Genomic DNA, 137,636 nt, shown 5'->3' on the forward strand with positions numbered 1-137,636 from the left:
TTTTTGTAATATGTACATTGAGATATAACTTATATATCATACAATTCACCTGGATGCCAGACACAGGCACTCTGGCTTGATGACAGTAGAAACGAAAATAAGTCAGGCAAGAGGACATGCGGGCACGACATTTCTTAGGGCTTCTCTTTGAGAAGAAGGACACTGAACACTGACAGGAGAGTGTCTGGCTGGGTCCCTAAACAAAAGGAGAGAGTTTTATTCATGTGGAAGGACTGTTTGCAAGAGGAGCCCGAGGTTTAGGAATCTTAATTGGCTGCAGGTACATTTCAAAGGTGTGTTTTTCTTTTCCTGGGAGGGCACTTTAACTCAGAGCGATCTTGGAGCCACATGCTCATTTTTCATATCAATGTAGTAGCCTCTGGAATAAATGTCTCTGTCTTGTGGTGAAGGTGAGGTGATGTACCTGTTAAGGGGACACACAGGTGGGAAATGCAAGAGAACACAAATCATAGCAAGTGATGTGTTAGGAGACCTGGGAATTTGTCATTTTGATGACTCTTCAACAGTTTATGTTGTTTTCCAGGGGTAGTCATGACAAGGGCATCCTGCCCTCATGATGCACCTGGTCTCCGAAGCCATGAGGTTGTGTGAGGGGAAAGGGGAAGGGGCCTACCAAGATTTTAATAACTAGCAAGCTCTGAATTAAAGTGAGGGAGCACAGAAAAAAAATGCTCTCTTTCAGTGACTGTCAGACCATGAGTTAAGGTACCAGAGTTCATTTGCCCTCTGTCCCTTTTTCGTTTCCACCCATTTAAAATGTACGACTGGTTTAAGCAAACTCACAGATATAGTCCACCACCACCTCAGTCAGTTCTGGAACATTCTTACCACCTCACAAAGAAACTAATGCTGTCACCAAGCACAAGCCCGAGGAAGTTTCCAGAAGTGCACCAAATTTTACCCAGACCTTACAGGTTCTTGACTCTGTCACAGAAAAGAATTCAAGGATGTGTCAGGGATGCGGAGCAGAGAGAGAGATGTACTCTAAAGGGGAAGTGTGAAGTGGAGAATGGGTGATCGGAGGTCCTCTGTGACTGGCTTCTTTCACTTCGCCTGGTGCTCTCAAGGTTGTAGTGTTTCCAATCGAGGTCTGTGCTGCTTGCCGCTCAGAGGCCGATATTTGGGAGAGGAGAATTGGTAGGAAGGAATCAGGTTTGTTCAAGGACCATGTCTGGAGAAGATGCAGGGACCACCACTCTGAGGAGTTCAGCAGGGCTCTCCGGCTCCTCTTCCCCGCCCCCCTTTCTCTCCAGCAAATGTGCCCGCGGACAATTTAGTCTTTATCCCCAGAGTCCACCAATCTCCCCCACCAATTGCCTTTCACCACAACCTTCACTGCTTTTTTATACCTTAATTTTATTTATTTATTTTTCAATGTGGTGCTGAGGATTGAACCCAGTGCCTCACACCAGCTGGGCAAGCGCTCTACCACTGAGCCACAACCCCAGTTCACCTCTACTGTTTTTAAGAGAACCCTTAGACTTGAACTTCTCTACAACCTGTTGTAAATGAGGTCAGATCTTTGGGGAGAGATTTGGTACTCTCTCTTTTACCAGCCATTTTCTGTGCTCAGGGGAAATCCCTGAGCCAGAGCTGTGGTGCTGGCAGGAATGATGGATGGTGTCAGAGGGACATTCTCTCTGATGCCTCTACCCAAAGAGTTGAGCATTGATAGAGAAAGGGTGCAGCAGCCTCAGGTGTCCTCAGTTCCCTCTCTACCCCTCAGTGGAATCCCCCACTCCACAAGCTGGGGCAATGGGCAACAGGCAACTGTTCCCCAAGATTCTCAGGAGTGCTATGCCCAAGGTTAAGCACTCATTTCATCAGCTATATTCACCAAGAACTTAATCTCAAAACAGGTAGCTGGGGCAGGGTGAGAAGTGTTGATGTCATGCTTCTCCTGGAAAGACAGGCCTCACCTGGAGCTGAGGGGACAGGAAGCCAGTTGTTCTTAGCTGCCCCAGCCTGGGGCAGTTTTCATGTCCTCCATCTTGCTAAGCTGAGGGTGTGGATCTTGATTTAAATACCACTGTATGCTCTTAGGACCATGTCCAGAGGTGAGAGCTCAATGTTGTTTTAAGATCGTCCATATTCTTGTCCTCAGCTATAGTTCACCCATTTTCACTTGTTCATTATATTAATAAACATTGTGTTTGTTCTTGTCATTTAAAGACTAATAAGGGTATTGGTGTACAACCAGAGATGTGAAAAAATTGTGCCCTATACGTGTAATATGAATTGTAATGCATTCTATTGTCATATATAGCAAATTAAAATTCAAAAAAATGAAAAAGAATCAGAACCAATTAAATAAGAAAGATTTTTCTAAAAAAAAAAAAAGAAAGAAAGAAAAAGACTGATAAGGGCATTGGAGCATTGGATGACTTACAACCTACAGAGAAACCACCTTTAAGTTAGGTGCTCTCTTATAGTCCAGATGTGAAAGAAGTGGGAAAGGGTCTATCTGGTCCCACACTTCATCAGGTGATCAGGTTTGTCATGGCTTAAATACAAGGTGACCCCCAGAAGCTCATGGGTAAAACAATGCAAGAATGTTCAGAGGTGAAATGATTAGAGTATGAGAGCTTTAACCTAATCAGTGGATTAATCCATTAATATGAATTAACTGGGAGACAACTGTAGGCAATTAGGGTGTGGCTGGAGGAAATAGGTCACTAGGGGCACTTTGGGGATTATGTTTTGTCCCTGGTGAGCAGAGTGCTCTTCCCTCCTCTCTCTGCTTCCTGGTTGCCACATCCTGAGCTGCTTCCCTCCGCACTGATGCCACGTGATGTTCTTCTCACCTCAGGCCCAGAGCAATGGAGTTGGCTGACCAGTGGACTGAATCTCTGAAACTCTTAGCCAAAATAAACTTTTCCTCCTCTAGGTTGTTTGTGTCAGGTATTTTGGTCACAGCTATGCAAAGCTGACTAAAAGAGGCAGGTTGTTTTGGTGGCATGTGATGGCTGAAAATTCTTTCACATTCCTCTCATCCAGGGGTAAGGTCTGAGTCCTCCTCTTGAATCTAGGCAGGCATATGATTATTTTGAGCTATAGAGCAGAAGAGACATTCCATGGGTTATTTGTTTTGGAGATCCCAGCTGCCATGTTGCAGGAGCACTCATGCAGCCCTCTGGGGAGGTCCACGTGGACAAGGGTCAAGGCCTCCTGACAACAGCAGAAGGTGAGTGGATAAGCCTCCTTGGAATTGGATCCTCTGGCCTCTTTCCTACAACCTCATGAGAGATTGAGCCAAACCACCTAGCTAAAGTGCTCTCCAGTTCTTGATCCTTAGAAACTGTGAGATTATAAATGCTTATTTTTTTAACCTGTGTGGTTTAAGGGTAGTTTGTTACTCAGCAAAACTAATATAGATTTGGTGCTAGGAGTGAGGTCAATAACAAATGACCTAAAATGTGGAGCAGCTTTGGAACTGGGTAGTAAGCAGAGCCTAGGAGGGTTTTGGATATGGTGTTGTTGTGGTGTGAACTGATCAATATAATCAATAAGTCACAGACATAGGTTATAGATTATAGGAATAAGGTAAGATTAGCAACAGTAAGATATAATAAGATAAGCAATAGTAAGACATAAATTCATCAGGAGTAAACCTAAGTAATAGTAATAAAATTATGTAACTGTAAGACATAGGATTTAAGCCACAGGGAAAAGATATGCACAGTGAACGGTGATAAGTCAGCATGCCAGTGTAGTTACAGGTAAATATAGGCTGATAGGTTAATATAGATATAGACAAGGTTAAATCAATATAGTTGTGAACAATTTTATTAGCTTGATCATGTAGACATAAGGCTTAGAGTTATCAGTAGTAAAATAATGAGTAAATAAGATAACTACAAGCATCAAATAAGTTACCAGTACTGGGATAGCGGGAATGGAGTCACTGTGGCTATCTGAACAAAGAGTGTGGCCGTAGGGACTCCACTTTGGCTGTTCTCGACTCCATCTTAGTTTTTCTGTTATTGTTCCTGTGAAGAAGGAACTGCAGGACCATTTCTGAGAAACAGAAATGAAAGCTGTCTTCTTTTAAAAATAATATTTTTTCTGTATTTTGTACCCCACGAAATGTACCCAACTCAGAATATGATGGTGGTCATGGTGAGCTACATCCTGGGTTTGAGTACATTTATGGGTCTACATCAGGATATGGTTGTCTAACACTTGCTCAGACCTGAGATGCCATTAACTAAGTTGTAAGCTAACTGCTTTTTTTAGCTTCTGTAACTTGCTTGCTTGCATGATGCTGAGAAAAGCCCCTGAGTTTGTGGTTTTCATCCTTAAATCCCCAAGACACAGGCCAGAAAATTGCTGTTCTCCCACAGAGCATCAGTCTCTATAGGTGGGTGACAGTCCCTGGCCAGGTAAATAAAGTTCTCTTTTGTTTGAATTCAGACTTAGAGTGTTTTCTGAGGCGGCTCCCCATGAGAGTGTTAGCACAAGTCTGTAAAACCTGTACCACAAATAGCAGCTTAAAACAAAGGTAATTCCTTTTTTTTTTTTTTTTTTTTGTACCAGGTATTGAACCCAGGGGTACTTAATCACTGAGCCACATCTCTAGCCCTTTTTTATATTTTATTTAGAGACAGGGTCTTGCTGAGTTGCTTAGGGCCTTGCTAAGTTGCTAAGGCCGGCTTTGAATTTGTGATCCTCCTACGTCAGTCTCCTGAGCCGCTGGGATTCCAGGTGTATGCCACCGTACCTGGCTACAAAGGTAATTCTTATTATCTCAGTTTCTATGAGAGCAGGAGTCCAGGTACAGCTGAGCAGGGTCCTCAGCTTAGGGTCTCATATGACTTCAATTAAGGTGTTGGCTGAGGCTGTGGTCTTATCTGAGACTCCAATAGGGAAGGATCCACATTTGTTGGTAGATTCAATTCCTTGCAGCTCTAGTACTGAGAGCTTCCTGCTCCCCCAATGGCTACTGGCTGGAAGTCATTCTCAGCAGATAGAGATCAACCCCAGTTCTTTGATACATCTTCCTCCCGCTACAGGCAGCCCATAAAATGGCAGTTTTGCTTATTCAGAGCTGGCAAAGGAGGGAGAGAGACTCCAGCAAGACAGATGCTATCCACTTAGGAACATATTCGCATTACTATGTTCATGTAATCAGAAACGCCCATCACCTTTGCCATATACCATCAGTCAGAAGCAAGTCAAGGCCCTACCCACACTGCTTAAACAAGGGTGGGAAAACCAGGAGGTGAGGATCATGGACGCTGCCTTAAGAGTCTCTGCCAGTCTTAAAGATACTGTCAGTAGTCACCTGATGACCTTCAATAAGTCTGACAGTGAAGGCTAAAAGGAAAGTGAGAAAAATGTCCTTGGATCACAAACAAGGAGATCCTCGTTACATATTGGCAGGAAGTTTAGCAACACTGTCACCTGTGGTAAAGTGGAAAGTAGAAAATGTACCTAATGAACTGCATGATCTAGTAAAGGAGATTGTCAGGCAAAATGTTGGAGGCACCACCTCATTTCTTCTTTTTCCTTAGAACAAAATGTAAGAGGTGAGATACAAACACAGATAGAGGCACTGTCCTACCAAAGTACTAGGATTTGATGAGTTTGAAAATTCCCAGTCTAAAAAAAGGAAAAAAAGACTCTCTAGCCAGCAACAATGTTAAAATTAAGAAACAGCTTTTGGGAAATGATCAAACACAGGACAGTGTCAGGAAAATATGCTATAAAGTTGAAGTCAAGGGTATGGCTATAAAATTTCCTACCAAGACCTTAGATGAAGGATTTCAGGCCCCTTAATGGTGTTTTCTATCAGCATAAGCCCAAGATAAAGAGGCACATAACTCAAAGAGATTTGAGGGTTTAGTCTAATGAAGTGAACCCAATAAGATTCATAAAAATTACAAAGATTTTAAGAGAATTGTATTGGCAGAAACATTACAAGCTTAAACCGTAAAAGGCAGAGGCAGCATAAATGGAAAAGAGGTATTTGGATCTATGAGAGCAGGAGTATTTGGACTTCAATGGGTAAAAGGCAGACTGAGAAAACTACTTAGCCACAAACACAGGCTATCTTTTTGGAAAAGGAAAGACAACTTGGGGACAGAGCCAAGAGCCATGAATAATATTCTTAGGTCTTAATTGGAGTCTTAACAGAAGAACTGTTGCTTGTGTCCTGCAAGATTTCACAATTGCTATGCAATAGTGAGTCCTGCAAGTTTCTCATACTTCCCCTGTTGAACATAAAGCATCACTGCTATGATAACAGAGCAGTTATCCTATGCCTGTCCCACATTGTTTGTTGGGAGTGTAGGGGATGTTAGTGGTGGAGCAGGCTGAACAAATGTTAGCTGCAGGGTGGGCTGAACACTCACCCTCACCCTCCTGGTTCCTTATTGTTTGTTTGCCTCAAGTCTGAACACTCAACCCCCACCCATCTGGTGCAACAGAAACCCACATCTGGCCCCTGCCCGATTTGCCTGAAGGCAGAAGATGACACCCTTACTGTACCCAACAAGGCAGCTTGCAGACCCAGAGACCTCATTAGATTTTGGCTCTCCTGAGTTTATGGTTTTCATCCTTAAATTCCCAAGACACAGGCCAGGAAATTGCTGTTCTCCCACAGCATCAGTCTCTATAGGTGGGTGACAGTCCCTGGCCAGGTAAATAAAGTCTTTTGTTTGAATTCAGACTTAGAGTGTTTCTGAGGCTGCTCCCCATGGGAGCATTAGCACAAGTCTGCAACTCTCTCTCTCTCTCATTCTTCTCTTGTTTTCTCTCTCTTGCGCTTTGCTCTCCCCATTCCCACCCCCACCCCGCTTTCCTCTCTCCCTCTCCCTCTCTTTATTCTCTTTCCTCTCTCTCAGCTTCCCTCTCCCTCACTCTCTCACTCTCTCCCTCTCTCTCTCACTTTGCTCTCTCCCCCCCTCTTTTTTCTCTCTTTCCCCATTCTCTCTCACACTTTCTCTCTCTCTCTTTCTCTCTCTCTCTCTCTCTCTCTCTCTCTCTCTCTCTCTCTCTTTTCTCCCTTCCCTGTTAATCAGATACTGCCACAATAAAGATCTCTTGGTTGCTCCAAGTGTCTTGGTCACTTTCCTTTTAGGGGAAGATGATCTTTTCATCTACAGGTTTTCAGAAGAAAAGGGAATGCTCTTGGGGAGCTGTATCTAAGGAACTGCACTGAGATGCCTCATGCATACCTGGACCAGCTATCATGATGTGAGGACATTCAAGTATCCTAAAGAGAATCTTTGTGCCCCGGAATGGCTGACCTCCTGCCAACCTGCACCCTCCCTTGAAAGGGAATTCTACAGCCTTAGTCAACAGCTCTGACTGACCTCTGAATGCAGCCTCCCGAGTAACCCAAAGCCAGCTCCCAACTTTCAGCGATTCCCCAAAACTGAGTAAGATAATAAATATTTATTATTTAAGCCACTAAGTTTTAGAGTAACTGGCCATGCACTAATAGATCACAAAGATGAAGTATTCTCAGGGCTATTTGGTCTAATCCTTCCAATGAGCCCAGGAGGGACATCAGGAATGTTGTATAGTCAAGCCATCAATCCTTTCATTATAAAAGGATGTGACTTTTATTACCTTCTAGAAATCAGCAAACTTTTTTGGAAGTACCAGAGAGTAACTATTTTAGACTTTGAAAGACATTCTGTCCCTTTCATAACAACTGAACTCTATGGGTGGCCTGAAAGCAGCCTCAAAGAACACAGAAACGAGAGAGTATGGCTGTGCACTTATAACAAAAACAAAACAGGCCAGATTTGGTTTTGCCAGAGAGCTATAGTTTGCTCACACCTGCTCAATAACCAAACATCATCTCTTTCAGTCATCACTGCACCTGTTGGGAAATGCTGTCATCTAGTAAGTTTCAGCTTTTCGTGGTCATTTCAGATTTAAACTCAGTCATCTTGAGTCTTCTGTCCTCCTCACTTCTCTTCTATCTGGAATGGTCTCTCTGATCTCAGGACACTTCCCTAGCGTCATAGCACTGAGAGCAGCCAGAGGACCGAGGACCAGTATCCCAGAAGCTAGCTGTCTTCTCTGCTAGCTTCTATTGAAATGACATTTTCATCCCTCTTACCCTATCCCTCCCCTCTCCTTCTTCCTTCCTTCCTTCTCAGTACCAGGGGTCAAACTCAGGGCCTCAATGCATGCTAGGCAAATGCTCTACCACTGAGTTACATCCCCACCCCTTTCTATCTTATTTTGAGATAGGGTCTTGCTAAGTTGCTGAGGCTGGCCTCAAATTTGCTATTCTCCTATCTTAGCCTCCCTAGTAGCTAGGGTTACAGGCATGCATTGCTATGCCTAGCAAGATAGCTCCATCTTGCTGACCTCTGTCAGTCAGTCCAGGTACCTTGAATCTCCCTCCTGTGAGCTGGGAGACCCCTTAGGACCTGCCAGCATCTCTCAGTTCTGCCCTTTTGGGACACAAAAATTCCAACACTCTTCCATGCCTGGTGGTCATAGCATAAAATAGACACACCGTGGGGTTGGGGTTATAACTCAGTGGTAGAGCGCTTGCCTCGCACTTGTGAGGTACTGGGTTTGATCCTCAGCACCACATAAAAAATAAATAAGTAAAATAAATAAAGTAAAAAAAAAATAGACACACTGTGATTGTCACCCTAAGCCTAGGGCTTCCTGCAGAAGCTATACTGAGAAGTGAGGCCAAGTGTCTTCTACTCTGGATCCCCAAATCAATCTAAGGGTTCTCTCTCTCTCTCTCTCTCTCTCTCTCTCTCTCTCTCTCTCTCTCTCCCAACTCCACATGTCTACCTCCAGCAAAGGCTCAAGGACAGCCCACCATCTTAGCTCTCCCCTCCTCACTCAAATCTCCCAGCCCAGAGTTTGCTGTTTCTCTTTGTTGTGTTTTTTCAATATCCTTTCTCAATTAGCTTCTGAGATTCTTCCAGTCTTCAGGTACTTGAACCCAAGAAACAGAAGAAATACAGTTTGTATCTTGTTCCTTTCTTTGTCCCTTCCTTTGAAGCTATAGGGAGAAGACCTAGATTGAAGACAGATAAAAAGGAGAGGCTACATGCAGAGAATTCAGAACAGTACCACAAAATCATGCTCAAAATCTACTTGTTCAACAAGTAGATATTACTAGTAGTATTATTAAACTAGATAGATAGATAGATAGTTGTAGATGGACACAATGGTTATTTACTTCTTTTTATGAGGACGGAGCCTAGTGCCTCACATGCTAGGCAGTTGCTCTACCACTGAACCACAACCCTAGCCCCTAATATTATTATTATTCTCATTTTATGTATAAGGAAACTGAGACCTGGAAAGATTAAGAAGCTGGAGTTCTTGGCACAAAGTGCTAGATTTAGAACCAGAAGCCAAGACTGGAACTTGGGCATCCCTGGCTGTTGGTGGTGTCCCAACTCTCCTTCCTCTTCCTAACCTCAACACTGCTCAGTGGTCAGGTGGACTCAGACTCCTTGAGCTCCTGCCATACAACTCTAATCCCACCCAGTATTGTGCCCTGGAAGAATCGAATGCCTCCTCCTTCATGAGTCTTGGCAATCTCTCCCAGACCTCCCTCACTGCAACTGGGATTCTGGTCCTTAGCTCCACCCTTGTTTGGCTGCATGATCTGGGCCCTCCCTGGGTCTCAATTTTCTCATCTGTAAACTGCGGATTATAACAGTAATTCAGTACATGGTCACTGAGGGCCTACTCTGGTAGGCAATGAGCTGGAGGATGAGGTTATACAAGAGACTAATACTTTAGGCATTCAGTGATGAAAGCTGCCCAGTGGTGCAAGATTTTTCCTGCTAGTAGGGGCTTCTCAGGGAGTTTCTCTCTGATCAGTGAGTGCTTTTGTCCCTAAAGGATGTGCTGATAGGTACTTTCTTGTTTCATCAGGCTGCTGGGGCCCCAGAACAGTTGGCAAAGCAGTTGGTCTCTTTGCCTCCTATTTTTAGGTGGGGAAATTGGTAGGGTAAATGTGGTGGGGCCCAGGCTGTCTGGAAGATTGGGAGTCTTGCATGCAGCAAGTTGTCAGGGGTGGGGGACATTGGCAGATGTTCCCTCTCAGGAACAGATGAGAAAATTCCTACTCATGCCTGATAATGGAAGTCAAAGGCTACCTCCTCAGTGTGTCTTCCTTGATTTCCACATAAAACACACACCTCAACGATAACTTAATGGTCCCCCCTTTGGGCTTCTCCCAGCCCTTGCTTATTCTTCCATACCAAGAGATACCGAAAAATATGAGCCTCATCTGATGCAGATAAAGTTTCTCCTATAAACCCCCATCCTAACATGAAATGTTAGAAATTAGCAGTCCAGGGGCTGGGGATGTAGGAAACTTGCCTAGAATGCGGGAGGGCCTGGAGTCCATCTACCCGCGCCCCCCCCCCAAAAAAAAAAAAAAAACTTAAAAATCTGAACTTCAGAGTCACTCATATAGCTGAAATCTCCCTCTTGGCCCCTTTCTAGCAAAATAGCCCTGAGCAAGTTATTTCTGTAAATTTGTTTCCTCCTCTGTAAAAATGAATGATTACCATGCCTGCCTCCCAAGAATTAAAGGTTTTTTTTGTTTGTTTGTGTTGTCTTTTTTGTTTTTTTTTCTCAAAACCAGCACACAGCTCCTTTTAGAGGGGTGAAAGAGGTCTCTTGCAAGTCCCAGACCTAGAGGGGCTGGCTGCATGCCCCCAAAGCTCTGCTTATCCTTTTGCTATCACAGGCAGGGTGTACCGTGGTGGCAGAAGAGGAGGCACGGTGTATGCCTCTGGATACCCAGAGACCCAGAGCCAGCCCGAGGTCAAATCGCTGAGAGAGAAAGTGGCCAAGCTGGGCTGGAAGACAGGTCTGTAACTCAGCGCAACCGCTTTCCACTGCTTTTGCTGCCGACGCACACCCCGCCCTCCTTCTTCAGTATTTTCCTTCTCTCTGCTCCTCGCCCCCGCTGATTCTCCTCCTCTAATTCTGTGGCTTCCCCATATGGGAGGCGGGATCTCCAGGCAGGAGATGGGATGTCAGATCCCCCAGCCTAAAGCTAGGGAAAGGGGGCTTCAGACCAGGGATCTATCTGGCTCTACCTCACAGTGGGTGAAGACGTCAGGGTCTCTAGGAGAACCCCCGGAGTCCCCGGAAATGGGGGCGGAGTCTGGGGACCCCTAAATGGGGGAGGGGTCTCATAGACTTTCAAGGAGTCCCTGAGCCAGCTGAGAGCGCGAGGGAGTCCCTCAGACAGCGGTGGGCGGGGCTTTCCTGTACCCTGGGCGGTGCCCGGGGGCGTGGTCTCCCGGTAAGGGGCGTTGCTCTGCCGACCAAGGCAAAGCTAGGCCGCAAGGGGCGGAGCCTTAGACAAGGTGGGGCTTATGTGGGCGGAGCCAATGGGGCGGGGCCTCAATCCAGGGGGCGGAGCGTGGCGATTCGTGCTCGTCCCCCTCCCCGCGGCCCCGGGTGTCCCCGTGACGAGGCAGCGCGGAGCCGCCGCGGGCCGGGTCCATCCCGCCGCAGCGGCCCCGGGGCCGAGCAGGGACGAGGACGAGGGGAGGGAGCAGCGCAGAGCGGGGCCCGGAGAGCGGCCAGGTGAGGCCGCCAGGGCTGAGGGGGCGGGGGCTGCGCCGGGCGGGCGCGGGGGGCGTGTTTGCGTGTCTGGGTGACGGGGGAGTGGGTCAGAGGCCGCAGCCTGTGGCTGTTTGCGCGTCTTCTCGTCCCTGCAGTCGGGGTCCGGACTGGGCTCTGCGCCCGTCCGGGCTCTGCCCGTGGGCCCCGGGTGTGCAGGACTGTGCACGCAAGCGTGTTTATGTGGAGGGGCCGCTGGCTGTGTATCTGCGTATGCGCTGGGCCGTCATTGTGCCCGCCCGGGGCGCCAGGCACCGGCCTGCCCCAGCGCAGTCTCTACAGCATAGGGATGTTTTCCAAACTGGCTGCCTGCGGGAGACAGCTCTGCTGCAGCCTGAGCCAGAGGGGGGAGCGCCGCCCCCACAGGCCTCCAGAGACCCAGAGGCCTGGGGACCGCTGACACCTGAGGGAGGGTGGGGACGAGCACCCAGGAGAGTCGAGAGGCCTGCCCTCAGGGTGAGGTCAAGATGGGGAGACTGAGGCAGATGGATGGTGAGGTGGAAGTAGGCAACAGGAGGAGAGGGGGAGGAGGGCGGGAAGAGAAATGGGAGGGAAGGACAGTGCTGGGAGGACAGAGAGTCATTGAGAAACAGACAGACGGACAGAGGCCTAGACATGCAAAGAGGCAGAAAGATTATGATGGATAGATGGGTGCAAAGAACCTGACAGAGGGTAACTCAGAGGTCCTGGGGCTAAAAGCTCAAGCCAGGAATTGAGTCTTAGACCAAGTTAAAGACCCACAAGTCCTGGGTTGCCCTTCTTCCAAGAACATCCCAGATTGGGATCTTGGCCACCAATCAAGTTGTTCCATTTCTCTGGCCCCACCAAATATGTGGGACCTCTGACTCTGCCACCTCCCCCTCTTGTTTCCATTCTGCTCATCTCCCTCCCTGGTGTTCCAGCAACCCTTGGCAGTTTAGGGGAGGCATAGGAGAATGGTTGCCATAACATTAGATGTGTGAAAGGTCACTCTGCCTTAGCCTAGGTGGCTTGTAGCAGACTGGAGCTGGGATTGAGGGGGACTGGGGTGGGAAGCTTCAAAGCTCTCTTCTTCTCTCTCACTCTGCCCAGAATGGTGCTGGAAGGAAACCCTGAAGTGGGGACCCCCCGAACTTCAGACCTCCAGCACCCCGGGAACAAGGGCTCTTGCATCCTTTCTTCCAGTGAAGATGCACAGCCGGGCGAGGAGTCCATCAAGTATGGCGAACTCATTGTCCTGGGGTGAGCCTCACTGATCCGGGAGGGATGGGCACTAGCAGCCAGAGGGAGGGCCCCAGCTCCCAATAAGTAGGGCCTTCTGCTGTTTTCCCTTGTTTCCTTCCCAGCTGAAAGACAAAATTGACTAAACTTACCTCAATTCATAAATATTATTTTATCTTCCTGTTTTCACAAATTCCTGAGACAACTCTAACAGTCCACCCAAGTTTCTGATCATATGAGAAAAAGTAACAACTGCTGCCTTCTGATGTGTTGTGTGGGGCAAAGAACTCTGGTTCTGCAACAAAACTGCTTGATTCCAATTCTGCCTCTGCAAGTTGCTGAACTCCCTGTGCCTCCATTTCCCATTCCCATTTTACAAACAGGGATGATAATATTCCCTGCCTTAGAGGGTTGTCAGAAGCAAGCAAGGAAAGAAGGAAGGAAGGAAGGAAAGAGATGATTTTTGTTAAGTATGTAGAACAGCGCCTGGCACGTATCAAGTGATCTGGGAGGCAGGCCTGTGCCAAGCCCTTTCATGGACATTATTTCATTTCAATCTTCACAAAGATGCTGTGAGGAAGGAGGTGAGGAAACCGAGGCTCAGAGAGGGGAAGTGACTGGCCCAAGGGCACACAGCTGGTAAGTGGCAGGGCTGGGATTTGGACCCAGGTCTTTCTTACTCTAGGTCTAGTGGACTGTCACTAAGCTACAGCTCACCCTCAAGCTACAAATGGGAAAACTGAAGCCAGGAGAGAGAAAGCAACTGGAATTGGTGGCTGGACAGACCTCATCTTTTTTTTTCCCCCCCCTGGTTTTGGCCTGACCTGAATTCCTGCACCTCCTTCACAGCTCTTGCCCTAGGCACAGATCCCTCTTTTTCCGCCCCAATCCATGTCTCCTTTTGGCCTCTCTCTGTCATCAGTCCAGAAGAAACTACTTGATAAGCTTTAATCTCATGATGATGATTATTAAGGAATAATAATGACTATTGCTTGTTGACACATATGTATAATGGGCTTTTTTCCCCTTAAGAACAATAACAGCTAACAGTTATCAAGAGCTTGTTTTCTATGCCAAATGCTGTGCCAAGAATTTTCAAATGTTTTACCTCATTTAGTTTTTAAAATTAAACTACAAGGTAGGTTCTGAAAAATGGGCCATTAACCAGGCCCACCTGAATCCTGAACCTGAGTCCTAAACCACCATTGTCTAGACCACCCCTGACCCCATGGGAAGAACTCCAAAGGGCAAAAGCAAAGCCCCTCTTAGGGTGCTTGCATGAGCATAACAGCTGCTTCACGTCCCCAGGAAAGGCCTGGTTTTCCATCTGAGGGCAAGGCCACTGATGGGGGAGAATGTAGACCAATGAGATAGGCCCGTACCAGCCATCTATTCTCTGCAAAGCAGGGAAGCCCCACACTGGCTGTGCATCAGAGCCACTGGAAAGTGCATTGAAAACACACATTGACAGGCCCACCTTGTCAGAATCAGAATCAGAATCTCCATAGGTAGGGCCAGAGAATCTGGACTTTAAGAAACTCACCAGGAGATTCTGATTCAAGTGGTCTTTGTCTGTATGTGGCAGCTAATCACCCATCATTTCCTGCTGTATATGGCAGCTAAATGCCCATGACTGCCTACAGAAATATAATTCTTAGCCTAGTGTTCAGGTCCCTTCTACCAACTTCATCGTCCCCTGATAACACTTTACAACCCAAATGACCAATCCCTGATCTCACAAACCCTGCCAGCCTTGGGGCCTTGGCTTAGGTTGAGCCCTTCATTTAGAAGGACATCTGCGAGTCTGGAGTCAGGCAGACCTGAGCTCAAATCTGGACTTTTTAACTTACTAGGCTGAGGCAAGTCACTCTACCTCCCTGAGCCTCCAGTTCTCTTATTAATGGAAAGAAATACACTTGCCTGGCAGGACAACGCACAGATTCCATTAGGTAATTAAGAACGTGAAGGGCCAGGAACACAGAGGTAGCAGTACATGGCAGCCATCAAGGGTCTGACTCACTCCATCTTTGCTTCTCACCATCATTTCCCCTGGACAAGAGCTGCAAAGGAAGGTGGCAACTTGACATGGATGGAGATATGGAGGTAGTAGCGTTGTGGATCCATTCATCTCTTTCATTTGTTTTCTAGTAGTGGTGTAATAAGTTATAGTTGGCTACAGGTGAATCCTTTCCAGTTCTTCATGGCCTTATGTAGGTGTTCTTTCTCTCCAAAAACCTGATCCTGGGGCCAGAATTTCCTTCTGCCTTTGGACCTGGGGTACACTTGGCTTGGGCCCAGAGGCATGTTGTCATGGCAGTTGATGCCTGGGTCCTTGAGAAGCTGGGGACCCCTCCACTGACAGCACAAAACTGATCATTGGATATATCATTTCTACAACCCCAGCATCCAGCACTTGTCCAGGCATGGCTCAGGCATCCAGGAACACTTGGTTAATTGAATGCAAGACACCCCCCACAACACACCTAACATGCCAATCTGCTGTTGTAGGGTCTTCTAGCTTTTGTTGCTTCCAGATCTTGTTTATGATGGTAGGACCTGCCTGGAGCTGGCAGTTTTCTTCAAGTCTTGCCAGGGGCTCACTTTCTCTTTCTTTCTCTCCTCCTACAACCCTTTCTTCTTAATCCCCACAACCACAGCTACAATGGGTGTCTGGCAAGTGGGGACAAGGGTCGTCGGCGAAGCCGCCTTGCACTGAGTCGCCGGCCACATGCCAATGGAGTGAAGCCAGATGTCATGCACCACATCTCTACACCCCTCGTCTCCAAGGCAAGCAGTTTATCCCAGCACCCTGTCCCAGGCCCAGGTCTTGGCCTGCCCACAGCCCCTGTGGAACAAGGCAGTGCACTGTGCTGTCACTCACAGTCTAGTGGCTACCAGAGAAATGATGATGGTGGGAAATCCTTTGTAGTGTGCACAGGACTTTACAGTTTGTAAAATGTTTCCTTGACCACCAGACCTCATTCACTGGGTGGAAAGGATCATTTTAGAGGAAGCCAAGGCTCCTAGAGTGGGATGTGATGGTTACACAACAGTAGCAAAGGGAAAGACTTGGCCTTGGAGGATGGAGTAGAAGTCAGCTCTGCTAGTTCCAGCTGTGCAGAACCAGGTCACTTCTCCCTGAGCTGCAGCTCCCTCAACTGTAAAATGGGAACCATAGTCCATCCTTGGGGTGGCTGCAGGAGCACCTGCTGAGCGGTCCCCTTGGCACAGGATGCAGTTCCCTTTCTCAGGGATCACTGCCAGGCCCTGAGCTCATTTCTGGCTCAGAAGGTTATCTCTCTCATGGCCACATGCCCTGGGAGGTGACTTCTTTCTCCCTACCAGGCTCTGAGTAACCGAGGCCAGCACAGCATCTCATACACACTGTCCCGGAGCCACTCAGTTATAGTGGAGTACACGCATGACAGCGACACAGACATGTTCCAGGTATGCTCAACCCCTCCACCAGCCTCCTGGCCTCTGAGCTCTGCAGGCATTCCAAGGTGAGGCCACAGGGCTAAAGGCCATGGGAAGGTGCCTTGAGGGTGGGGGGGTACAAGGCAGTGCTCTGTACTATGAAGAAGCAGGATGTCCTGGCAGGGGTTACCGGCTCTGCACTGGCATAGCAAGGCAGCTGCCATGTCAAGACACAGACACATGATGCCCAGAGTGGGGGCCATTTGGCTTCCGAGTCCAGAGGGCAGGTGGGCAGGTGTGAGAGTCCTCATGCCTGGGTTCAAACGTCACTCGCCATGGGATGACTTTGGGCGAGAGTCCTTTAACCTCCTGGGCCTTGCTCTCCCCAACTGTAAGTGGTACTGATAATAACACTGAGGTATTCCACATAGAATACTTAGCTTAGAGTCAATTCTTACTAAAAAGTCACTATTTGTTGTGAATATTGAAGACCTTCCATACCAGAGGTGTCACTTTTCCACTGTTTGATAAGAGACCAACTAGCTTTTATTGAGTGTGGAAGAGGGGAGGCAGAGAAGGAGAAGCTTCAAGCCATATCCAGTTGGACGTGGAGACCCTATCTGGGAGCCCAGAGTCCCCTCCTCTGGATCTGGCAGCCTCGTTGTGTGGTGGCCTTGCACACAGAGCAGCTGCTGGGACGCGGGGAGGGAAGCTGTGAGTCCAGCTGTGCGTGTGTAACCCCTGTGCTTGCCTTCCCCTCCCTTGCAGATTGGACGCTCCACAGAGAACATGATAGACTTTGTGGTAACAGACACATCCCCTGGAGGAGGGGCTGCAGAGGGCCCTTCTGCCCAGAGCACCATCTCCCGCTATGCCTGCCGCATCCTCTGTGACCGCAGGCCACCCTATACTGCCCGCATCTATGCCGCTGGCTTTGATGCCTCCAGCAACATCTTCCTTGGAGTGAGTGACCCCCAGGCAGGGACCAGCTCTTCATTAGAGAGTGAACTAAGGGGAGGCTGGGGAGGTGCCGTGCCCTGGAGTGATGGACCCCCCCACAGTCATCCTAACCATAACCCAGGGAGGGCTTACAGCCCCACTTCATAGACAGCAGCCTGAGGCTTGGGGAGATCAGGTGGTGCCCAAGTCATGCCGGCCTGTCTGGGTTACCTCTGAACTTGGGGTACAGACATAGCCCCTCTGGTACACAGCCAGCTGGGGATACCCAGGGATGTGATCAGATCCCTCATGTGGTCCCAGGAGCGGGCAGCCAAATGGCGGACCCCCGATGGCCTGATGGATGGCCTGACCACCAATGGGGTCCTGGTGATGCACCCTGCGGGAGGCTTCTCAGAAGACTCGGCCCCAGGTGTCTGGCGGGAGATCTCCGTCTGCGGGAATGTGTACACACTGCGGGACAGTCGCTCAGCCCAGCAGCGGGGGAAGCTGGTAGGTGGCCCACTCCATCTCCCCCACAGCCCTTCCCAGGCCTGCATAATCTGCCCATCCCCCTGCCCAAGGTGAAAGATGACTTGCTGTCCTCATGCCTGAGGGAGTCCCAGTGGGCTCCATCTAGAACCCCAGGAGTTCTTGGCACATGCCACTTGTCCCACGGGCAGGAGCAGACCAGCATCCCCAGGTGTAGCCTGCGCAGTGCTGAAGATCCGGGGGGTGATGAGAAGTGGAGCTGCACAGAGACACTGAGCAGTACCAAGAGCAGCGAGGCTGCCAGCAGCTTAAAAAAATCACACCCTCTTAGGAGGGTGACACTTGGCCCATGTGTGAGTAGTTTATAGCCTAGAGTGTTGGCAGTTTGTAGTGTGTCTGTCACGTACAAATAGGTTTCGCTTTATTATCCTCTCCCAGCGGGAAAGGGCCATTGGAGTAGTTCTGACAGTGCTGGCCACGTGGAAGCACCACGCGGCACAGAGCAGAGAAAGAAGGTTCCGAGCTGGGAGTGAGTCCTAGAGAGAGGTAGCATGTGGCCACTCAGGGCTCTTCCTGGGTTTCAGCATGCTGGCCAAGGAGATGAAGACCTTAGGGGAAAGCAGGGCTGATCTAGAGATGCTACTGGGAGAGTTGAGAAGCATCTTGTGTGTGTGTGTGTGTGTGTGTGTGTGGTGCTGGGGATTGAACCCATGGCCTTGTGCTTGTGGGGCAAACTATATCCCCAGCCCGATAAGCGTCATTTTTAAAATCTATGCACACAAACTATCCAGACACTTGTCGAGCTGTGTGCCAAGCTCTGGTCCAAGTACTTATGTTGATCAATTCATTTAATCTTCATGAGACCCATTTGAGATGGGGACCTGGAACCCACCTTGAGGATAAGGAGACTGAGACACAGAGAGGTTAAGCTACTCTCCTTAGAATACAGAGTTATTAAACCATGAGGTCACTCCAGAGTCCTTGCTGTTAACCATGACCCTGGGACAGCCAATTTGGCCTCAGTAGTAGCATTCTGCACAAGAGGTGTTTTCTGCCTCTTCCATTATGGGACGGCTTTGGAAAAACCCTGTTTGGGTCCCGATCTCCTGGTTTGACCAGTGAGGACACCAAAGCCTATGCTGAGAGTGAGGAACAGCAAGTGCCTAGGGAGCCTCTGTCTGCCTTCCCACTCCCCCATGGCCTCCCAGCCTGCCCTGCTGACCCAGTGTGCCCTATCCAGAGAGTGTCAGTGGGATAGACAGAGGGCTTGTCTGGGGTGAGGCTGCCTGATGGTGGGCTGGAGCCTCTTGGGCTAAGGCCCTTCTGCTGCCTCTGGCAGGTGGAAAATGAATCCAACGTGCTGCAAGACGGTTCGCTCATCGACCTGTGTGGGGCCACACTGCTGTGGCGCACTCCGGCAGGGCTGCTGCGGGCACCCACGCTGAAGCAGCTGGAGGCCCAGCGGCAGGAGGCCAATGCAGCACGGCCCCAGTGCCCAGTGGGCCTCAGCACCCTGGCCTTCCCCAGTCCAGCCCGCGGTCGCACAGCGCCTGACAAGCAGCAGCCCTGGGTCTACGTCCGCTGCGGTCATGTCCACGGCTACCACGGCTGGGGCTGCCGGCGGGAACGGGGCCCCCAAGAGCGCGAGTGTCCTCTCTGCCGCCTTGTGGGGCCCTATGTGCCCCTGTGGCTTGGCCAGGAGGCTGGCCTCTGCCTGGACCCTGGGCCGCCCAGCCACGCCTTTGCACCCTGCGGCCACGTCTGCTCTGAGAAGACTGCCCGCTACTGGGCCCAGACGCCGCTACCGCACGGCACCCATGCTTTCCATGCCGCCTGCCCTTTTTGTGGGGCCTGGCTTACAGGTGAACATGGCTGCGTCCGCCTCATTTTCCAGGGGCCACTGGACTAAGCTCCTGGGGTCTCTGCTGCCGTGCCCGCCTGCCCACCCAGGTCTCCCACCCCCTGAAGCCCAGATGGAGCTCTGCATGTGGGACTCTACCTGTTGGCACATTGCTCACTGGCTGGACACACTGGATGGGCTGTGACCCTCCCCTGAGCTCTGGTCCCCAAGGAGGTCCCCAAGATCTCTACCCTAGTCATACTGATGAGGGCTTTAGCATCAGTGCTGTTCTAGGCTGATGGAGGGAGTCAGCCCCATGCCCCTGCCCTTCCAGGGGCATCCCACATCATGCCGCCTACACTGTGCCCTTGGGGGAGTGAAGGAGCTGTGGTTCCTGACCCCCAGCTTAGGCTGGCTGTGCCCTGAGCCTGCCAAGTCAGTAACAGGTATCTGTCCTTCCTGATGCTGCCCCGCCGGGTTCCCCTATAAACCTCGCTGCTCAGCTGCCCTGACAAATCCACGTGTCCCACGTGCACGCAATGCCTCCAGCCCTGAGCAAGTACTAGGTGGGCAGCAGGCTGGCGCTGGCATGTGCTGATGCCCACCATAGGCTACAGTCTGTGCCAGCTGGGCTCTGGGGATGCAGAGATAATCATGTTCCTCACCTGGTGGATTTCACTATCTAGTGGAGGGTGGACCAAATTACCAAATATCAGAATTCTCAGGGCTGGGGAAGAGTCACTGCTGGCCACAGGAAAATGAATGAGGCAAGGGAACTCAGCCTCCATAGTGGCTTGGACTCCTCCAGGCCAATAGGATGGGGAGGGTGCTCTGCACATTCTGTGCAGCCTAGGGGTAGGGAAACAGGGCTGAGTGAAAGATTCTAGGGGCTGGAGCATGGACTGCAGGGGGCAGATGGGGGTAGAACAGAGATGGGGCCAGGCTGATGGGAAGACGCTGGATGGAGGATTTGGATCCATATTTGTGGACAGCCAGGAGTCAACAAAGCAGGGAGAGGATTCTCGGCTCCAGAGCATTGGCTCTGACACAAGGGCTACTATCACTGAGTGCCCACGTGTGCCCCACACTGTGCTAACCATAATAACAACTGCGTTCATTGAGCACTCACCAGGCACCAGGCTCTGCTTCTCGGAGGTTTTGTTGTTTAATCTTCACACTAACCCAGGGAGGGAGGTTATTACCCTTTGCGTTCACAGGGAGATGAAGGCACAAATTCCAAGTCACATAGCTAGAAAGTGGCCAAGCTAGGACTTGAACCCAGAGCTGTCCATTGGGGCAAAGGCTGCTCCTCTCCCTGACACTATGGCTTTCCTTCAGTGAGTGGGGCTAAACTGAATGTGGTTTTCAAGTCTGTCCCATCAAATGGCTGGAGAAGGGGTCAGTGGACATCCACTGTCCATGGCCTAGCCCCATGCAGGTTCCCAGCAATGAGCAAGGCCCTTCCTTCCCAGCTCCCTGCCTGAGGAGAGACCTGCCCAAGCTGGTGTCAGAAGCTGGCAACCACAACCTGCTGGCCACCTGCACCCCAGGCCGATACAGTGGGCCATCAGCCAGGCTGGGGTGTTCTGAGCAAGAACTGAAGGCTTCTGAGAAGGTACAGGGAGTCTCTCCAGAGGAAGGGCAGAGTTGGGAGGGCAGCTCAGGTGAGGGGAGCTGCATATCAGGACAGGGAAAATGCTTGGTGACCAATGAGCGTGGTGTTCAGGGGGGCAGGAAAGAGGGTTGGGGCTTTGGGTATCTGGACTAGGGTCTGGTGAGCCCTGGTGGCCGTGTCTGAGCTGACCCCTTATGCATCCTTATCATGGGTCACCTATTCTTGTGAACCAAGGGTCGAGCTGGGGGTGTTGCTAGGGTTGCCCTCTGACCAACCAGGAAGTCAGGTAGAAGGACATTCTGGAAATATGAAAAAAGAAGGTTTTGAGTGCAGGCAGGACCTGGGTATCATCCCCAGTGCAGTAGAGAGTCCAGAGCCTTAGGAGTGCAGATTCTTGGTGTTGCACACCTGTAATCCCAACAACTCAGGAGACTAAGGCAGGAAGATCTCAAGTTTGAGGCTATCCTGGGCAACTCAGCAAGACCCTGTCTCAAAAAATAAGAGCTGCTAAGGATGTAGCTCAGTGGTGGAGAGGCCCTGGGTTCAATCCCCAGAACTGCAAAAAGGAGGAGTACAATTTCCCCTGGAGGGAACTTCTCAGGGCCACACAGCTGGTTAGGACCACAGAGATCAGACCTGGGCTATTGAGAGGACAGAGGGCATGCTTGCATGGTGAGAGGAGGGAGATGTGACTGCATCCTTGTTTCCTTGCTAAGTAATGCTTAGTTACCATGGGATGGAGGGCAGATAAGGATGCTGGAGTGGGTGTGGGAGCGTTTCAAACCACCCTACAGCAATAGAAACACAATTCTCCCCAGTTGTTCCCTCTTCTGACCCTGTTGGGAACCAGGAAAGGGAAAAATTTGATTCTATTTTTGGTGGGGAGTCTCAAACTCTGGGAGGGAGAAAAGCTAGGGTCACTACCCTCGGTGCTGGGGAGAACTTGTAGGTATTGGCGGGAGGGGTCAGATGGCCTGGGACTTGCCCCAGCTATGCCCTTTGTCAGATCTTGGAGCCTCATTTAAATAGGATGACAGTCCCTTCCTCATCAAGTGGCTGTGAATGTCTGGAAGGCACTGGTGCCACAGTACATACTTAACACTGCTTCCTCACCTATCTCTTTGACATTCTCCAGGGGAAGGGCCAAGGCAGGGGATGAGCATGATTCAGTGAGTAGACAGTTCTGTGCATGTGTTTTGGGCACAGGTGGAAGGGACAGTGTGGTGGAACGTCTGAATAAGACTAGGCCCTAGTTCAGGGATTCCTGAAAATATCTGTATGGCCTTAGGGAAGTCAATGAACCCCTTAGCTTCAGTCTTTCCATCTGTGCAGTGGGTAAAGTGGTATCTTATCTCAGGGGTTTTGTAAGAATTAAATGAGATTCTCCATGGCAAGCAACTGACAAAAGACCTCAGTTAAGCGCTCCCATTAACCACAATCATAAAAATGGGAATTTTAAAGCTTGGTCCTGTGTACTGGGCTCTTTAGCTTGCCTGAGGCCCCTGGTGGCCATGGACCACTTTACCTCCTATGTACATTCGACTTCACCTGAATCAATCCGTTTTATAATCATTTTAAAAACAATGAGAATTGAGACCTGTGACTTTCCTATAGAAAAGATTACTTTATGGACATATACCCTTTTATTGAGCTCCTCCTTATAATGGCAATTGTCATCAGAGCCAATAGCTAGCAGCACTGTCTTGCCAAGCAGAGCCTTGTGCATCTTTGTAAATGAGAATCTTGGCTCCTGTGATGGGCAGTTGCTGCTCTGGGCCTAGAAGCAGGTGTCGCAAGGAGAGAGTGCCAGATTTCAGTCCTCAAACACCCCTATTTGCATGCATACAACTCTAGGGGGCAGTACTGCCCAGTCGACATTCACTGAAGCCTACAACATCCTAGAAGTGGTTTTTCAGTTAGCCCAGTTTTCCAGCTGATGAAGCCACGACTTGGTGAGATAAAGTGACCCACCTAAGGTCACAGAACCCTTAGGTGATAGAAACCGGATTTGACCTTAGGCCACCTGACTCCACCCCCCAGTCTGATCCCGAGCCGTCACCAAGCTCCCCACTTGGCCCACGTCCAGCTCCAGGCACTTCTACATTCATGCCCCACCCAGGCCCAGGCTCCTGACCTGTAAGAGTGGACTTCCCACCGCCTCTGCACTGGGCTGCCTTCCGGGGTCACTGGAAGCTTTCTCATCTAGCGGGCACCGGGCAAGCACCAAGAAACCGCCTGCCCCTTTCCGCCCTCGCCCTTTTGTATTGAGGAAACCGTGACTTGGAAATGTTTAGCTGCTCCCTCCAGGCTCACGCCTGTGTGTGGCGGTGCAGTGAAGCACTCGGGAGCGTTTCTCCAGCCCCTGCGCTGGCAGGACCACCTGGGCGATTCCCCGGACCGAGAGTTCTGCGGTCTCCGAAGAGTCTCCCCGCCAGATCCCCGAGTCCAATGAGGACCGGGGAGCCACATTACTCCCACTGGGCAGGTTTCCACCTGCAAAACTGAGGTCGGGGGACGAAGGCGAAACCCCAAAGGGTGGGGTCCTGATTGTGTGTGAGGTGAGGACCCTGATGCTCTGTCCATGACACTCACGCTAGCCCCGCCCGGGCTCGGGGACCCTGTCTGCAGGGACCAGGCCGCGGCCAGGCGGGGCACCGAAATGCTCAGTTCTTGCGCAAGCTTGGTCCACGGACAAAAGGCCAAGGCCGCAGGGCCAAGCCGCACGACACCCTAGAGCCTGGGCGGGTGGGGGTGAGGGGAGCAGGCCGAAGGAGCTTGCCTCGGCGCGCCTATTGGCTGGTGCCGCCGCCCATCTTGACTCCGGGACCAGAGAATTGGCTCGCAGGGGCGGGGTTTGCGGAGCTCCAATGAATGGGGAAGCCGGAAGCAGGAAGTGAGTTTGCGAACCACGCAGTGCTGCAGGTGAGGAGCTGTGCCGGTTTCGGGGTCACGGTGTGTCATCCTCCAGGGACCTGAGCCAGGCTGGGTCGAGAGTAGGATCATTCCCTTTCTGCCCACCTTTCATTTACGCCTTCCAAATCCATTCCGGTCCCTAGGCCAAGGAAAGTCCCGGGAAGCAAAGAGTTAACATCTCTTTTGGAACCCGCGGGACGTGCTATTGGGGCGGAGCCTCGTGAGTGGGGTGGGGGGAGGCTAGAAACTCATTCTCAGTCGGGGAGGGGGTAGTGGACAATGCCTTGGGCTGGGAGACCCCCAGATCCCAACGGGGCTGTGAGACCTTTGGTAAGTTGTTTGGCCGCGCCAGATTTCAGTTTTCCCATATATACAATGGGTTCTGGACGTCTGTGACTTCCCTGGCCCAGCATGTGTCGAGGGAAGAGAGCCGAAGTGCTGGGAGCCATAAGGGAAGAAAAGAGCTCATGGGAAGTCATTGCTGCTGTAGGTACATCCTGTCCAGGGCGACCTTATCTAATTTGTGTTGAGGTTGGGGTTATTGTCATCCTCTTTTCAATAGGAGAATAGAGATGCAGAAAAGAAACAATTGGCTGGGATCATGTCGGGGTTGGGATCTGGGGCTTCCAGCTAGAAACCTGGCCCTCTGTCCTTCTGAATAATGGTGGTGGTGGGGGGGTAATTATTCTGAACAAGGAGGGTAGGTGGTCAGAGAAGGAGAGAAGATAGGGAGGAACCTGGACTGGAAGTCTAGCAATGAGGTTCTCTGATGCTGACCCCTCTGTAGTGTGATTAGGCAAGACTCCTATCCTGTCTGGGTTTGTTTCTCCAGCTGTAAACTAGGTGGTTGGATTCAGACTTTGAGATTGAGGGACCACAGGCTCGGTGTGGCTCAGTATGTACTTTATAATCTCCTTGGGGGAGTCACTAACCACTTCTGAGTCTCAGCATATCTCATGAATACTGATCCACTAGTATTCCCTTCCTCCTGAGCTTTTGGGAGGCCGAAAGAACTCATGGGAGTTCAGAGCCAGGTGTGCTATTAGGGTTTGCTGAATGACAGATGTGATGATGGTTCCTTTAGGGCCCATGGCGGATACCCAGTACATCCTGCCCAATGACATCGGCGTATCTAGCCTGGACTGCCGCGAGGCCTTCCACCTGCTGTCACCCACAGAGCGCCTCTATGCCCACCACCTGTCCAGGGCTGCCTGGTACGGAGGCCTGGCTGTGCTGTTGCAGACCTCCCCTGAGGCCCCCTACATCTACACTCTCCTCAGCCGCCTCTTCCGCACCCAGGACCCTGACCAACTGCGCCAACATGCCCTGGCTGAAGGCCTTACCGAGGAGGAGTATCAGGTCAGTTCACCCAGGCCAGCCCTCATTTCCTGAGTGGCTTCTGGGTGTGAGGAACCAAGATGCAGGGAGAGGATTAAACCAAATGTTATAAACTCTGGAGCCTTCTCTCCTTGGAACCTCAGTCTTCTCATCTGTTAAAAAAAAAGTACAAATGGGTTGCCTGTACCTCTTCATGTTGTAATGAATCACTTAGAACAGTGCCTACTTACCTTGATGTAGGAAGGAGTCAAGGCTAGAAATTGGGCAGTCTGAGTTCTGAACCAGTTCTGGCAGTGGGTAAAATGTTCTGCCTGTCTTTTGGTTTTTGTTTGTTTATAGATTTATTGGCCAAGTAATACATGGATTCTTAGAGCATTGCAGCGATGCAAAAGGGCCCAGAATAAAACACAAAGATTGCTCTTTCTCATGCCTCTCCAGAGGTGACCACCGTGGCTGGTGTCTATGTTTTGCATGCCTATACCTGTACGTGCACAGCTTTCACATCCTTATTTTCTCTTTCACATAAATGAGATCATGCTCTTTGTCACCTTCTGTGTACTGCTTTTTTCATGAATGCTGTGTCTTCGAGAACTTCCATGGGTACATATTAATCTACTTCTTTTTTTTTTTTTCCCCCAGTATCAGGGATTGAACCCAGAGTCTTGTACATGCTAGGCAAGCTCTCTGCCATTGAACTATATCCCTGCCCTTTTAATTTTTTGTTTTGAGATAGTGTCTCTAAGTTACTCAGGCTAGCCTCAAAATTGCTATCCTCCTGTCTTAGCCTTCCAGGTAACTGGGAGTACAGGTGCATACCACTGCACCTGGCTACCTCATTCTTCTATTGGCTTTGAAGCATTCTACAACAGTGTACACTATAATCAATTTAGTCTTTTTTTTTTTAAATTGCTGGACTTTTAGATGGTTCCTGGTTTTTCTTACAAACAGTGCCATGGTGAGCATTCTCGTGCACATGTGTGAGAAAGATCTATTTCTGGAGGCAGAATTGCGGGGTTGAAGGCTGTGTACATTTATTATCAACTGATTCTGTTAAATTTTCCTAAAAAGCTTCTCTGAGTTTTATTCCCACTAAGAATGAACAAGAATACAACCTGTTTTTCTATATATTAAATAAAGGGATTGGATTGCTTATCTCTGAACTGAGGTGCTGTTTCTTCTAGCTTTTTTGAACCTTGCATTTCCAGGCTGTGTTCTTCTCATTAAAAGAGCTAGTCTGTGGGTATGCTTATAAATGGGAAGGTGCTACCCAATTGCTACTAGTTTTAGTAGGATTCTTTTGTTTGTCAGTAGCAGAAACTCACCTCAAAGTAGCTTCAGTGAAAGAATTACTGGTTCGCATAATTGCAAAGTCCAGAGGAAGCTTCAGGTATGGCAATATTCAAGGGCTCAGTGCTACCATCAGGGTGCAGTCTTCATCTCTCAGCTCTGCTTTCTTTCCTCACTCCAGCAGGGGCGCTCCAGGGTTTCCAGGGCTGATAAAAGAGGAAACTGTTCACCAATGGCAAGTTTCCTGGTTAGAGCTTATTGGCCAGCTGAAGCCTTATGCTCATCCTTATAGCCAGAGAAGGTGATTTCTCTGACTGGCCAAGACAGCCTACATACGCACTGGAACTGGGGGAAAGGAGATTCCCCATAACCACCACCAGAAAAAGGAAGATTGAGTTCTTTGTGCTGAGAAAGTGAGACTAGATTGGGGCCAGCAAAGAAACATTTCCTAGAAAGATGTTTGAGGCTACCTGGCTTTGACAATTGATTCTTCTGGTGCCCGCTGCCTGACAGGTTGGAAGCTGAGAATAAGCTTTCTAGAGAAGGAGGTGGTGTTGGGACTAGGCTTTAAATGACACAAAGGCCATAAGTGGCTGAGAGGAAGCAAAGGTGGATGGGTGACTGGGTGTTCTTGAACTTTGGAGACCAGCGTGGCTGGACCACAGGGATGTGAAATTGGTCTGTGAAAGTAACTTGGAGCCAGACTGGGGCTCCCCAGGCTCTGGGTCCTGCCCCTAGATTTCCCAGCCTCACCCATGCTGGCTGTACCACATGTGCTTGTCATGTCAGGTCTCAGGCAGGGACTTCCCTACAGTGGGAGGGCTGTGTGTCCCAGGTTTCTGATGTGATACCATCTCCCCCTCAGGCGTTCCTGGTCTATGCCGCAGGGGTCTACTCCAACATGGGCAACTACAAATCCTTCGGCGACACCAAATTTGTTCCCAACCTGCCCAAGGTGAGCTGAAGGAGGTTTGGGAAAGGTGGGAAGCAGGGTGCCAGTGGGATGTGCGTGGCAAAGATAGCTAAAGGAGCCCCAGCTGGAGTCCAGGGCTGAGCAGAACCTTGGCCTTGTCACTGCCACACTGTGTAACCCTGGGTGTCACCCAGCCTTGCCCTGTGCTGCATACACATACAAAGGAAAAGCATAGGCCTTGCAGATCTGAGGGTCAAGGAAGAGCAGGGTGTGGAAGCATTACAAGTAGGTGCTTGCAAGAATGGAGCCCACTGGTCATCACGGAGAACAGGGGAGGAGACTGGGTCCAGGGCATCCCTTCTAGGGACTGTGAGGTTAGAGCCTTGTTGGGGCAGATACAGCTCATACACTAGGGCTTGTCAGATCTTAATGCCTGTACGAGTCACCTGGTAATGTCAAAGTGCAGCATCCAATTTAGCAGATTTGTGGTGCACCCGAGGCTTGACACTTCTCAGGCCCAGCCAGCGCTGGGCCCTGGACCACACTCTGAGGCAAAAGATATTGGGCGCAGGTGGGGGATCTGGAGGGCAGGTTTGAGGGGAGCATGATCAAGCCAGTGACCTCCTTTCCCCGACAGGAGAAGCTGGAACGTGTGATCCTGGGGAGTAAGGCCGCTCAGCAGCATCCAGAAGAAGTCAGGGACCTCTGGCAGACTTGCGGGGAGCTTATGTTCTCTCTAGAGCCGAGACTTCGGCACCTCGGACTAGGGAAGGAGGTGAGGCCTCAACTGCTTGGGCAAGTGGAGGGTGCCCTTGGGATGAAGGGAAGGGCAGCTGACAGGAAGGCACTGGGCTTTGTCTCTCTCAGGCAAAGCTGCTGTCCACTGCAGGCCTGTTTGGTCATCTGTAAATTGGGAAGAAGGCTGGAGGGAATGCTTCCTGCATGTCCTCCCAGCTCTGATCTGCCAGGATGCTGTATGCAGGAGGAGGGAAGGAAAGAAAAGCTGGGAGGTGGAAGGTGCTGAGGATGGAGGCTGGGGAAGGAGGGCTCCCAGGCTGCCCACTTCTAGAGGCTGCTTGGGTTGCAGGGGAGAGGCGTGGCAGTCTCGGGGTGGGCCAGCTGAAGAAGTTGGGCAGAACTGCAGAAAGGCCCAAGATGACATCCATTTGTTTTATTTTTTTTTTTCTCCTGGAAAGGCCGGGGGGGGGGGGGCAGGATAGAAGCTACTGGGAAGAGGTGTAGGAAGACTGGGAGGCTGTCCCTCCAAGCCCCCGACTCCTGACCTTAGCAACTCCTCTTTCCCACCTTCCCCTCTTTTCCGACAGGGAATCACCACCTATTTCTCTGGGGATTGTACCATGGAGGATGCCAAGCTGGCTCAAGACTTTCTGGATTCCCAGGTTCGGGGATTGGCAACTCATCAATAGTGTGAGGGGGTCCTCCTGTCAGCCCCCTCATGACTGATGCCTGCCCTTGAGTTTCAGCTTGTACCCAGAGATACAGGCATGTTGGGTCCTTAAGGTGGAAAAGACTCAGACATCCTTGTCCTTGAGATCAGCCTGCATGAACCAAGAGGATGTCACCCAGATGTCCCAGATATGCCAGGCATAGAGCTGACCCTGCCCATGCCGGGTTACGGGGCCTGATGACAGCCTCAGGGCAGGATGAGATAAAACATCAGAGATGCGCTTCTAAGCCTGGGCCCTGGACCAGCTGTGTGAAGGGCACCCACCTCATGTAGCACTGGGTCAGCTGCAGTCATGCAGTGCCTGACAGGTCCAGTCCATAACTAATAAAAACTGGTGCTCAGTGTAGGTAGCAGAGCAGGAGCTTCAGCCCCGGCCTGCCCGTACCTGCTCCCTGTCCATCTGACTCGACCAGATCCCTCTGCCTGTTTTGCCTCTCTGCAATCCCCCTACAGTCATCACTTTCCCTTCTCCCAGCCCTTACCCTCTCTGGACCTTTTTCTCCCCTAAACCCCTGCCTTGTTTTTTTTCTAGAACCTCAGTGCCTACAACACACGGCTCTTCAAGGATGTCGACCAGGAAGGGAAGCCCCGCTATGAGGTGCGGCTGGCTTCCGTGCTCAGCACAGGTGCGCTTAGATCCCTTCCACTTTTCTCTGTAGCAACTCTGGATCCTGGTGGCTTAGACCAGAAGCCAGGCCACTCCGGAGAAAGAGGGTCCTTCTGTCCCAGGAGTTTCTGCATGTAGCCGAGGAGTGGATCTAGTCTCTATTTGTGAACCAGTCCTTATAGGTGGGCAAGGGACAGGTCTCTGATGGGATGGGCTCTGCTTGGTTTCAAGCCCACCCATGAGCCAGGCAATGAGCTCTACCCCTCGCAAACTACCTGGCCAGTTGGTGGTAATACTAGGGGGATTCTGCTGTGAGGTGAAGGCAGATGTGGGTGGAAATGTCCAGACCCTGTGAGGACATTTTCTGGTCCTCCTTTACCTGCCCATATCCCCCAGCCCCCCTTCCCCCACACACACTGTGCTGTAGCAGTGCTCCTCCTCTGGTTCCTAAACCCCTCTCCAGGCCTTCGCACAATCTTTTCCTACCCAGAAGGCCCTCCAGGCCCTCCATGTTCACCGGGCCAGCTCCACTCATCCCCAAACCAGGTGTGGATGTTACCTTTGCCAATACCTTGTCATCCCTCAGCCAAGTCTCTGCTGTCCCTTCTTGCCTCCCCCAGTAATTCCCCGTTTTTCTGTTTCCCCCTCTTGACTATATGCCCCTGGGAGGAGGAATTGGGTGTTTCAGCCGTCACTGTCTCTCCAGCACCTAGCATGTGGCAGATACTCAGGGACTCAGTGCAGGAATAAATGAGGACAAATGGGAATTTGCCTTCAGGTGGAGAGAGTGGTGAGAGCCACAGCAGGGTGGTAGGGAAGCTGAGGGATCAGCGAGCGGTTTGGTTTGACTAGGGAAAAGGATATTGTCCAGGCAATGGAGGGAATCCTGCCAACAAAGAAGTTGGGCCTGTACTGCCAGGGGATGCAGGATAGGACAGTGGTTGGGAGTGGCTCTGGGCTGGGGGTGTATCTCAGTGGTAGATCACCTGCCTAGCATACACAAAGCCCTGGATTCCATTCCCAGCACCACAAAAAAAAATTTTTTTTTAAAGAGTATGGCTCTGGAGCCAGTCTGCTTGAGTGTATCAGTTACTTATGGCTGTGTAACAAGCACCCCCAAAATTTAACCATACAAACCACCTATTTATGCTTACAGACTGCAGGTCTGGAGTTGGATGGAAGGTCCAGTAGTCTTCTCTTATCAATGGTTTCAAGTTATGTGGTTTCAGTTCACCACCCATGGTCAACCATGGCCTCAAATGTTGAAAGGAACATTTTCAGAAACAAACCATTTGCTGGGTGTGGTGGGTGCATGCCTGTTATCCCAGCATCTCAGGAGGCTGAGACAGGAGGATTGCAGACCAGCCTCAGTAACTTAGTGAGACCTGACTCAAAATAAAATATAAAAGGGGCTGAGGATGTAGTTTAGTGGTAAAGTGTCCCTGGGTTAAGTCCCTATTCCTCAAATAAATAAAACTATTCAGAAGTTTTAAGTAATTCTTATTACAGTATATTGTTGTTCTATTTTATTATTAGTTATTGTTGCTAATCTGTTACTGTGTTAACATGTTAAAGTTCATCATGGCAAAGCAAAATATATACAGGGTTCAGTTCTATCTTTAATTTTAGGCATCCACTTGGAATGTGTCATCCACAAATAAGGAGGGACAATTGTAAATTTTACCGATGAGAGAAACAAAATACCACAGTGTATCCAGGCACAGTGGCATGTGCCTGTAATCCCAGCTGCTCAGGAGGCTGAGGCAGGAGGATCACAAGTTCAAGTTAGAGAGACCCAGTCTAAAAATTTTTTTTAAAAAGAATAGAGGGGGGCTGGGGATGTGGCTCAAGCGGTAGCGCGCTCGCCTGGTGTGCGTGCGGCCCGGGTTCGATCCTCAGCACCACATACAAACAAAGATGTTGTGTCCGCCGAGAACTAAAAAATAAATATTAAAAAAAATTCTCTCTCTCTCTCTCCCCCTCTCTCACTCTCTCTTTAAAAAAAAAAAAAAAAAAAAAAAAAAGAATAGAGGGTGTAGTTTAGTGGGAAGGAGCCCTGGGCTCAGTCCCCAGTAATACAAACAACAGCCGCATGATAGTTTCCCTTGCTTCTGTAATGAGCTGCCACAAATATCGTGGCACGAAACAACACAAATTCATTCCTGAACAGTTTTGAAGGTCTGGAGTCTAAGTCAAGACGTCAGCTGGGCTGTGCTCTTCTGGAGCCTGCAGGGGGATGTTTCCTTGCTTTTTCCAGCTCCTAGGAGGCCTCCTGCAGCTCCTGGCTTGTGGCCCCCTCCTCACTGCATCCCAGCTTAATTCTGTCTTCAAGCTTCTACTCCTGTCACCTTCTTGCCTCCCCACGAGGACCACTGTGATCAATTTTAGGATGTGACTCTTTCTAAATACAAACTGTCTCCTTGGGTTTGTATCCCTGCTCTGTCACTTGCTATCAACATGATTTTAGAAAACTTTATTAACTTCTCAGTGCCTTGGTTTCCCCATCTATAAAGTGGAGATAATAATTCCCGCTCCCCACCTGGGTTGGTATGAGGATTAAATAAATTAACACATAGAAAGCACTTAGAATGTCACAGGTTACGTATTATTGTTATTATTTTAATTTTTTAAACAGACACAACTTTTTTTATACCTTTATTTTATTTACCCATTTTTATGGGGTACTGGGGATCAGATCCAGTGGCCTCACACATGCTAGGCTGGTGATCTACCACTGAGCCACAACCCCAGCCCAGTTACAGATTCTTTTTTTTTTTTAAAGAGAGAGAGAGAGAGTTTTTTAATATTTATTTTTCAGTTTTCGATGGACACATCTTTATTTTATTTGTATGTGGTGCTGAGGATCGAACCCAGTGCCCCGCGCATGCCAGGCGAGCACGTTACCACTTGAGCCACATCCCCAGCCCAGTTACAAATTCTTTTAAAATGAGAGTTCATAGTGATTCTTGCTGGCAGTAGGGAGTCATTGATGATCTTACTGTGAGAGCGCCATGATGAAGAGCCCGCTGAGTATTTTACATTGGCCTCCTCTCGGCCGCCCTTCTTTCCTCAGATCCTGCTCTAGACTCCGAATTGACTTCCAAGCTGAAGAGCTACAAATTCCAGGGGAGCCACTTCCAGGTGACCCGGGGGGACTATGCCCCCCTCCTCCAGAAGGTGGTGGATCACCTGGAGAAAGCCAAGGTAGGCTGGCTGGGCTGAGGGGTTTGGACTCAGGACCCCCTGGGCAGCAGATGGGACTTGGGGACAGGTGGCTGGTCTGAGGCTGACCAGTCCTGCTTACCCCCAGGCATATGCAGCCAACAGCCACCAGGAGCAGATGCTGGCCCAGTACATCGAAAGCTTCACCCAGGGGTCCATTGAGGCCCACAAGAGGGGCTCCCGCTTCTGGATCCAGGACAAAGGCCCCATCGTGGAGAGGTGAGGTGACCACCTACGCTGCCCCGCCCCTCCTGTCCACCCTCTTCCATCTGCGCCTCTCTCTCCTCCAGTTACATCGGGTTTATTGAGAGCTACCGAGACCCCTTTGGTTCCCGAGGAGAGTTTGAAGGTAACTTGTGGGGGTTGCCGGTGGTCAGGTTGGGATCCTTTCCCCCAAGGCCCAAGTTCATGTTTCTAAGTGTCCCCTTAGAGGTCTCCCATCTCTGCTCAGGAGTAATAACAATAACAACAGCCTTGCAAAATAAAAACCATTTACCATATTCTGGCACTATCTCATGAAGCTCATCTATACAGATTCACCCAGATATTGTCATCTGTGAGGATTTTTGTCGGTGGGTAGTGAACCCAGGCACTCCGGCTCTAAGGCAGCTTGCTGTGCTGCCTCTGGTGTGTGGTCAGGGCAGGCTCCAGGCAGACAGACATGCATTCTGAGCAGGCTTTGCCCGTCACCATCTCTGGGACCTGGGACCATGTAATGTGACCTATGAGCCTCAGTGAGAGCATATATGCAGACTGCTGTGCTCCACCAACTGAACCTGCCTGTGAGGCTGCCTCAGCCCCCTTCCCCGTAACTCCTGGGGCCCCCCTGTGCGGGCAGGGCCTCCAGCCTGAGGATTCATAATTGTCTGGGCTGGTATATCCTCTTCCTCCCCAGCCCTAAAGGAAAGTCTAGGCATCCAGCTGCCGAAGCCAGGGGGTAGCTCCAAGGAGGGAGCTCAGTTCCCACAGCCCACTGGGGCTTGTCTATGAGCCACAGATCCAAGCCCAGGGACCTGATGGGGAGAAGGGTTCATGTACCTGCAGCTTTCCTACCCAGGGTTTGGTGCAGTAGGGGCCAGGTCTGTGTCACTGTTGTCCCTAGCAGCTAGCACAGGGCCACAGCACAGAGCAGACATTAATGCAATGGCCACAAGGGTTGAATTGGGTGGTGTGGGATCCCTGCCAGGACTCTGCCAAACCTCCACCCTGTCCTGCCCTGCAGGATTTGTGGCCATGGTGAACAAGGCCATGAGTGCCAAGTTCGAGCGGCTGGTAGAGAGCGCAGAGCAGCTGCTGAAGGAGCTGCCCTGGCCACCGGCCTTCGAGAAGGACAAGTTCCTCACCCCAGACTTCACCTCCCTTGATGTCCTCACCTTCGCTGGCTCTGGCATCCCTGCTGGCATCAACATCCCCAACTGTGAGCTTCCTTGGTACCCCTAGCCATCAGGAGCCCATGGAGAGCCGCCCCTCCCCTCCACAAACTGCCCTGCCCTGTTCACCCTCCCGGCCACTCCTCGCCCCTGACACTCCTCGTCCATCTCTCTGGTCCCCTCCTGGCCTTCTCTTCCAGACGACGACCTGAGGCAGACCGAAGGCTTTAAGAACGTGTCCCTGGGGAACGTACTGGCTGTGGCCTACGCCACACAACGGGAGAAGCTCACGTTCCTGGAGGAAGAGGACAAGGTGGGCGCCAGCAGCCTGAGGGGCGGGGCTGGCCTCACCTGGTCTGGCAGGTTCAGGAAGGAAGACAGCCCAGAGCTGTGGCAGGGACAGCACTCTGGTCGGAGCTTGGCCATCTCCCTGCCAGTGACTGGTGGCCCTGTGGAGCCTGTGTGCTTTCTGGTCATGATGAAGGCACCCCTCCCTCCTGGGTTGTTGCTACGTGGGGTTGGAGTGCACTTAGCCTCCTCCAAGCACACGCACCACGACGGGCCTTCTACCTGCAGGCTGGGTGGCCGTGGTGGGACGTGTGACAGCGGGGACTCTGCTTACCTTGGCAGGACCTGTACACCCGCTGGAAGGGGCCCTCCTTTGATGTGCAGGTGGGGCTGCACGAGCTGCTGGGCCATGGCAGTGGCAAGCTCTTTGCCCAGGTGAGAAGGGTGCCACCCCGTGCCCGCAGGAGCCTCCCTCACCCCCACAACCCGACTCGGAAGGGAAGCTGCTCTGCCCTGGGGGGCTTTGGGGAAAAGGGCTCCTTAAGCAGGAAAGAAAGACTCTGTCTTGTCTTCCCCAAGATGACCCAGGAGCTCAGGGGTCTCCAGAACAGTTCCATTGGTGGCCCTTGAACCAGGAAGAATTGCTGGGCTTGAGCTGAGGAACCTACCTTGAGGGTGTGACCTGGGCAGCTGCAGGGACAGAGGCTGGGAGGGTCAGCCTTGGGGAGGCACCGAGGCTGCAGGACTGTCTTCAGCGGCTATTCCCTGAGTCTGTACCTTCCTAGAAGGGAGCCACTTCTCCCCAGAGATGTCCCAACCTGCCACTGTGGCCAGAGCCCTTGACACCCACTAGGGGAATATGGGAAAGTCAGCTGAGGAAGCCGTGGGCCCCAGCAGGGAACCACACAGATGAGTCCTAGGACTGCGGTGTGCGGGCATCGGTGTGGTGCTCGAACTGCCACCCTGCTGCTCCCTGGCTCGCCTTTGTGAGCTGAGCCTTGGCCTGGGGACCCCAGAGCTGAAGATCCCCGCCTCCCTTACCCGTATTCCTGCAGGATGAGAAGGGAGTGTTCAACTTTGACCAGGAGACAGTGATCAACCCAGAGACGGGGGAGCAGGTGAGGACAGGCTCTGTGGAGCCCCACCTCTGTGGAGCCCAGGGTGCTGGGTGCGGGCAGGGTCAGGGCTTGACTCATGGCTCTCCTCCTAGATTCAGAGCTGGTACCGGAGTGGGGAGACCTGGGACAGCAAGTTCAGCACCATTGCCTCGAGCTACGAAGAGTGTCGGGCTGAGAGCGTGGGCCTCTACCTCTGCCTCAACCCCCAAGTGCTGGAGTAGGAGCAGTGGACGTGCAGGGGGTGCGGGTGCTGGCAGGGAGGGCAGGGCCGCCCTGACTGTGCCTGCTCCTTGCCTCTCCTCCCCCAGGATCTTCGGCTTCAAGGGGGCTGATGCGGAAGACGTGATCTACGTGAACTGGCTCAACATGGTTCGCGCTGGGCTGCTGGCTCTGGAGTTCTATACCCCAGAGGCCTCCAACTGGCGTCAGGTGGGGCTGGGCCTCCCTGAGGAGACAGACGAGCCAAGTTCAGAATTGTGGGTGCAGGGACAATGGTACTTGTGAGGCAGGTGGACAGGGTTTAATCCAGAGTCCACGGTTGATGGGACAAGTCATGTCACTGCAGTGAGCTTTAGTGCCCCTGCCTGGGAAGTGGGAGGCACCGTCTCTCCCTGGCCACCTTTCAGGGTCAGTCAAGTAGATATTTTTGCTGTCACTAATGGATGCCTGACTGCTCCTGGCACAGTGCTCACATGGTGTACTACTGAACTGTTGCCCCCACTTTCAGCCCCGGGAGGGAGGCAGTTTTATTACCTCACTGTAGAGATGAGGAATTCAAGGCACAAAGAGATCCATTAACTTGCTGATAAGGAAGAGACAGGATTCAAATCCCCACAGTCCACCTCCAGAGCCATTAGATTCAAGTGCTCATTTTTAGCATGGGTTTTGGAAAAAGTAAATAATAGCAACTTTTTTACAAAATCAAGAAAGTGTGGTTTGAGGAGGCAGTTTTATGTTATCAAAAGTATACACATTTTAGAATCTGGAAACTGGGGTCTGAGTCCTGACTATTTATTTAACAGCTATGTGTGACCCTGAGTAAGTCACTGTACCTCTCTGGAGCCTCTGCTTTGTTATCTATAAGCTGGGGATGATGATGCCTATTTGTTCCTGCTGTTTAGCACAAATAAGATTGTGGAGCAGAAAGTGCTCAAGGTCCTGAAAGTGAGGGGCCTTCAAGGGTAGCTGCTGTCCTCGGAGGGTCTGGAGGAGAAGGTGGCATGTTGGGTGACATAGGGGACCAAGAATACCAGGTCCTACCTAGAAACAGTCTCCCTATCCCCCAGGGCAGTTTGCCCTCCCTGTGAGCAGAGAAGGGGAAAGAAGCATTTGAAGTGAGATCAGAAAAAAATTCAGAGGGTCAGGGAGAAGAAAATGACAGTAATAATTGATAGTAAGCCCCTGGGGCACATTAGGCTTGGACCAAGCATTTGATATTGGCTACAGATGACCTCTTTCTCCCTGACCCTGACAGGCTCACATGCAGGCCCGATTTGTGATCCTGCGGGTCTTGCTGGAGGCGGGTGAGGGACTTGTGACCGTCACTCCCACTACCGGTTCTGATGGCCGCCCAGATGCCCGGGTCCGCCTAGACCGTAGCAAGATCCGGTCTGTGGGCAGGCCTGCACTGGAGCGGTTCCTACGGAGACTGCAGGTGAGTGAAGGCCTCGTGCCTTGAAGCCCCCCAACTTCTGCCCCATCTCCCCACACTGCTGACACCTCCTCACAGCCTCAAGGTTATTCCCTCAGTCATTCAGCAAGTGTCCCCCTGTGATCGGTTTCTCACTGTGAGGAGGCAAGGACAATGAAGCAAAAGAAAGTTAGAGATTAAAAATCATTAGATCCAAAACATAAGGCAGCATCTTGGGTTGGACCCTGGAATAGAAGAAGGATATTAGAGAGAAACCTAGATGGAGTTTAGAGTTAATAGTAGTTGACCGGCTATATAAGAGGTACCAAGAAGGGAAATTGCACTATGGGCTTATGGGAGCTCACCGGACTATCCATGCAACTTGGCAATAAGTCTTAAATCATTCCAAGTTCAAATTTATTGCTAATAAAAAGTCATTAGATGAAAGAATCAAATCTACCAACCCCAAGGCCAAATTGAACTGCCACTGAGCATTCCATTGGCGTGGAACTTTCTGGGAGCCCCTCTTAAGGACTGAGCCAGGTGGTTCTCTGTATTGGGAAAATCATGCAGCATCATGGACAGTGTCCTCAGCAACAATTGTACAGAAATTATGGAATACAGAATCATTTTGGGGGTGACTATATGTTATATCAGCCTCCATAACAGCTAAGGGCACAGCAGTGAGATGGCAGGCAGGGAAAGCTTTCAACCAGGGGTCCCAAACAGCCATATTTTTGACCCACCTAGTTTGATAAAATTTGGCAAAGGTATAAATCTATATTTCTGGCTTCTTGGAAGCTACCATTCACAGGCTTAATTCCCACATGAGGAACTGCTAGGGGAGCTGAGCCACAGCCCGGGGCTGGACATGGCGTGGGCTCTCTGGTTGGCATGGTCCTCACCATTCCCTGTCACTCAGACGTCAGCCTTCTGTGTCCATGGGTTCTATGTCTGTGGATTCAACCAGCTGCACAGTGGAAATATTTTGGGGGAAAGTCGTGTATGTACTGTCTTTTTTTCTTGTCATTATTCCCTAATCATCTATGTACACAGCATTTACATTTTCTTAGGTATGGCAAATAATTTGAGATTATTTATAATATATTCAAATGGGTGCCTAGGTTTGAGGCAAGTATCTGAAATAGGGGACTTGAGCATTCATGGATTTTGGTGTTCATGGAGGGTCTGAGACCAGGCCCTGTGGGTGAGGCCTCCACCTGCCTAAACCACTTGGGTAGGACACTGTGTGCCTCCCCTTGGCATGTGTTGCCAGCTGTCCCATTTGAACTCCCAAAATTTATACATCAGCTTGATTGGTGGGTACTCAGCACCTTGAGGGTGTTAAGTGCTATTAAGAGGGAAAGGTGAGCCTTTCCCCAGGGCTCCCAGTTGGTACTGTTTGCTCCACTGCTGGGAAAGTCATTCTAACCCTGGGTCTAAGAAGGCAGAGGCGGTCCAGGAGAGAGCCTAGCCTCAGGGCCTGTTTTGTCACTTGCAGATGGGCAGAACAAACAAGAGTCAGACCTACAAAATGTCAGATACTTGGCAAAGAACCAAATAGAGCGCCTTGAAATAAACTAGATAATGACTGGAATTTAAAAAGACAGATTAACTAAGGCAGAATAAACAGGTTTTAGATCGAGCTGACTGTAAAAGAAATCATAAACCATGTGTAATAGAGAAACAAAGACAGGGAATTTAAGGGAGGCTAAGAGACATGGAGGAGAGTGTGAGAAATTCTAATGTACATCTAACTGAAGTTCCAAAGTAAAAGGAGAAAGAAGCGATAGAAGGAACATGAGAACAGATAATAGCTGAGAATAATCTAGAATTGATTAAAGACTTCAATTAATAAATCCAGAAAGCTAAAAAAAAAAAAAAAACCGGAAGGACAAGTGAAGCCTCTAACTAGAAATATCATAGATGATACAGAATATCAGAGACAGAGAAGACCCTCAAAACAGCTAAAGAATAAGGACACACTACCTTAAGAACAGTAATTAGACCTAGAGCTTCCATAGCTATCCAGGAAGCCAGAAGACAGTGGAACCGCGTCTGCCAAGTGCTGAGTAAATTACTGTCAGGACCCAGTAACTCATCAAAAGAATAGGAGTGACTAGGCTGGGGTGTTGCTCCGCGGTTAGTGCTTGCCCAGCATTCACCAGGCTTTGGGTTCTATCCCCAAAAGCAGCAAGAACAATGATGGATTAAAGACATTTTTAAACAAGCAAAAACAGTTTACCATTAACAAACAAATAAAATACTAAATAAAATTTAGTAATAAAATTTCTATAGGACATGAAGAAAAAAGAAAAATCAGCTCCAGAGACGAGGTTTGATAAACCTAAAGAAATGGTGTAATGCAGATAGTAATAAATACAAGGGTTTAAGTTACAATGTGAACTTTGTACGTCAATACAAAGGTTCAATTCCTGGAGTTACAAAAGAGCATGAAATACTGGACCCCAGCATCATATGTGCCATGGAATAGATACTCTTACAATCTGTTTATAATTTGGGAGAAGGTTGAAAAGTTCCATCAATTTTATTAAATGCATTTGCTATAATTTCTAGGGTAGACACTAAAAGAATAGAGTATAATTCTAAAATTCATCTTAAAAGAAAACAAAAAAATAGGGGAAAAATTACCAGACCTACCTTCAACTTTATAGCAAAAAATAAATAAATAATGATAATAATTTGATTTAACCATGGGCAAAAGACCTGAACAGATATTTCTCCAAAGACGACATACAAATGGCCCACCAGTGTATAAAAAGATGTTCAACCTCACCCGGAGTGGAGGTGCATGCCTATATTCCCAGCAGCTCGGGTCGCTGAGGCAGGAGGATTGCAAATTCAAAGCCAGCCTCAGCAAAAGCAAGGCACTAAGCAAAAGCAAGACCCTGTCTCTAAATAAAATTAAAAAATAGGGCTGGGGATATGGCTCAGTGGTCGAGTACCCCTGAGTTTAATCCCTCGTACCCGCCCTCAAAAAAAAAAAAAATTGAGCATTCATGTACCCAACAGACCATCAATTCTAGAAAAACCTGCACATCTTCATCAGAAGAGGTATACTAGGGGACTCACAGCAGCATTTAACAGCAAAAGCACAGATCAGCGCTAGGGTGTAGCTCAGTAATAGAGTGATGCTCACATGCAGGAGGCCCCAGGTTTGATCCTAGCACCCCACACACCCACTGCAGGAGGGATGAAGTCGTGTGTGTGTGTGTGTGTGTGTGTGTGTGAGAGTGTGAGAGACACGGCAGTGAGGAGGAGGAGAATACCTGCCTGGGAGAATAGCACAGATGAATCTCAAGCACAATGAAGCAGAAAAGTGAATCAGTGTGTACAGTTCAAAAAGAGGCAAATAGATAATTCAAATTTGAATTTTATGTTGAGTCAGCAAGGGAAATGAGCACAGAGTTGAGAACAGCTCAACTGCATAGATGGAGGAGGCCACGAGGCCACAGGTGCAGACAGGTAGGGGCAGGGGGACCAACTTTTTTTATTATTATTTATTAGTTGACAATGGATTTTTTTTACTTTATTTGTTTATTCATATGTGCTGCTGAGGATCAAACCCAGGGCCTCACACATGCTAGGCAAGCACTGTACCACTGAGCCACAACCCCAGTCCCAAAGGGGACCAACTCTTAACGTGGGCTGTTTGGGCATCTGTTTCATTATTCTTTACAGCATACTGTGTCATGTATATTTGAAATGTTTTATTAAAAAAGGTGTTGTGATACCTACCTTGTCAAAACATCAAGTGAGAAACATTCACCTTGGTTTAGTGGGCATTTACTATGTGCTAAGCACTTGTGCCACATTCGTCACTCACTCAGCACAACACTGTGAGAGTGCAGACTATTCCCTTTTAAAGATAATAACTCAGAGTGATTTGGTAACTTATCCAAGGTTACACAGCGTGTGACAGCTGAGCATTTTTGCAGATTATCCATTTTGTACTGCTATAACAAAATGCCTGAGACTGAGTAATTTATAAAGAGTAGACAATTATTTCTCACACTTCTAAATCTAGGAAGTCTGAGATCCAAGTATTAGCAGGTTCAGCATCTGGTGAGGACTACTCTCCTCTTCCAATGTGGTTTCTTGTTGCTGTATTCCCCAGACAGGAGGAACTGTGTTCTCACATGGTGGAAGGCAGAAGGGCCTGCTGATGCAGGAAGTTTCTTTTTTTATAAGGGCCAATCCCATTCACAGAGCCCTCATGGCCCAAGCACCTCTTAAAGGCCCCACCTCTTAATACCATCACATTAGCCATTAAGTGTTAACTCTGAATTCTGGACTCAACACATTCAACCACAGCACGGACCCTTCAGGGCTGGGCACCGCCAGCCGTGGCCCCTGGCAGAGTCCTATGGACATAGGGGAGTACCCATCCTAGACACCTGTTCCTTCCTTCCTACAGGTGCTGAAGTCCACCGGGGATGTGGCTGGAGGGAGAGCCCTGTATGAGGGTTATGCAGCGGTCACAGATGCGCCCCCCGAGTGCTTCCTCTCTCTCAGGGACACGGTGCTGCTGCGCAAGGAGTCACGGAAGCTGATTGTTCAGCCCAACACTCGCCTTGAAGGTAATGGACTTGGGGCTCCCTTGATGGGGACCCAGGGAAGGCTGTCTGGGGTGGTCCTTCCCCTGACAGATCTCAGCATTTACCAAACACACACACACACACACACACACACACACACTCTCTCTCTCTCTCTCTCTCTCTCTCTCTCTCTCTCTCTCTCTCTCATGATTATTAGCAGCAGCAGGTCTGAGGAAGGCTGGCAGAGCAGGGGCTCATGGGGAGGCCAGGCCAGTAGTTGGAGAATTGTGGCTGCTGGGTGCCAGATCAGGACAGGCAAGGAGCTGGGACTCAGCAGGCTGAGCAGAACCCAAAGGAGAACTTGGTAGTGTTCAGGATGAGGATCAGCTCTGTCCTTCCTCTGCCTTCTCAATGACAGTTCCATTTCCAAAAGTCCCGGCTCTCCCTGCACAGTACTTGTGCCTTCTGTGCCCTTACATTTCTTTAACCTACTGAGCCCACTGCACCCCTGGCACCTCTTTACACACCGTTCCATGTTCTTGGCATGATAGTGCCGATCTGTGCCTGTCTGGTACGTTCAGGTCCCTGTTAAATGACACCTCCTGAAAGGCACTTGCCCCACACTCTCAACATAAAGTAACCTACTCCCATCCCTCTCTATCCTTCAGCTTCATTTTCCTTCTGTGTCTATCATGATTGGACATTTTCTTGTCCGTCTCATCTCCAGAAGTGGCATATCCCTGCCCCTAGCGTGGGCCTGGCATGCAACAGCTACTCTATATGGTCAAATGAAATGAATGAGTGAATCCTGCTGGCCCCATGGACAATATCATCATTGCTTTGATATGTCCACCCTGTGTTAGCCACCGAGGGGTGGAGACATGAAAGGTACCCAGGCCCTCCCCTTGAGTAGTTCACAGCCCATTAAGAATGATTAGGCATGGAGGTAATTATACAAGGGAAGCATTAACAAGTGCCCAGAAGATACCAACAGTGCACTGAACACATGGAGGAGGAAAGATCCCATCTGCCTTCAGAGAATCTGGGAAGGTTCTAGGGAGGAAGTGGTTAAACTAGACTGAAGAACAGGTTGGATTATCAAAGGTAATAGTTGTGATGGTGAGGTGATAATGACGATAGCTAAATTTGGAGGACTTCTGGGTGCCAGGTACTGGGTGAAAACTTTCCATGAATTAACTCTCAACAACTCAGAAAGGAATGGTTATTATCCCCATTTTTCAGCTGGAAACAGAGACACAAAGGGGCTGCATATTGACCTGGGATCACACAGTTAGTAGGAGACAGAGTCAGGACTTGGTCCATCTGAACCCATAACCTCCGCTTTTATCATGCACCTCAAGATGCTGTGGAGCGCACCAAGGTGCTGTGAGAGGCTAGAGCAGCTGAAGTGAGTTAGAGGGGAGTGCTTCCCCATGAGTACTCAGGGGACCCTCCGAACAAGCCCATTTCACAGGTGAGTGATCAGCTCAAATGCTGCTCTGCTGGTGGATAGCATTTGTGAGCACCCACTTGATGCACTATTGTATGTAATTCCTCAGCTCCTTGAGAGAAGAGGCACTATGCTCACCCCACTTTACAGATGAGGAAACTGAGACTTAGGGAAGTTGGGAAATTTGGCCGTGGTCTAGACAGGTATGAAGCCATTGCTGGACTGTAAGCCCCACGAGGCCAAGCACTAGATCTGTTTCATCTAACACGGCACCTGGTGTTAATCTTAAGGATGAGAGGGGGGAGTTTCATTACTATTCTCTCTGTAATATTTCCTTCCCTGAAAGATGACTATGAGGACTAAGTTAGAAAATCAACTTAAATATTGAGCACAATTTGTGACCCAAGAGAAGAGCTCAGTAAGAACTAGGAGCTCCTGTGACATCACTGTGATTGTACTTCTCTTAAGATCTTTTTGCTGCTATTTTCTCTCTGTCCATTCCCAGGCTCAGAAGTACAGCTTCTGGAGTACGAGGCCTCAGCTGCTGGCCTCATCAGATCCTTCACAGAGCGCTTCCCAGAGGATGGACCTGAGTTGGAGGAGGTCCTCACCCGGCTGGCCACAGCTGATGCCCGGTTCTGGAAGAGCCCCAGTGAGGCCCAGTCTGGCCAGGCTTGAGAAGATTTGTGTGGCCCTGCCCCCCACTCCATCAAACCAGGACTACCAGTGGCCCTCCAATGTGTGTGTAGCTATGGGTCAGCGGAGGGGCAGGAGCTCAAACTTTGGTGCTACCTCATCTGAGGGTGGTGATGCTAACCCCTTCCGTTTGTCAGCACTTTCCAGTTTACCAAGTGCTTCTACTCTGTGATTTGAGCTGCACTGCCATGTATGAGAGCATATGCAGGGCTTCTTGTCCTGTTTCCCAGATGAGGAACTGGTAGTTCAGTGACTGGTCTAGATCTTGCAGGTGGCGTGTGACAAAAAGCCAGGGCTCAAAACCTTCTCACCAAATCTAATGCTCTTCATGTATTACTTTTATAACCAGAAAAATAAATAATAGAAACAACCACCATCTTACAGTGTGCATGATTCCTCCTTTTTGCTGGGGGCAGGACAATAGGATTGAAACCTAGGGAATGGGCAGGAGGGTAATTTTTGCCCTCCTGTCCACAACAGGATTTTGACATCATGAATAAACCAGGATGCACAGTCACACATAGGACAATTTTAGCAGCCCTCCTTTACTACGTTTCTTGCACTTTAAATTATTCCAGGAGCCTAAAAACTAGAAACTGGCAACTTGGGTCAGGATACTCCACGCTGACCCTTAACCCTTGTTTTTAGTTTCCCGGAGCCTGAGCCTCTACAGAAAGGCAGCCTCTTCAACCAGGTTAACCTTGTTGGTGTTCAAAGCCTATCAGAGGCTCCTCTCCAGGCCTCGAAGCCAGAGACCCGTGTCCCTGACCCAGAGATTGCAGGAACCAGAAGCCATAAAGCAAAATAAGAGAAATGAACAGACTGTGCCTCAGCGCGTCACTGCGTTCAGCACGGGGTCTCCAGGCTCTGGTCTGGAAAGCTTCTTCCCGGAACCCTTGTACACGGGCTTCCGCGTGCCCGGGCGTGATTGGACGCTGCGCCCCGGGGAAGGCGGGGCCAGTTGCCTAGACGACGTCTGCGAAGATGGCTGCTGCGTCTTCACCTGATTGCGACAGCGGCCTAGCTGAGAGGTGAGGACCGGGGTTCTCAAGGTGTCCTTTCCCACACGTGTAACGAGGGTGCCTTGGCCGCCGGACTCCGGGATCCTGCGGTTCTTGCGCAGCGCTGACAGTCCTGGAAGGACTCTTGGGAGAAGGGAAACCGTTGCCCTAGGAGCGCAAGTGTGAGCCGCAGGGACCGGGACCCAGGCGTTCAGAGCTCACTGCACTCCTCGGTCTCAGGCACTAACTAGCTCCCCCAAAGTTTCCTTACCCTCGCGTGAGACCCACTCCCCAATTTCCCCCCCATTTCCAGCAATGAGGCCAATTCGAAATGGCTGGACGCGCACTACGACCCCATGGCCAACATCCATACCTTTTCCGCCTGCCTGGGTGAGTCTCTGGAATCAGGAACCCCTGGTGCTAGGAGGGTGCGGGAGTAAGATTCTATGGCGAAGCCTCTGGGATTTTGAGACTCTGATTTATGGTCTTTTTGTTTATTCCAGCCCTGGCAGATTTGCACGGGGACGGAGAGTACAAGGTAAACCAGTCACCCCAGCAGAGTAGGGGGTGGGGAAATACCCCAAAATGAGATTTTTCTGTTGGCTCCAAAGAGACTTAGCATAATCTGGAATTCACATGTACAGTGAAGAATGCACTTTTAGGGCTAATTTTATTTTTGCTTCTAAAGTGAAAGGAACCTATTGGTTTTCTAATCCAGATTGAAGAAGTTTGTAAAGCACAACAGAATGCTGTTGGGGATTCTACCAAGACATGCTTTTTAATTTAGTTACCTTGACATGATTCTTTGCTGGAAGAGCAAATTCCTTAGCTGGGGGCAGACAATAAAGTCTGGAGGGAAGTGAGAGTTTTATGTTTATCAAGAGACCACTGATTTTAGGATTGGCCATGAGGTGATTTTTTTTTTTTTTTTTTTTTTTTTTAGTGCTGGGGATTGAACCCAGGGTCTTATGCATGCAAGGCAAGCACTCTACCAACTGAGCTCTATCCCCAGCCCTAAGCTGATGATGGGTTTATGGGGATTCGTTGTACAAGTTTCTCTACTTTTCTTTGTGATTGGGAATTTTCCATAATAAAAAGGTAAATTTTAAATTTAATTTTAATATAAAGATAATAAAAATACAAATAAATCAGTTTTTAGCCCAGTGGTAGAGCAATTGTGTATTATGTGCAAGGTCTTGGATGAAAGGGGGGAGACAAAAAGAGATGAATAATGAGTGGATAAATAAAAACATCAGCTGCCAGCTATTTCTTACCAGGTTCTGTAATTCATTATCTCATTTGGTTTTCACCACTTGTATCATGAGGTAGGTGTTCCCAGCTTGGCCAGAACACCTCACACCCAGTCAGGGAGGTGCCCAATCACGTGTGAGAATGGCTTCCCACAGGAAACCTGAGCTCTGAAAGGTTGATTAACTTTCCCAAAGGCACATGACTTATAACCCTGATGGCAAGGCCTTTGTTGGTATGAGGATAAAGAAATGAGCATTAGTAAAAAGGCCCAGCCCAAGAAGAGGGTCTTGGGAGTGATCTCTTGGACCCTGAGCCTGGAATGAGCAATCTTTTCCCTGCAGCTGGTAGTGGGAGATCTTGGCCCTGCTGGGAAGCATCCCCGTCTGAAGGTGCTCAAAGGACCAACAGTGCTGGCAGAAAACCCATTGCCTGCTCTGCCTGCTGCTGCTGCTGCCTTCCTCATGGAGGAACAACACGAGACCCGGACTCCAGCTCTGGCACTTGCTTCAGGCCCTTGTGTCTACATATATAAGAATCTTAGGCCCTACTTCAAGTTCAGTCTTCCCCCTTTATCTTTAAACCCTCTGGAACAAGACCTTTGGAACCAAGCTAAGGAGGTAAGCAACATTGGGCATGGGAACAAGAAGGCAAAGATGGCATAGGGTGAAGAGGGCCAGTCTCTGTGCTGGAAGAGTGGGCGCATAGGTGGGCCAGTGGTGGGAGGTTGGCCATAGTTCATCTCCAACAGCATCAGTGGTGGCCCTTCTGGGTAAGGTGCTGGTTCAGTCCCTAAGCAGTTGCTCCCAGAGAGGCATTCAACCAGGGCTTTTGAAGAGCAGAACTCAGAGAATCCTCTGCATTAGCCACACTCTTGCCCATCTATGGAGTGAGGGAAACCAAAGAAAGAAGTGGCCCACAAGAGGAAAGTAGGGCACTAGAAGCAGCAAGAGTAAGGGACTTTGAGGGAGGATAATGTGGGTGGCCTTGGCCCCAAGGCCAGATTCAAATCAAGGAAGTTGGGGCTCAGTGCAAGAAAGTTGGGAAGGAAGTAGAAAGGAAGAAGAACCCCTGGAAGTGTGGGCTCCCTGAGGACATGGGTGCTGGAGCTCACAGGCTCTTCTTTTTTCTCTTGCTATCACAGGACCGGATAGACCCCTTGACCCTGAAAGAGATGCTGGAGGGCATCCGGTGAGAGCCCACCTCCCCCATGACCCCTCCCACTCCCACACCTGCATCCCAAAGCTCTGACCCTTAGGGGCCATTCTTCCACCAAACCTGCCATACTGGCCACTCTTCTTGCAGGGAGAAGGCAGAGGTGCCTTTGTCTGTACAGTCACTCAGGTAAGGATCCTAGGAAGAGCCAGGGGAAGGGAGTGGCCATGGACTGGGCTGGGAAATGCACATACCACTTCTCTGTGTCCAGGTTTCTACATCTAGAGCTGGGTGAAATGGAGGCATTTGTGAACCAACACAAGTCCAAGACCATCAAGCGGCAGGTAACACTCCTTTCTTCCTTCCTTCCATCCATCTATCTGTCCTTTTCCACCCCCACTCTGGTATGGGTGCTCACCATTGAGCTGCATTCCCAGCCCTTTTTATTTTTTTAGTTTTGAGACAGGGTCTTGCTGAGTTGCTCAGGCTGGCCTTGAATTTATGATCCTCCTGATTAGCTGGGGTTATAGATGTGTGCCACCATGCCTGGCACCCCCTTCTCTTTTTATTACCCTGTAAAAAATATTTAATTTTTTAAAAACCATATAACATCAGTGGCAAGTTCTACAACCAAACCAGACCAGTTTGAGTTTGCAGTTTCCCTTCCAGCCACACCACATATATAGTCATAAAACAGCAGTACCTTCTACATGTATAGTTAACAGTTACAGCTTTTAACACATAAATATATAATCTTATATAACTTGCATACAGCTTTTATTTTATTGAGGGTAAAGGTATTTTTGGAAAATAAGGAGAAGTGTAAAGGGGAAATGTAAATGACTCTAATTTCACTAACCAGAGATTATTACTCTTCCCATTTTGGTACATTTCCTTCACAAATAGTGCTGTATATTCTGCTTCCCTTGAGTATATAACATTAAATTTTGAGCCTCAAATAATCTTCAAGAACTCCCATTTTTAGGCCCAGGGACAGTGGTACTCATCTGGAATCACAGCTACTTGGAAACCTGAGGCAGGAAGATCACAAGTTTGAAATCTCAGCATCTTAGCAAGATCTTGTTTCAAAATGAAAAGGTCTAAGGTATAGTTCAGCAGTAGAGCAACCCTGAGTTCAATCCCTAGTACTGCAAAAAAAAAAAAAAAAAAAAAAACATTTATTTTTAGTAACTCTTGATTATTTCATTGGTTATTAGTTAGTTTATGTAGCCATTCCATCTGAACATTGGGCAAGAAATGCTTCCCTTTTATTCCCTCCATATTTTTCATAGGACCATCCACACCTGTAGAGGCCACCTTAACTGAATGTGCTGGCCAACACATGCTGCGCTGTTAACATGATTCTCAGTTCTGTGAGAATCATTGCTCATTCCTGCTTATCAACAGCTCAGGTCTTTAGTTATTAGCATCTTTGAGTACTGTTCAAACTGAGAAATGGATTAATTATCTGGAGAGAAGGAGACAATTTTCCCGAGCATGTGTTATGGTTAAGTGACTGGGAACACTAATGTCCATCCATGTTTCTGTGACCTTTAATCCTACTGTGGGCTGAAAATGATCCCTATTTTTTGTTCTTAATGATGATCACACAGTGGGCAGCTAATTTTTCCAAAGAAAAATGTTTTGGTTCTGCTAATATTCATGTGAGAAATTCCTTAGAAAGTGAGCATCCTTTTTCTTATTTGTTGTCTAATTTTAATTACAAAAGAACATGTGCAGGCTGGGCATAGAGGCGCAGGTCTATAATTCCAGCAGTTCCGGAGGCCAAGGCAGGAGGATCTCGAGTTCAAAGCCAGCCTCAACAAAAGCAAGGCACTAAGCAACTCAGTGAGACCCTGTCTCTAAATAAAAAACAAAATAGGGCTGGGGATGTGGCTCAGTAGTCAAGTGACCCTGAGTTCAATCCCCTGTACCAAAAAAAAAAAAAAAAAAGTTGTCCATTGTAATCCTAAAAAACCTCCGTGATTTCATTGTCAGAGATATAAACAGTCTTTGTATTTGAGGGCTTAACTTTTCAGCAGTTTTTTGTTGTTGTTTGAGACCATATCTCAAAATAAAATTTAGAAAGGACTCTCAGTGGGAGAACACCCCGGGTTCAATCCCCAGTACCATTTAAAAAAAAAAAAAAAAGGAGGGGCTGGGGTTGTGGCTCAGCAGTAGAGCACTCGTCTAGCATGTGCAAGGCCCTGGGTTCAATCCTCAGTACCACATAAAAATAAATAAATAAAATAAAGGTCTTGTGTCCAACTGCAACTAAAAAATAAATATTTTTAAAAAAGGAAAGAAACAGGATCATGATACGGGATCATATAATGTGTCCTTTTCACATTGAAGTATATGATCATTGTCTTTCCTTATATATAAAATCACAACCCAAGGCCTATGCATGGTAGGCAATCACTTTACCACTGAGCTAGACCCCCAGCCCTCTTCCAGCATGTTTATATATTTTAAATTGTGATTTTACAAACGTGACTTTACTTATTGTTTTTCTCTCCCATTAGAAGCATTCCCTATGTCATTGAATCTTTTAAAACATAATTTTTAGGAAACGTCCACGTTGATTTGATCACAGAGATAGCTCATAATTGACTTACTGTTTCCTTTTGTTGTTGTGAGGAAGTTAGGTTTGTTGCATAAACATGTTTGCACATAAATCTGTCACATCTCTGATGCTTCCTTGTCGTCCTCGTCCTCCTCTTTCTTTGCCTTCTTTCTTCCTTCCTGTGACATCAGGGATATCTGGGGGATGGTGTAGGATTCCTTGAGTGACCTCTAGAGTCCTTCTGCAGACAGTCATCACCACCATGATCACCTTGAAGAAAAACCTGGCTGATGAGGATGCCGTGTCATGCCTGGTGCTGGGCACTGAGAACAAAGAGATCCTAGTACTGGACCCTGAAGCCTTCACCATTTTGGCCAAGGTCAGTGTTGGGTCTGACTGACCCTGGGAACACCCAAGATCCAGGCTACAGTCCCTCCCTTTTCTCCAACATAGTTCTGGGTAGGACACATTCACTGTAGAAAAATTAGAAACTATTGGTAAACATGAAGAAAAAAATATTTAAATTCATATCCCCAAATCCCACCACCCAGAGAAATCTACTATTAAAATTTTGTCCAGATACAGTAGCACCTGCCTTTAATCCCAGCAGCTCAGGAGGCTGTGGCAGGAGGATTGCAAGTTCAAGCCAGCCTCAGCAATTTAGTGAGGCTCTAAGCAACTTAGTGAGCCCCTGTCTCAAAATAAAAAATAAAAAGGGCTAGGGATGGTTCTGTTGGTTAAGCACTCCTGGATTAAATCCCCAGTACCAAAAAAAGAAAGAAAGAAAAAAATTGGGGGGGCATATATCCTTCTGCCTGTGATTGGAAAGCAGGAATTTTCCCCTCTTTCTGGATAAGGAAGCAGGTTGGAGACAGTTTCTTATATGGATATAGATATATAACTTTACATGTTTATAAAAAACAGGATCATGGTTGGGCATGGTGGAGCATGCCTATAATCCCAGCAACTCAGGAGGCTGAGGCAGAAGGATTGCAAGTTCAAGGCCAGCTTTAGCAACTTAGTGAGACCTTATCTCAAAATAATATATAGAAAGGGCTAGGGTTTAGCTCAGTGGGAGAACATCCCTGGGTTCAATTCCCAGTACCATTTTTAAAAAAGAAATTTAAAAAAACAGGATTATAATACAGGATCATGTAATGAGCTCTTTTCACATTGAAGTATATGATCAATTAAGGATATGGTCATATGATTAAAACCACATCAGCCTTTTTAAAGGCCACACATATCCATTATCTAGAGTAGCCTAATTTATTTAATCTGCCATCTGTTGTTGGGCACTTAAGTTGCTTTCATTTTTTTCACTACTAGGAACACCATGGTGCAGTAGACATCCTTTCCCGAGCATCTTTGGGTGCTTGTAGAAATACTGCCCTTTGGCTAAACTCTATTCCTAGATGCAATAGAGTTTAGCCAAAGGGATAGACTAAAAGACTTTTGCTACATATTGCCACGTTTCCCTCCAGTCTAACCTGTGACCAGCAGGGAGCAAATGAGGAGACGGAGTTTTGACAAGGAAGGAATTACGTGAGATAAGGAAGATTTTTAGATGACTCAAAGGAGTTACTTCAAACCAGGGAGGGGCTGGGGCTCTGAGAAAGCAGGATGTTTGAGCCTCTTCTTTGCAGATGAACCTTCCCAGCATCCCAGTCTTCCTGGAGGTTTCTGGCCAGTTTGACGTAGAGTTCCGGCTTGCAGCTGCCTGTCGAAATGGGAACATCTATATCCTGAGAAGGTAGCCATGGTCTCCAGGCCAGAGGAATGTTGCAGAAACCTGGTTTTCTCGGGGGGTTGGCAAGATGAACAAGGGGGCTTGGGGACTCTTGATATGGGAATGAAAAGAGCTGAAAGTTTTATAAAGGAGACTGAGCCCATGAGCATAGAGGGAATATCTGGAGGCTATGAGACAAGGACTGGCAAAGCAAGAACCTGGTGAGGTAGCCACAATAGGTGAGCAATGCAGTCAGAAAACAAGGAAATAGAAAGTCTCTTGTATTTGTTATATCAATTTATAGTGTATGTAACACTTCCTTATGCATTAGTTTGATATTTCATGCAACATTTTTAAATTCCCGAAATATTTATTGAGCACCTACCATTTATTAAGCACTATGCAAGGAATCAGGGCTATGCTCATAAACAAAATACTATAAATATGGTCCCTTCCTTCATGCAAGAGGCATGTGTTAAAGTCAACAAAACAAGATATTCCAAATTGGATGAGTGTAATGGAGGGAAAATGCAGGCTTATTGGGAAAAAATACCATGGTTAAGGTGATCAGAAATGCCCATCCAGGGGTGAGGAACCAGTTGCTCAAAAATGTGAGGAAAACTGGGCCTGGTGGCATGTACCTGGAGTCCCGCTACTTGACCAGGAGGATGGCTGAGCCTAGGAGTTCAAGACCAGTCTGGGCAAACAGAGTGAGGCCCAATCTCAAAAAAAAAAAAAAAAAGATTAAAAATTACTCTGCTGGCCAGAGAGTAACTAGAAAGAGGCCCAGAGACCAGTGGGCTGTCAGTCATCAGATGGGCCATGATGTTGACTTGGACTTGGTGATAGGGAAACATAGGACTTTGCCTGTGTTTGAAAGCATGAATTTTCCCCACTTTCTGGATAAGAGAAGCAGGTTGGAAGGACAGGAAACTGGCTTCTACCCAGAGCAAACTCTTCATCTTTTTTTTATAAATTAGTAAACTGCCCAAATCTACTAGCACTGGCTAGACAGTCTAAAATAAGCTCAGTGAAAGCTCTGTGAAATGTCAAGCTATCATATAGGTCACCACAGTAAGGGCAGGAGGGAACAGGGTAGAGAACTCACATGATGTTTTCCAAAGTCACACATCTACTAATGCAGGAGAGGTGGAAACAATCCCCTGGGCATCTGCTCTGGGGCCAGGGTTCCTCTGAGGTTAGGCTGGTTAGGCTGTGGGGCTTAGAAGGAGAAGAGTCAGCCAGGGATTGGAGAGGAGCTTTCTCTGGGGCAGTATAAATGTGTCTTTATTCCACAGAGACTCCAAGCGCCCCAAGTACTGCATTGAGCTGAGTTCCCAGCCTGTGGGGCTTGTCCGGGTACACAAGATCCTGGTAGTGGGCAGCACCCAAGATAGTCTGCACGGCTTTACTCACAAGGTGTGGCCTCTGGCAAGCCCCAGCCCTTCCACACATGTCCACCCCAGTCCCCTTGGCTGGAAAGACCTCCTGGCTTCTCCTTCCCCACAACTTCAAGCCACTTCTTCCTACTCCAATCCCTGAGCCCCCGAAGACTCTGTGTTCCCTGCCAGGGTAAGAAATTGTGGACTGTGCAGATGCCTGCCGCCATCCTGACCATGAACCTCCTAGAGCAGCGTTCCCGGGGTCTGCAGGCTGTCATGGCAGGGCTGGCCAATGGAGAGGTCCGTATTTACCGTGACAAGGCTCTGCTCAACATCATCCGCACCCCGGTGAGTCCCACCCTGGCTTCTGCGTCTGTTATTGATCCCTCCTTGCCCCAATTTCACTTGTGAATATTTTTAGCTGCCTCTCCTGACCGTATATGGAAGCATTTCAGAAATATTTTTCAAGCACTTTATATGTACAAGTCACCATTTAGGTGGGGGTGGTGTGTGAAATGATGTTTTCAGGGAGCTCACAACCTACGGGAACAACCAGCACTCCAGATGCAGCATGTGAACACACAAGGCGGCCTGCAAGCAGAGCAAAGGCTGGAAAATCAGAGAGGGGCCAGTGACCAGGGGAAGGAAGGGGAAAGGTAGACAGGACAAAACTCATGGGATACTTCACAGAGCAAATGGCCACTCACCTGGTAAATTAGCTTGCTAAGTTGACAAATGGAGGGAGAATATTCCAGACGGGGCATCATGAACAAAGGTTAAGAGTCATGAAGCACTCTGATGGAAGAATCCAGGCGGTTTGATGGGGTTTGGAACAGAGATTTTTATACTCTCATGAGTCATTAAATCAATTTAGTGGATTACAATCAGCAACATTTTAAAAAATAGGATAGAAATTTCAGAGTGTATCACATGTGAAACCATTATGTGTGGGTATAAATTATCCTGGGTCTCACTGTAAAATCTGAAAGCAACAGGTTTGGGCCTTCAGGTGCTGTGAGGGCAGGTGCCTGGAGAAGTACAGAGGAGAAAACTAGTGGATGAGGCAGGCTGGAGTCTGATGTCAAAGGCCTAAGTGTTCTGATAAGGAGGACAGGACAAAAGCCTTTGGAGGTTGGTTTTCACAAACGCAACAGACACAGCATTACAAAGGACAGATGGGGTCAACAATAGGCTGGAGGACTGATTAGGAGACTACCCTAGAAGTCAAGGCCACTGGTGTTTGGTCTGGAACTGTGGCCATGGCAGTGAGTTTGGAGAGGAGATGGGAAATAAGTATTTTGGTGGCAGCATTGCCCCCAGGCCTCTCCTCACCTCTCACCTGTTTTATCCAGGGTTTTCCTCATCTTCTCCATCTTGCTTTTCTCTCCAAGATGTTCCTCAGCTTAACTCTGATGTTCCCATATAGGATGCAGTGACCAGCCTTTGTTTTGGCCGCTATGGGCGGGAGGACAACACCCTTGTCATGACTACTCGAGGTGAGAAGACTCAGTTCTGTCAAGGACTTTGGCATTGGCATTGGCATTGGAATGAAGGGGACAGGCTGGAGAAAGAGGAGAGAAGGAGGTGAAACACAAACAGACCCAAATATGGAAAGATGGGCCTGCAGACACATCCTGTCAGGGTCTGAGATGCCATTCAGACAGCTTATTAGTACTTGGATGCTGCTGCCCAGAGGCCAGGCTTAGATCAGGTCGTGTCTCCACAGCAAGTATTGTAGTACCTGCCACAGTGCTAGGAATGTCTCAGTACTCCACAAGGAGCTGCTGGGTGAATTAATGGTAGAACACTATTAAGACATATTGCATTCCTTCCAGAAACTGAGTCTTGTCAGAAAGACAGACCTATATAGAAATGGCTCTCTATTAAGTTGATTGTTTGGGCAGAGAGAATGGGAATGTTGAATAGAACTGGGGAGGACAGATCGGTTTCTGTCTATTCACTTCCTTAGGTGGTGGCCTGATAATTAAGATCCTGAAGCGCACAGCAGTGTTTGTGGAGAGCACAGGCGAGGTGGGCCCCCCACCAGCCCAAGCCACAAAACTTAATGTGCCCCGAAAGACTCGGCTCTACGTGGATCAGACACTGAGAGAACGGGAGGCTGGCACTGGTAAGACTCCCCCTCTTCTCCTCCATTGTTCCCAACAGCAAAAAGTGGGTGGATGGTTCTCAGGTACCCTAGGCAGTCAGGGGGACCTCTGCCAACCCAACAAGTCTTATACCTCTACAAGTCAGGGACAGCATGGGAGGTATACCTACCTACATATCATCGTTGCTCAAGGGATAGATGCCTTTAAAAGTTGGAGGGGCAGCGGTCACTTCTAGCTGCAAGTATTCTCAGAGTAGAAACTAATGAAGATTTTCTGCTTGTTCAACTTTCCCTTTTCATTCATTCATTACAGGATAATGCCAAGCCTTGAGCCAGGTTCCTTAAAGTAGGCTAGTCCTACATAGGGAGACTTCATGTTGTACAACAGGAATAGGAGTTTCTGTGCACTGTTGACCCACATAAGGCAATAAGGAATATTTGCCTGGGAAACAATAAAACCTTTAGAGAGAGGTGACATTGACTTAATGCCAAAAGATAATTAAAAGTCCACCAGACAGTGGGGAGGGAAAGGCAATTTAGACAGAGTCTGGGATAGAAGCTCAGGGCCCTGACCTGGATTTAAGACAGCATCTGCCCTGTAGCTGTAAGGCCAGGAGGCCGAGTGGCCGTGGGTAGCTGGGGAGGCAGGTTGGAGCCAGTTCCCAAAGGGCCAGGAATGCAAAACTACATTCAAATGTGTGTTTAGGGCATGGGGAACTGGCAAAGAGGTCAAGTAAAAAAGAGCAGTAACTCTTCCTGCTAAGTTTTTTAAAGGGATCTTGGTCTCAATTTGAAGGACAAATTGGAGGACAGAGAAAAGAACAGGCTTTTATAACCTAGAACATGTAAGTTATAATGTAGCAGAAACTTAAGTAGGGAGTTCTGAAAGGTAACCAAATGTGAAGTATTTAAAAATCACAATCTTTTGTATATACCAATAATATCCAATTGGCAAACATAATGGAAAAAGTTTCCATTTAAAATAGTAAAGAAATCCATAGAAACAAATGTAACAAGAAAATGTACAAAGCCTAATAAAGAAAATTATAAAATTGTCTTCAAAAACATGAGAGGCCACCTGAATGGACAGACTCACCAAATCTCAGGGTGGGAAGACACACTGGTAAAATTGTCAATCCTTCTAGAATTAATCTAGAAATAGCAGAGTTACAGAAAAAATTCCCATGGGGTTCATTTTAAGGACTTGATCATTTGATTCTAAGAATAAATCTGAGAACTTTGGGGGGATAAAAATGAAGGAACTTACCCTATAAGATTGCAAATCAACTACAAAACTGTAGGAGTTGATGGTGTTGATGTGGAAGGAGACAGAAGTCATTTAGGAACATCCTGGAAATTCAGAAAAGGCCTTGTATGTGTGGCAAGTCAGTATGTGTTAAAGGTGTCATTTCAGATTAGTGGGGAAAGGCACAACTGTACAAACACCATGATTAGAGTCAGGCACAGTGCATACACAAAGTTCCAGCTACTCTGGAGGCCAAGGTGGGAGGATTGCTTGAGCCCAGGAGTTAGAGGCCAGCCTGGACAGCATATAGAGACCCTGTTTCTTTAAAAAAAAAAAAAAAAAAACAAAGTACAATTAGGATATCTTGCTTCTAAGGGAATTATATGAAACACAAAAGTTAATTCTGGTTAGGTTAAAAATAAATTGGGGCTGGGGTTGTGGCTCAGTAGTATAGTGCTTGCCTCACTTCTGAGAGGCACTGGGCTCAAGTCTCAACACCAGGTATAAATAAATGAATAAAATAAAGGTCCATCAACAACTAAAAAAAAAAAAAGTTTAAAATAAATAAATTGTGGACTGGGGATGTGGCTCAAGTGGTAGCACACTTGCCTGGCATGCGTGAGGCACTGCGTTCAATCCTCAACACCACATAAAGATAAAATAAAGATATTGTGTCAACCTAAAACTAAAAAATAAATAAATGAATAAATAAATAAATTGTAAAAGTACTAGAGGAAAAAAGAAAGACGAATAAGTGGGATAACATAAAGATGCAAAACTTCCAAATGGCAAAAGGCACCTCACACAAAATAGAAAAGCAAAAACAGACCAAGATGTTGGGTCTGGACAGAGGAGGGCTGGCAGGAGCAGGGACGGGGGCTCTGGGGGCAAGCTGAGGAAGAGTTAGTTACCTGCTCTTACTAAAGGGTTAGGGTAAGGGGTAAATCAAGGTGGCCTGGGGAACGGTGATGCAGTAACTGGGGGAGGATAGTGAGGCTGGCTTCCACAGTGTTGAACTTGAGGTGTTATAGGACACCCAGGGAGAGATGACCATGGGGCAGTTAAGCAGCTGCAGGCCTAGATGCCCAGATGCTGTTGGAGACAACACACATTGTGGAGGGACATGGGAATAACAAGGTCCCTGTTCATAGGAGCCAGCAGCTATTGCACTTTGGGATGGTCAGAGCCAAGACAGGCCCTGGGTTGTCCAGGGGACAAAGGAAAGGAAGAGAATGGGCCAAGGCCCAGAATCCAGGAAACACTACCCTTTAGAGCTGAACAGAAGGAGACTAAGATGTGCAGACAGCAAGGTGGTGGGAGAACCAATGGAGAGGAATTAGGGCATAGTCCACAGCTGGGTCACCAAAAGGCTGGGCTTGGCCTCAGTCCTTCCTGTCCCACATTCCCAGCCTCTGCAGGTCCTGCCCACTACATCTATCTCATACCCTCCCCACAGCAGCCTCCCTCCAGCCTCAGCCTTCATATCCTCTTCACAGCCATGCACCGGAGCTTCCAGACAGACCTCTACCTGCTGCGCCTCCGGGCAGCCCGCGCCTACGTGCAGGCCCTTGAGTCCAGCCTGAGCCCCGTGTCGGCCACAGCCTGGGAACCGCTCAAGCTGCATGCTGTGGTGAGCACCCAGGTGTGGACGCATCAGGGCCAGAGGGCAGAGGTCCAGGAGGGCCACACAGTTAAGCCCCCAGAGCCAATGCCATGAAGTAAACCCCACACTCCCTTTCTCCCTCCATATCCTCCTGGGAGAGCTACCTTGACCGTCTTGCTTCTTGTATTGCCCTCTTCTGTGGCTGGCCACAGAAGGAGACTTCCTCTTCAGCCCCCTGGTTCTGTGCTGTGCTCCTAGACATGGGACAGGGAGCACAGAGTGTCACCTTGGAACATTTCTTCCCAGGAGCCTCAAGGGATCTAATGGCATAGAGTAGAACACTGTTTTCTTCAGTATCCATAGGACCACCTGATACAGGGAAGGGCCAGCCTGGTCTGGCCATAGGCAGTATGCCTGGGCATGAGGCAGGAGAAGCCCACACATGCCCAAATTTGAGTGACCACAGGGCTGCAGCCAGCTCTCAGTTGGTCTCTATGTGTATTGTCTGCTCTACCCAGGTTTCTAATCACTTAGTTCCTAAAGAGAGTGGATAGATATAGAGGAGGAAGGGGTGACAGAGGAACTCAGGGTGCGAGGGAGAAAATCTCATCTACCAGGACAAGGGTGGGAGGTAGAACAGGCCTGGGGAGCGGGCAGGAGCAGCAGTGAAGACAGGAAGGAGCTGGGCCATGAGCCTGGCTGGCTTTGCCTCTAACTTGCTAGGTGGTCTCATCGAGGCCCTCTCCTCTCCAGGCCTCTGCAGCCCCGTCTGTCTTCTGTGCATTTTGATGAAGGCAGATAGATAAAGCACTAGAGCAGTTGTTGGGGTAACTTGAGGACACTGATGAAGAAGCAGACAGGGCCAGGCTCCTGGATTCAGTGCCCAAGGCCCTCGGTCCTGAGGGCCTTTTCCACCCATCCCCACAGGTCCAGGGCCTGGGGCCCACCTTCAAGCTCACGCTTCATCTGCAGAACACCTCAACAGTCCGCCCTGTGACAGGGCTGCTGATCTGCCTCCTGTACAACGAGGCACTCTATGCCCTGCCTCGGGCCTTCTTCAAGGTACTTGATCTCCCCTCAGCCCCGCCCACAACCCGCCCTGAGTCATGGGGTACAATAGGTTAGGGCAGGGTCTTGATTAGATGCTCACCAGTCTCCAGTAGGTCAAGGTAAGGAAATGGCCAGTGGCTAGTAGGTGGCCAACAGACCAACTCACCCAGACACCAGGTGTGCATCTGGAAGGAGCACCAGGCCTTGCCTTTGCCACCTTTTTCCCAGTCTAACAGGCCCAGGAGCCACACAGATGGTTAGCAGAGCCTGAGTCCTACCTACCTGTCCAACATTGTTGGTGGCCAAGAAGCCCCACCCTGCTTCCCAGCTGCTCCTGCTACCAAAAGGGATCCTCTCTACTCCAAAGAGTGTCATCACAGAGCAAAGGGTCTGCTTTTCCCCCACAGCCCAGGTTAGAAGGAGAAGAAACTTAAAACTCTGGAATGTAGAAGAAACAGCCCTGGCCTTGCTAGGAATCTAGGTTTAACCACAAACCCATCATGTGGTCCTGGAGTATTGGCTTCCCAGCACTGCACCATGGCCTAGCCCACCCTGAGGAATCCTGAGACACAGCTGATGGCAGGCACAAGCACATTTTGTGATAGTAGGTGGGCATCCTCTGTCTCCAAACCTAGGTCCCCTTGCTGGTGCCAGGGCTCAGCTATCCTCTGGAGACCTTTGTGGAGAGTCTCAGTAACAAGGGCATCTCAGACATCATCAAGGTAAACAATCCACTGGTACTTCTTGGAAGGTGGGACCGTGGGGAGGTCAGTAAGGGTGAGTATGGACAAGGCCTTCAGGGGCTGCAGGGTGGAGCTATGGTAACTGCACAGTTGAGGCCTCCCCCCTCCCTATCCCTTCAGCAGAGCCCTAGTGGCCTGTCATTAAGGTCAGTGCAGACAAGCAGGCTTGGCCTTTGCAGGGAACAGAGAGCAGGGGTCCAGGTGTATGCCCCAACTCCATGGCACCTCCTCCATAGGTACTGGTGCTCCGGGAAGGCCAGAGTGCACCCCTGCTGAGTGCCTACATCAACATGCCTGTGAGTGAGGGGCTGGAAGCCGCCTGAGCCCTGGGCCAGTGTTCAGGCCCCTGCCGAATGGAGTCAGCAAGATCCATCAGCCACTTTCACTGAGCTGGGCAGTTTGGGCCACTCCCCATGCAGCAGTGTGCTGGGGCGCCAGCTTCCCACTCCTCTCCTGAGCACCCCCTGCTCACCACTCCTGCCATGGGGCTATAGCAGCATCCAGTGAGTATAAGAAGGCCTGGCTCCTCTCTCAGAACATGCCCTGGTATTGTTCCAGAGGCAGCTTTTGCTGTCCACTGCCTCCCAGTACTTCCCAGAAACCTCACCCAGTCCCAAGGAAGAGTTCTGAGCTGTCGAGATGAAAAAAGGACACTGACTCTTTTTCTTTTCCACTTCCCTCTGGCACCCCACTCACCTCCTGCTGCAGGCCAAGGCCAGAATTGAATGAGAGCCTGGCCTGAGAAGTCAGAGGCTTTTCTTGGGTGAGACTGAGCCCCCTGTCAGCCTGGGGTTCCACTTTCTGTTCAGCAACCCACCGAAGGAATAGCCTTCTCCCCATAGGGCACCTTTACAAAGGCTTGGACCCTGCCACCACCTCAGGGCTCCAAGGCCCCACCAGCAGGTTGCCAGAGGAAGAATTGGCACAGGAGGGCAGAGGGTGCCCATGCACACTCCCAGAGACCACACAGCATCTGCTCCTGACCTGGATGCTCATGCTTAGAAAGAGCATCTATGGAAAGGAAAGTGGAATTAGGTAGAGCAGAGGCAGGCAGTACCAGAAGAGGCATTTCTGGGATTAGGGGAAGGGCTGGGGAGAGAGAAGCCCTAAAGTGCCCATCAGACTGCCCTTCTGTGCCTGGGAGTCCAAATCAGCCCTGAGGGTGGAAAGTTCACTGGGCAGCAGCCAGAGCAAGAGAATTGGCTGGCACAGAGGTGAGGCTGGAGATTAAGCAAAGGCTCAGTTTAGACCTAAATGAATGCTCAGAACCCTCAAGCCCCTCATGCCTGCTGAGTCCCTGGGAAGTCTTGCCAGTGCTCCTCACAGGCCATAGGAGTCACCTGGGAGCCAGCAGCCTTGCTCTTGGGAACCTACATCTTTCCCCGTCTGACCAGGTATGGCCTGATGTGTGGCACACAGCTCAGGCTTGCAGGAAGTAACAAGATTCCTCTGTGTTTCCGGTCTCCCCTCATGTTAAATGAGGCAGTTTCTGAACTGTTTTTAGCTCTGACACCCCATGGGCTTTGCACCCCCTCTGGCAGAAAGGAGGAGTTGGCCCAGAAAAATGATACTGGACAGGAACAACTGCACAGCTTTTGCCCTCAAGTCCAAGGTCTCTACCAGGCATGGTGGCCCACACCTGTAATCCCAGCAACTTGGGAGGCTGAGGCAGGAAGATCACAAGTTCAAGGCCAGCCTTAGCAACTTGGTGAGACTTTGTCTCAAAATGATAAAGGGCTGGGGATGTGACACAGTTTATGCACCCTGGGTTCAATCCCTAGTACACCCCCCCCCCAAAAAAAAGGAGACCAAAGGCTTCAAACTGCTTGCCACTGTCTGCCTCTCTGCCCAAGACACAGGGTGGACCCCAGCCCTTCCAAGGAATGCATCTGGAGCCAGGTTAAGAGGCAACCAGTTTGGGCCAAAGAAAGAGCCTTCTCCCTTCTCCCCACTGCCCAGCAGACCACCTGGGTCAGGATGGTGAAGGGTTTCTACATCAAGCCAGCCGAGGCATAGTGGAAATAGCAGAGGTAAAGAAATGAAAAGATGTGGAACGGAGGGTGTCACTGTCACTCTAGTCTCAACCTGCAGAACCTGGAGGTGGAAGGGCCTGTCCAAGGGGGTAATGAGCCCATCATTGGAGCTGTGTGCACGGGGTGTGGGCTGTCATGGGGCAGAGTCACGTATTGGCCAGAAGACCTTATAGTCCCTTTTACCCAGGTCATACTGTGAACTGCACTACGAACTGTGTGAACTCAAAACAAAAACATCTGATCTGGGTTTTTTTTCATATCTGTTCATTATGATGAAAGGAGAGACCTATGTGTGGCACCTGATGTAAGTTTTATAATACTATCCTATTAAATATGTGGGGGGCTGGGGATGTGGCTCAGTGGTAGAGCATTTGCCTAACACGTATAATGCCCTGGGTTCGATTCTCAGCATGGTATATAAATAAATAAAAGTTTAAAAAAGAGAGAGAGAAATATATGGAACAGGCGGCTGGGTTGTAGCTCAGTGACAGAGACTTGCCTAGCACATATGTGGCACTGGGTTCAATCCTCTGTACCACATAAAAATAAATGAATAAAATAAAGGTATTTGCTAAAAACAATTTAAAATTTGCCTAAAAAACAATTTAAAAAAGAAAAAAGAAATATATGAAACCAAGTACTATGGCCCATGCCTGTATGACTCAGGAAACTATGGCAGAATGACAAATTCAAGGCCTGCCTGGGCTACTTAGTCCTGTCTCAAAAAAAAATAAAAAATAAAAAAGACTAGGAATGCAGCTCAATGGTAGGGCCCTTGCCTAAAGTGTGTGAGGCACTGAGTTCAATCCCTAGTACTGCAAAAAAAGAAAACAAAACAAACTTTATATATATAGGCTGGGGATGTAGCTCAAGTGGTAGCGCGCCTGCCTGGCATGCGCGAGGCACTGGGTTCGATCCTCAACACAATATAAAAATAAAATAAAGATATTGTGTCCACCTGAAACTAAAAAATAAATATTTTTTAAAAATTTATATATATATATATATATATATATATATATATAAAATTTATATATATATATTTATATTTATATATATATAAAGTATATATTTACATACACACACACACACACACATATATATGTGTGTGTGTGTGTGTGTATGTAAATATATAAAGTCTACCATCTGGACAAGTGCACATAAAGCAACATAAAGCAAGAAACAGTGTATGGTCCCCAGTGCACACACTAGCAAGGGCTCCAGGAAATTGTGTACATTAGGGATAGGCAAAGTTTATGTCTTCTTTCTTAATATTTATTTTAAAACATGTCTCCACTTAGTAATATGGAATTAAGCAGTTTATAACAAGAAAATAGCCTCTCATTCTCTTGAACTGCCCCCAGCAACAATCACTTCAATTTTATATATATATAAAATTGTTGATAGACCTTTATTTTATTTGTGTATGGTGCCGAGAATCAAATCCAGTACTTCACATATGCCAGGCAAGTGAGCCCCAACTTCAATTATTTTTAAAATATGCTTATACTATTCTTGATTGATTTATCAATCTCAGATACTACCTGTTGACTCCCCATTGTAGCAGATGAGTATTTAGCTCTCTTGAGACAGCACCCCTCCTTCATCTTTAGTTTTTAGGCAAATCAATACTCACTATCAAGATTGCCATTTACATTACCATTTGAAAATTATTCACTGCAAAGCCAAAAATTGGGCTAATACCCCAGCACTGGGAAAAAAAATTGGGGGCTATAAAATTTGAAACTTTATTTTTCATAGAATTAGTAGTTGCCCTTTTTTCTTTTTAATTTGCTTAGCTTTCTAATATACCAATTGCTAGTTCTTCTCCAGCCAGTCTGATGATTCCTCTTTCTTCTGTACACTTCTCTTCCTTCCCAGAGGACTGTTTGCTCTCCAGGAGAATTCACTTTGCCCCTCTCCAGGGCTAGATTCCTGACTCCAGGGGTCCATGTCTTCTTTCTTAGTTCACCCTCATTTGGTGGAATGTATCCATGGGTACCTTCTTTAAAAAGTCACTGGAGTTAAAAATTATAAGTCAATGCCTGTCTAAACATTTCTTTCTTTAATGCACATGTGATAATTCGGCTGGATCACAGAATCCTCGGTTGGAGGTCACCTTCCTACAGGCAGTGCTCCTGTAGTCTAGCTTCCATGCCATTCTCCTCCTAGTTGTCTTTTCCTCTGAGATTCTGAATGTCATGACATACCTCATCCTGTCCTTATTGTTTGTTTTGCCACCGATCGGAGACAGATGTGCATCTTTTGTTCCAGGAAATTGTATTACTGCTGTACCATGGGTGATTTCCTCCCCTCGATTTCTCTCTTCTCTCTGGAATGACAGTTAAGCCCAGCATCTGATAAATGATCATTCCAGAGAAGACAAGAATGAACCTGAATTTCTTCTCTATTGTCAGATTATTGTTTTGTTTTGTTTTCTGAGAGCTTTGTTGGCTTCTCTGAATTTTTCAGAATGTTTGTTGCCTTAATTCTCAATTCTTTGTTCTCCATTTAGTCCTGACTGTGGCTTCCCCACCACCACCACTCAGTGCTGGGGATTGAACTCAGGACCTCATACATGCTAGGTAACTGAGCCACACCCAGCCCACAACCTTGGTATCTTTTCAAAGATGAATTTTCTTTTCTTTCTCTGAAATTATCTATAGTATTATATTATCAGCATTTCCCGGGTTTCAGTTTTTTTGGGGTTTCTCTTGAGCTCACATGCTCAGTATAATCTACAAATAAACCACCCTCTCCTTCCTCATGCCAGAATCAGCAAGAGAAAATGCCTGTTTCCAAGCTGGGTAGGAAGGTATAGGAAAACCTCCTCTGAGAATTTGGAAGTGGGATGCAACCTGTGGCCTTGAGCATGCTAGGCAAGTGCTCTACCTCTGAGTTACACTCCCAGCCCACTCCTGAATTTTTTAACCCCAAACTAGCCCCTGAAAAAGAGTTTGCAAACTGGATTGTGGATTGACAATACTTGGGTTGTACTAAGAATATTAACTAAAAATTTAAAGTGGTGTAGGACTGGTCATCTGGCAACTAACAAACACATTTCTCTCTGGAGGAATTTATGTTTAACCAAACCTCAGAACAAATCCCACTGATAAAATTCCAAAAAATAGGGCTGTGGCTGTGGTTCAGTGGTAGAGGGCTTGCCTAGCATGTGTGAGGCCCTGGGTTCGATCCTCAGCACCACATAAAAATAAATAAAAATAAAGGCATTGTGTCCATCTACAACTAAATATAAAAAAAATAAATCCAAGAAATAGGAACTTATAGTCAAAAGAAATTGTAAGGGCATGAGACATCATTGACCAAGAACCAGCATAAGCAATAGCCAGAGAAACCCGCCAAGACTTAAGGTATAGGGATATAAAGTGTTTTAATTTTTTTTTCTTTTTGTCTTTGTTTTCAATGCACTTAAAAGAAAAAAAAAAACCCTAAACTTGAAACAGAAAGCAAGAGAATATATAAAATGATCAAGGTGATTTGAAAAAGAACCAAGTAGAACTTCAAAAAATGAAAAATTATTCCATATGTAAAACTCAGTGGATGAATTGTTTTCAACCACTTTATGGAAAAAAAATAACATCCAGGTGCAGTTGGTGCAAGGTTGTAGTCCCAGCTACTCTAGAAAATGAAGCCAGAGAAAGATCACTTAATCGCCTGGACAACATAATGAGGCCTTGTCTCTTAAACAACAAAAAAATCAATAGACTGATTTAGCAGCTGAAGGCAGACTTACCTATAAGACAGTTCTGTAAAGATTCTCCAGGATGTCCAGAAAAAAGGAAGGAAAATATGAGTTATTAAGAAATCAGAAGGATGGACTAGGGAGGTCTGATAAGAGTTCCAATAGGGACAGAAAATATCTGAAGATGTAATGACTGAGAAGGTTGTGGAACTGATGAATGACCAATTTATAGAATTAGAAAACCCAACAACTCTTTTATTTTTTTATTTTTTTTGGTACCAGGGATTGGACTCAGAGTCACTAGACCACTGAGCCACATCCCCAACCCTATTTTGTTTTTATTTTTTATTTAGACAGGGTCTCACGGGTTGCTTAGCTCCTCGCTGTTGCTGAGGCTGGCTTTGAAATCGCAGTCATCCTGCCTCAGCCACCCAAGCTGCTGGGATTACAAGCATGCTCCACCATGCCCAGCTAACAACTCTCATTTGGACAAATGAAAAAATTAACACATGAGCACATCACAGTAAAACCTCAGAAGACAAAAAAAAAAAAAAAAAAAAAAAAAAAAAAAGCAATTGGAGCCAATTGTGGTGGCTCAGGAGGCTGAGTTAGGAAGATCACAGGTTCAAAGCCAGCCTCAGCAAAAGTGAGGTGCTGCGCAATACAGTGAGACCCTGTCTCTAAATAAAAAACAAAATAAGGCTGGGGATGTGGCTCGGTGGTCAGTGCCCCTGAGTTCAATCCCCAGTAAAAAGCAATTGGAGCCAGGCACAACCCTTATCTGTTATCCCAGTCACTGGGGAGGCTGAGGCAGGAAGATCACAAATTCAAGGCCAGCACTTAGACCCTGTCTCAAATGAATTTTTAAAAAGGGCCAGAAATATGATTCAGAGGTGGAGCACACCTGGGTTCAATCCCCAGTACTTAAAAAAAAAAAGAAAGAAATTCTTCAAAGGAATAACAATAACCAAAAAATAGATAACTTATTTAACAACAATGGAGACTAAGAGACAACAGAATAATATCTAAAATATATTGGAATAACTATTAGTGTAGATTTTTATTGCAGCAAAAAAAAAAACTTTAAAAAGTACTACAAAAGGTATAATCCTGGGCTGGGGATATAGCTCAGTTGGTAGAGTGCTTGCCTTGCGTGCATAAGGCCCTGGGTTCAGTCCCCAGCACACACACACAAAAAGGTATGTATAATCCTAGCGACTTGAGAGGTTGATGCAGCAGGACTGTGAGTTCAAAACCAGCCTCAGCATCTTAGTGAGGCACTGTCTCTAGATAAAATATGATCAAGGGTTGGGGAGGACTGGGATTAGAGTGTTTGCTTAGCACTTGTGAGGCACTGAGTTTGATCCTCAGCACCACATAAAAATAAAGAAAAAATAAATGCAACAAAAAATACATCTTTGTGAGAAAAAGTATAAGTTTATTTTAAACATCCAATGAAGCGATACACAATATTCACAACTGGAAAATTCAATTTTATATAGCCGCCAGTATTCCCCAAACTAATCTATACAGTTGGTGGAGTTCCATTCATGATCTCAAAGGGTATTTACTGGTTTAACTTGACAATCTGATTTTAAGCTTTCTAAGGGAGGACAAGGGCTCTTGGTGGATGACTCCCAAAGGACACAAGGGTAGATAAAATGGCCAGTGGAATAAAATACAAAAATTAGTCATGGCATTCAGAAGATCACTATGCAACAAGGAAAGAGGGCGTCCCACAGCTACATGCAACAGTTTAGATACATCTCAGAAACATAATATTGAGAGAAAGGCAAGTCATGTAAAATTCAAAAACTTGTAACTAAAAAGCCAAGCAAGGAATGATCAAGACAGGACCCTGTGTCCACCCCCCACCCCCCAGGAAGGGGACTAAGAAGGAAATGGTGATTTTTTTTCTCTTACAGGTGTGTGGGGTGCTATATAAATATGCTCTTGCATTTCCTCACTGTTAAGTAAAAATATGAAAACCAGATATTCTGGAGGGTGAGGAATGAGATGCAGAGAAGGAAAGGCAGATCTGCCAATGTTTTAAGTTCAGCACAGAATGCCAGGCACACCAGGCTCCTAAATCTTTTACAAAGTGGCAACAGAACATGTCTCCTGAGAAAAGCAATGATCACTGTGGGCACAGGCAGAGGCTGTCAGGCAGTGGACTCTTCTGAGGGTCCAGGGAGGACCTGCCGTGTCACAGGAGGACCCCAGCATTATCTGTGGACTTTTGGTCCAGCCCTCCTCCCCTCCTCCCCACCCCCAGTGCTCCAGAGATCAGAACTTCTCTGTTCTAGTTTCTCCTGCAGATAACCCCACCCCAGCAGGGTAGCATGTGGCTGCGAGGGGTGGATGGGGCTGGCAGGGAGGGCACCCAGCAGCTCTTGATACTGACTTGGCATCGATCTCCACTGTTGACCCAAAGCCTCACCTCACCTTCCATTGTCCTGGTGAATTCTTGACCCCCACCAGGGCTTTGGGGGCAGTTTGGCTTGCCTCTCCACCCCTTCCTTTGGGAAAACGTAATTTCAATTTTTAGTTCTCTGCATAAGACAGTGAACAAGCCTCCAACCACCTTCCATCTTTCAAAATGTCAGATTCTTTGGTCTACTGCCGTCTGTTTCCACCTTGTAAACTTATCTTTTTTTTTATTTCTTTACTATCATCTTAGTGATACTGTGGCAGTAAACATTGATTAGCTTGTGTGCTGAAGCTGCCGCATTAACGAGCAGCTCCCAAGAGGCCACAGAGCAGCACAGGCCTGTGCCCTCAGGTCACCCTTCATGGGCAGTAACACCCCAGCTGATTCTTTGCCTAGATTTTTCTCCCACTCACTTCCTTTGGCTGTGCAAGGGTGAAGGCAACAGTATAAAGACCTGGGTTCCCATTCTGCTTCCTCTATTTACTACCCCATTGACTTGTCATGGCAACCAACAGCTTTACACACAGAACAAGAACCCAGCCACTGAGCTATGTCCCAGGTCAGCTAAGAGCTTCCATGAAACTGCTGTTGCAGAAATGGCCTGAAATATTACATACTGATACTGGAAAACATGTTCAGATTCTACCACCCCTACCCCACCAGGGCTAAAGGACACCTAGGCCCCTCAGACACCTAGTTTTTTGGTGATTTTCAGGCATGACAATCAGAGGAACCAGAAACAGCAGCCAGGGTAACAAAGTGAGGGACCAGAAACCCAGCAAAGATGGAGGTCAAGGACCAGGTGGGTACCTTATTAGCCTGGCAGAGAGGCAGCCAAGCAGCCTGGGCAGCCTCTTGCCAGACCCACCTCTGCAACCATCTGCCCAAAGAGGCAGAGATGGAGGGGCCTGAGCCCTGGGCAGGGTGTCCAGGCTGGGCAGGACAAAGCCAAGGAAGGGGTTGAGGTTACCCACTGCTGATTTTAAGGGCCAGAAACGAAGGAGTTATCAGCCCACCTCCTGCTCCCCTCTGCCCACTTCAGTTCTAACTCCCACTGAAGTCAGGAAGCCACGAGTCCCACATCAGCTGCGGTGTGAAAGGTGATCCCATCTCCAGGCAGTGGTGAGGCCAGGAAGGGCCAGAGCCAGACAAGGGCCCAACGTGGCCCCAGAGCTGCCTGCAGGTTGTGGCAGGGGCCCAGGTCATAGGAATGCTGGCCTCGAGCCCACTCCCACGTGGTCTGGCCCCGCAACAGCAGCATCCCGTGGAAGAGCAGCCCAGCCCCACACAGCAGCGCACCTGCTACACACGTGTCCATCACGAAGGCCAGGGTGAACTGGGCCAGAGACACTCTGCCTGCAGGGACAAGCAGAAAGAGTCAGGGGCCAAAGTCTGGCCCAGCCCTCCCAAAGCCCAGCTCCGGCCCACCCTCCACCCCTACCCTCCACCACAAAGCAGGCCTCATTTCTCTGTTCTGTCCAGCCTGTGCTGGGAACCAGGCAGATGGCCGCTGCCTGCATGTGATGTTTATCCACGCATCACAAAACTTGGTAAACACCATGGGGAGGAGATGGCCTCTTGGCTCTCAGACATCAAACTGATCTTGTCTCAGTTAATTACACTGTCATCTGTATCTTAACAGAAAAGAACAGCCTTTTACTATCTTGGCCACAGCAAGCAAGAAGTGCTTGCTGCATAAAGAACAAGAGAAGCTAGACACAAAAGGTCATGTGTCCTGTAATCTCTGTCTGCAATATCCTGGACAGGCAAATCCACAGAAACAGAAAGCAGCTTAGTGGTTGTCAAGGATGGGGATGGGGGAAGAGGGGCGGCTGCTTAAGGGGTTCTTTTTAGGGTGAAAATGCTCTGAAATCAGTGACAATGGTGGCACTGTGTTCACTGTGAATACACTAAAAGACACCAAATTGTAAAATGGCTAAAATTATTAATTTCAATAAAAGAGATCCTGAAACAGAAGAGATGGAGGGCAAACATACTGAGGGGGCAGGGGAAGCGGGTTTTTTCTATTTTGATAAATTGGAGAGAACAATTTGTTTGCAGGTTCCAAGGTAGGCAAAGGTGCCATGAGATGGGCAGGTCTGCACTCTGCAAGCTCAGAAAGAAACCCAGGCTGGACAAGCAGATCTGTGATTAGTGAGGACCTGGGGGTCTCCCAGGACCCCAGGAGTGGCTGGAACTGCCAGAGTATGTGAAGTGAGAAGACAGTGTCACCAAGACCTGAGAGTGGGAGGGTCCTTGGGCATCAGATAAAAGAGAACCCAAGCCAGGTGCAGCAGTGTGCCTGTATTCCCAGGTATTTAAGACGCTGAGGAAGGAGGATCACTTGAACCCAAGAATTTGAGACCAGCCTGGACAACATAGTAAGACCCTGTCTCTAAAGAAAAAAGAGGAACCATAAAGGAAGGTAGGAAGGCCCAAGTTGGAGGCACCAATGAGATCAAGGGCAGAACTTGTCAAGGATGGGGCACTCAGCAGTTTTTTTAGTCTGAACAGTCTCTTAAAGCAGAAAAGAACTGGAAAAGTCCTGTGGCTTTGTGGCGACAGAGCCTGGGTCTGTGGCAGTATCAGAGGACAGCTGGGGACAGAAGTAAGGACAAAGCAGTTGGAAGAATAAGGGAAAAGCAGCTGTGAGTCTAAGGAAGTCCTTCTGGAAGGTTGCATATGGACCAAAGAGCACAGAGGACATGTGGAGCAAAAGGTCTGTACAGGGTGAGAAAACCCAAAGGAAGCCAGTGGAGGGAGTGGGGTGCAGGGCAGGGATGGGACACCACGGAGTGGGCTCAGGGAGGTCTCTGAACAGGTAGGGCACCAGGCCTGAGGAGCTAGGGGCAGTCAGATGGGCTTGAAGAGCTGAAGACAGGGCGATTTGGGATGTAGGGGTGGGGCTTTTATCTTGGTGGTGTCAGAACATGCATGTCATCTAAAACACAGCATCTCAAAAGCCTCCTGATGTCCTATTCTCTCTGTGATGGCCCCGGGGACAGGAGAGTTGCAGTTGTTGGGAGAGCAGGCATATGAGAAAACAGGATGGCCAGGCACAGGTACAAGCCTGTTGAGGTCAGCAGCCATAGACATGGTATGGTACCAACCTGCCACAGAGGACATGTATCTCTGGCAACTCTCAGAAGCCAGGGCCAGGAAGGTACAGTGCAAGGACTGCTGTGTTGGCAGGAGACTGGTGAAAACGGAGGGCTCTAAGCTGTGCGTGGGGCAGTGAAGAGGGGATGCAGCAGAGGGAGAGAAAGGTGACAGTCAGGAGCCTGCAGGGCCCAGAAGGTCTTGGAGCAGGAGTCACAGCATGCAAGGGTGACAGATGGAGCAGAGGAGAGGAATGGAAGGCAAAGAGGGATGACAATGGGTGGCTTTGGAGGTGACACATTTGGCATCCTGACAAGGACTGCAGTTTGGACATGGGAATAGGAAAAGGAAGTAAAACAAAGGTCAAGAACCTGAGGGCTTTGCAGAGCTTCAGATGCTCTTGATGTCAAAGGGCCCAGGGCTGACAGAGAGATGGGGAGCTGAGGCAAGTACTCAATGACGAGTAGTGAAGAGAGGAGGCTGCAGAGACCACCGAGAGGAGCAACTGGAGCACGGAGTCTCAGTGGAGGCAGGGAGCAACAAGGAGGGTGTAGGAGGGCTGGTCAGGGAGCTGGTATGGGCAGAAGACTCTGACAGTGGACCTCTGGAGGTCCCTGGGGCGGAGCTGGGCTTGAAGTGGATGAGGAGGCACAGCGACTTCTCAGAGTGATCAGGAGATTTCTAATTGCAGAGCAAGGTTACAGAGAATCCTAAAATGGTCAGGAAGGATTCAGGAGAGAAAGCCCCCAGCATTCTAGCCAGGAGGGAACAAAGACTGGAAGATCAGGGGTGGGGTGGGGCTTTTATCTTGGTGGTGTCAGAACATGCATGTCATCTAAAACACAGCATCTCAAAAGCCTCCTGCTCCTAGTCTTCCCTCCCAGTTCCCAATGACTGGGTTTTCCACTGCCTGGATCTTTCACTGGCTCCCTACTGCCCCATCAAATCAGAGCCATCTCCAACACCAGCATTCAGGGCCCGCCACCCTCCAGTCCTGGCCTACTGTCCCAGCCTTAATTCTCACAATTCTCAAGATGCCTTTGTTCTTCTTGGGGGCCTTTGCTCTTGTAGTTGCTATCACCTGAGTGCCCACCTCCCACCACCCAACCACCCCTATGGGCTCCCACTGCTCTTTCCTCCTCTGCCAACAAGTCCTGCAATCCTTCCTGATTCTCTCACAGAACTATCCCTTGTCTTGGGGCACTGTTGAGTGCCAGTCTGCCTTTACCCCCATAAATGACAGAAAACCAACAGGAACCAGGCTCCCACTGCTCTTTCCTCCTCTGCCAACAAGTCCTGCAATCCTTCCTGATTCTCTCAACAGAACTATCCCTTGTCTTGGGGCACTGTTGAGTGCCAGTCTGCCTTTACCCCCATAAATGACAGAAAACCAAAACCAACCAGTCTGCCTTTACCCCACCAAAACAGCCTTTACTTCCTGGCCCAATACCTTCCTGAAGCAAGGCAGAGGCACCCAGGCTTCCCACCTGTGAGCAGCATGAGCCAGGGCAGCAGGAGGAGGGCAGCAGTATGGAGAAGTGAGTGGGCCCGTAGAAGAGCTGACAGGGCAGGGCCCAGCAGCACGGAGATGTGGAGCAGGACACCAGCACCATGTAGCAGCAGGCACAGGAAGGGCCGGTAGTTGCGGAAGCCCACGCAGCGGCCCAGCAGACGGCAGTGGTGGTCCCGGCGCAGGATGCAGATGCGGCAGGCAGAGCAATGCCCACTGCGTGGTGGCACCTGGCTCTGGCACTGGTAGCAGTAACTGCAGGGAAGGAACCACAGGGTCAGCGCCCCAGATCATGCCCAGGTCAGCCCATCCTGGGGAAGCAGAACAGAGCCACCCCTCACCAAGCCTCAGGTTCCTCTAAGCCTAGGATTCTTCACAGGTAAATGCAGGCCCAACAAGACTCCCAGACCCCTCCAGTGCTACCAGCGCATTGCCAGCTCTGACCTCTGCCCTCGTAATACCCAAAAGCATACTTTTCACTTCCTTCACCTTGGTCCATATCACCATGAACTGTCCTCTGGATTACTGCAGTAGCTTCTTGACTGGTCTCCCAGATCCTCCCCTTCTCTTCCCTTCTAGTGTAGTCTCACCCCAGCTGCTAGACTCACCCTTTTAAAGCTTAAGTCATGCCCCTCCTCTGCTCAAAACCCTCCAATGGTTCTCCATTTCTTTTCTCCTCAAAAGCAGAGCCTTACATCTCTGTCATCTCTTCCCCTCTCACTGCACTCCAGCCACTCTGGCCTTACTGCTGTGCCTGAAACATGCTAGCCATACAACTACCCCAAAGCCTTTGCATGGTTCTGTTTCCTCTGCCCGAAACACTCTATCCTCAAATTCCTACACAGCTAATTCTTCATTTCCTTCAAGGCTTCACTCAAATGAGATCCACCTTGACAAACTATGTATTTTTTTAACTTCACTTGTTAATTGTAAATTGTAGCTGTATATATTTAAGGTGTACAAAGTGTTGTTATGACTTCTAATACAATGCAGAATAATTAAATCAGGGTAATTGACAAAACCATCACCTCACTTACTTTTTGTAATGAGAACTGCCACTTAAAACTGAAACTTGCACTCCCTCTACCCTGCTCTAATTCTTGTTTCCACATCAGCACCGTCTAACATTTTATATAATTTGCTTACTAAAGTAATCTGGTTCTAACACCCAGGTCGTGGAGCCCCTCCCCTGTCCGAGGCTCCCGTTTCTGCCCCCAGACCCTGCACCCCACTCACGCCCAGCCCTGGCCCAGACCGCGGCCGGCCAGCATCACACCCCGGATGCTGGGGTCCGAGCGCAGGAACAGCCCCACGTTGCCCAGCAGGTTAAGCAGCTGGAAGGCGGCCAGCGCCAGCTGCAAGGCCCGAGCCAGGGGTCCCAGCGGGGGCGGCCCGGGACCCAGCACCAGCACGTAGGCCAGCTCCAGGCTCACGACAGCGGCCCACAGCGCCGTGAGCACGAGAGGCAGCCGCGCGGGCGCTCCCCCAGTGCTCCCCGCCGCCCAGGGTTGCCCCATGGTCCGGACCCACCGGTCGCGGAATGCCGAGGACCCGGAGCTTCCGTGTTGGGGCGGAGATAGCAGCAGACGGACGTTTGCTACGGCCAATAGAAATCGGAAGGAGTGCCGTGAGCGCGGGACTCAAAGGGACCGGCCGCAGATGCGGAGAGCTGATTGGTTGGGCCAATGCTCGGAATCTGGTTGGCGCTAGAGTCCAGGTGACACCGCGGAGTCGTCGCCCCGCCCGCCCGCCCGCGGAGACTCCGCCCCTCCATCAGAAGCCCCGCCTCTGTGAGTGGCTGGTGTGCGGGGAGGGTTGGCTTGCAGCCGCCGAGGCGTCGGGGTTTCCCGGCTCAGCACATTCTCCCCCACCTCCCACGGCCGCCCCGATATTAATAGCCCTGCCTAGGCCCATCCAGCTGGCTCCGAGCCCCTCCCCATGCTCGGTGTCTCCCTTCATCACCCCAGAAAACATTCAGAACAGCTCGTCGCCTCCGTGTTTCTGACTGTGAAATGGGGATAGGGCTCTGTTTTCTACCCTCGTAGTGCAGGAAGATGGTCAGGACCCAACCTGGAGGGCAGCCTTTAGGGTGATCTGCAGCCACTGTTAGTATGGTCATCTCCGTTCTGCGGATGAGGAAACAGAGAACCCTCGGCTTTCCCTAAGTCACACAGCGCCCAAGCCGTGGAACTGGAACGCGAATCCCGGATCTCCACCAAGAGATCTACCTCTGCACCCCTCAACTCCGCAGTCCCTGGCTCCAGGGCAACCTCTGGTCTCATCTGGACCCAAGCGTCCTCGCCCCTATCCGGCCCCACCCTCCTCCCCCATATTTAGTGCGAATCCGATCCGGGGCTGGGCCGGGACCTACTTAACGGGGCCCGGGTGTCCGGGAACGCGCGGAGCGGAGCCAGGAGCCCAAGCAAGATGATGATGGTTATGCAGCCCGAGGGTCTGGGGGCCGGGGAGGGGCCCTTCACGGGCGGCGGGGGCGGCGAGTACATGGAACAGGAGGAGGACTGGGACCGCGACCTGCTGCTGGACCCGGCCTGGGAGAAGCAGCAGCGGAAAGTGAGTGCTCACCCATTTCCTAACAGCAAAACTGAGGCCTGGGAGGCTAGGCGGCTTGACCTGGGCATCTCACAGGTCGCGGCAGAGCCTGACTTTAACCCAGACTGCCACTCCCCAGCCCAGGCTCTGCCCCGCAGCCCTCTGCTGTCTGCAGAGCTGGAAGAGAAGCCTGGGAGCCCTCATGAGGGGCTTAGGATGTCAGAAAGTGTTCCTGGGCTACCCGCACCCCCCACCCCAGGGCTCATTTCCCTGGGCCCGCTGCCTCGTTTCTGGGGCAAAGATCCGTTTGGTCAAAGCGCAGGGCATCCAAGTTGAGGGTGGGGGTTCACAAAGGATAATCATTCTTCCCAGTCCACCCCACACTCTAAATATTCCCAGGTTCCACCCCGAGTGGAACAAGCTAGGCACACTAGGGACTGGGGAGCAAGGCTTCTCAGACCCCACCCTACCCTCTCCTCTGTATCCTACCCAGGGCAGGGTCCATAGTCATTCTATCTCGTGACAGTTGAAGAAAGTTAGGCCCAGAAAAGAACTAGGGTAGGCCCCAAATCATACACAGTCAGAAAACAGGCACCCCAATCTGAGGATCTTTATCCCTTGCCCCTCCCCCACCCCTTCACAAGATACCCCTTCCACCACGGGGCCCTGAGTCTGCTGAAAAGGCCACCAGGTCGGGAGGAGGGGAGCCCTGGGTCCCCTTACAGGTCCCCTTGTGCAGTAACCTGACTCTCCAGCCAGATGGGCACTTTGTGCTGAGGCAGCGCCTTGGGGGAGCTTAACAGGGGCACATGGCAGGTGCTGCCCAGACTCAGCCTTGTAGGGAGGGCACTTGGGTCCCCTCCCTCCCTGAACTATTTTCACTCCCAGACTTTCCCTATTGGAGGGGGCAGGACACCTGGGTTCCCTAAAGAGAAAATGATCCCAGCTGGAATGAGAAAAATTTGGGAAGTGGTGGCCAGGGATGGCCTGCTGAGTGTTTGACAATAGCACAGGACTCCAGGAAAGGGTAGGGCACTGGGTTGCTCTGTGGAATTGTGAAATTCCACAGGGTCTGAGAATCCCAGAATTTAGAATCAGAGCATTTCCGCTGAGTTAGATGACAGGTTGACCCCAGGGGTCAAGAGACTTAGCTGACTAGGCTGGGATGCCCCGGGTGACACTTTTCCCCCCAGGCCCCCCTGCACCTGTCTCTAAGCATGGCTGTGGTCCCTGGGTTGGCAGTCTCCTGGTGATGTCATCCCTGCCCCTGGTTCCAGCTGCCAACTGCTCTGAAACAACTATCCCCCCTCTAACCACCCAGGCCTCTCCCAGATCCAGGTCCACATACCCCTCATATGACACATGCCAGTTTGTATCTTGCCTTTGTCACTTAAAATATCAGGAACATCCTTTCATCCCAACTTACAGCCACCCACCTCACCAACAGCTGCACAGGGTGGATGTTGTCTAAATCAATCAGCAGCCCCTGGAACAGGACATTTTGACCTTTTCTTTCATGTCCAATATTATTTATTACGAGATTGTAATAAACACCTTGCGGTCAGCTTTAGCCCTGCCCCATCCCTGCTCCTGAATGCTCCTTTTCCCATAGGTGACTCCTCCATTCAGGGGCTTCCCACAGTCTTGGAGCACTCCTGCTTTCTCCCTCCTGATTTCTCTTCTTTCAGCCTCACCCCAAACATTTATGTTTGATAAATATTTTTTTAGGAAATCCTACTGTATGTTTTAGATGCCAGGATTCTACAAGAGACAAAACAAAGCCCCTGCCTCTATCTCACCCACCTGATCCTATCTCGTCCTCCTCATTGACACCCTGCATCTGATGCCCTTGATCCTCTTCTCCCTCTACTCTGCCAAACCATTGTATCTACTCTGCAAACAAAACAAGCTTTCTGAAACACAGTTCTGTCTACCTTCCTCCTGCCTGAAGCTTTGCTGGCTCCCTGTGACTCTCAGGATCAAGTTCAAACTCTCCAGCTTAGCACCCAAGATCACGCATGACCTGGCCCTTGCCATCCCTCCGGCCTGCCTCTCACCACTGATACCCCAACACCCCCAGCTTCATTCCAGTAGTTCCCAGAAAGTTGCAGTCCCACAAATAGCAACTGTTTCTCATGGCGCACTTGCCTGGGTGGTAGCCCCTGCCTGGAGTGCCCTTGCCTGCCCTTCCCTGCCTAGGGAGCTCCTGCTCTTCCATCTCAGCTCAGATCAAATGTGAGCCTTTCCCAAGAGGCCCTCACCTGATTTGGACAGTCCCTCCCAGAGATTCCTCAGTGTGTCTATCCCAGCATTCCTCAGACCTACGTGATTGTCATTAAGAGTCATGTTTGGTGTCATCCAGATCTGCTCGTCCCTCTGCCTTATCCAGACTCAGAACATCCAGACTCCAGGGTTAGAAGGACCTGCAAAAAGAACAAATACCCTTTTAGTGCTTAGGCCACCATGGAGTAGTACTGCCTATGTTCGCACTCCCTTAGCAATGACAGCACCACATTTGTAAATGTATCAATTTGTAGCAATGACAGCGTCTTCCAGGTCCAGCTCCCAAGATCTCTGAAAACTGGATGAGGGAAAGAATTTCCAGGGCCATCTTTCAGGAGTGTCTGCTTTGTGGTGTGGAAATGCTCAGAATTCCAGAATCCTGCCGTATTGGGGGAAGGACCCATGAGTCTGAGACATCATGAGTCTGACCCATTAATACGCAGAGACTAGGGCTGGGGATGTGGCTCAAGTGGTAGCGCGCTCGCCTGGCATGCGTGCGGCCCGGGTTCGATCCTCAGCACCACATACAAACAAAGATGTTGTGTCTGCCAAAAACTAAAAAATAAATAAAAATTCTCTCTCTCTCTCTGAAAAAACAAAAAACAAAACAAAAATACGCAGAGACTAAACCCCAGTGAGGACAAGGGCTGACTCCGGATTATGGAGAGTGAGTAGCTCAGCTGGGATTGGAGCCCAATTGTGGACAATGATAGCAGCATTCAGGGGCCAAAGGTTTGATAGATTGCAAAATATAAATATTTATTGCACTAGGTGCCAGGTCACCTCCACCCCAACACACACACACAGCTGTGTACTACTCAATATCAAATGGAGGTTGATACTGGTGTCAGGAAGGAGGTGGCTCTGGAAGCCAGGTCAGGCTGGGCCTGAGTGCTCAGTGGATCCTCTACAACCTGCATAGCGCTTGCACACTCAGAGTCTCCCTGGAGGCCAGTCCACAACCCTTGGGGTCCTGGTATGCTTTCATCTGGAACTTCTGACATGAGAGAGACCGTATCTCCCTGGGCTGGCTCCTGAACTTCGGAGGTACTCCTACTTTGGATTGTGTTAAATATTTCTGAGCTCTCTTCTAGTGCTTAAGACTGGGCAAGGCTGGAGTGGACCCCAAGTCTGACTCCACTTCTTCCCTTCCAGAACAACTAAAGCTCAGAGAGGGCAGTGGCAGGGGGGACTAGTCCAGGATGCACAGCAAGTCAGTGGCCAAGCCAGGACTTGAATCCAAGGCTCAGGGCTTTGAGATCTAGCCTAAGGATCCAAGAGTGTGTCTCAGGTCCCTATACCCAGTCCTAGGGTCCGAGCACTGCCTTCTCCCCCAGACCTTCACTGCCTGGTGCAACTCACATCTGCGCAAAGCGGGCACCCAGATCGAGAACATCGAGGAGGACTTCCGAAATGGCCTCAAGCTCATGCTGCTCCTGGAGGTCATTTCAGGTGAGGGTGAAGATGTGTGTATAGGGACCTCAGACACAGGGCAGTCTGGGGAATTGGAGAATAATGGCAATGGAGTGCTGGAGGGGAGTTGGAGTGAGAGGAACTTGGGGACAGTGTTTACTGCTGCTTCTCATGACTTTGACCCTTGACCTGTGCTCTTACACTCAGGAGAGAGGCTCCCCAGGCCAGACAAAGGCAAGATGCGCTTCCACAAAATCGCCAATGTCAACAAGGCCCTGGACTTCATTGCCAGCAAGGGAGTTAAGCTGGTGTCTATCGGTGCTGAGGGTGAGGAGGGGCCAGGGCAGGGCATGGGGCTCCCTGGGACATCAACAGGTCACCTCTGTGAGCCTCAGTTTCCTCATTTTAACAATGGGTATACTCATCCCTGCCTCAGAAGAGAGACTGGGGAGCAGATGTACCCAAAGTACTGGCACAGCACCTGGTGCCCGGTAGGTGTTCAGCTAATCATTTAAAAATAGGAATAAGTGTTTGTGAAGTGCCTGCTAAGGCATCACCCACTAGGTACCCGTTCTGGGGTGCAGAGCAAAAACCAGAGCAAGAATGAGGGAATGGTGCTCTGAGGCCTGGACAAACAGGCTTTAAGTACCAGCCAGAACTGTCCCCTCACTTCCTCTGTGCAGAGATCGTCGACGGGAACCTGAAGATGACCCTGGGCATGATCTGGACCATCATCCTCCGCTTCGCCATCCAGGACATCTCAGTGGAAGGTGAGTGGTGGGGGAGGAGGCCAGGGAAAGGACTGGCCCAGACCTTTTCCAACTAATGCTCTCACCTACCACTTTGCCATCCAGAAACCTCAGCCAAGGAAGGCTTGCTGCTGTGGTGCCAGCGGAAGACAGCCCCGTACCGCAATGTCAACGTGCAGAACTTCCACACCAGGTGTGTCAGCGGGTCAGCACTGGGGCAGGGGGATGTCCACCCTGATCAGTGAGGGCACAGAGCTGTTCCCCCACTCCGCCTCAAGCCCCAGGGAATGAGGGGTCACAGCCAAGTTCCTCGAGCATAGCATTACTGTCTAAACATAGAAGGACTGCTAAATGTTGAATTGAGTAGAACTGAATTCAGGAGGATTACAGAGGATTCCTGAGCCTTTAAGAATCCCCAGAAGGGCATTCCAGCCAGAGGGAAGCTGGAGGCCAAACACATCCAGAAATTGGTGTGTTCTATCAAGGGGCTTGTGAGGGAACTTGGAGGAGCTAGGAGGAGACGGTCTGAGTCTGCTAGTGAGGGACCTTACACCCAAGCTAAGGTGTGTGTGCTTTACTCCATGTTATACTTGAGGCCATCTTGTGGGGCACTCCTGGGCCTCGACTTGAGCCAGGCCTGACACCCACTTCTCTGTCCAGCTGGAAGGATGGCCTGGCCCTCTGTGCTCTCATCCACCGACACCGGCCCGACCTCATTGACTATGCCAAACTGCGCAAGGTGGGCTTCTGCTGCCCCAGCCCTGGCCCTTGATCTCTGCCCTCAGCTGACCTTTCAGCTCTTCCCTTCACACCCACCTAGGATGACCCTATTGGCAACCTGAACACCGCCTTTGAAGTGGCAGAGAAATACCTGGACATCCCAAAGATGCTGGATGCGGAAGGTAAGAGCAAGCCCTGTCCAGGCAAAGCCTCCACTTACTCATGAGCAGGCACAGTCCAACTTCTGTCCTGCCCCTGTTTGTCCCTCCTCTGCCCAACCACCAACTCTCTGGTCACAGTGCTCCTGCCACCATCCCCTTCCATCTTGTCCCCTGCCCTCTCCTGCCTTTCCCCTATGGAATGGCTCCACCCTCATATCTCAGTCCCCTGGATTATCTGAGATAATCCAGGTCCTCCAACACTGGCAGCTCCTCTGGGGCACATCCTGCCTTTGTGCCCTGTGCCTAAGCAAGCCGTTTAGTCAGTGAAGCAGCAGACATTTCCTGAGCACCTGCTGTGTGTCGTGCCCTGGCTGTGTCGGCACTGATGGAGAACTGGTTCTGGCCATGGACTGAGAGAAAGACTGGCAGACAGAGTCATAAGGTGGTTAGGGGTGCCAGGCAGTGTGGACTGGTCCCTTAGGAGGGCCACAGTGTCTGTTCACTCACCCAGGCTTTGGGGAGGAAGAAAATGCTGGCCTTGGGGGAGCTGGATGCTAGTGACTAGATGTCACTGCCCCTCACATCTGAGGGGTTCTATGCCTGGCACTTGTCTGACATACTAGGGTTCAATCCCCATTCTCCACTGGGGGCTTTGGTCAACATACACCCTATTGCCCTCCCCAGACATCGTGAACACTCCAAAGCCGGACGAGAAGGCCATCATGACCTATGTTTCCTGCTTCTACCATGCCTTCGCAGGGGCTGAGCAGGTGAGTGGGCATCGCTGCTGCCCCAGGGGCACTGCTGCCCAGGCTGGGCTTGCAGACCCAAAGGCCCAACCTGGGCAGCAACCCAACATTTAGCAGTGCCAGATGGTGTAGGTGGGAGTGCCACTGTCCCAGCTGTACCCACTTGGTCTTTAGGGAGCTCAGGAACAAAGGCCTCTGACCTGGAAGCACCCTCTCCACCTAAGAGATGTGCACCTCTCCTCCTTCCCCCTATTTGCCTGGCCCAGGTTTTTAAGAGTCTTACAGAGGGAGGCTGGGTTGGGGCATTCAAGGCAGTTTGTCTTATGCCAGCCCTACTGCCTACCCCTACCACAGGCAGAGACAGCTGCCAACAGGATCTGCAAGGTGCTGGCCGTGAACCAGGAAAATGAGAAGCTGATGGAAGAGTATGAGAAGCTGGCCAGCGAGGTGAGGCTGGCCCAGAGCCCCTCCCACTGTGCTCTGCCTACCTTGGCTCTGCTCAGCCCTCACTAACCCCAGCATGGGCCTGCAGACCTTCCCTCTTCTCAGAATAGTCCTGGCCTCTCCCCAGCCTCTTCCTGCTCTTTGCGACCCATCACCTGCCCTTCTGACTACCCAGGCTCCTGGTTAGTCACTGATTCACTCCTTATTCATGGATCTATTCCCTTGAATTTAGCAGCTACATGGCCCTTAGTTCTGAGCCAACATAATCCTGGCCCCTAGACTCAGAAGTTAAGCATCCTGGAGCTGGCAGTGTAACTCGGTGGTAGAGCACTTGTCTGACATACTAGGGTTCAATCCCCAGTACTTCAAAACATAAAGTCATAAGAAATTAACCACTCTGCTCCTTTCCTGATCAGGAGGGACAGACTGACCCAGAGTTGTGAAAGTTGCCCCCAGGAGGTCTGGCCCTCTGGCCAGTCTCTGAGTGGGTGGAGAGGGGTGAGTGACCTGGGGGCAGTTCTGCTCAGAGCTCTCAGCTTTGCCCCTGCCTGGCCCTGGCAGCTGTTGGAGTGGATCCGCCGCACTGTCCCATGGCTGGAGAACCGTGTGGGCGAGCCCAGCATGAGTGCCATGCAGCGTAAGTTGGAGGACTTTCGGGACTACCGGCGCCTGCACAAACCGCCTCGAGTTCAGGAGAAGTGCCAGCTGGAGATCAACTTCAACACTCTGCAGACCAAGTTGCGGCTGAGCCACCGGCCCGCCTTCATGCCCTCCGAGGGCAAGCTGGTCTCGGTGAGCCAGGCAGGAGTGGAGGTGGTCCCAGCCCTGTTCCCATGCCCTGGGTGACAGTGGGCTCTGTATCCCTATCTGTACAATGGGTGAACCTCAATGGAGGGCACTTCTGCCTGCCCCTCAGGACATTGCCAATGCGTGGCGAGGGCTGGAGCAAGTGGAAAAGGGCTATGAGGACTGGCTGCTGTCTGAGATCCGGCGCCTACAGCGCCTTCAGCATCTGGCGGAGAAGTTCCAGCAGAAGGCTTCTCTGCATGAAGCCTGGACCCGGGGTAGGTACCCCTCATGGGGCTGAGCCTCTCCTGGAGTGGAGTCCTAGCAAAATGCACAGGACTAGGGTCCAAGCCCTGCAGCGAAGCCAGAGACCCAATTTCTAGTCCCACCTTGACTTGCCACAGTGCAACCTTAGCCCCTTTTTGGACCACATAATCTATAAATTCAGGACCTTTCCCCCTTTCTAGGCTTAGGCCCTCTGTAGGTCTCTGATTGTCACTTACCATTGTATTTGTATATGTAGCAGGTGTCTGAAGATGAGTTAGTCCTGAACTCTAATATCACTTGTCATATTCAAAATATTGCATGCCTCAAATATATCACTCTGGATAAAATCATTCATTCAGGGGCTGGGGTAGAGTGCTTGCCTAGCACATGTGAGGCACTGGGTTCAATCCTTAGCACCATATAGAAATAAATTTTAAAAATTAATTTAAAAAATCATTCATTTAGTATTCTGTCAAGAGATTTTAATCCTACAAATGAATGGGTCCTGACTAGCAATAATGAATAAACACTCAAAAGGGATTTTGGACATAATGAATAACAATCATTTGGTGTAAGAATTTCTTAAAATTATGGCTAGCTGTGTGACTTGGGAAGTCATTTACCACATCCTCTGCAAAACACACAGGCACTCAATAAAGCGTCCTACCACTATTATGCTTACATTGATTTTTAATTGCAAAATTATAATTATCACTCATAAAACACTTTTCAACAAATACTCATTAAGAGCCTACCAAGTGCCAGGCACTGTGCCAGGCCCTGGGGAAACAGTGGTGAGCAAAGAAATCAGGTCAGAGGCTTAAGGGGCTCACAGAGTTCTTGAGCGCGAATTGGAGACCAAATAGTTTCAAAACTGTGCCAAGAATTAGCCTGGACAGTGCTGGGTCATTACGGCCATGCCCCGGATCAGGGGCTTCACTTTATCGCTGTGGGGTTTCAGAGCAAACCCCCAGGGTAGCCCAGCAGGTGTCATCACCTGCCCTCACAACCCAGCTGAAAGCCCCTGTTCCTGCCGCGGCCGCCTCTGGGTGACCGGAGCCTGGCCTCTCTCGGAGCAGGGAAGGAGGACATGTTGAACCAGCGCGACTACGAGTCGGCTTCGCTGCAGGAGGTGCGTGCGTTGCTTCGGCGCCACGAGGCCTTTGAGAGCGACCTGGCGGCGCACCAGGACCGCGTGGAGCACATCGCTGCGCTGGCCCAGGAACTCAAGTAGGCGTGACCCGCTGCTGGCCCCGCCCCACTCCTCTGCCCTCCAGGAGACCCTCGGTTTAAATTGCTGTGGTACCAGTGTTGTCCTTCTCGTGTCGCCACTAGCTCCGCCCTTCCCGGAACCCGTCCCCGCGACGCTCTGCTGCCCCCACATCCACACCAGCGCTCTATCTGCCCGCAGGAACACGAACTGAACTCCCTCTGGGAACGCCCCGCTTTATCCCTCACCTGTCCTGGCTCCCTATGCCTTCACCTGGGCACAGGGGCCAGCCCCAGGAGGGCAGTCAGTGGAAAATCAAGGCCAGGGTCTGGCCCCACACTCATCCCCTTTCTCACTCCAGTGAGCTGGACTACCATGAGGCGGCCTCAGTGAACAGCCGCTGCCAGGCCATCTGCGACCAGTGGGACAACTTGGGCACGCTGACCCAGAAGAGGAGGGATGCGCTAGAGGTGGGGGCTGGGGCCAGGGAGCTGGAGCCAGGCAGAGGCCACCCTTGCTAGCCAGGTGCTGACAGCTGTCCCCTGGACCCCTAGCGGATGGAGAAGCTCCTGGAAACCATCGACCAGCTGCAGCTGGAGTTTGCAAGGAGGGCAGCTCCCTTCAACAACTGGCTGGATGGGGCAGTGGAGGACCTGCAGGATGTGTGGCTGGTGCACTCTGTGGAGGAAACCCAGGTGGGTGGGGCACCGGTGCGATGACAGGAAAGCTGGCCCCAAAGCTGCCTCCTGGGGAGTGGGAATGGGAGGAAAACCCCAGTTTCAGAGTGCTGGACTAGGATGCCTGGGTTCCCGGACCAGCCGCTGGACTGTTGGCTGGCCTGGAGCACACTGCTGCTCTTTCTGGTGCCTGGGGTAAACGGGAGATGCTGACTGATCCTTCTCATCACCCTAAGAGTCTGCTGACAGCTCACGAGCAATTCAAGGCAACACTGCCTGAGGCTGACCGAGAGCGAGGTGCCATCCTGGGCATCCAGGGCGAGATCCAGAAGATCTGCCAAACGTATGGGCTGCGGCCCAAGTCTACCAACCCTTACATCACCCTCGGCCCCCAGGACATCAACAACAAGTGGGACATGGTCAGTACCCCACATGCCCTACCCTGCCCACCCCACCTGTATATTCTAACCATCCTGTGACCTCACCTGTCCCAAGATATGGGGAATAAAGCCCACCTCCAGATCTGGGGATCTGCCACAGATTCTCTGAAAAGGCATATTGCCTCATCCGTAAAAATACCAACAGCAACAGCAACTCCCATCAGAACTGATGTGCACAATTCAATTGTATGACATCTTTCATAAAAGCCCTATTTTAGAGATGAGGAAACCAAAGCCCACACAGGTTGAGAGCTTGCCCATATAGTCGAATTCAGCTCACAGCAACAGGGGCTGAGGTTTGAGCCTTTCAAAGCCATTTCTGGCCCCCAGAGCTGGTCTTGGCACAACCACCCTCCTTCCCAGGTCCGAAAGTTGGTGCCCAGCCGTGACCAGACACTGCAGGAGGAGCTGGCACGGCAGCAGGTGAATGAGAGGCTCCGGCGACAGTTTGCTGCCCAGGCCAATGCCGTAGGACCTTGGATCCAGGCAAAGGTGGAGGTAAGGGCTTGGAGAGTGGGGCCAACCTGGGGCACAGGCCAGGGCTGGGCCACAGGGCATTGGAATCCTTCATCCCACCTGAATACCCTTGCAGGAGGTGGGTCGGCTGGCAGCAGGGCTGGCTGGCTCTCTGGAGGAACAGATGGCAGGACTGCGGCAGCAGGAGCAAAACATCATCAACTACAAGAGCAACATCGACCGTCTGGAGGGTGACCACCAGCTGCTGCAAGAGAGCCTGGTCTTTGACAACAAGCACACTGTCTACAGCATGGAGGTGGGGCCCTACCCTCTGGGGAGAGACAGGCAGATTAGCTGGGGAAGCCTAAATGATCAAGAAGACCCCCCCATGTACCCACGGGGATACTGAGACTCAACGATGGGAAGTGACCTGTTTAGAGTCACAAAGCATCCTACTGCCAGGCCAGGATTTGTTATGGCTAGCCAATCAATACTTAACACATAATAAATCATCACACTTGAAGATAGGAAGGGTTGCTAGTGGTCACTCACTATGCAAGATGGGGACACTGGCTCAGTGGGGGGAGGACTTGCCCAGGGTCACACAGTGGGACCAGTGTGGAACTAAAGCAGTGGCCAAACACTGGCTGCCCACTGATTGGTCCATCTCCCTTTCTCCAGCACATCCGTGTGGGCTGGGAGCAGCTGCTCACCTCCATCGCCCGCACCATCAATGAGGTAGAGAACCAGGTACTGACCCGAGACGCCAAGGGCCTGAGCCAGGAGCAGCTTAATGAGTTCCGGGCATCCTTCAACCACTTTGACCGGGTCAGCAGGGGCCCAGCCCATCAGGGTAAGACATCTGGGGACTGAAAGAACTTGGGAACTGAGGCTAACATCCACTCACCGCCTACAGAAGCGGAACGGGATGATGGAGCCTGATGACTTCCGAGCCTGCCTCATCTCCATGGGGTATGACCTGGTGAGTGCCCCAGCCTCTTCCCAGGAGTGCCATAATTGACCCCCCCCATATGAACCACCTGCTGTGTGCCCCCATCATCTCCTCTATGCCTCACCACACCTACATGAGGCTGAGGCTATCAAAGACTCAGAAAGGTAAAATAACTTGGACCTGGTTCTGCCATTACCCCAAGGTCTAAGCTTGCACTGTTTTTACCTTTGAGAAACAGCATTACAGAGGGTTGTGGCCCCAGAAAAAAAGTCAGGATCAATAAGCAACAAGGGCAGGAAGCAGGTTTCAGAATGGAACAGAGGACTTCTGATCGAGGTCTTTTGGAGGAAAGGAGCTGGGGGAAACCTAGGTGATCAGGAGGACCCCAGTTCTGCTGGAGTCCTGCAAAGGGGTTGTGTAAGCCATGGCTGGACAGTCCCCAGAAAGGGACTCTGGGACCCCTCCTGTCTTTGGCACCATGGGCCTGGAGCCTGCCTGTCTTTCTACAGGGTGAAGTGGAGTTTGCACGCATCATGACCATGGTGGACCCCAATGCAGCTGGGGTTGTGACCTTCCAGGCCTTCATTGACTTCATGACCCGAGAGACAGCTGAAACAGACACAGCTGAGCAAGTTGTAGCCTCCTTCAAGATCCTGGCAGGAGACAAGGTGAGCCCCGAGTGGTGGGGGGCTGGCGGGCTGGGGCAGGGCACAGGACCCAGGGGCCCTCAATGCTGCTTCTCCCCCAGAACTACATCACCCCCGAGGAGCTGAGGCGGGAGCTCCCAGCTGAGCAGGCTGAGTACTGCATCCGCCGGATGGTGCCCTACAAGGGAACTGGTGCTCCTGCCGGAGCTCTGGACTACGTGGCCTTTTCCAGTGCCCTGTACGGGGAAAGCGACCTCTGACCTTAGCCCTGCAGTTTTTGAGAAAAGAAAAGAAAGCGGGTGTTCCCTGTGGCTCATCCCATCCATCTGCCAGAGTCAGGCCCTCAGAGATCAGCCAGCCAAGTACTTCTGAATAAAGATCCTGTGGGCTTCTCTCCATCTCTTTTTGGTTCCTGAAGCAGAAACTGTCTTCTGGATCCCAGGCAGAACTAGCTATCCCTCCTTGACCTGCCAGGGGTCCTCCCATTCCTCCTTGCCCCAGGGACCAAGCATTCACAACACTGGGGACCAGGACATCTCTTTATTGCTGTTAGAGAAGGGGTGGGTTACAAGTTTCCTGGATGTGGAAGGGGACAGTGTCCCCAAATCCAGGGAGACCAGAATATGTATAGCATCAGACAGAGGAAAACCAGGACAGGAAGCCAGAACCTGCTGAGGACAGAGCTGGATTTAAGATGAGAATATTTTCATTCTGTTCCTTACCCGAGCCCCTTGCTCCAGCTGTGGCTGCCATGAAAGCATCCTTCACTCTAGTGTCCTCCCAGCTACCACAATCCAACAAAGATGCAACTGGGGAACTTCAGGGTGGGAGGGGGATAAAGTGGGGGCTCAGTGCCCCTTGCTCACCCTGAGGTACCCAGTGCCCACCCCTCAGACAACTGTGCCTGCTGGGGAGGAGCCTGCATGTGTGGGTCAGGCTGGGAAGGGCCACTCTGGTCAGCACCAGGTCCTGCAGCATGGACTCCTCAGTTCACCACCGCCGAGCTGGCCATGGTGTTCACACCACAGGCCCCGGACCCTCGATGCAAGTAATAGTAACCCTGGGGGAGAGGATGCTTGGTGAGGGTGTGCCCAGTAGAACAGGGGCTAAAGAGCAAGGGCCACACAGGCAAGACTCACCTCCTCACCCCAGTCGGTGCCCCAGCTGTTCTTGATGGCCCAGAAAGGAACCTGAGAGCCTAGGGAGCAGTACAGAGCACAGGGGTCAAGAACTCAATCCTCATCCATTCCTCAAGCACTTTATTACCTTCAAATACATGCAGTGGGCCTACTGTGTGTGCGGTGCTAGGAAAAGAGCAAAAAGCAAGAAACGCCAGCCTACCACTCTCATGGAGACCTGCTGCAGCTCTGAGGCACAAGAAGAGCACTTGCCACCCGCCTCCAGCATAATGTCACCCTTCCCAGCTTTCCCATCCATAGAGGGCATGGATGACCCCCTGAGGCTGTGTGGGTAACAGTGTTCCTAGGCTTTCCCCTGATTTCCCCCTCAGAGGCCTGGGATGCTGACATCCAACCATCTGTGGCCTGGGATGGATGGACAGTCAGTCAGCGAAACTCACGGTTGCCATAGCCCACAAGCAGCACAGCGTGGTCAATGAGCCAAGGGCTGCAGAGGGGCCGGAGTGGGTGGGCGATTCCATGGCGGTAGAACTGGGGAGGGAAAATAAGGAGTAAGAGGCCAACTCTGAGGAGAAGGAGGGAGAGGTGGGCAGCAGATGGAGCAAGGGCTGTGGGGCAGGGCCTTACCTGCATGCCAAAGGCATTGATGGCTACAGAAATAGGGCCCCTCTTGGCCAGCCAGGCCGCCAGCTCTGGGAGGGGGAGGGACAGCGTCAGTGGGCACAAGGACCCTGCTCAGCAAGCCTGCGCCACCCCCGCCCCTCACTCACTTTGCTCATTCTGGCTCAGCTCCACTGAGTCATTGATGTAGACCCTGGCCTTCTCTTCCGAGAACCTGCAGGTCTGCATGTGGCCCCGGTAGCTGTAGTCATCCTCTGTCTCCAGCCCTCCTGGGGGTGGCAGGGAGAGTGGACTCCACTTATGCTCTCAAATAGAAGTGCATCGAGCCCCATATACACCAGATCCCACGTTCTTCACCCACCCTGGGCTACAGGCCCCCCCTTCCCTCTGAGAACTCTCCTCATGCTAGGGGTGACACTACTGGGAGGCAAGGAAGACAGAGCAGCAGTAACCAGCAAGAAAGGTGGCAGAGATGAACTCAACTCCCAGTTCTTCCTCCTGCTGAGGGCTCGTCCTGGCCCTCCTGGGACTCCTCATCTGATTTTCCTGTCCTGCTCTGAGAGTCCCTTCTAATCTGGTCTACGCCCCTGCCAGACTCCCAGACTAGTCTCTGTCCAGCTCTTTATCTTTCTGTGACTGCAGCCCAGTTCTACTGAACTGAACTGCCACTTAGGTCCACACCTCTCAGGTGTGAGGTAGGTGTCTTGCACTTGGTTTAGCAGCCTTTTAGAAACCCAGACCTCTAAGGGGCAAAACCACCAAGACCCCCTGCTCACCACGATACACCTTCACATACATTTCCTCACTTGACATTTAGGGGACTCCTACCAGGTAGGCCTGGCTCATTTTCCATATGAGGCGGCTGAGGCTCTGACAACTGACTGCCCAAGGTCTTCTGCCAATCAGGGTTGGCATTAAGACCTGAACCCAGTTTTACGTGACTCCCACACTCATGTCTCCCCACCACCCCATAAACTGACTTCTTTTTGAGAGAGAAGTAGCACTTCCTGCCCCTTCTGACTCCATTAATGCATACCCAAATTCTTTATGGCCTCGTAGGCGTTGGAGGGCAAGCCACCCATGCATGCTTTGTCCACCTTGTCACAGTCCAAGAGCTCTAGGAGACAGAAGGCTGGTCCGGAGGAGCCCTCTGGAGGGGCTGGGCTGGGGACAGGGAGGTGGAACGGGATGCTCACCCTGCTCTGAGAGGGAGAGCAGGGTTCCCTGGTTCAGGAACCACTGGCCCTCCACATTGCCTGTGACTGAGAAGGCCCAGCAGGAGCCACACATGCCCTGTAAGAGATGGGCAATTTCAGGACCAGATCCCTTCCCCAGCCTCCATGCCGAGTACATGTCTCACCCTCATTTCTAGGGCTCCAACCTGGTCTTTGACTTTGGTGACGGCTCCCTTCTTCCTCCAGTCCCATTCGGGTGGGGCGGGGTCACCCACAGTCTTGGTTAATTGCATCTTCTTGATAGACTCCTCTTTTAAAAGGGGATTCAGATAGATGGTGTTGAACTCCTCCTCTGTGGGCAGCACATGGAGGGAAAAAATATTTGAAATCAGCTCTGACCAGGCGCCCTGGGGCAGGCCCTCTTCCACGCTTTATGAAGGCTCTGGCTACCATCCCTACCTGTGAGGTCACTGAACTTGGTGACCCCATATTGAGCTGTGCCCCGGTCTAGGGCCTGGATCTTCTGTGCTCGCACCATGTTTCTGACAAAGATAGACATTCGCCACTTGGCTTCTGAGGATCAAAGAGGAGGCGAGGAGGAGCTTAGAACCCAGGCAGATCATAAAAGGAAGAGTGATGGGGCTAAGGCACAGGGATTTCCCAGGGAGAAGGTGTAATCTAAATCAGGTCTGAAGCTCTTTTGGAGAAGGAAAAACCCTGGGGCAGGTGGAAGAGGTGGAGCCACACCTATCAGCAGTGGAATGAAAGGTGAGATCAACTTTCAGGCCAAACTGGAGTGCTGACTTCCCAGGTGTGAGGCAGTAACTGAAACAGGGTCTCAAGAGCATCACCCAGGGGAGGCCATGGGCAAGGCTATGGTGCACCCAGCAGAGAAAATCTAGTGTCCACTCCATCCTATCCTTTTCAGAGAAGGGAGGCCCCTGGTTTCTGACCAGGAAAATAAGATTGGAAAATGATACAGTTACTTGGGGTGACTGCCCAGTCTTGGATTAGAACTCAGGTCTAATCCAAGAGATGTATAGCTTCTTGTGTCCCCCTCCCCAACATCATGGCACAAAGTGGGGGGAAGGCCCTGATATGATAGGGACAGGAACAACCAATATGATCAGGAATTTGGAGGCCAGGTCCTCACCCTCCTTGGTTTCATAAGTCCGGTTATAGGTGGCAACAAAATTCTTGAAAAGTGAAGTCATCTTCATGGAAAACTCCTGAAAAGGCAGAGTGTCTTTACAAGGACTTCAGCCAACCGAAGAGTCCTACTCCAGGTAAAGGGAGAAGGGACATAAGGGGCAGCTGGCCTCAGATATGGCCTCCTCACCTGGGGTGGGAGATCCTTGCTGAACAGTGGAAAGACTGGGTTGAAAGTCTCATTTATATCATCTGGATAAGGTTGGAATATAGAGGAAATTAAGACTGAACCCTCAGTGAAATCTGATGTGGGCTATCCCAGCCTCCCTGGGCTATCTCAGCACCTGTAACCTTGGTATCCACGGGGCCACAGTCCCGCCGCAGCAGCATGTGTCTTCCCAACTCATTCAGGATTGCAAAACTGCAGAGCTGAAGGGAGAGGGAGAAGACAGTCTGGGGACTGGGATGGGAACAAGGTTCCAGACAAGAGAAGCTGGCTTCTCAGATGAGGACCACCCCCAAGGCAATCACCCCTGCAGTGCGTGCAGGGTGAGGCACAGCCACCCCAATACCACCCTTTCCAAGCATCTTGATTTCCAGTCCTGGGAGCTTGGGCAGTGACTCAGGGCAGGGGAGCTGCTGCCTCAGATCCTTGCCTCTTGACCTGACCCATCGCTCCCAACTTTTGCTTGACTGAGCCTGGTGTCGGCAACTGTAGGAGCCCCATCACTCACCAGGGTTTTCTTGGACACAGGGAGCTGGCACACAGTGGGGTCGTTGCAGGGCGGCTCCTCCAGGGTGGCCTCCAGGGTGTACAGGGTACCTCCGCCCTCCTGGATGGAGGAGCGGATGAGGCGGGCACAACCAGCCTTCTTGGTCCCTCCTTTCAGCCCACAGCCCCACCCGTGCCATTCTGCCCGTTCCCAGTCTCCCGAGGTTCGATTCTCCACCGTCCAGGCCCCCCGCCCCACGTCTAGGCCAAAGTTCCCCCATCCCTCGGACCAGGCCCGGCGCCCCGCCGCCCGCGCGTCCTCACCCGGCGGACGCGCCCGCGGACTGCCGCCAGCACCGCCCGCGACCCCGCAGCCCGGCCGCGGTTGTACATCCTGAGCGCGAAGCGGGCGGGCGCCAGCAGCTCCGGGGCCGGCGGCTCCCAGGCCTGCGCGCCCGCGGCCCGGGGCTCGGCGGGGGCAGGAGCCACGCCCGGGAGCAGCCACAGCAGCCACAGCAGCCGCAGCCAGGGCGCCATGGCGAGGGCGAAGCCGGCGGCCCGGACGCACGGACCGACGGAGCAGCAGACCAACCGACCCTGCCAGACCCAAGGACTGAGCCGCCGGCGCCTCTCCCCACCGCTCCCCCGGGCTGGGGGCCAATGGGCGCCGGCCCCGGGCGCCTGCGCGCTCGCTTATTTACGAGAGGCACGTGGGCGAGGGGGGCTGGTGGGGGTGGACAGGGCGAGGACGCTGGCCTGAGGATAAAAGCGACGTTTATTGTCCCTTATGATATGTTAGGCACTGTGCGCCCCAGCCCTTTATCTTCATGGCAATCCTGTGAAGTAGGTGCTGTGCCCGGTTCACAGGTGAGGACAGAGAGGCTCACAGAAAAGAACGGTCACTCAGACGTCTGATAGAGCTGAACTTGAGCTCGGGAGTTGGCTTCACAGCCTAGGATCGCGGCTTATTCACCACTTTGAGGCCTCTCTTCACATCCGCGAAATGGCCGGTTATATCCTGGGTTGTGGCAGTGAGTCGGGCTGTCGCAGTCCTCTGAGCTTTCTGCCACCACCAAAGCAATGTGTAGGGTGGAACCATTTCTATAAGCTTCAACTGCAGTGCGGGGGGTGGGGGGGTGGGGGGGAGCTACCAAGGGGAGCGTAAAAGCAGATAAGAAACAATAGAGGGGAAAACATCTGTGTGTGTGTGTGAGCAATAATCAGAGATGGGTGCTGTGGCAAGCCACAGGAGCCCCCCACACACACACACCACAAGAACTAAGGGTAAGGGAGGCTTTCATTATTAAAATGGAGATATTCACATAGACTGGATGGATACAGAATCCATTGGTCTTGGATTCTGGAGGCAGAAATTTTGGAGTCAGCTCATTGGTGGGGAAGCCATCTCTGGGAGCATCTGGTCTGAATTGTTGCAGTTAAAGATGCTAAACTTTGTTGCAGGAATCCATGCATACGTGTGGAGCGTGCAAAGCAAAGGATTCTGATTTTTTTTTTTTTTTTAATCCTAAGGGCAGTTCTTTCTATAGGCGAAGTGCGAGCTCTCCCTTCCGCGACCTCTTTCACGCTTTCCTGGCTCTCCTGAATTTGCCTGGGTCTGACATGAGCAATTTCATCTTAGGATCAGCAGTTTTCACAGACAGGCATACACAGATGCATTAGGTTTAGTGCTCTGTTCCCAGAGCTCACAGTCTAGGGGACAGATAAAAGAGAAAAGGTCATTTTCCTGCTAGATGTTCCCAGCTGGAGGAGGGGAAACAGGGAAGAGAGAGTTTTGGGGAGTTGGGGAAATTATAAAAGGGTGTGGAAGAGCTGTTATTGAAGATCTCATCCGAACCTGACTTTTGTACAACGAGAGAGGGTTAGAGAAACAACCGGACATTCCAGCTACTCAGAAATTAGTGCTCCTGGCTGTCAGCTGAGGTCTCAGAGGGGAGGATCTAAGAGAGCCCAGCAGATGTTCATTTCCTGCCTGCTTATGCCCTCCTCTGGGATAGGCTTTTGGGGGCTCCCCTTGTCTCTTACAGGAGACATTCCCAGGTCCTAAAGGTAGCTTCTATCCCCAGTGGCTTATTTTACTTAGCATATAATGTTTTCCAGTTCCATCCAGGTTGCTACAAATGACAGAATTTCTTCCTTTTTAAGGCTGAATAATATTCCACATTTTCTTTATTCCTTCATCCATCAATGGATAGTTAACTGTTATAAAGACCACTTACCCACACTTGCACACACTTCATCTCCTGAAAGGTCTGAAGCTGAATAAATTAAAAGCCTTCATGGGAAACAGTTATCTCCCCCTAGTCTGATGTCTGTAACTTAGCTACTGTGAATCATGGTGCAATGAACACAGGCATGCAGGCATGTTGAAATCCTGATTTCAGGTTTTTGGGTAAATACCCAGAAGTGGGATTGTAAAATGCCAGACACTTTTAGTTCTCAGTTTGGAAATCATTTCCTCAGGAAGGCATTCCTAAACTCATCAACCACTGGCTCTGCTCAATGCCATTGCCCCCCACTCCCAGATTCCCAGTCATCTTGAACTTCCTCTTACACTGAACTGCAATTTCCTGTTTCCCATCCTCCACTCCAAGGATGGTTTTTGGGCAGGGCCCTTGTCACTCACTGCTCTTCCTTCAGCACAGCATCTGACACATCAAATACCTGCTTAATAAGTGTTTGTCAGATGAATGAATGACCCCTTTGTTGTAGGGACAGACAAGGCAAGGCACAGAAGATAGCAGGAAACAGTTTTATTTGGCTGCAGCCAGGTTCAGAGGGCACAGCTTTTGCTGTAATCAAGCAAACCCCTGAACCCCGAGTTCAGGGGGTTTCAGAGTTTTATACCCAGCATATAAGGGGAGGTGCTCAGAAGTTCACAATCTGCAGAAGTTCATATAAAAGCAGCTTTTTCTGTCACTGTTCTGGGCAAGTTAACCCTTCAAGGACAACACCTGAGAAGGGGAGAGCTTCTTCTCCCCTTTCTTTCCTCCCCCTCCAGCTGTTACCATGGAGCCCAATTGTAACTTACCTTAAAAATGTAGACATCTCTGTGAAGCCCAGCTCAAGGCCAGAGGCCTTGTTTGCCCATTTCTACAAAGTACTATACTGGATATGTTTGTGAAAAACTAGTAAGGGGGTGTCCAGCACCTGGAGTGCTGGTGTCTTCTTGGCCAGTGGCCAAGAAAACAGAGTGACATGAAAATAGGAAATTTATCTACATTGGACTCTTTTGCAGATCTTTTGCTGACAGTCTTAAAATCAGTATGGGTGAAGATTTCTGGAGAGGCCCAGTTAAGACTTTTCAGTGAAGAAAGGGGGTGCCACTTCACCTTCAGCTTGCCCTGAAGGAGCGTGATGTCTCCCAACTGTTGTACTGTGAGTAGCTTCACTTTCTAGAAGAATGAAGACTGTGATTATGGTCCACACAGTCCTAGCAGGAAAATGTAAGAAAAATACCTGCTGTCATTGATCCAGGATCCTGGACATGTATTTATAAGAGCACTTACCCACACTTGCACACACTTCATCTCCTGAAAGGTCTCAAGCTGGATAAATTAAAAGCCTTCATGGGAAAAAGTCATCTCCCCCCTAGTCTGATGGCTGACACTGGAGTTACATGACAAGTGTCGGGTGGAAAAGTGGCTCATTTTCTTGCAGAGTGATGCCGAGAATGTAATTATGATTAACAGAGTGGAGAGGAGGAAGATTTTTAAAGTCACAAATATATTATCTTGGGCTAGTCTCACAACCCTGCCAGAAAGAAATTATGCAACTACAGAAGAGGAAACTGAAGTCCAGAGGTATGTCCGTGTTTGGAGACTAAGTTAAAAAGAGGCGAGCAGCAGAGATGACAAAAGGAATGGACACGGAGGATGGGGAGGCAAAGAGCAATGCATGGAAGCAGAAGAGAGTGCTTTTCTAGAAAGAGGAAGTGCTGGCTGTGTTGAATGCCATCCAGAGGGCAGGTAAGATGAGGAGAGGAGTTAGGTCACAGGTAGGTCATCGGAGACCTCATTAAGGGTGGCAGCCAGGCACCATGATGAACATCTATAGTCCCTGCCACTTGGGAGCCTGAGGCAGAAGGATTGCAAGTTCAAAGCCAGCCTCAGCAATTTAGCAAGATCCTATCTCAAAATTAAAAAAAAAAAAAAAAAAAAAAAAAAGGGTTGGGTCAGGAGTCTAGGAGTGTAGCTCTGCAATAAAGTATTTGCCTAGAATGAGTAAGACCCTGAGTTGGATCCCCAGCACTACAAAAAAAGCATGGTGAGGGGTTTGCTGGGTATATAGTTCAGTGGTAGAGCACCCCTGGTTCAATCCCCAGTTTTTCAAGCTGGCCTCTGCAAACCCCCCCCCCCCCACCCCAGGTATAGGCAGAAAGTGTCATTGAAAGCTGGAGGATAAACAGGAGCCATTCCTTCAAGCACACTCAAAGGACTATGTAAATCAGTCACCTGGTCACTGGAGTAGCAGGGGGTAGTGGGAGGTAGTTAACAGTGCATGGTCCTGGCTTCTGCTTCAGTTTTTTCTCCATAAGGACCTTAGAATATGCTGGTGAATCTTTGTGTCAGAAAAGTATACCCTTGGACATCAATTTTTATATAGGGATTGAGTGCCCAGATCTGTTGGTGGAACATGAGATTCAACACAGAAGGGCAGTTTATTATTAATTTATTTTCTATTAGAATACATCTCCAAAATATTTGGGATAGTTTGCGAAATTTGGAGTACTTCTTTTAAGACCTGAAATTGCAGTGAAATGGTAGTTGCTTGCTGTTCATCATTAGGTTTCGGGACAAGGGGTTGACTTCACCCTCTTTTGCCACAAGGGTTCAAGAAGGTTTTGCATCATTTACATAGGGTAATTGCTGTGTGTGAATGAAAATGGTTAGAACCAGGCATAGTGGCACATTCCTGTAATCTCAGTGACACAGGAGGCTAAAGCAGGAGGATTGCAAGTTCAAGGCCAGCCTGGGCAACTTAATGAGACCCTCTCTGTAAATCAAATAATAAAAATGAAAAGGACTGGGGATATAGCTCAGTGCTAAGGTGCCTCTGGGTTCAATACTTAGAACAGAAGAAAGAAAAGAAAAGAAAGGGGCAGGGTAGTGGGTGGGCCAGTACCCAGATGGTGGCCGGACAGAATTAACCAGAACAAGAAAGGGTGAACTGCAGGGAATGTTCATCTGATTCATGTGAGTGGAAGTTTATGATTGATGGTCTGAATTCATTCCAGACCCCTCTGTGTGTGTACCTCCTATCCTTCAAGAAAGGTCAACAACATATAAAAAATTTACCCAGTAAGTGAGCTACTTCAGGTTTCTAAGCCTTTGCTTCCTAGGATAATATAAATCTTTTTCTAGGACTGGGACATGGGAGGAAATAAGGAGAGATTCAAAGAGGGCAAAATCATAGACTTTGGAGTCACACTGACCAACCTGGGTTCTAATTCTGGTTCTGCCACTTCAAGTTGGCTGTGTGAGCACGAACAAGTTACTCTGCCTTTTCAGACCTTTGTTTTGTTTTGCAGTGCTGGGGCTCAAACCCAGGCCTACACCCATGTGAAACATTTGCTCCACCACTGAGCTTCACCCCCAGTCCTCCCTTTGGGCCTTTTTGAAGAAATAGAAATAGGAAGAGGAGGGCTGGGGTTGTGGTTCAGCGGTAGAGCGCTCGCCTAGCACATGCAAGGCTCTGGGTTCCATCCTCAGCACCACACAAAAATAAATAAATTAAATAAAGGTATTGTGTCCAACTACAACTAAAAAATAAATATTAAAAAAAATAAGAAGAGGGTAGACATGTATCTCATTTATCATGTCAGTTCTAACCTTCTAGGAAGAAAAAGCACTTGTAAAGGAAGTCCTGGATGCAGAAGCCCAGGTCATGGGAGACCTGTAGGAGGTGAGGGCCCAGAAAGCAGAGCTTGGGAAGCTATACTTTGACACACACCACAGGTCTTTTTTTTTTTTTTTTTTTTCAGTGCTGGGAGTCAAATCCAAGACCTTGTACACGCTAGGCAAACAAACTACCAGTGAGCCACATCCCCAGCCTCAAACTAGAGGTCTTAAAGGGAGATTCCTGTCCCTGGAAATTTGGATTTGGATACAGGCATTTGGGGTGATCACTCTAATCAGGCTCTGATCTTCAGGACATGGATCCAGGGATGCTAGACAGTTTGGGACAGTCCCACATAAAAGAATTATTCCGAATCCTGCGTGACCTTCTAAAGCCCCACTCATTGTTAACATAAATGGAAAACCTGTTTATAATTATCTGAGCTGAAAACCCTTACTCTGTTATGTAAGTGAAAACATGATATTATGAACACAGTTTTAGTAAACCCTGAATTCTCCAGGAATGCTACTAAAGTGTCAACCAAGGGCAAAATTTTCCCTGCATGACTTCAGGTCTTTAAGAACAGTTCCTCACCATTCCAGAAGAAGAAGAAGACGACACCATTCCATGGTGTCTCTGAAGGCACCATGTCCTTATCAGCCTGGACTTCGAGCAATTCCTCTTTGCAGTGATCACTCATGTGATCTGATGGAGCACATGCATGCAGAAATGCAAATTTCTCTAGCATAAATTCCTTTCATTTTTCCTTGATTTTTAAAATTATGAAGGAGGGCTGGGTTTGTGGCTCAGTGGTTTTCTTAGCACATAGGTTCGATCCTTAGCACCACATAAAATAAATAAATAAACAAGTTGACATAATTTCATGTTTAAATAAAAATAAAAGTAAATAAAATTATTTTTTTATTTTTCATCTGAAAAGTGTTGTCCATTTGCATCCAACCCATCAGGCACAGCCTAGATGCTGGGAAAGTAAAAAGGGAATTGTCAAGTATTTGTAGTCCCGGCTGGGGTTGTAGCTCAGTGGCAGAGCGCTTGCCTGGCAAGCATGAGGTACTGGGTTCAATCCTCAACACGACATAAAAAAATAAATAAATAAAAATAAAGATTGTCTCCATCTGCAACTAAAAAAAAATTTTTTAAAACACAAATATTTGTAGTTCCAAGGGCATATTGGATCTGATATAGTTGTGATCCACTGGGACCCCTGACCCCACTATATGACCTGGGACACATCTTCTCATCTCTCTGGGCCTCAGTTTCTTGTAGGGATTTGTGAAGATCATCTGAGATCATGCCAATGCAATGTATGCTCCCTGAATGGCAGCTGTCAACCCTGTTGCCGCGATAGCTGATTTCTTTATGGCACAGGTACAATAAGATCTTTTATTTTTCTTAACTAGTTCCTTAAACCCCATCTCCCAGCTATATATTTTATTTTGAGGATCCTCTTTTCCCCCTTACCTCTAAGTTTTCCAGAATCGGCAGTGATTTTTTATTTAGTTTGAACTTTTCCTCTCCAGTCAGGGCAACTAGTCAGGGAGTCCACTGCTGCTATACTTCTCACTGACACGCGGGGGCGTTTGAGTTTGAGTTTGATCCTGCACCTTCCTGCATGTTAGGAGCCCTGGAAGAGAAGAGTAGGTAGGCATCAGTGGATGAAAATCACATAAGTTCCTTATGTGCAGATAAAAAGTAAAACGGGTCAGGCCTCTGAGCTTCATACTTGACATCAGCTCCTAGATCTCAAAATTAGCCAGAGGCACATGTTTTCATCCCCACCCCACCTCAAGAGTCTCCCAACCCTGCATTCTGCACCACTATCACCTCAGCCTTCAGTCCAGAGATCTGGAATTGTCCTTGATTTCCCCCCTACCCTTATGCCTCCCATCTGGCTCATCTTCAAATGCTCAGGATCCCATCTTCCAGTGTCTTCCAAATCCATCACCTCTCTCCTTTCTCATGGCCACTGCTCACAGCCAAGCCATCCTCTCCTGCCTCCAGCAGTCTGTGCTCCACACAGCAGCTCAAGGAACTGCCTCAAAGGTAATCGGGCCCAGGTGTGGGCTGTGATGGCCAACAGATCCCCCATTAGGAAATGGACAGTAACACCCAGTGAGCGTGCTCCCTGCAGTGGTTTGCCTAGGCTGAAGAGCTACGCCCCCTTCCCCAGGTGGCTGCATGCATCTAATCTGAGAGGCCATCCCAGCTTCTGTCCACATCCTTCCAGGATCAGGGGAGGTGTCCTTTGAGATTCTTTGGCACCTCAACCCTGCCCCCAGCCTTGCTTCCTTCTCTTCTCTTCCTCAGGTGGCGATCGATCTCCCCAATAGGCTCGCTCTCCCCAACAGACTAGCCTGCTAATGTTCCATCTCAGAGTCTGTTTCCTAGGGATCCCAATACAGGTCAGATCACAGCCCTCCCTGCACTTAGAATAAAATGCACACTCAGTCACACTGTGGCCTGGAAGGGTGGGCATGATCTGGACTCTGCCTTCCTGTCTGAACTCATCTCATGCTTCTCTCACCGGCCCTCTTATTCCCCCACCACAGTGACTTGCCTTCTCTCTGCACTCTAAGTGCTTTTCTCTCTCAGGGCATTGGCACTGCCTGTTTCCCAAAGAGATTTTTTTTCTGCTCTGTAAGACTCAGGGTCCTTCTTAGACACTTAGCTCAGCCTGAATGTCATGAGACCCTTCTTCTAAAGATGATCTTTCTCCCTAGCTCCGAATATTTTATATATTTCAGCACTTATCACACCCTGTCCTTATTTTTCTTATTTACCACTATCCTGTAAACTTCTGAGAACAGGGGTTTGATTGTTGTTTTTTTGTTTGTTGGTTGGTTTTGGTGGTACTGAGGATTGAACCCAGGCTCCACCACCGAGCTACATCTACAGCCTTTTTTAAATTTTACTTTTGAGATAAGGTCTTATTAAGTTGATGAGGCTGTCCTCAAACTTGCCATCATTCCTGCCTCAGGTTCCTGAGTAGCTGGGATTACGGGTTTGCACCACTGTGCTGGACCTGATCCTCCTCTGTTGCTATCTCCAGGACCCTCAGGACCATTTTATCCATCAGAGAGCACAACCTCTGGGCTTTCTAGGGATGTGAAAATATTGAAGACTGTCGGGAGCTGCCACATAGGAACCGAGTGACCCTTAGCCTTGAGTGATGAGAATGTGGAGATGTGTCAGAAGCCAGCTGTGGGCTGTGTGTGTGTGAACTATGGGCACTGAGCGCACAAAGTGGACTGAACCGACTTTGCCCCTCTGTTTGGGCGGGCCTCACCCTGGTCTTTTTGCTTGCTCTGCCACCATCCCCACAGAGCTCATGAGATGGACAAGGCCTCCCCAGATGCCAGTCAACCCTGGACTCTGCCTTCCTGTCTGACAGCAGACATTATGAAGCTAGATTCAACCCCTTGCCTCATTTGAATGGCTTCTTCCCTATAAAAGGGTTCAGCACGCGCTCTCTCGCGCTCTTTCCATAGACCCCTAAGGTCAGAGGAGCTGTCACAGGACCCAGAGAAAAAAGTATCTCTGTCTCTTGTGTGATTATTTCGTGCAGCCCAGTTCAACTGGAGTGACCCTGAGTGTTTTAGTCATGGAATACCACAGAAGACTGTGGAAAAAACTCTATTGACTTAAAAAAAAAAAAAAAAAAAAAAGTCCGAGTGTGATGGAACATGCCTGAAATCCCAGTGACTCCAGAGACTGAGTCAGGAGGATCGCAAGTTCAAAGCCAGCCTCAGCAATTTAGCGAGACCCTGTCTCAAAATTTAAAAATTTAAAAATGGCTGTGGATTGGGGCGGGGATGTGGCTCAAGCGGTAGCGCGCTCGCCTTGCATGCGTGCAGCCCGGGTTTGATCCTCAGCACCACATACCAACAAAGATGTTGTGTCCGCTGAAAACTAAAAAAATAAATAAATAAATATTTTTTTAAAAAATGGCTGTGGAAGAGGCCAGTAGGGGGTTGTGGTGGAAGAATGACTGATACCAGATACAGGGGTTTTGGGTAGTGATGAAAATGTTCTGAAATTACATAGTAGTGATGTTCATACAACTCTGAATATGAGAAGTACCAATGAATTGTTTTTTTAAAGGGGGGCATGGGGCTGGGGTTGTGGCAGAGCGCTTGCTTAGCGCGTGCAGGGCCCTGGGTTAGATCCTCAGCACCACATAAAAATAAAATAAAGGTATTGTGTCCAACTACAACTCAAAAGTAAAATAAAATAAAAAATTTTAAAAAAGGGGGGGCAAATTTTATTGTATGTGAATTATATGTCGATAAAACTTATTTTTAAAATAAATAAATAAAAATGGCTGGAGATGTGGCTCAGTAGTTAAGTGTACTGGGTTTAGTCCCTGGTACCAAAAAAAAAAAAAAAAAAAGTTTTAAATTGCTATGAATTCAGTTGAGTATCTCCTGAATAAATTTGTGATTATTCAATTTAATATTAATAAATATTTTGGTACAGCCAAAAAGAATTTGTAAATCAGAATTTTTAAATCCAAGATAGATAATCACTTTAAACATTTTAACAAGGTATACATGGTGGAATACACCAGTAATCCCAATTATTCTGGAGGTTGAGGTAAGAAGATCACAAGTTCAAGGCCATCCTGGGCAACTTAGTGAGATCCTACCTCAAAAGAAAAAACTTTAAGGGCTGGGAATGTAGCTCAGTAGTAGAGCATTTGCCTCCCCAGTTCCAAACACACATACATGCACACACACACAAACCATAGCAAATCAAAATTTAAATGAGTTACATGAAGTCAGATGATTTCTAAAACAAACATAAAATTTCTTGAAAAAGAACTGTGCTCAGCGTCTCCTCCAACTGAGGAGGTCCAGTGTCCTGTAGTGATCTGTTAAAAAATGGTTCATTACTCTCTTGACCTGGAAAACTCTAAAAAATTATGCAAATCAAGAGGTTCAAGTCTTTGTGTTCACTTTAAGAACACCGGTGAAACGGAACAGGCCATCAATGGTATGCATATTCAAAAAGCCACCAGGTATCTGAAAGATGTCATTTTAAAGAAACTATGTGTGCCATTCTGGTGTTACAGTGGTGGAATTGGGAGGTATGCCCAGGCCAAACAGTGGGGCCAGAAACAGGGTTGCTGGCCCAAAAAGAGTTCTAAATTTTTGCTGCTCATGCTTTAAAAATGCACGGAGTAATGTTGAACTTAAGGGTTTAGATATAGATTCTCTGGTCATCATCCAGGTAAACAAAGCACCCAAGATGCACCCTCATACTTACAGAGCTCACATTCGGATTGTTACTCATGCATGAGCTCCCCCTGCCATATTGAGATGATCCTCACAGAAAAGGAACAAATTGTTCCTAAGCCAGAAGAGAAGGTTGCACAGAGTAAAAAGATATCCCAGAAGAAACCAAAGAAACAAAAATTTACGGCAAGGAAATAAATTCAGCTAAAACAAATGCAAATAAAAGTTAAAAACATTCCTTGCAAAAATATTACAGTTGAATCCTACAATTATGTATAATTATTATGCACCAAAGAAAAATGTTTAAATATTATAGTAACATGTTACTTAATGTGAGATGAAGTTGACTTTGATTAGATATAAGATTGGAGCCCTCAAAAGTTTGGGAGACTGAGGCTAACAAGGTGAGACAACTAGCCCTTCCCTTCTGAAATTGGCAGGTATGCTCCAGGGACCTTAACTCATGGCTTGCTAGCTACTAAAAAGGTGCTTTGTGCTTTTTTGCTTTTTTCTTTCTTTCTTTCTTTTTTTGTAGTTGTAGATGGACAACATGCCTTTATTTGTTTCATTTTTATGTGGTGCTAAGGAGCGAACCCAGGCCTCACACATGCTAGGCAACTGCTCTGCCACTAAGCTACAGCCTCAGCACCATGCTATCTGCTTTTCCCATTTAACTCATGGCTCCCTCCCCATTGAGAGCATGATATGGAGCTGGGTGTAGCCCAGTGATAGGGCACTTTCCTAGCATGCATGAGACCCCCAGTTCAATCCCCAGTTCTAAAAATATAAATGATAAATATGATATGTGCCCTTCCCTAGTGTCTCACTCACTCTCAAACCATCTTATTAGCCTTAGAAGCCAGGTGCATCTTTAAAGCCAAGAGCTCTTTCCTTGGCTCTCCAAGGACAAATAACATGAAGGATAACACTGTTGCAGAGGAACCAAAGCAGTAAATAATTCCCAGGACCCTTGGCTCACTACTCAAATGATTTATATTTTTTCCAGTCCCTTGTGTTCTCTTAACAGCTGCCACTCATTCTCATCATGAGGCAGAGATTATACAGAGAGACATAATATTGGGCTCCAGGCTTCCCACCCCTCATTCAAGGCTGAAGTGCTTGCACAGGCCTTACAAAGAAAACACCTTAGGAAATGTGCCCCAAACCAATTAAAATTCCTAGATTCTAGTCCAACCCTGCAATCCTTACATAAAAGGAAATCCTAGCTCCATTTTTTGTCCAGAGAGCCAGTTTGACATTCTCAATCAATTCTGCGTTTTCCTTTTGCTCAAACAAGAAGTCTCAAGGATCTGTTCCTGTTGCAGCTGTACCTTTATCTGATTCTTCTGATGGAGAACTTGAGAACCCACCCAGGAGGTAACAAAGGTTAAAAAATGGTCAAGCCTGGCCCTTTGTTGGCTCCCCTTATATTGTTGGATGGATGGATGCGTGGATGGATGGATTGATGGATGCAAGGGCAGATGCATGGATGTATGTATGCATGGATGGAAACATGGATTCATATCTGAATGGATAGATTCCTGGATGAATGGGTAAGTAGGTGTGTAGATGAATGGATGGAATGGAGATTCTGGAACCCAGGCCTTGAGCCCAGATTTCTTTCTTGGAGTGAATTTGTCTCAGGGGCTTTTGCTTAAAGTTGGTGGATAGTTCTGCTCCACCTCCAGGTCTTCCTCCTTAATCATTAGATCCCTACTCCCATCCCCAAAGATTCCAGGCCCTCACACATAAACTGAGCCACATCCCTACTGCTTTGTGTGCCAAGATCTCAGGTCACAGCAATTTAGAAAAGTCTTGTTACTTCTAATCCCAGAATGACCCACCAACTTACCTCACCTTTGCATAACTCAGAGGAGTTATTTGAGAACAGCGGCAATAATAATGCATAGCCAGGATTTACACTGTGCTTAATGCTAAACTTTTATCAGAACTTGTCTTTTAATTTAAAAAGTTCATCTCAGATTATCTGAAATGTTCAGTCATAGAAATAGGCAGGGCTGACCTCTTTCTCCCTCAGTGGAACCCTTAGCAAGTTGTCCTTTGTGGGGTGGGGGATATGGCAATTTAAAACTTGAAATTAGACCCCAGTCTGGACTGGTACCACCATTTGTGGGGCAGGGGCAGGAAGCAAGTGTGGAAGCCTCCAGTGCATGAGTCTCAGTTTGTCCAAGGAAGCCCAACATTCTCTAACAAGAACCAGCCACAGGCCAGGTGGTGAGCCTCCAGAGCTGGGGTGGGGTGGGGCAGGGTGGCACATGGGCCCTTCCTTGGCAGGGGATGTGAACCATGAGCGATGATAATCGGAGAGTGAGCACCTGGCAAGGCCTCCTTACCTCCTCATCTGCTGGGCATAAGCCCAGAGTGTCCCCATCCCATTCCCCAGGGCTAGATCTTGGTCCTTGGCAGGTGTCTCACTACAACTAAGTAGATCTCCAAAGTGAGCTGATTCTTTCCTTTCACTTGAGCTCCTTAGTTGCCAAAGCTTACTTCCTGGTGACCTGTATGACTGAGAGATTAAGTAAATTGCCTGGTTCACAGCACATCTAACTCCAAAGGCCTGTGTCCTTTCCTCTACCCCATGCTATCTACACTTAAACCCAGGAGAGTCCTCACTCTCAATGCCACATTTCCTCAGCTATAGGACAGGGGTGCATTGTCCTTAAGTAGGTTGTTGAGAAGAATAAAGGAGTCAATGGCAGAAAAGTCCTCAGAGCAAGACCTGGCATGTATTTGAAGGGTTTCCTTTAAAATATGAGCTGTTGTTATTACTATAAAAGTTGCCAGAATCAAAATGGAGCCACTTGTGTCAAATCCTAACAATAATAAATAAAACTGGGAAGTATGGAAGAGTGACCTCACTCATGCAGGCCCCACAACAAGAACTATCGCAAAAGATTGCCAGAACCCCACCTCGCACCGCCACTGCAGCCCTGCTCAGAAAATACTTCTATGAGGACATTTGCCCAGCAATTGCTTGTCCAGCCTTGGGCTGACCCCACCCTTGTTACTCATCCTTCTCACTAAGGATTATTGTTTTAAAATAACTCACATAAGCCAGGTGTAGTGGTACACACCTGTGATCCCAGCAGCTTGGGAGGCTGAGGCAGGAGGATCGTGAGTTCAAAGCCAGCCTCAGCAACAGCGAGGCACTAAGCAACTCAGTGAGACCCTGTCTCTAAGTAAAATACAAAATAGGGCTGGGGATGTGGTTTAGTCGTTGAATGCCCCTGAATTCAATCCCCAGTACCAAAAACAACAACAACAACAACTCATGTGATCATTTTCATTTTGTTAGTGGGCACAGAACCTGGACAGGTCAGGGGACACCAGTGTCAAAAAGGACTTTTTAGTGTTTTGTTCTCCCCACAGAAAGACACAGGCTCTTACCCAGTATATACTACTTATTTTTTTATGAAACAGCTTTTTTATTATTACACCAGGGATTGAACCCAGGGGCACTTAACCACTGAACCACATCACCAGCCCTGTTTGTATTCTATTTAGAGACAGAGTCTCACTGAGTTGCTTAGAGCCTCGCTTTTTGCTGAGGCTGGCTTTGAACTCACAATCCTCCTGCCTCAGCCTCCCAAGACACTGGGATTACAGGCTTGTGCCACTGTGCCTGACTGAATTGTCAGTTTTAATAGTAAGATTAATGTATTCTAGATACAATTCCTTTATCAGATATATGATTCACAAGCATATTCTCCCATTCTGTGATGTCTTTCACTTTCTAGTTAGTGATATCCATGGAAGTACAAGTTTTAAAATTTAATCTGTCACTGAAGCAAATCTCTCTGCTTCTCTGAGGATTCTTTATCTGTAAAGCAAGCAGCATCAGCATGGTACCTTGAAGGTACCATGTAATTGTAATTACATGTAATACATGAGGTGGATAACACTCAGATTACAGGCCTGGTCTGGAACCTGTTCCCTGCTGAGCCCCTCAAGGGAGGGAGGACGGAGGTAGTATGTCTCAGCTTGGGGTCCCAGGGGATTCCCCAGGCCTTCCTTGCGGCTCTCCTTCTTACTTCCACTGTGGTCTCTATCTGAATTGCTCCTTGGGAGCACAGACTTGTTGGCTGTACCCACTGCTGTAGCCTCATTGCCTGGCACAGTGCCAGATCCACAGACAGCACCCATACACTACATGCTGAATGGGGCTGAGCCTGTAGCTCGTGTTGGGCATCTTCCTAGTGTGTCTGGGGGCCCTGCGTTTCAGCCCAGCAACATATACACATGGAATGAATGAAAAGTAGGTGGAATTTCTCACCCATGGTCACACAAAGAATGTGAAAGCTGGGACTTCCAGCTCCCTGGCCAGAATACACTTCCCTAATGTCTTACTGATGCTAGGTGAACTTTCTATTTAGTAACTAATGGCTTTTTTTTTTTTTAAAGGTTAGCTTTGGTTAAAATGGTAAGCAGATCATTCGGATACATATTTTAGGCCCCAGATGGAAACTTTTGCTCTGCCAGCAAGTGTCCAACAACTCCAGCTCAGCCTTCTGGAATCCAGACTCCACTTGGGCACTACCTCCTCCAGGAAGCTCTCTCTTACCCTCTTCCCCAGTCGCCCAGGCCTGTTGAAGGTCTGTTTATGAGTTCCCACTGCACCCCTCACTTAACACATTACTGAAATTATCTTCCTCACTAAACCTAAACTGCTTAGTAACACGGGCTGAGTGTCTGTTTTCTCTTGTCCCCTCCCCCCTGTGCCCATACATGTCACTCTGGAGTGTCATGAATGTACTCTGAACCCGAAAGAATAATTATGTGAGCCTCGAGTCCGATTTCATCCTCGTGCAACGCAATGACAAGCAAAAATTTGATCATACTCAGTTTCTTCTGGGGGCTTCAACTGAGATGATTTGTTTTACATATTTTAGGCTAAGAAACACTACAGAGATGAAGAAGGTGGACCTAGAGCCAGACCATTTTGGGTCTGAATCTAGATTGCCACATTCCAACTTGGGTAGGCAATTTACAGAACCACTCTGTGCCTTGGTTTCCTCATCTGATCTTTGAAATGTTTTTTTATTTTTTTGTAGCTGCAGATGGACCGCATGCCTTTATTTTATTTGTTAATTTTTATGTGGTGCTGAGGATTGAACCCAGCACCTCATACATGCAAGACAAGCACTCTGCCACTGAGCTACAGCCCCAGCCCTGGACTTTAAAATGTTAATAGTATTTACATTGTGGTGGGCTGGGGTTTGTAGCTCAGTGGTAGGGTGCTTGCTTTGCATGTCTGAAGCACTGGGTTAGATCCTCAGCACCACATTAAAAAATAAATAAAAATAAAGAATTGTGTCCTTCTACAGCTAAAAAAAAAAAAATAATAGTACTTATGGTGTGGTATTATCATGAGGATGAGATGAAGTACTACATGTTAAGTGTTTAGGTCAGAGCCTAACAATAATCACTGAACAGATATGAACAAATGTGATTAAAATCTTCTTTTCAAAACAGTTAATAAGTGGATCAATTCAAGGAAAATGATAGTACAAAGTAAAAGTGGCTCAATCATGGAAATTCCTGGGGCCCAAAGGGGTGGGGCCTGTGATCTTAGTGATTTAGTGGAACCAGTTTCACCAAAATCCAGTCTGCTCATCTACCAGCTAGATGACAATTGGCAGGTTGCCCACCGTTTTCTAAGTTGTAGTTTTACTTCTGGCCTTGACTTTGACACTTTTTAAGTTAACAAGCTTTCCTAGTCTGCCACCCTTCCTTCTCTTCTCCTGTCCTGGTCCCACCACTACCTGTACCACCACCTCCACTTCTGCCTTTACCTCCAACTCTGCCCCTCCTTAAAAACCACAAACAGGAACTAGAGATGTAGCTCAGTGTTATAGTGTTTAAAAATTGGAGGGGCTGGCGTTGTGGCTCAGTGGTAGCGCACTCGCCTAGCAAGCGCAAGGCCCTGGGTTTGATCCTCAGCACCACATACAAACAAATAAAGGTGTTGTGTCCAACTACAACTAAAAAAATAAATATTAAAAAAAATAAATAAAAATTGGATATGGGCTGGGGATGTAGCCTAGAGAGTGTTTTGCATGTATGAGACCCTGGGTTCTATTTCCAGCACTGCAAAAAAAAAATTTTTAATTAAAAATTCATAAAGGGCTGGGATTGTGACTCAGTGACAGAGTGCTTACCTCGCATATGTGAGGCATTGTGTTCGATCCTCAGCACTACATAAAAATAAACAAAGATATTGTGCCCATGTATAACTAAAAAATATTTTTTAAATACATAAAATTAAAAACAAAAATTTGATAACATACTCTATTAGTGAGCATAGAAAAAGAGACACCCTCATGCAGTGATGGATGAACATAAGTATTGTAATCAGGTGGAGGGTACTGACTGATATCTATCTAAAGTACAAAATCTTATGCTCAACCTAATTCCATTTCCAGGGACTTCAACTAGAGCTAGAGATGCACAGGCTAAATAGATGAACAAGTATTTTTCTTTTTAAACTCCTTTTTTTTTGGATACAATATCTTTATCTATTTTTATGTGGTGCTGAGGATCGAACCCAGTGCCTCATGCATGTGAGGCAAGCGCTCTAACACTGAGCTACATAAATCCTCATCCCTGAGGATTTTTCTTTGTGGTGCTAGGGAATCAAACCTGAGACCTCAAGCATGTAAGGTAAGCACTCTAACACTGAGCTACATCCCTATCCCCGAACAAGGAATTTTTTAGGGCAACATTTTTGTTTGAAATTGTCTGATACAAGGGACTGGTTAAATGATATATACACACACACTGTGAAATACTGTAGAGCTGTCAAAAGAATAATTGTATAGTTGGATGTATATTAAATTCATGTATAAATGAGTTTGAGGTATAAGCAGTAATTTAAAAAAAAGGAAGGACAAAACAGAGGTCTAGGCTGAGAAAATTGGTGTAGTTATAAATTGCAAAGATGTGTACAAATAAGCTCATATATGCACAGGCTATCTCTGAAATAGTTCATATGTGATCTAAAGGCCTTACCACTTCTAATTTGCCCAATGACACCTTGTCATGACCCTTGGACTTGTCTCTCCCCCTCACTCTGCAGCCCCCGACCACCTTGCTGTGGCCAGAAACCCTAGGCATGGCCTATTTTGGCTCTGCCACGGCTGTTAGGAAAGTTCTCCTCCTGAATGTCCACAGGGCTCACTTTTCACCTCTTTCAAGATTTTGCTCAAGTCTTACCTTCCTAGTGAGGCCTGTACCGAGCCACTGTAATTAAAACTAGCCCACCATCCTCTAGAATTCCTCTTACCCTACTCTTCTCTTCTCCATAATGCTCATCACCTTCAAATGTTCCATTATTCAATGTGCTTAGGTGCCATGTTTATGGCTTATTGTCTGTTTTCTCCTAATTGGATATAAACTCTACAAAGGTTGTAATGGTCTGTGTTTTGCTCACTGTTGTAGACCAAGCATCTAACACCTAACTGATGCTCAGTAAATATTTCCTGAATATGAGAAACTGGTAACAGTTGTTATACCAGAGAGGAAAGCAGGGATCCAAAGGAGCCATGGGAGTGAGATTTACGTTTCAGTACACACCCTGATATACTTTGTACCAGATGCTTGTATTAGCTGGTAAAAATTTAATTAAAACTTTGAGCCCTACCAATAAAATGCAAAAACTGGAAGGGGTAACCTGAACTTAACTCCTTCATTCGACATGATGATCCAAGGGCAGAGAAGTTAGGTAACTTGCCTAAGATCACATGCCAGGATTTAAATCCATATCTGACTCCTGAGCCCTAGTTCTTAACTGTTACGCCATTAATTAGGGCTCTGATCATCCAATTTATTTCTGAGATAGAAATGCTAAAGGACAAGAATGTTCCAAAGATTATGGTTTGTCTGTCTGATGTTTCGTAAAGGACAGTCTCAGTTCTTTTGATAAGAGATTTTGGTTATATTCTACCAGGCTGTTGACATAAATGGGAATACTGGTCTTGGGAATTCTTTTGTGAGAACTTCACTTTCAAAGACTAAATCTCAGTCCTTTGTAGTTCGAAGTGCAATGCTCTTGAGACCTGCACCCCCAGCTAGAGATACCCATATTTCTTCTTCCAAAGCCATCAAGAGGTCTGGATGAGCTGCTGAGTGTTTGCAGATGAGGGAGAGAATTGAGGATGCTTGGTCTGGTTAAAGGGTATTGGGCGTGTTCCCAGGAACTAATAAAGACTGGCTGTTATGCCTTTTGAACAGGGCTGATTGCTGGGAGGCCTTTTTGTCCTGGCCCAGGTAGTGAACCCGCCGCTGCTGTTGGAGCCAGTAGAGCATCTCCACTTTGTCCCATTTCATCTTGTCTAGGTAGCGCTGTCCCTTGAAGGTCACTGGTTCACCAAAGATTAATTCAATCTCCTTCAGGAGGGAAACCAAAGAAGCCTCAATTTGATTGAGCTTCCTGTGGAAATAGCTGCGTAACTGATTTTCCTGCAGGAGATGACTCAGGCCCAATTCAGACTTTTGGAAGAAGCGGTTGGGGTCAGAGGCTTGCTGTTCAAACCACTCCAATCTCGCCAGCAATACCTCCCGCAGCTGAATGGGCTTCAAGGCCCGTTCCCAGGCCCTTACTAATGAGGGCAGCTGCCTCAGACGGGCTTTGGAGCTGTACTTGATGGCCATGTCCAGCCGGACGTTGTGAGGGACCTCGAGAACAGACCACAGTCGTTCTAAACGCTTCTGCAGGCTCAGGATCTGGTTCTTATCACCTTCCAGTCTGTTCTCCAGCACTGTGTTCCAATCCCACTCTCCTGGCACAAAGTCTGGCTCTTCATCTTCTAACAAGGGAGGGGGCCGCTGAATAATTGGGGACTCTTTGATACATACTGGAACCTCCACAGGTGCCTCCTCTTCAAACATCTGGAAGATGACATGGAGGAAATCTGTCTCCTGGTTGGTGAGGTACTTGAAGTAGTCATCCACAGACAGGGTGCTTTTCCACCAGGTCAGCCAGGAGATCTTCTTTGACCGCTTTTCCCAGCCTTTGCTTGGTTGGGGTGGTGTGGGAGAAGGCATCCTCTCAGTGTCTGACTGCAAAACATTTGTTCTCTGGTAAAGTCCAGTCAGATCAGGGTTGACTATTTGAAATTGTTTTTCATGGCGCAGAAAGGCTGAGGACAGGAAGGCTGACCAGTCTTTATCTGCTGCAGGTTCAACCAGAGGTCCTTGGTCAAAACAGAAATGGTCAGTAGAGACACGGCTCATCAACTCTTCGTAGACCTCCTTGGTGCTACTGCCAATGAGGCGCTCTATATCCATTTCATCTATAACTTTGGAGTCCAGTTCACCAGCCAGGTGGTTGTACAAGACTCTGGCCCCCTCAACATGGAAAGAGTCCAAAAAGTTTCTATCAGAAAGTCGCACAGCTGCTGCCTGGACCACGACTTTATTTTTCAACTTCAAAGTAGTAGTCACTGGCTGTGGATAAAGTGGAGGGGATTTGAGGTGCAGGTGGTCCCACTGTTCAAAGGCTTCTCTTTCCTGGAAACTCTTTAACATTCTCTGCAGCTCCTCCAGGTGATGCCTGGCAGCTGGGTGGTAGGTCACAACCCCCAGGAGTGGGGGCAAGCCAGAATCCAATGCTGAGTAGTGAGTCCACTCCAACTTCATGTTCTTTATCATCTGCTTCAAATCTGCAGCCACAATGTCCCTAGTCAGCTTTGGTTTGCTTTCTCCTGGAGCCAAGACCAGAGGGGTTAAGGAACGAGAAGGGAGTGTAGAAAGACCCAATTTATCTGCCAGCTTCCAGTCCTCACGAAGACAAGGCATGGATTGGCTTCTCTGTGGCTGGGAAAGGACAGGTAAAGAATGGGGGAGGGAACCTCTACTGGTGGGAGTCACAGAGTGGCTGGGAATTGACACCATCTGTGAAGAACTGAAGTCGATTTCTTTCTCTTTTCTTACAGTAGGCAGCCAGCGGAGAGGCTTTCTACTCTTCAACTGAGGGATGGACTTTAATTCCTTCACTGGATCCAATTCAGGCTCTTTAAAAAACTCCTGTGAGCGGCTGAGTTGGACAAGGTAGTTCAGGTTGAGGCTAGAGCATGGCACTTCCGCGAAGCCGGTGCTGTGAGGCCAGGGGATCGGGCACAGTTTGAAAGGCCCAATGGGGCAGGGTGGGCGCCGCTTGTCCAAGCTGCTGTGCGTGTGCTCTGCCTTCAGAAGGGTTTGGAAATCCGCGAGCAGGCAACGGTAGACGTCAGGACTGGTAAGGAAGATTGTGCAATCACTGGCAAGGCTGGCAGCCAACCGGGTGAGGGTGGCTGATTCAGTGAAGACCTTCGACATGGTCGACATAGTCACCAGCAGGTGCAGGTAGCGTAAAAAGAGCTGCTCACAGCTGAGCAGCACGTAAGTCTCGAGTCGCTTCCTCAGCTTCTGGTTGTTCTCGTAGCTCAGACTAGGTTCAGCAGGAGGCTCCCGCCAGCTGCACTTTAGTTCGTCCAGGATGACCTTGGTGAGACGGAGTCGGCCTTCAGAAGGCACCCAGGACGCCAGCCCGCTGTTGGCCAGCAGCTTGGCCACCTGGCGGCACAGCGGCGCCACCCTCAGCTTTGCCAGAGACACGGTTTGCACTCTCGAGACCTGCGGGCTGCGCTTCTGAGGCTCTGGGGGCGTCACCCTGCGGGGTAAGAGTGACAGCGGGCTCAGCAACTGGTGATAAAACCGCTGTAACTCGAACTCTACCTTTGGGGGCTCCATCTTAGCGCAGGCGGAGCCCTCGGTCCGGGCAGAGGACGCCAAATGGTTACTAAGGTAACCAGGGCCCGAAGGCTAGAGTGCGCCTGCGTAGCCAGTGCCCGCCGCTCCGGAGTCGTCGGGCCAGCCCAAGCGTGCGCACGCGCCAGGAGGCGGGGCAAAGTGTGGTTCCCCGGGGCTCCGCCCCTTGCAGCGTTACGCGGAGTTGGCCTGTGGACTTGAGTGGTTGCGTTCCGCCAGGTGGTGTGAGCAGGACCAGGATGGCTTCGGACTCCGGGGACAGTGGGACCCTGTGCACGGTGAGAGCGGAGCTTCGAGTGGATCCTCGCCCGGCACAGCCTCAGCCCCTGGGGTGATCGTTATCTTGGGAAGCCGGAAAGGAGCTGGCATTTGGGGCGGCGACTGTGATCACTGAACGCGACGGTAGCAAGGCCCCTGGCTTGAGCGTTGCTGGGTAAAACCACGGTCCTAGAATGATCAGGAGAGGCGATGAAGAAGGGGCTTTAGCCGGGCTTGGTGGTGCACACCTGTAATCCCAGCGAGTCGGAGGCAGAGACGGGAGGATCGCAAGTTCAAGGCCAGCCCCAGCAACTAAGCTGGATCCTGTCTCGAGATAAAAAAATTTAAAAAGTGGGTTGGGAATGTAACTCAGTGGTTAAGCGTCCCTGGGTTCAATCCCCAGGACGCCACCCCCCCTCCGCAACACACACACACACAAAAAGACTGGAAGAAGGTCACGTGAGGCACGTCTCCAGGTCGTGGAGTGATTACAGTGTAGGTCAGGTGGTGAAATATGGTCAGGCTAGATAATAGGTCCCCAGTCCTCATCGGCTGGTCTCTGCGTCCCTTGCAGTTGGAGTTCGCGGTACAGATGACCTGCCAGCGCTGTGTGGACGCGGTGCGCAAGTCCCTGCAAGGGGTGGCAGGTAAGAGCTGGGTAAACCTTTCTGGTCCCTTGGGAAGAACCAGGCTAGTGTGTTAGTCCAGCCCTACTTCCATTTTACAGATGCAGAAATGGATACCCAGAGGGTGAAAGGAATATTCTTAGGCACACGGAGACCCAGAGGCAGAGCCTAGCATACAGGTCTGGAGTTTATCCTGTCAGAGCCCTCTAAAGGCTCTAACTGCCGGAGCCTCCCGTTCCCTGGAGTGAGGAGCTAGTCAGAGTACAGCTCCTCCTACTGAGGGAGATCCCTGAAGCTCAGGCTGTTCTTGCTTAGTCAACAGTCCTGACAAAGCAAACTGCAACCTTGGCCCTGGTGCATTTTTAAAAAGCCAGCCGGTCTGGAGTTGACTTGGCACAATCAGAAAGATTTGAAGGCAGAGCCACTGGCATGGCCCTGGGAACTGGCTTCCTTTGATTCTGTTAAATATTCTTCCAGCCATTCTGTAGGTATGGGCCAGACACTGGGAGGCTTTTAGAGAGAAAGGTCACCACTGTGCTTTGGTAAAGATGAGCATGTAAGCCTTGCTCAGGTGGCATTTACAGAACAGGAAAAATGGTTCTGAGAGAGAAGGAGATGAGGTGGGCTCTGAAGCCAGGAAAATGGTAGCTCTGGATCCTGCCTAGGTTGGCAGTGTGTGTTGTACTTAACAGGGTGCACTCCAGAATCAGAGCTGTTTAGGTTCAAATCCCTTATTTGCCACTTACTGGAGACTTCATACATGTGATTTTTTGTGTCTATATTTCTGCAGTGTTTAAATGGGGATGATAGCAGAAGTTACCCTGAAGGATCATTATAAAGAGTAAATTAGCTAATACCTATAAAGTACTTTAGCAAAGTCTTGGCCAGGTAGTAAGAGCCCAGAAAATCTCAGGGGATTATTAGAGGAAGGGCTTACAGGTGGTGATCTGCTTGGAGGGAGGTGTGAGGGAACAGTTTTTGTTTGTTTTTGCAGTGCTGGGATCAAACCCAGGGCCTCATGCATGCTAGTCAAGTGCTTTACCACTGAGCTACATCCTCAACCCCTACAGGGCAGATCTTGAAGATGAGTTTGCTTAGGTTCCTTTTTTGGGATGGCAGGTAAGGGTCTGATGGAAATTGAGCCTTTCTACTCAGAGTGTCTGAGCATGGCTTTTCCAGGACACAGTGCCCTCCATTTCCTATAAAACATTCCTGCTGGGAAAGCAGACAGCTGGAGTTTTTGTTGGATAAAGGGCTGTGTTCGGCCCTCAGCAGGTTTTTTTAGGTACAGAAAGAGACATCTGGTGACCCTGTGTTTTCTGGTCTGGGTAACTTCAACCAGCTTGGGTTTCTCATGGCCTGGGCAGGGGAATCACAGTCTCCAGAATAGAGAGAGAGAGGAGTGTTGCTTGGCCTTGGGAAGGAGGGCTTTGCTCTTCTCACAGGGGTGAGTCTAAGGGGCTCCTAGCTCAGGGCTCAACTCCTTGAGCTCCTATCACTTAGTCTGGAGTTCCTGTGGTCTCTCTTTTTTCCTTCTAGGCCCTGGACTAACCAAAGCCTGGCCTAGCCACATTCCGAGGTTCACCAGCCAAAGCGAACTTCTGCTTGGCTGGATAATGAGACTTCTGGTGCAGACTTGGATCAGAAATTAAAAAGCGACATAGCTACAGGAGCTTTAGAAGCAGAGAATCAGCTCTTCTTGGAAGACCCCAGGGTCTGGAAACACACTAGGCCAGGCCTTTATCTGCTGTTTGTTCAAAACACACTTGGGCCTGTGTACTAACGCAAGCCCCCCTCACCTTTCCCTGGCCTATACAAGAAGCCAGCTTTGAGCTCCCTATTGCCTCTGTTTCCCCTCCAGTACTTTTTCCTTGTTAAAGTCAAGGTGATTTTTTAAAAGTCATAACTAGATAATATGCATTAGTTACTTGAGGCTCTCTTCATGAGTATATAAGAATCCTTCTGCAGACTTATGTATACAGGACAATTGCAGAGACTTCAAGGGCAATGAGGACTCCATAGGCTCTTTTTCTGACACATTGACTTTTGAACTTGACTCCTGTGATCCACACAGAGCTTCTGCCCTCACAGAGATAGCAGCCTAGATAATAAAACAGGATTATAATCAATGCAGAGTGAGTTTCTCAGGGGAAGTATGAGCTGCTGTGGGACAGGTATGTGAGGGCTCAACCCAGCCTGGAGGTGACCGGCTGTTTCTTGGGGTGAGCCAAGTATCTGGGTTAAGTGCCTGCACTCTGGAGCAAGGCTGCCTGGGATTCCCAGTTCCATAACTTACCACAGTGTGACTTCAAGCAAGTTTCTTCTTCTCTCTGTGCCTCAGTGTCCTTACCTGGAAATAGGAATAATAGCACCTAATTCACAGGGTTACTCTTGGTATCAAATGAGTCAATACTGGTAAAATCATCAAGGAGGATCTGGCCCATGGTGCCTGCTCAGTTGACATGGCTCTCAAGGTAGTGGTGATAAGCCCCCCTTTATAATGCATGTAACTGGCTTACTGAGATAAAATTGACATAAATTCACCTATCTAAAGTGTACAATTCAATCAGTATATTCGCAGAGTTGTGCAGCTATCACTATCAATTTTACGTTTTCATGATTTTATACAAGAAATCCTGTATCCTTTAACTTTAATCCTGTATCAACTTCTTGTTTCCCAACCCTGACCCCTAACTTTTCTGTCTACTATTCTGGACATTTCATATAAATAGCATCATAGGCTGGGCATGGTGGCACATGCCTATAATTCCAGGCACCTGGGAAGCTGAGGCAGGAGGCTCACAAGTTCAAGGTCAGCCTCGGCAACTTAGGGAGGCCCTGTCTCAAATTTAAAAAAAGGACTGGGGATGTGGCTCAGTGGTTAAACACTCCTGGGTTTAATCCCTGGTGGTGAAGGAGACACACAGATAGATGACTGGGGATGTAGCTCAGTAGTAAAGTACCCCGTGTATTCACTTCCCAGTACCAAAAAAAAAAAAAAAAAAAAAAGGCTTATATATCATGTGGTCTTTTGAGACTGGCTTTGACATAGCAAAATGTTTGGAGGCTCAGGCATGTTGTATCAGGCATCCAGACTCCATTTCTTCTTATAGCTGATATCCCACATTGCATGGATATTGTTTTTGTTTATCCTTTTGTCAGTTGATGGTCATTTGGGTTGTTTTCACCTTTTTGCTGTCACAAATAATGCTGCTATGGATAGCCCACTTTATATATATATTTTGTTGTTGTTGTTGTTGTACTTAGTTTTTCATGACAGCAGAATGCATTTCAATTGATCATATACAAATGGAGCGCGACATTTCAATTCTTTGGTTGTACACAGTGTAGAGATGCACCATTTGTGCAATCATACATGTACCTAGAGTAATGATGTCCATCTCATTCCACTATCTTTCCTACCCTCATAACCCCTACCCACCCTCCCCTTTCCCCAATCCAAAGATCCTTCATTCTTCCCATGCCCCCCCACCATCATAGATAAACATCCACTAATCAGAGAAAACATTCGGCCTTTAGTTTTTGGGGATTGGCTTACTTCACTTAGCATAATATTCTCCAGCTCCATCCATTTACCTGCAAATGCCACAATTTTATTTTCTTTTAATGCTGAGTAATATTCCACAGTCTCTTTATCCATTCAGCTATTGATGAGTATCTAGGTTGGTTCCACAGTTTAGCTATTGTGAATTCAGCTGGATAGCCCACTTTTATAAAAATATTTGAAGAAGAGTTTTCTGTTTCAAAAGTTATAAATAATACCTAGTATGTAGAAAGTACTCACAGAAAGCTTCTTCAAGTTCACCCAGCTAGAAGAAAGCCTCCACGCTGACTTCTGACCATGGGAAGGTTGGTGAAATTAAGGATATCTGTCTCCTTCCCGCTGTGAGCACGGATGCCATTCCTCTGCTGTCTTCTGCCCTCTGTCTCCTCCCAGGTATCCAGGGTATGGAGGTACAGTTGGAGAACCAGATGGTCTTGGTGCAGACCACTCTGCCCAGCCAGGAGGTGCAGGCGCTCCTGGAAGGCACTGGGCGGCAGGCCGTACTCAAGGGCATGGGCAGCAGCCAGTTGCGTGAGTGACCACTGTGTCCTTGGCCTCTGACTCTCTGGGAGGGAGCTAGCCCACGACTGGTTCAAATCTACCCAGACGATTCTCATACTCTTGGTTGGAGTGACTTTGGGGACAGTGTAAAAGTCATATGAGACTCCCTGCCCTTCCTGAGTTGATGAAGAGGTAGAGCAGAATAAGGTGGCAAACTAGCCTGAGTGTCCAATACTTTGCAGAGAATCTGGGGGCAGCAGTGGCCATTCTGGGGGGCCCTGGCACCGTGCAGGGCGTGGTGCGCTTCCTACAGCTGACCCCTGAGCGCTGCCTCATCGAGGGAACCATCGACGGCCTAGAGCCTGGGCTGCATGGACTCCACGTCCATCAGTATGGTGATCTCACGAGGAACTGCAGCAGGTATATCATCCATAATGTCCCTGATAGTGGCTTCATCTGTGTGCTTTCACACCTGATCCTCACAAGAACCCCAGGAGGCTCAGCCTACAGATAAGAAACTGAGGCTCAAAGAGATTATATGGTTTACAAAAGATCCCACAGGATGTGAAAGGTAGAGTTGGGATTTGAATCAAGGTCTGATTCTGAGGCTCCTGCTGGGAACCACTGTACTGCCTCTCAGATGAAGGGCAGGGTCTGTGACAGAGTTTTTGTCCTACTGTCATATAATTAGATGTTTACTCCTTTATATCTCTCCTGGACCAAAAGCTCATTCAGGCAAAACCCAAACCCATTATTCTATCCAGATTCTTCCTTCTTGTTGTCATCTCCCCAAAGCCTGGAACAGAGTAGGCCTATTTGTTGAATGAATGAAACAAATGTAGATAGAGAAGAAAGTGGACCAACTTGGCCTGTGAGCTGCTGTTCTGCTGCCCACCTGCTACCTCTCCTCCTTAGTTGTGGGGACCACTTTAACCCTGATGGAACATCTCATGGGGGACCAGAGGACTCTGAACGGGTAAGTATTCGTCTGGGCTGGGTTCGGGTATAGAGAAAACCCAGGTCTCAGAGGCTGGGCAGGCAGCTCCTGGGGCCTTGGAGTGTGGTGGAGTCTTTTCCTCTCATTTCATTTTGTTCAGTGTAAGAACATTTGTTAATTCTTTTCTGTGAGCAAGGCCTTGGGAAATAACACTGCATAACCCAGTGCCTGCCTCCAGGGGACTCACAGTCTAGTGGTATAATCCTTGCTGGAGCCCCAGGAACCCAGGCTGACACCTGATCCAACCCAAGGGCCAGTGGGAAACCGCCTCCCAGCAGAGCAGGTGAGGGTGTGGAAATTGAAGCTTTTACTAAAAAGGCTGCCCCTGACACTAGGACCCCAGTCCTGGCATTGTTTTCTCTCCAGAAGATTGTTTCCCTGACTTCAGGGAGTCAATCACATGCCACCTCAAAGATTTTCGAATTATCTGAGTCGGGCTTGTATGTTCCTCAGTTGTTTAAGTTGACTCATTTTTTTTCCTTAGATAAATTTAGGTGTATTATTATTACTGTTGTTGTTGTCATTATTATTATTTTCAATCAATCCCAGGAAGTTTCAACGTGTTCCAAAGTAGAGCAATAAATATCAAAAACGGCCATGTGGGGCTGGGGCTGTGACTCAGTAGTAGAGCACTTGTCTATCATGTATGAGGCACTGGGTTTTATCCTTAGCACCACATAAAAATAAATAAAATAAAGGCATTATGTCTATCTACAGCTACAAAATATTCTAAAAAACCTAAAACTGCCATGTCCTTATCATCTAACTTCAGGTTACCATTTCATGGTCACCATTATTTTGTCTATATCCCTGGCCCTTCTCCACGAGTATTTTGAAGCAAATCAAGACCTCATTTCATATCACTAAGGAAGATTGATTGATTGAATGATTGATTGATTGATTGACTGATTGAGATAGGGTCTTGCTATGTTAAGCCCAGACTGGTCTTAGCCTCAGCCTCCCTAAGAGCTGGGACTGCAGGCTCACACATAGCTGAGGTAAATTTATTTTTAACTAGAAACTTGATATTGCCACATAAAAATAAATCAATAAAAGAAAAAAAGTTACTAAAGTCCTGCTAGAGACTGGCTTGACAGGCTTGGGAACTGAGGTCACTTTGTCAAAGTACAGATTAGAGGACATGAAAGTGATGTAAAATATCTTTTCGCACTAACCTGAGACTTTCCTCCTGATGCCTTCCCAGGGGCTGGAAGCCATTGAAGGGGGGACTGCATGTTCCTTAATGCCCTGTCACACCTCTTATCATCTCCTTTCTGGGGGTGTATGTCCCCCCAGCTCTTGGGGATAACAGCCAAAGGCAGGTTCCTGGTGCTGGAAACCTGCCAGCTCCTTCTAATGTGGCAGGACTCAGGGCCTTGTTTTTTTTTTTTTTTTTTTTTTAAAGAGAATTTTAAGATTTATTTTTTAGTATTTGGCGGACACAACATCTTTGTCTATATGTGGTGCTGAGAATCGAACCCGTGCCGCACGCATGTCAGGCAAGCGCGCTACCGCTTGAGCCACATCCCCAGCCCAGGGCCTTGTTTTTATTTTTTTTTCTTTTGTTCACATCTGTCTCTCATTACTTATGAGATCTTCAAAACTTCTTTACCTTATAAAATACCTTTTCCTGCCTGTATTTTTTATTTTTATATTACATTTTCTTTAAATATGATTTTATTTATTTATTTATTTATTTTGGTACTAGGGATTGAACCCAGGGGTGCTTATTCACTGAGCCACATCCCCAGACCCTTTTATTTTTTATTTTTTTATTTAGAGACAGGGTCTCACTGAGACAGTGCTTAGGGACTCACTAAGTAGATGAGGCTGACTTCGAACTTACAATCCTCCTGCCTAAGCCTCCCAAGTTGCTGGGATTATAGGTGTGTGCTACCATGCCCAGCTTTATTTTCTATCTTGATGAACATTTTCAACCTCTGACACAAAACCAATGAAACCATGGTACAGGGTAAGCATCCTTAACCTCAAAATCCAAAATCCAAATACTCTAAATCTGGAACTTTGAGTGTAGTCCTTTTGTTTTGGAGGAGATAGAGGTATAGAGGTTTGAACATGCTAGGCAAGTACTCCACTGCAGAGTGAGGTGTATTTTTAAGAGTTTGGATTTTTGTATTAGGGTTGCTCAACCAGTAAAGTGTATAAGAACCTTTTTAAAATCTGAAACACTTAGAAATCACTGACCTCAAGCATTTGGGATATTATTCAGCTTGTATGTTTATTATTTCATGTAACTGATTATTTTGGATTTGGGACAGCTCTGTCTTGTTTCTAGTGGTCAAAATCTCTAATTTTGCCCCTGAGAAGTTGGGGAAACAAAATGTCCTCAGTGTCCAGGGCATTAGTGATCTTCTGCCTCAAATCAAATCAAATGTTTTATATTAGCATATAAAACAGTATACTTTGATCATCTCAGTTTCTTTGGGCCAGAATCTGCGTATTTCTGGCTCAGGATCTCATGGGGCTGCAGTCATTGAGGGCTCAACATGGAGAGGATCAGTTTCCCAGCTTGCTATTGCAAGAGTTGCTGTTGGCAGGTTTCGGGTCCTCCTTGGCTGTTGGCCAGATACTTAGTGCTTTGTCACGTGGGTCTCTCGCTAGGGTGGTAGCTGGCTTCCTTCAGAGTACATGAGTAAGAGTGTGAAAGCCTCCAAGACTGAAGCCAGGTTCTTGTTGTAACCTAAACTAGGAAGTGACACTCAGTCTAGCCCCCACTCCAGGGGGTAAATCACACAGACATGAATAGAGGAGGTGCATCTCCACCCTGCCTTGAAAGCTGGTGGGCAGGAGCTGGGCAGGTGAAGAGCATGAGCATGGGAAAGGCAGATCCAGCGGGAGGGGGGGAGTGTTGTTTCTGGAGGGCAAGAAACTACCTTGTCACCTGGTTCTTTGCTCCAAAGTGGATGGAATTGGCAGCCATATTGCACCCCAGGAAGAAGTGAGTAAGAGCTGAGCAGCCAAGGCTGTCATGAGATCTCCAGTTTCCTTTTGGGTTACAGCACTTGGTTTTGCCCCACTGGAAATGAATTCATTGTGGGAATTCGTATTCAAGCTGGTTGTCCCTTGCACATCTCTCCTAATGATCTCTAAGCTTCTGTCCCTTTTCTCCCAGCCCTCCTCAGTCTTTCCTTTTCATACAATGTACTGAGGGATTGCTCTGAAGCATGGAAGGACCATGCCACACTCCTGCCTGAAACCCTTCTTGGCCCTCCAGTGCCTGAGGGTACAGACTGGGCCCAGCTTCTTGGTGTGATGTTCAAGGACTCCTTGGCCCAATTCCACTTGCCTGTGTGCTGAGGGGAGGGACTGGGAAGACAGTCTCTCCCTTACCCCCTGCAGGGTCATGCCCAGCCTGCTCCCATCCTAGCCCTGACACCTCCCCGACCTTGATAGTGGTTTCTACCATTAAAGTCCCCAACACAGGACAGTATAACAAAAAGTGCCAGGTGCTGGCCACAGATGCTGGCCACAGATGCTCCTCTGAACATGAAGATAAAGCAGAAACAGTATTCTTGCTGCTGTCAGCCCTGTCACTCACCACATGCTGGTGTGCTTTGCTATGCAGCAGCAAGGCCTGTGGACCAGCCCACACTGGCTCCAGCACTTGCTTTTGCTCAAGTGTCAGGTCAGGGATGATTTATTTGCACAGATGTAGGTTTCTGTGGCTTACCAATAAGGTCCTATCACCCCAGGACATACCAGCTATTGTCCTCATCTGTGTTACCTTTTTTTTTTTTTTTTTGGTACTGTGGATTGAACCCAAGGGTGCTTTGACATTGAGCTACATCGCCAGCTCTTTTTTTAATATTTATTTTTTAGTTTTAGGTGGACATAATATCTTTATTTTCCCGTGCATGCCAGGCGAGCGCGTTACCGCTTGGGCCACATCCCCAGCCCCCCAGCTCTTTTCATTTTTCATTTTGAGACAGGGTCTCACCAAGTTGCTGAGGCTGGCCTTGAACTTGCGATCTTGCCTCAGCCTCTTGAGTCACTGGGATTGCAGGTGTGTGCTACCATGCCCAGCCTCACCTCTTTTTTTTTTTTTTTTTTCTTTAAGAGAAGAGAGAGAGAGAGACAGAGAATTTTTTTTAATATTTATTTTTCAGTTTTCAGTGAATACAACATCTTTATTTTATTTTTATGTGGCGCTGAGGATTGAACCCAGCGCCCCACGCATGCCAGGCGAGTACGTTACCGCTTGAGCCACATCCCCAGCCCCTCACCTATGTTCTTGATCACATCTATTTCATATCGGAGGCCTTTGAGGGTGGAGACCACATATGTACCCCACCATGCCTGCCAGAGTATCTGATGGAAGTGTTCAGGAGATGTGATAGGATGCTTTTTCTTTTCTTTTGGAGGGGAGGATTGAACTACTCAGGGGCACTTGACTACCGAGCCACAACCCCAGCCCTATTTTGTATTTTACTTAGAAACAAGGTCTCACTGAGTTTTTGCTGAGGCTGGCTTTCAACTCACAATCCTCCAGTCTCAGCCTCCTGAGCTGTTGGGATTACAGGCATGTGCCATCATGCCTGGCTAGATGCTTTTCTTACCTTCTAGGAAGAAGGGGGAAAACCCAGCTTCTGAAGCCAGGACAGGCCCTTTGCCCTCTCATGTTTCTTCTTTCTTTCCTTGAGCCAGGAGTCAGGGAAGTGATGCTGGCTCCTATGATGGTTAGAGAAGCCAACTGTCGCAACTTAAGCCTAGGGGAATTGAAGACTGCCAAGGGCCTACAGAGCCAAAGGAGGCTGGAGAACTGGGCTTGGAAAGAAGCAAGAACTGGGCTATCAAGGCTGCATGTAGGGCTGGACAATGTAGGAAAGACAGGCTGGTCCAATAGGGGTGACTGCCCAGAATGGGGATGCTGGCCCTTTCCAGGGTGCTGGCATTTCCCCTAGGATTTGAGTTCAGGGAAGGAGTGTCCAAGTTGCCTTCCTTGAGTTCCAGAACATCCCTTGATCCTACTGACTGGGCCCACAGGAAGAAATTGGTGGTTTTGGGAAGTGGGAAGAGAAATCAGATACTGCAAAGCCAGAAGATAACAACATCTGTGCCCCCATGTAACCCTTCTTCCCACTGTGTCTCAAACCAGCACCGCGGAGACCTGGGCAATGTCCATGCTGATGCTGATGGCCGAGCTGTCTTCCGGATAGAGGATGAGCTGCTGAAGGTGAGCTGGGAAGAAGGTTGGGCCCTTCCCAAAGGGACAGTGATTCTGAGACTGTTGTCACCCTTCAAAGGTGTGGGACGTGATTGGTCGCAGCCTGGTTGTTGATGAGGGAGAAGATGACCTGGGCCGGGGTGGCCATCCCTTATCCAAGATCACAGGAAACTCTGGGGAGAGGTGGGTAACTGCCCTCAAGAGGAGGCTGTTCTCTGCCAGTGGCACACATGGGACCCTGGGAGGTACCAGACAAGGGTCTACTCTGACCATACATCCTTCTTCAGGTTGGCCTGTGGCATCATTGCACGTTCCGCTGGTCTTTTCCAAAACCCCAAGCAGATCTGCTCTTGTGACGGCCTCACCATCTGGGAAGAGCGAGGCCGGCCCATCGCTGGTGAGGGCCGAAAGGACTCGGCCCAGCCTCCTGCTCACCTCTAAGCAGGGCCTCGCCTTGATTCTCTTCTGTCCTGCCAGCTGAGCACCTTCCCCCTACAGAGGAAGAAGAGTGAGTTGTGCTTGCTCAGGCCCAGGAGGACTGGGCACAGGGCATATAGGGGTCACTGTGAGGTTCCTTTGGCAAATTAAACTTTTATTTTCATATGGAACATAGCTTTTGTCTCTCTGTGTCCCTTAATGGACTTGGAGAACACAGTCTTTCTGCTCTATGTTTTGCCCCAGGGCTACTCCTTAGCTTTGAAGCCAAAAAACCTGGATTAAAATCCACACACTGGCCAGGAGTGGTGGCACACACCTGTATTCCCAGCCATTTGGGAGTCTGAGGCAGGAGGATCACAATTTCAAAACAAGCCTCAGGAACTTAGGCCCTCAGCAATTTAGCCGAGGCCCTGTCTCAAAATAAAAAGTAATAAAAGGGCTGGGATTGGGGCTGATGTTGTGGCTCAGTGGTAGAGTGCTCTCCTAGCATGTATGAGGCGCTCAAGCCTCAGCACCACATAAAAATGTATAAAATAAAGGTATTGTGTCCAATTACAACTGGGAAAAAAAAAAAGGTGGGGTCAATCTATTACCCTAGTGCCAAAAAAAAAAAAAAAAAAACAAAAAATTCCACACACCAGGCCTCAGGCCCCTCTTCCTCTTTAGGGTAATAGTGAAGGGCCACAGCAGTTGTATTTCTGTGTGTGGCCTCCCTTTTCCCCTCCCTTGGCTGACTGGAATCAAATCAACTCCACCTGTGCTAGCCCCTGCATTCCTTGAGAAATCAAAGCAGATCTAGCTGTAGTTTCTTCCTGTGGTTGGGCTCATAAGAATGTAGGAACTTTAGGACCCCATACTCTTTTAAAATTAATCTGGCTCAAGTTGATTTCTTTATGAACTCACAAGTAAAAAAAAAACTCTTAATTAACCTAATTAAGTCTTAATTACTAAGTGAGTGCTTGGCAGAAAGCCTGGTACATGCTAAGTTAAGGGAGCTGAAGCTGTGATTCTGAGGCCACATGGGCCCCTGGAGACAACCCCAGGAAAATTCCTCTCTCAGCCAGTGGCTGTTAACCAAAATAGCACATGGGCCTTGGATTTGGGGCTCCCCTCAGCTGTTCCCCCAACACCCCCACCCCATGCCACATTAAGCTTTCCTATCCTTAACAAAACTGGTTTTTCAACCTGGTGAAGTACAAACTTTGCCCCTGTGCCACTTGCTTGGAATCAGGAGGGGGCTTTATAGTAAGTTGGCTTTGGCTTTGAGGCTCCTGGCTCTGTTCCCATTCACTAGGCCCTGCCTGTTTTCCACTTGAAGGATGCTGGCACCACCTCCAGTGCCAGCCTTGGACTCTGTTCCTTCTGACCAAACTTACGCTGGTTGTATTCCTATTCCCCTTGGTCCCTGGAGCCAAATCCTTTTAAGCCTGAGATCCAGGATGTCTTCCCTACCTCCTGGCCATTACAGAAATCTCTGGGTTCTGTCTATAGCCAACCCCTGACCTTCTTACACCTCCATTCTGGAATTACAGCAGGGCTTAACCGTTTTGAGCTGAACTACTCACCATTCCCTACCACTCAGTTAACACTCTTAAGAGATCAACATGCCCATTAGCTGTTCTTTCTGAACTCTGAGCTATGTGATTTCTAAATTGTTTACATATTGCAGAACACTGTTGAGATGCCTTGAAGCCACATCTGCAAAACAGAAGTATATCTGCAACCAAAGATGCTGAGTCCTGTCACAGGACTCCCCCAAAGCCCTAGAACCCTAGGGAGCACAGTTTGAAAATCTTTTCAAACTCAGGGGTTGGGGTTGTAGCTCAGTGGTAGAGTGCTTGCCTAGTATGTGTGAGGCACTGGGTTCCATTCTCAGCACTGCATATAAATAAATAAAATAAGGTCCATTGTCAACTAAAAAAAATATTTAAAAACTCTTTGTAAACTCAAGCATTTCTGTGCTACCCCTCAGTTTTTTTGAACATTATTTAGTTGTTGATAGACCTTTATTTTATTTGCATTGTTATATGGTGTTGAGAATTGAACCCAGTGCCTCACACATGCTAGGCAAGTGCTCTACCACTGAGCTACAACTTCAGGCCCTACCCATCAGTTTTCACCATGTCTATAAATCATCTGTGCTATAATTTACCAAGTAATTTTCTTTAAATTGATTCACTTTTAAACTTACTTAAAAAGGAAATTTTCATCATATTAGCAGATATCTGTATTGTGCTTATTATATAATAGTATTAAGTTCCAGGCTCTGTTATAAACACTTCCTTTTGGGCTGGGGATGTGGCTCAAGCAGTAGAGCGCTCGTCTGGCATGTGTGCGGCTCTGGTTCGATCCTCAGCACCACATACAAACAAAGATGTTGTGTCCGCCGAAAGCTAAAAAATAAATATTAAAAAATAAATAAATAAATAAAAAATAAACACTTCCTTTTCCCTTTCCTCCCTTCCTCCCTCCTTGTTTCCTTCCTCCCTTCTTTTTACTTACTGGGGGATTGAATTCAGGGTCCCATGCATGCTAGGGAAATACTGAGCTATATCCCCAGCCTTTCTTATTTTTTTATTTTGAGACAGGGTCTAGCTAGGTTGCCCACGCTGGCCTTGAACTTGAGATCTTCCTGCTTCAGCTTCCTGAGTAGCTAAGATTACAGGTGCCCGGCATGGGGCCAGATATGGAGCTCACGCCTTCTTTCTTTCCTTCCTTCCTTCTCCCTCCCTCCCTCCCTTTCTTCCTTCTTTCCTTCTCCCTCTCCCTGTTCCTCTCCCCGCACCCCTTTCTTTTTGATACTGGGATTGAACTCAAGGGCACTCAACCACTGATCCACATTCCCAGCCCTGTTTTGTATTTTATTTAGAGACAGGGTTTCACTAAGTTGTTTAGCGCATAGCTTTTGCTGAGGCTGGCTTTGAACTCTACAATCTTCCTGCTTCAGCCACTGGGATTATAGGTGTGTGCCACCTCGCCTGGCCAGAAACTTTTTTGTTTTGTTTTGTATCGGGGATTGAACCCAGGGATGCTTAACCTATAAGCCACATTCCAGCCCTTTCTATTTTTTATTTTGAGACAGGGTCTCCCTAAGTTGCTTAGGGCCTTCCTAAATTGCTGAGGCTGGCTTTGAACTTGCAATCCTCCTGCCTCAACCTTCTGAGTTGCTGGAGTTACAGGTGCCTGCCACCATGCCTGGAAGAAATGCTGGGTTAAAGACTAGAAACTGTTTTTAAGAGTCTTCTAGGTGATTTTGAAGCATGCCAAAGTTTTTTTTTTTTAAGTTCCAACTTAAAAAAAAAGAAATGGGGCTTGTTATACCTCTGTGGTAGTATTTGCCCAGTATGTATTAGACCCTGGGTTTTATCCCTAGCAACAACAAAACAAAACAGAAGAGAGGTGTGTCTTTTTTTTGTAAAAATGGGATTCAGGATTATCCTCCAGTCCCCCCAAATTCTCCTCTATTATATATGTGTGGTAGCGGGTGCTGGAGATCAAACCCAGGGTCCCCTGTGTGTAGCACTCCACCATTGCGATATGTCCCCACTCATATACATTCTTTTAATTTGATTGATAATAAAATTTTGTAGCAAATTTTCCTAATAGCTCCATTTACTGGGCTTAACATAGTGTTCAACATAGTGCTCAACACTTTATAGAATCTTGTTATTGCTCAAAATGACCTTGTGCTTTGTAGATATTTACCAAGGTTTATTAAACCTGTTTGCACAAATGCCTGTACACAAACATTTTAGTCATAACCTCCAAAAAATGGAAACAATCTAGATGTCCTTCAACTGTGGAATGAAAAAACAAATTGTGGTACTGCTGGGAGCCATCAGCCAAGTAGGTATGACAATTTCCTTGCCAGCGTACCCCCATGTTTCTTTAGTGGAAGGACTCATGGAAATAGGACATTTTGCAGGGACATTGCATGTAAGGTGACCTTGCTCAAGGACCAGGGCGGATCCGTGTTTAGGGTGTTCCCGGTTTAGCATAATACGAGATTAGGGTGTTCCCCATTTAGAATAGGGCGTATCCTGCTGCCTGAGTTCCTCTTGAGTTCTTAGGGTCAGACAGTATATTTGGGAGACAGAAGCCCAGGAGGTGTGGATTTGGGCAGAGAACGTGGATTTCCCCAGAACGTGTTTGTAGACGGCTGGTGTGACTTCGGGAATAAAGAATTGCTGTTTGAATCTACAAGCTGTGTGGAGGCTCGTGATTTGTGCCCAGCCAGAGACTGCGGCATGGTACATTCATATGATGTTAATCATTGATAATAAGAACCAACTATGGATACAAGCAATGACATGGATGAATATCAGATGCATTGTTTAGTGAAAGATGCTATACTCGAAAAGCGACATATATGTGACTCTATTTAATAAACAACATTTGGAAAAGACGATATAGTGAATGAAAGAAAACATATAAGTGTTTGCCAGAGGCTTGAGCATGGGAGTTGACTGCAAAGAGACATCATGAGGAAGCTTTTTATGGTGATAGATCCATTCTATACTTCAATTATGATGGTCATAGGGGTGTTTTTCAAAACTCAAAGAACTATACACCAGAAAGGGAAAGTATCATTGTCTATAAATTATACTTCCATTAAAAAACAAGCAAAATTAATCAATTTCACTACTGGGTGGAGTTACAGGATATTGTTTAGTATCCAAGAGAAGTAAAAGCAAGGTCTCAAATAATATTTGTACACCAATGTTCATAGTAACATTGTCTATAATAGCCTGAAAGTGGAAGCAACCCAAGGGTATACTGATGGATGATAAACTAAATGTGGTATATACATACTATGGAATATTATACAGCCTTAAAAAGAAGGAAATTCTGATACCTGCTCCAACATAGATCAATCTTGAAGTGCTATGTGAAATTAGCTAGTAACAGAACAAATAATTGTATGATTTCACTTATATCAAATAACTAGAGTAGTCAAATTTCACAGAGAAAGAAAGCAGAATAGTGGTTTCCAGGCAGGGGGAAAAAGGAGTTAGGTGGTTTTTTTGTTTTTTTGGTTTTTTTTTTTGTACTGGGATTGAACTCAGGGCCACTCAACACTTAGCCATATCCTCAGCCCTATTTATATTTTATTTAGAGATAGGGTCTCACAGAGTTGCTTAGTGCTACTCTATTGCTCAGGCTGGCTTTGAACTCCTGATCCTCCTGTGTCAGCCTTCAGAGCTGCTGGGATTACAGGCATGCACCACCATTCCAGCTCTAGGGATTAGTATTTAATGGGTTCAGAGTTTCAGCTGGGGAATATAAAAATGTTCTGAGATGCATGGTGGTGATGGTTGCACAATAATGAGAATGTACTTAATACCATTGAATTGTGCACTTGAGTTTAAATAATATTTTATGTTATATATCTTTTACTACAATAAAAAAATCTTATATTTAAAAAGAAGACAAACTTGGCATGGTGGTGCATGCCTGTAATCCTGGCAATTTGGGAGGCTGAAGGATCACAAGTTGGAGGCCAGCCTGGGCAATTTAGCCATATACTGTCTCATAAAAAAAATTAAAAGGGCTAGGGATGGTAGTTCAGAGGTAGAATGCTCCTGGGTTCAATTCCCAGTACCAAAAAACAAAACAAAACAAACAAATGAAAAACCTAAAACACACACACACACACACACACACACACACACACAAAAAAAAAAATAAAAACCCACAAAATCTTGAGCACAAAATTTGATACTGTCTGAATATTTCTCAAGAAGGATGTAGAATTCATGATATCATCCGTATATGAATGTGGTTTTCTCAGCAATAGATGGCAATACTTTTGCAAATCTGAAGAGGTGAAAAAATATTTTCATTTTTTAGGAAATTGAATTTCCCTGTGACTGCAGTTTATTTATTGGCCATTTGCAGTTTTTTTCTAGAAAACTGTCAGTTCAAATGCTTGATCATTTGCCTAATTTTTTCTTCATCAATTTGTTGCAGTTATTTGTATAGTATAGATATTAACTATTAAGATTTCCAAATTTATACCTTCAGTCCTGAACTCCAGACATATTCAATTGCCCATGATGCTCTTTTCCTTTTTAAAAATTTTTTATTGGCACCAGGGATTGAACTCAGGGCCTCACACATGTAAGCAACTGCTCTACCACTGAGCACAACTCAGCCCTTCTTTTAAATTTTATTTGGAGACAGAGTCTCACTCATTTTTCCAGATTAACCTTGAATTTGCAGTCTTCCTGCCTCAGCTTCCTGAGTCACAACTGGCTACTGGGGTATCTACTTATTTATTTTTGGTGCTGAGAATTGAATCCAGGGGTGCTTTGCCACTGAGTTATACCCCAGGTCCTTTTTATTTTGAGACATGGTCTTACTAAGTTGCTGAGGCTGGTTTGAACTTACGATCCTCCTGTCTCAGCTCCCAAGTTGCTGAGATTTTAGACCTGTGCCATTATACCTGGCTGGGGCATCTTTCAAAAGGGCAGGAGTTTCAGTCTTTTTTTCCTTGGTACCAGGAATTGAACCCAGGGGCACCTAACCACTGAGCCACACTCTCAGCCCTTTTAATTTTTTATTTTGAGACAGGGTCTCATTAAATAGCTTAGGGCCTCACTAAATTGCTGAGGCTGGCTTCGAACTTTCAAACCTTCTGCCTCAGCCTCCTGAGCTGCTAGGATTACAGGTATGTACCACCTGCTTTACGTGCTAACCCCATCACTCAGATTTCAACTAGGGGATTTGGGGGATGCAAACATTCAGATCATAGCAATCTCTAAAACTGAATTTCTGATTTTCATAGCAAGTGTTTCTCATAATGTAGCCCATCTCAGTAAATGGCAACTCATGCTTCCATGTGCTCCATGTCATCTTTAACTCCTCCCTTTCACAACTCACATCCAATCACAGGGGTGATAGCTGACATCAAACTACATCCAATCTGATCACTTTTCCTTAATTCAACCTTGTTCATATCATCTCTCTCCTGGACTTTTGCAGTGGCGATAATTATTCTGAGGAAACAATTGTTTCCTCTATAGTCTTTACCTTAAGAGGAGGTAGAATACTTCTAAAACTATGAAACAGATGTCATATCAGATCAACCTTTATGTTCTATGCCCTCCATAGACTTCCAGCCTTACAATGAAAACCAAAGTAATTCAATGGCCACAAGGTGTGGCATTACCCTTCCCCCTTTCTTCTCTTCCTATTATTCCATTTTCCAGGTTCCAGGGATACTGACTCTTTGCTCTTTCTGGAACCAGCCTGATTTGCTCCTGCTCCAGGACTTTTTGACTTATACTCACCATCTAACTGCTGTGTTTATTTTCTCTCTCCCCACCATAATATGAGCTCCAAGAAGATTGAGATTTTGTTATTTTGGTTGTTGTTATTCACTGCTGTGTTAGTTTTTCATCACTGTTACAAAATACCTGAGAAAATCCACTTAATTAAGGAAATATTTATTTTGGCTCAAGGTTATAGAGATTTCAGTCCATGGTTGTTTGGCTCCATTGCTTTGGGTCTATAGTAAGGGAAAGCATCATGGGGGAAAGAGCATGGTGGAGCAGAGTGGCTCATCCCCATGGGCACAGAAAAGGTGGGGATGGGGAGATGGTTGAGGGTGCAGGGGGAGTATCAATTGTGGAGATGGCAGACAAAAACCTACATCTTTAAATAGGTCCCACCTCTTACAGTTTTCAACACCTCCTAGTAGCCCATTCAGGTACAAATCAGATGGATTAATCCATTGATGTGGTTGAAGCCCTCATAATCCAGTCACTTCGGGCTGGGGATGTGGTTTAAGCCGTAGCGCGCTTGCCTGGCTTGCGTGCGGCTCAGGTTCGATCCTCAGCACCACATGCAAACAAAGATGTTGTGTCCCCCCAGAACTAAAAAAAATAATAAATATTAAAAAATTCTCTCTCTCTCACTCTCTTAAAAAAAAAAAAAATCCAATCACTTCCCCAAAGCCTCACCTTTTAACAGTGCTATATTGGGGACCAAGACTTCCACATATAAGTCTTCGGGTTCAGATCCAAACCTTAACTCCTTTATCATTGATGCTCTCTACATGGCAGGTGTTCCATGCAGTATGTTAAATGAACATGTGAAGAATATTGCAAATTTGTCACATGACTTTGTTTTTGGTGTCTTCTGCCATGTACAAATCTTTACATACTTAAATGTGTCGGTTTAAAACTTTTCCTTTCTTTTGTGAGGCTCACTTTTTGCCTCTTCAAAAATTATTTTAATTTTCCATTTTGTAAATGTTTTAATTGTGGAAAACGTCAAAGATTCAAGAGTCATTTCCTTATTTTTCGACTGAAAATTCCATCACGGCAGGGACCGGCTCTAATTTTTCGCTGTCTGCAGTGTCTACCCGGACCCCGGCAACCCGAGGGAATATGCCTGCAAAGACTGAGTTAATGGCACCAAGACTCCTGGGGTAGACGCCTCCGGACCCCCGGATGCCCTGCACAGTCCCAGGGCGGTTTGCTGACTAGAGGCGTTGGTCCCGGTTTCTCCCGCCAGGCCTGGCCTTCCACGGGTCATTGACGCGGCCGTCTCCAGGCACGGGGTTAGTTAAGACTGCCAGAATGGGAGGAGCCCTGACTTCCGACTGAACAAAGTTTTCCTTTGGGCCCTGGAGTCGGGGCCCCACCCAGGCCAGAGGCCGCCTCTCCAACTAGGCCTCTGCCGCCCGCGCAGCCCGCGCGCGCTCCCTCCTCTCCAACCCTCCTTCCCCTCCCCCCGGCAGCGGCGGTTGGTCGCGCGTCGTCGTCCCTCTCCCACCCCCTCCGCTAACGAGCGGGCTCCAGGCCCTCTGGGATTGGCTGCGCCCGAGCGCATCTTCTTTCAGTCTCTATGATTGGCTGCCGCACGCGCGGGATGCCCGTCCCGATTGGCTAGATCAGCGCGCCTGCGCGGCGGGGTTCTCGGTCGCCAGCCATTCCTGGGGAGGACTGCCGGTCGGTCGGACGTCTCGGCTGTCGCTGGAGGAGCGGTCCCGGCTCTCCGGGAAGGCGGCTGCGGCGGCAAAATGAAGATATTCGTGGGCAACGTCGATGGGGCGGATACAACGCCGGAGGAGCTGGCAGCCCTCTTCGCGCCCTACGGCACGGTCATGAGCTGCGCCGTCATGAAACAGTTTGCCTTCGTGCACATGCGCGAGAACGCAGGCGCGCTGCGCGCCATCGAGGCCTTGCACGGCCACGAGCTGCGGCCGGGGCGCGCGCTCGTGGTGGAGATGTCGCGCCCAAGGCCGCTGAACACTTGGAAGATTTTCGTGGGCAATGTGTCGGCTGCATGCACGAGCCAGGAATTGCGCAGCCTCTTCGAGCGCCGCGGACGCGTCATCGAGTGTGACGTGGTAAAAGGTAACACGGAGGCACGCTCGGGGGCGGGGGCGCGCTCGGGGCACTCTGCCTGTTAGCCACGCCCCTTACCCGGGGGTCGGTCACTGCGCGGTTGGGCAGGGTGGGGAAGTGCGCTGGGGCGAGGCCAGAGGTGTTGGGGGTGCGTTGGGCAGAGCCACCCTCCTCCCCTGCGGTCCAGGCACCGTTCACCAAGTGGGAGGAAGCGGCTCTGGGAGGGTGCGGCGGCCACTGCGAGCCGAGCCACGGGGCCGGGGACGCGCCAGAGACTTGCGAGTGTACCGGGGGCGCGTCTTCTGGTCTCCTGGGCCTGGCACCGAGCGGAAATTGGGAAGTGACGGGCACAAGCCGGATCATGGAGCGGGGAAGATTTCGCCACTTCCCCACTTCCTCTCCAGACGTCGGTCAGAGCAAGGGAAGAGGGAAAAGGTGGGGGCTGACGCCCCAAGGCCGCCCTCGTGTTCCCTCCCGATGAATGCTCCCAAGCGGAAGGTAACGGGGCCCTTGGACGTTTCTCGGGCTGGGATCTCTTAGTATTGTTTGGCATGGGTCTCCTCATGGGTACAGGAAGGGCCCCTTCCGAGCCACTTTGGTATTTTCAGTATTTGATGGGTTAGACGTGGCAGCTCTGTAGTCCAACTCCCTTAAACCTGTTTTCCCTCTTTCCCCACACTTTGGGCTCGATTTTAGATCTGTTAACTGAAAACCCTGACCTTTTTGCTTGTGGAAGGAGATTTGTTTTATTAGGGCCCCTTTTGTATAGCTTTACTTGCCAAACTGATGCCCCAGAGCAGTGTCATTCTTTCATAAGCTTGGAGACTTTTGCAAGGGGGCATATTTTGGCTGAGGGGATTATGGGGAGAGATATGTGAGAGGTCTTCCTTAAACATTGGCTGAAAACGATTTACTAGAGTTGTCATTGCTTGAATTCTCAGAGCAGATCCCTAGTTTGCCTTTTCTTTGAGAAAAATGTGTCACCATAATTTAGGCTTGATTTCCTTTTTGGAGCCCAGTCGACTTTTTCTTTTTCTTCTTCTTCTTCTTCTTCTTCTTCTTTTTTTTTTTTTTTTTAAATCTGGATTCTTATCCCCTAAGTTCTTTCTCTTTGGGGGAAGATTTTATGGGTCAGCCCTTATATATATGTGGCCTGTCTTTGTTCCACTTGGGAACAGATCTGAGTTAACTTTGCCCTGTTATTTTCAAGGATGCACCTGGGAGTATGTGATGCCCTCCTGGTGTTGGATTCATGCCTGCTTATACCCTGTGTGAGACATTTTGAGGATGAGAAATAAATGGGTGCAGTTGCTTGTTCATGGTCACCAAAGATATTTCATTTGTTGTCCGGTAAAGGCACATCTTTGGCCATTCCTTGTCCTTTCCACAAGTTGGGGAAATGTAAAAGGTCATTGTGTCCCTTGCTAGGAACAAGTTCTTATTCTGCATTAATACTCCATTCTATTTTCCTCAACTTAGGTTATGCAAGTCCACGAGACTATCCGGAATCGGGCTTTCCTGCTGGGTGCTCTGAGGCAGGATGTATGCTGCATGGATTTTTGATTTTGTTTAGAATGAAAGAGTGGGAGGGTGTCAGATTGGGTACTTGGCCAGCAAGGGGTATGAGAGTTTTGTGTTTAATTAATCTGTTAGGTTTCTTTTGTAGATGTTAGGCAGGGTGACTGGTAGATTGAGAATCTAGAATCAGTACTTGGGGGCAATCTTTAAGGAACTCATGATCAAGAAGCTTGTTCTCAAGTGATAAAGCCAAAAATGTTCTTGAATTTGTTTGGGATCAACACTAAGTGACGGGGGAAGGGTGGTGGTGGTGGTAAAGTGCATGATAACTCTACATGAGTTTTAGAATTTCTGGCTGATTCCCTGTGAGAGTTAGAGGGAAAATTTTGTGCATTTTGTTCCTTTGTAAACATTTGTTAGCAGAAATGCTTTGACTTCCTCAGGGAGGTGTCTTCCATTGTTGTTTGTTAGGCTTATATGCAATAGCACCTGATGCATTGATATCCTTCACTGATATCTTTCTAGTTCTTAGGGGTGAAAAAACTTAGGATTTAAAGTTGGGAATGTTGTAGAAGAGACTGGCTCAATAAATAGCTTACTCATTTCTTGACTGAATGAGCATTTGATTTGCTGTCAGGTCTTCTGGTTTGCAGTTCTGGGGTTCAAACTGAGGGCCTTACGTGCTGTGCTGGCGACTCTACCATTGAGCCACACCCTCAGCCCTGTCAAGTCTTTGAAAAGCACAGGACAGCTAGCTCTGTTTTATTTCACAGGAGAAAAACATGGTTGCTTGGTTACTCTAGGAGCTTAGATATGATTTGTAGACCAAAAATCTCCATAGCAACAGTGGTAACCACTCTCTGCAGCTGTGTCCTATTGGGTGTTCAAAGATGAACAGCTTCAAGAACCACTTGCAGACTTTGGCCATTGCAGACTTCAGGGGAGGTCTGAGTCAGAAGAGGAAAATTATCCCTTCTCTTGTGTGGGTAGCCATCCTTTATATGCCGAGCTCTATAGTTTCAAAGTTTTTTAAAAATCATCTTAGGATAGGAAAAGTTGTTTTTCTGGATTCTCTTAACTTTGGTACTAGAGGGATTGTGATGTCAAAAGACCATTAGGAGGTATCTGCAGAACTACTTGTTAGGTTTAATGCTAGTCTTAACAGAGAGATTACTTTGAGCTAACTATCCAGGCAAAAGAGTCCCTGGAGTTCTTCGAATCTCTGCTACTCTGATGGCTGGGAAGGAATTGGGATTCTGGGCATCTTTGATGGGGTTAGGCCTGAATTTGGCTACTCAGTGTGATGGGACACAGTTAACCCTGATGTGATTTCACTCATTTGGACCCTAGTTATAATTCCTTTCAGATATCAGGCTTAGAAACTTCGATATAATTTGGCTATAATTGTATCTTCCCCCATCATCAGTTACATAGTTCATCTGGGC

The 137,636-nt window shown here is 48.5% G+C and overlaps 9 protein-coding genes across 24 annotated transcripts in view; 6 read left to right on the forward strand and 3 right to left on the reverse strand.

Annotated features, from left to right (window-relative positions):
• The first annotated feature begins 11,408 nt into the window (after positions 1-11,408).
• Peli3 (pellino E3 ubiquitin protein ligase family member 3) lies at positions 11,409-22,498 on the forward strand. 7 transcript variants are annotated; one of them, XM_076847628.2, is made up of 9 exons: positions 11,409-11,568; positions 12,676-12,825; positions 13,372-13,443; positions 15,462-15,591; positions 16,150-16,251; positions 16,990-17,184; positions 17,482-17,670; positions 18,989-19,511; positions 20,962-22,498. In XM_076847628.2, exons 2-9 carry the CDS (start codon positions 12,677-12,679, stop codon positions 21,255-21,257), a joined length of 1,656 nt encoding a protein of 551 aa, XP_076703743.2. In that variant the 5' UTR covers positions 11,409-11,568; position 12,676; the 3' UTR covers positions 21,258-22,498. The 7 variants fall into 7 exon arrangements, with proteins under 7 accessions (XP_076703743.2, XP_076703746.2, XP_076703747.2 ...); XM_076847631.2 differs by having other exon boundaries at positions 12,769-12,825; XM_076847624.2 differs by lacking the exon at positions 11,409-11,568 and adding an exon at positions 11,800-12,060.
• Dpp3 (dipeptidyl peptidase 3) lies at positions 21,018-44,333 on the forward strand. Of its 4 annotated transcripts, none has more exons than XM_076847621.2 (18): positions 21,018-21,104; positions 25,102-25,376; positions 27,508-27,597; positions 28,193-28,330; positions 28,881-28,955; positions 29,556-29,649; positions 32,704-32,834; positions 32,941-33,071; positions 33,143-33,201; positions 34,075-34,269; positions 34,423-34,535; positions 34,853-34,945; positions 35,566-35,628; positions 35,721-35,845; positions 35,937-36,057; positions 37,103-37,282; positions 41,697-41,859; positions 43,773-44,333. In XM_076847621.2, the coding sequence occupies exons 2-18, from the start codon at positions 25,107-25,109 to the stop codon at positions 43,943-43,945; spliced, it is 2,214 nt and encodes a 737-aa protein (XP_076703736.1). In that variant the 5' UTR covers positions 21,018-21,104; positions 25,102-25,106; the 3' UTR covers positions 43,946-44,333. The 4 variants fall into 4 exon arrangements, with proteins under 4 accessions (XP_076703736.1, XP_076703737.1, XP_076703738.1 ...); XM_076847622.2 differs by lacking the exon at positions 21,018-21,104 and adding an exon at positions 23,965-24,026; XM_076847623.2 differs by lacking the exon at positions 21,018-21,104 and adding an exon at positions 24,324-24,347.
• A 602-nt stretch (positions 44,334-44,935) lies between these two features.
• Positions 44,936-62,565, forward strand: Bbs1 (Bardet-Biedl syndrome 1). Of its 5 annotated transcripts, none has more exons than XR_013090436.2 (18): positions 44,936-44,994; positions 45,278-45,354; positions 45,468-45,502; positions 46,557-46,832; positions 47,357-47,403; positions 47,518-47,556; positions 47,639-47,711; positions 50,181-50,312; positions 51,580-51,686; positions 52,961-53,081; positions 53,234-53,392; positions 54,471-54,540; positions 55,014-55,172; positions 57,894-58,027; positions 58,928-59,062; positions 59,686-59,772; positions 60,030-61,823; positions 62,014-62,565. XR_013090436.2 is itself a non-coding variant. In XM_076847633.2 (17 exons), the coding sequence occupies exons 1-17, from the start codon at positions 44,948-44,950 to the stop codon at positions 60,114-60,116; spliced, it is 1,785 nt and encodes a 594-aa protein (XP_076703748.1). In that variant the 5' UTR covers positions 44,936-44,947; the 3' UTR covers positions 60,117-62,565. The 5 variants fall into 5 exon arrangements, 2 of the variants coding, with proteins under 2 accessions (XP_076703748.1, XP_076703749.1); XR_013090437.2 differs by having other exon boundaries at positions 60,030-61,501; positions 61,647-62,565; XR_013090438.2 differs by having other exon boundaries at positions 60,030-60,296; positions 61,647-62,565.
• A 4,381-nt stretch (positions 62,566-66,946) lies between these two features.
• On the reverse strand, positions 66,947-74,131 carry Zdhhc24 (zDHHC palmitoyltransferase 24). Of its 2 annotated transcripts, none has more exons than XM_076847638.2 (3): positions 74,100-74,131; positions 72,547-72,824; positions 66,947-69,316 (listed from the first exon to the last, which is right to left on the reverse strand). In XM_076847638.2, the coding sequence occupies exons 2-3, from the start codon at positions 72,557-72,559 to the stop codon at positions 69,021-69,023; spliced, it is 309 nt and encodes a 102-aa protein (XP_076703753.1). In that variant the 5' UTR covers positions 72,560-72,824; positions 74,100-74,131; the 3' UTR covers positions 66,947-69,020. The 2 variants fall into 2 exon arrangements, with proteins under 2 accessions (XP_076703753.1, XP_076703752.2); XM_076847637.2 differs by having other exon boundaries at positions 73,806-74,127.
• Positions 74,132-74,955: 824 nt separating this feature from the next.
• Actn3 (actinin alpha 3) lies at positions 74,956-87,471 on the forward strand. Its single transcript, XM_076847635.2, has 21 exons — positions 74,956-75,140; positions 78,740-78,854; positions 79,023-79,142; positions 79,499-79,585; positions 79,670-79,757; positions 80,225-80,303; positions 80,385-80,466; positions 81,130-81,215; positions 81,549-81,641; positions 82,200-82,430; positions 82,555-82,702; positions 83,771-83,921; positions 84,263-84,371; positions 84,456-84,596; positions 84,815-84,997; positions 85,382-85,516; positions 85,611-85,790; positions 86,156-86,302; positions 86,391-86,456; positions 86,936-87,094; positions 87,175-87,471. The coding sequence occupies exons 1-21, from the start codon at positions 74,997-74,999 to the stop codon at positions 87,331-87,333; spliced, it is 2,703 nt and encodes a 900-aa protein (XP_076703750.1). The 5' UTR covers positions 74,956-74,996; the 3' UTR covers positions 87,334-87,471.
• A 127-nt stretch (positions 87,472-87,598) lies between these two features.
• On the reverse strand, positions 87,599-92,508 carry Ctsf (cathepsin F). Its single transcript, XM_076847636.1, has 14 exons — positions 92,194-92,508; positions 91,892-91,990; positions 91,502-91,586; positions 91,348-91,409; positions 91,162-91,237; positions 90,468-90,581; positions 90,215-90,360; positions 90,030-90,126; positions 89,870-89,950; positions 88,983-89,102; positions 88,840-88,904; positions 88,653-88,743; positions 88,213-88,271; positions 87,599-88,133 (listed from the first exon to the last, which is right to left on the reverse strand). The coding sequence occupies exons 1-14, from the start codon at positions 92,404-92,406 to the stop codon at positions 88,059-88,061; spliced, it is 1,383 nt and encodes a 460-aa protein (XP_076703751.1). The 5' UTR covers positions 92,407-92,508; the 3' UTR covers positions 87,599-88,058.
• Positions 92,509-111,167: 18,659 nt separating this feature from the next.
• On the reverse strand, positions 111,168-113,729 carry Ccdc87 (coiled-coil domain containing 87). The gene has a single exon (XM_076847639.2). The coding sequence runs from the start codon at positions 113,727-113,729 to the stop codon at positions 111,168-111,170; it is 2,562 nt and encodes an 853-aa protein (XP_076703754.2).
• On the forward strand, positions 113,313-125,487 carry Ccs (copper chaperone for superoxide dismutase). Its single transcript, XM_076847640.2, has 8 exons — positions 113,313-114,025; positions 114,580-114,652; positions 118,590-118,727; positions 118,940-119,117; positions 119,613-119,673; positions 124,811-124,888; positions 124,959-125,062; positions 125,167-125,487. Exons 1-8 carry the CDS (start codon positions 113,987-113,989, stop codon positions 125,318-125,320), a joined length of 825 nt encoding a protein of 274 aa, XP_076703755.1. The 5' UTR covers positions 113,313-113,986; the 3' UTR covers positions 125,321-125,487.
• Positions 125,488-134,255: 8,768 nt separating this feature from the next.
• The window catches only part of Rbm14 (RNA binding motif protein 14), a 15,903-nt gene continuing 12,522 nt past the window's right edge, over positions 134,256-137,636 (forward strand). For both annotated transcript variants that reach the window (XM_076847646.1, XM_076847645.2), the window contains exon 1: positions 134,256-134,682. In XM_076847646.1, coding sequence (XP_076703761.1) covers positions 134,346-134,682 — 337 coding nt within the window. In that variant the 5' untranslated portion in view covers positions 134,256-134,345. The remainder of the gene's footprint in view (positions 134,683-137,636) is intronic.

Source organism: Callospermophilus lateralis, chromosome 2 (genome assembly GCF_048772815.1).
Source record: "Callospermophilus lateralis isolate mCalLat2 chromosome 2, mCalLat2.hap1, whole genome shotgun sequence".
NCBI lineage: Eukaryota > Metazoa > Chordata > Mammalia > Rodentia > Sciuridae > Callospermophilus > Callospermophilus lateralis.

Excerpts from the sequence above, each read along its gene's own strand:
- Peli3 (XM_076847628.2), top strand. The coding sequence starts at position 12,677 with ATGGTGCTGGAAGGAAACCCTGAAGTGGGGACCCCCCGAACTTCAGAC. Across the intron at positions 13,444-15,461 it reads GGCCCAAGGGCACACAGCTG|CTACAATGGGTGTCTGGCAA; the intron begins GTAAGTGGCAGG and ends CCACAACCACAG. Across the intron at positions 15,592-16,149 it reads CTACACCCCTCGTCTCCAAG|GCTCTGAGTAACCGAGGCCA; the intron begins GCAAGCAGTTTA and ends TCTCCCTACCAG.
- Dpp3 (XM_076847620.2), top strand. Across the intron at positions 28,331-28,880 it reads ACCTCGGACTAGGGAAGGAG|GGAATCACCACCTATTTCTC; the intron begins GTGAGGCCTCAA and ends CTTTTCCGACAG. Across the intron at positions 41,860-43,772 it reads GCCCAACACTCGCCTTGAAG|GCTCAGAAGTACAGCTTCTG; the intron begins GTAATGGACTTG and ends GTCCATTCCCAG.
- Bbs1 (XM_076847633.2), top strand. The coding sequence starts at position 44,948 with ATGGCTGCTGCGTCTTCACCTGATTGCGACAGCGGCCTAGCTGAGAG. Across the intron at positions 47,712-50,180 it reads CCAAGACCATCAAGCGGCAG|ACAGTCATCACCACCATGAT; the intron begins GTAACACTCCTT and ends GTCCTTCTGCAG. Across the intron at positions 59,063-59,685 it reads TGCCTCGGGCCTTCTTCAAG|GTCCCCTTGCTGGTGCCAGG; the intron begins GTACTTGATCTC and ends CTCCAAACCTAG.
- Zdhhc24 (XM_076847637.2), bottom strand. The coding sequence starts at position 74,086 with ATGGGGCAACCCTGGGCGGCGGGGAGCACTGGGGGAGCGCCCGCGCGG. Across the intron at positions 72,825-73,805 it reads GGTCTGGGCCAGGGCTGGGC|TTACTGCTACCAGTGCCAGA; the intron begins GTGAGTGGGGTG and ends CCTTCCCTGCAG. Across the intron at positions 69,317-72,546 it reads CTGGCTCATGCTGCTCACAG|GCAGAGTGTCTCTGGCCCAG; the intron begins GTGGGAAGCCTG and ends TTGTCCCTGCAG.
- Actn3 (XM_076847635.2), top strand. The coding sequence starts at position 74,997 with ATGATGATGGTTATGCAGCCCGAGGGTCTGGGGGCCGGGGAGGGGCCC. Across the intron at positions 79,143-79,498 it reads GGTGTCTATCGGTGCTGAGG|AGATCGTCGACGGGAACCTG; the intron begins GTGAGGAGGGGC and ends TCCTCTGTGCAG. Across the intron at positions 87,095-87,174 it reads AGATCCTGGCAGGAGACAAG|AACTACATCACCCCCGAGGA; the intron begins GTGAGCCCCGAG and ends CTTCTCCCCCAG.
- Ctsf (XM_076847636.1), bottom strand. The coding sequence starts at position 92,406 with ATGGCGCCCTGGCTGCGGCTGCTGTGGCTGCTGTGGCTGCTCCCGGGC. Across the intron at positions 91,410-91,501 it reads CGTGGATACCAAGGTTACAG|ATGATATAAATGAGACTTTC; the intron begins GTGCTGAGATAG and ends AACCTTATCCAG. Across the intron at positions 89,951-90,029 it reads GCTCTCCCTCTCAGAGCAGG|AGCTCTTGGACTGTGACAAG; the intron begins GTGAGCATCCCG and ends TCTGTCTCCTAG.
- Ccdc87 (XM_076847639.2), bottom strand. The coding sequence starts at position 113,729 with ATGGAGCCCCCAAAGGTAGAGTTCGAGTTACAGCGGTTTTATCACCAG.
- Ccs (XM_076847640.2), top strand. The coding sequence starts at position 113,987 with ATGGCTTCGGACTCCGGGGACAGTGGGACCCTGTGCACG. Across the intron at positions 119,118-119,612 it reads CTCACGAGGAACTGCAGCAG|TTGTGGGGACCACTTTAACC; the intron begins GTATATCATCCA and ends TCTCCTCCTTAG. Across the intron at positions 124,889-124,958 it reads TAGAGGATGAGCTGCTGAAG|GTGTGGGACGTGATTGGTCG; the intron begins GTGAGCTGGGAA and ends CACCCTTCAAAG.